The sequence below is a fragment of the Cydia pomonella genome, unplaced genomic scaffold, assembly GCF_033807575.1.
Source record: "Cydia pomonella isolate Wapato2018A unplaced genomic scaffold, ilCydPomo1 PGA_scaffold_192, whole genome shotgun sequence".
NCBI lineage: Eukaryota > Metazoa > Arthropoda > Insecta > Lepidoptera > Tortricidae > Cydia > Cydia pomonella.
The window spans coordinates 43,646-187,824 of record NW_026907832.1 but is presented as its reverse complement, the minus strand read 5'-3'; the positions used below and the strand labels follow the sequence as shown (position 1 = coordinate 187,824).

The following is a 144,179-nucleotide window of genomic DNA, read 5'->3' as shown; positions in this document are numbered from 1 at the left end:
TCAGTTCAAAAGTCTTCCAAATTCAACCCATTTACGTTTTTAACTTTTCAATACTATTTTCAGCGAAACAGATAAAAGTACTGTACTCATATTTCGTGCGCAATCATCAAATATGAATGTATTTTTCATGCAAGCTACATTTATTCATATTTTACTCGACGTGGCGTCAATGTTATTTTATATATTTTGCGGCATTTAAATCCTTCCTAAGTGGCAATTTGTGTTGTCATAGTTACGTTAAGAGGCTGTCAATACCTAAAGCGCGCACACTGTCTATTTGTATCGGAGTAAATGAGATAGCACTGTCGCATGTTACTGGGCCTGGGCAAGGGAATAATAAGAAAAATATTTAAATAAAAAAAGTGGATTATTAGTGTAATATCTTACTCAATAGCGGTTTAGATATAAATGTTTTGAAATTGTGATTTTAATTGCAGACCCATAAGTCAAAACAATAAAGACAGAACCGTTTAATTGTGATTTTAAGACCAATCTTTGCAATTATTTTCTATCGAGCCGATTTCTTTCAATCATGTATCGAGTACAACCACGGTCTTTGAAATATAATTAATATGAACATATATTTTTCTTCCTTGACTAAAACAAATAGTCTTTCTTAAAAAACTGTTTAAGTAACATCAATTTCAAGGACATTGGGTGTTGACAGCCTCTTAAGCCCTCGAAATACCTCATGTTTGCTTCGAACTTAGCTACTTTAATGATGATTGTCGGTGACACGTATATGGAACATAAAGTTCTAGGATATATTCTGGTTACAGATAAATAAATAAATTAATATAATAGGACATTATTACACAAATTGACTAAGTCCCACGGTAAGCTCAATAAGGCTTGTGTTGCGGGTACTTAGACAACGATATATATAATATATACATATTTATAAATTCTTAAATACATACAAAACATCCATGACTCAGGAACAAATATTCATGCTCATCACACGAATAAATGCCCTTACCAAGATTTGAACCCGGGACCATCAGCTCCAAAAGCTTACAACTCGCATGACCGCTAAATATTTCTTCGCAAGATTCGCGTGGCGAGTCATGTTGTTTCTTTCTAATTTCCTGGCTTGGATTGGCTTCTAACATGAAGTCTCTAGACCGAGAATTTATCTCAGTTTATATTTACGTACCCTTGTACACATAGTAACAACTATTGCCTACTCGAGGGTGAGACTGTGGTTAGTTCAAACAATTTGCTGAGCCCGACATGGTTTGACCTACGAAATCAAACATTTGCTAAGCCTAGTGGTGAGACTGATTATTGGATTAAACTACGTCTAGTTCTGACTGGATTTCGGAATCTTCACTTCGCAATTTAAAATAGCGAGTATATTTTACGAAAATTTGGAGCGCGTATAATAAATATACATCACGCTCATAATGCAAATAGAAAAATAAACAAGATTTTCTACATACAATACTGTTTATCTCAAAATTAGTTCGAATGAAAAAGTTACAAAAAAAATACACGTGAGGTTATTTGGGGGACGGGAGGGTAGCCAAGAACCACACCAAACGTCACCAAGGGGGAGGGGGGAGTCAAAACTCTAGGTCCATGGGCTCCCAGCGCGCACAAGTTTTTTTACAGAAATCGCGAAGCGTGTGGTTGACGTAACTGGTGACCAAAGAGCTAGCGGCTTCCTGCACAACGTATCAGTATTGCGAGGAAATGCCGCCAGTATTGATACAATGCTTCAAGGGCCTATTTTAGATTCCAGCTAGTTCTTTATTTATAACGTAAATAAGAATTTCATTAAGAACGTTGAAAAAACCGAATTAACCAGCAGCGACCACTTTATTCCTTAACAAGCTTTTTCATACTATAAAATACGGCCATACCTTCGTCAAAGCATAAAAAGGGTGTAATCTCTGTTATCATATGATATGAGTACGTGTGCATCACGTGACAGTGTATGATAATGTTCGTAAAGAATAATACCCGCAGGACTAACGCAGCTGCCTTGAAAACACGTGGCTGAGGGTCGCTGCAGTGTGATAATAATAATCATTTGATCGGTCGTAACACTAAAATTTCGCTCTTACAGTATATAAAAACAATACTTCATTATCTAATCTATACTCTGTATCTTTAGGTATTTAAATAAAAGTAAACAAAATCTACCCTCAAATGGCTCCTTAAGCCTGTTGAGGGTAGATGAAAACATTACATGATCAAATAATGTAGGTAAAAGTCAGGTCGTTTCAGTCACAGATCCAGGCGGTGTTGTATTTGGTTGGTTAACCAATAAATGTTATAACTACCCGAAAATTTATAAATTGTTTGTTTACTTTTATTTAAATACCTAAAGATACAGAGTATAATTACAAGAAAGTGCCTCTAGTATAATGATTTAATAACCGGTTATCATTGCGGTGGCATTCATATTTTTGACCCGCACATTGCTAGGTTTAAGAAATGCTTGGCTGACATCCTCTATCACCGGCCGATGACATCTCCTTTCACTCTTTAAGTTTATCTCATTTGTGAGGTTTAATTTTTATAATGTAAAGTTAATTACTCTCTTATACCGGGTGTGGTCTGTAACAGGAGCAAAAAATTAAACTGTAGGCTATATACCTCTAAATGACCAAATAACTTTTATTTTGATTTTAAGAACACTTTATAGTTTATTCTGAGACGCAATGTATTGCGAATTTTGTTATGAAATTACACCGATGATATGATATTACATCGTCATGTGGTATCTCTTTTTGTATTAGCGTGTCTACTGTGCGTAATTTATTTCGGTTTATTTTATGTTTCTTTCCTGGGACCTATCAAAAGAGATGACGGCACCTGGAGGATCCGTAAGAATGCCGAAATCGAGGAGTTAGTGGCCGAACCCAATATCATCGGCGAAACGAAATGCCACAGACTTCGCTGGTTCGGCCATTTACTGAGGATGGGTGAGGATCGAGGTGTTAAGAGAGCTTATTTGGGACAACCGACTGGTCGCCGTCCAGTGGGTCGGCCCAGATACCGCTGGAGCGACAATGTACAGGCGGATCTGTGCCAACTCAAAGCCGATAACTGGCAGGAAGTGGCACAGGATCGGGACAGGTGGCGTTCTCTCGTTTTGGAGGCCAAGACCCTCTTTGGATCACTGCGCCACAATAGTTAGTTAGTTTCCTTTTGTCTGTTACTGTATTATTTCGCACTCGATGGTCTCATCGGAAGATCAGCGCTGGAAGTCGCCAGCAACATGCTGAGATGAGGCCATTTCGTGACACTATACTCTCACTATGTTCTCTTTTATGTATGTTTATTACTGTTTGTGTGTTTATGAATAAAACAAATTCTATTATATTCTACATTGAATGAAATATAGGAAGTATAAATTGTTCATAATTGACAAAAATCACTGAACGAATGTTGGTCAGTTTGAGGAGTATAGTCTACAGTTAAATTTATTGCTCATGTTACAGGCCACGGTATTGTTATTTGTTTTCTGATATTTATCACTATAGCTATAATAGGGCGTTAATAGTACATTACATATTTTAAATCGACACGAGTTGCGAATTATCTATTCGCACATGTATCGTACAATGTTTTACAGTACGTATGGCCCAATAACGTAATATGCTAATTTGCGCACTAGTGCGGTAAAGTAGCACCATATATACTGTAAATTAATTTATAACATTTCCGCTTACTTGTAAAGCAGGCTTTGTACACTTGTTTTGGATCTCGTGGAAGTTTTAAGCCATAATATGCAATTGTATGTTTCTCATGATATTATACACCTGTTTATTGTAAAAAAATAATAATTAAGAACTAGTTTCTACCCGCAACTTCGTCTGCGTGGAATGTTGATGATTAATAAAAACTATCCTATGTCCTTATCTTCTAACTACCGGGGGCCCTTGCGGATACACTTCGACCCATAGGGATCTTTTGTGTAGTTGCCCCCTAAGGAAAGACCCATTAGCTACTCAAGAGCCTTTTTGTCCATTTCCATGTGTCGGATGATGGAGCTTATGGGTAGCCTTTTGAATTCCTTTGGTTCCAGATAGCCTGCTCCAAAGTCATTCATTCACGCGAGGGCGTGACATTCACACATTAGGTGTGTTACTGTCTCTTCCTATGTCCTTTCTAGGGCCTAAACTATCTCCACACCATGCTACACTTCACTTGGCGTTGCATGTTCGCGTAGCGTATCCGCCGTGTTTGTCTTATTCGTATGAAGTCCGAACATCACAAACATGATATCCACACTTGGTGTGCCAATAGAAAAACGCGAATATGTTTGAACTAACTATGATGCCATGTGTAGACGGTGAACGCAAATATTTGCCTTATTTGCGTCCTTTGATGTGTGATGAAAAACCGACAAGGGGGCTGCACGCGTGTTTGCCTTTGCGTGTTTGGCTTATGTGAGCAATAATTGCAAATATAGACGAATAAATCCTCCTCACATGATCGGATTTGGCCGAATATTAGCAAATACGCAAACACACAACGCCATGTGAAGTGCCAGTATCAAATTTCATCTAAATCGCTGCACGGATTTAATTTGGTTTCATCTAATAGAGTGTAGGCATGCTAATTTCAATAAGTACCATATTTACCCATTTCAAAATTAAAAATAAATATTCTAATATCTCTTCTGCGATTATTTCATATTATGCCATTTACATTAACATGTGTACCAATGTACCTAATTTCTTTTTAAATATTTTAGTCGGCAAAATATCTGTGGGCCTCTGGAATGGATCTGGATCTGGGATCAATGATATTTAATTTGATTGAAACTAGAACAACCCGGATCTGACATGAATGTATCGCTTCAACTGTTGTTTACTCTGAGAGTACGTCTGAATGTCTGTCAAGTTAGACCAGTTTGACAGCACTGGCTCTCCTCGAATGCGGCTGACCCGAATGATACGTGACGTGAGTAAACACCACAAACATTAAACTAAATACAACCATAAAATGCCTTGTATAAATAATTTATAGCCATAGTTTGCTCACTCAAACAATTTTATCATGTAAACCTATCAGTTATTTTTAAGCTTTTGCCCGCTCGTATTTTTGAATTTTCACTGAATTCGTTACCTGCTTCGGAAAAGGAAATATGTGGCATTATATATGAAAGGTCCCTTATTGTCGATGGCGCTAACGCCGCACTGCGTCGCGCAGCATTGCAGCATCCCTTTTCATAGATAACGTCACATATATAGGAAATTCACGTTACGTAACTAGGTTCCTATTTAACAGGCTCATGGCCTAGTCGGCAGTAAGCCTGCCTACTAAGCGGGAGGTCCCGGGTTGGAACCCCGATAAAGGTATTTGTTTTAAATAAATAAATATTATAGGACATTATTACACAAATTACCTTTACTAAGCCCTACGGTAAGCTCATGGAGGCTTGTGTTGTGGATACTCAGACAACGATATAATATATAAATACTTAAATACATGGAAACAACCCATGACTCAGGAACAAATATACGTGTGTTTTGTTTTATAAGTTGTGAATTTTTACTTAATATATATATATATATGATATACAGTGTGTCCCTAGCCATTGGACAAAGTCGAAATGTACATATGCATTAGGGTATTTAGAACCAGTGTACACAGTATGATAATAACCGGTGTAGCCGTTTCGAAGAAATTAACAAATTACCTTTTTTTAACTTTGGAGCAGCCTGTATGTGTTAGTAGCTCCTAAGGTAATGTCCTCAAAGAATGGTATGGAATCTTCTTCAACCTTTTTGATTATCTTTTTATTTATGACACTAATAAGTTTCTGACTTTTGAAAAATGTCATCATTATAAAATATTTCGAACAAATTGTCAAAAACACTGCCAAAGATTAACACAGTGTGTTTCTTTTTGTTGTCGATTATTACAAATAACTTTTGTTCGAAAATTTAATTTTTATCTTTTGTTCTAATTAAAACAATATTTACGTCAGAGCATTCCTGAGAAGAAACCCTACGTGGGATTTCAGGGTTTGTCCAATGGCTAAGGTCACCTGTATATCGTCGTTTACTACACACAACACAAGCCTGAATGAGCTACTGTGAGGTAGATTGTTGTAAGAGTCCCTTTACTTATTTTTCCTACTCCTCTACTGTTATCTGTCATTTATGCATTCATTAACACGAATATAAGAACATACATAAAAGGTTTCAAGAAAAGTCTATATTGTCTATTCCTCATAAAAGCTCTTGTGCTTTTATAAGCTATAACGTTACTGCGATTAATGGCTACCAACCTAACAAAACCAAAACGAATACAGTTTTAAACTAAGTGCATTGCTGCCAACTTACAAAATATTCATTTGGTTGCATAGTAAAAATAATTACTTCATAAGTCAGAAACACGCATGCGACACCCGTAATATAGCAACACCCATAGACTACGAAGACCGCTTAGCGTTGCTTGTTAGTCTCCGTAGGCTACGGTGGCCAAAATTGAGAAAAAACTGTCCAAAAAATTAATTTAGCAAGTAGCAAGTACCAGGGCCTCATGAGTTACGAGGAGGTGTCGCCGACCGGCCGGCCGCGGCCCGGGGCGGGCCGGGCGCGTAACAAGGTATGCTCGCGCGTCTTGGCTATATACTTTTGCTGTAATTTGTTTACCTAAATTAAGATTTATTTTTGTTGAGTCGTAGGAAAAATATTGTATGCAACGTTGTATAAGTAGGTCAAAAAATTCTCGTGGCGTATTCCTTTACAATGTTCGCCTACGCCTTCGGCTCCGGCTCACATTGTAACTCACGCCACTCGCCTTTTTTGACCCTTCTTATACAACTGTTGCATAAAATACTATTTCCTACTCCTCTACTGTTATCTGTCATTTATGCATTCATTAACACGAATATAAGAACATACATAAAAGATTTCAAGAAAAGTCTATATTGTCTATTCCTCATAAAAGCTCTTGTGCTTTTATAAGCTATAACGTTACTGCGATTAATGGCTACCAACCTAACAAAACCAAAACGAATACAGTTTTAAACTAAGTGCATTGCTGCCAACTTACAAAATATTCATTTGGTTGCATAGTAAAAATAATTACTTCATAAGTCAGAAACACGCATGTGACACCCGTAATATAGCAACACCCATAGACTACGAAGACCGCTTAGCGTTGCTTGTTAGTCTCCGTAGGCTACGGTGGCCAAAATTTAGAAAAAACTGTCCAAAAAATTAATTTAGCAAGTAGCAAGTACCAGGGCCTCATGAGTTACGAGGAGGTGTCGCCGACCGGCCGGCCGCGGCCCGGGGCGGGCCGGGCGCGTAACAAGGTATGCTCGCGCATCTTGGCTATATACTTTTGCTGTAATTTGTTTACCTAAATTAAGATTTATTTTTGTTGACTCGTAGGAAAAATATTGTATGCAACGTTGTATAAGTAGGTCAAAAAATGCTCGTGGCGTATTCCTTTACAATGTTCGCCTACGCCTTCGGCTCCGGCTCACATTGTAACTCACGCCACTCGCCTTTTTTGACCCTTCTTATACAACTGTTGCATAAAATACTATAATATCGTTTGTTTTTCTGAGCTAAAACACATCAATACGGATATTATTTATGACCGCGGCCGGCAAAACGTCCTACTTTGTCGCTTGCCATAAGGACGCCTTGACAGATTATTAGTATAAAGAAACAATCGAATCCCGTCCGTATGGCAAGCGACAAAGTGGGACGTTTTCCCGGCCGCGGTCACATTTATACTTGTAAATCTGTACAAAGTTTCTAGTAAAATCAGGAGCATCAGATTTCAAAATGTCAACTTGATTTCTTAATGATGTGGCACGATTTTGACACGAATCGCGCACCTATATATATTTCGGGAATCTCTGAAACGGCTCTAAACAAGCAAATCTCGTCTTTATGGCAAGCGACCGAGTGGGACGTTTTCCCGGCCGCGGTCACATTTATACTTGCAAATCTGTACAAAGTTTCAAGTACTATCTGGAGCAACATTCAGTCAGATTTCAAAATGTCAACTTGATTTGTTATTGATATGGCACGATATGCTATATTTCGGGGATATCTGAAAAGTTTGAAGAGTGCAACAAAATTGCAATTCGGCAAAAGAAATGTAAATTTCCGTTGCGTTACGAAAATTCCAGAGGTTCAGGAGTTTTTTAGGACATACGGTGAAAATGTGCTTATATTGTATAAAATAGATTTATTCATAAAATTTCATCAAATCTGACGAAAAAAAAAACACCACTAAAAATCGGCCCTTATGTTAGCTGAAACGTCGTCGCGTTGCATCCCGTTCCTTTCAGTTTTCATAGGGGCCGTCTCTTTTATACTCGAATTTCCAAGAGCAATTAAATAGACGAACGAAGAGGATAGCGGTAGGCCAGTCAACTACGAACCAACGACCATGTGTCCTTTAGCTGATGTTTACGTTCGTCTGTCACATGCAACCGATCGCTCGCATCAATTACATAGTTTTATGTGTGCTAAAATGTATAGTTCATTCGGATATGATAATATGCAACAGTGATAGAAGTATAAATAGGCGTAGGTACGAAGAGGTTAGCGGTAGGCCAGTCAGCTACGCTACGAACCAACGACCATGTGTCCTTTAGCTGATGTTTACGTTCGTCCGTCACAACATGCAACTGTTCGCTCGCATCAAATCACAAGTTTTTAACACGCTTTTATTAGGTCGACCTGTATGTAACTATGTAATGGAATCTAAGGTAACTAATTTAACCATCTTCCAAGGATCGTAGCGTCATGAAAATTTGCAGCTGTATGTAGTTCTGATGACAATACAATAATATGGTACAATCGAACTGATCTGATGATGGAGCCGGAAGATATGAGCCGTGTTTGGATTTGTTTTCTAACAAATCTAGTAATGAAGTTTGACCATGATTAGGTTTCAAAAGTCGGATAGGCACTGGCATTCCATGATGGGATATCGTATCATAGTCGTGTTTGCACTTGTGAGAGAGGTCACGCAATGGACTTTGAACACGATCAGAGGTTAAAAAGCGTGTTTTTCTAGTGTTTTTTAAACTATTAATTTATATATGCTAAAATGTGACTTTCAATCACAGAAGGATCCTTATGCTTCAAGTGCATTGATGCAGTGTTGGCCGAAAGTTAATTAGAATTGAAAATATTGAAAATTAACCCTCACAAATTGAACCGAAAACCATAACGGACGGTTACAGTTTACGGTTCAATTTGTAATGGTTAATTTTCAATTCTAATTAACGTTCGGCTAACACTGCAATAAGGTCCTTTCCATATGAAATTCCAACAGAAATTCTGATAAAAGGTCCTTATTGTATAAAAATGTACAAAAACTATTGTCAGAGTGATTGAGTGAAGCCATTACAAATCTTAAGTACTGTAACTAATTATTTATATTATTATTTTGGGTACATATATATATATATATATATTTTCTGGACCATGATAGTCATGCTAACATATGATGTCAACTGCTTCATTGCCGCTTTGTTGTTTACCGTCGTAATTATTATAGTTATCTCAGTAACTTAACTGTAGTTGGTAGCTGCGCGCAACTACGCTCCCTACAGGTGTCCACGGAAGACCAGCGTCAGCGTACTACTTCAGTAGGACCTGGCATTATGCTGAGTGTTCTCAGTGTACAAGTTAGTTATAAGTCATTTTTTCTCTTTCTTCCTCTATATGTATTGTAAAACTGTGTACTTATACTGAAATAAATGATATTCTATTCTATTCTATTCTATTCTATTGCACTTGAAGCATAGGGGTAAGTCACAAATGTATATATAGGTAATGTAGGCAGACCAATTAGCCAACGACCACGGGTCCTTTACGAACGTAAACATCAGCACGTTCGTCCATCACAACATGTAACCGCCCGCATCAAGTCAACAAACTTTGCTTGAAACAACAGCGTTGCTGCTCATTATGCACTTTACTACGAAATTTTGACGACCGGTTTGGCCTAGTGGGTAGTGACCCTGCCTACGAAGCTGATGGTCCCGGGTTCAAATCCTGGTAAGGGCATTTATTCGTGTGATGAGCATGGATATTTGTTCCCGAGTCATGGGTGTTTTCTATGTATTTAAGTATTTATAAATATTTATGTATTATATATATCGTTGTCTAAGTACCCTCAACACAAGCCTTATTGAGCTTACTGTGAGACTTAGTCAATTTGTGTGATAATGTCCTATAATATTTATTTATTATTTATTTATTATTATTTCCTACGTGCTGTTCTTGCCTATGGGAGGAATTTGTGTCGTTTTCAAGTAAACAGTTAAAAGGATGCTAACGCAAAATTGTGTTTTATATTGCATTTTTACACGTCTTTACCTGTTGTTCACCTCTATCTTCATGTATTATATGTGTTTCCATGTACATTTGTTCTGAGGTTGTGCAATAAAGATGATTTGTATTGTATTGTATTGTCTTTACAAAGGCAAAATGCAAAAAACATCATACGGAAACTAGATTATATACTAAATTAATTTTTAATAACCAGAAACGTCTGCGGACGATGCTATTAAGCTTAGAATAAATTTAAAAGTGGACAAATAACTGCCTTTAGTGCGGCTTGAACTCCAGATCCAGAGGGCTTACCGCGAACCACGTTCGACGTGTTGCCTCTGTCGCACTTGTACATTTGTACGTAAGTGTGACAGGGAGGCAACACGTTGAACGTGGTTCGCGGTAGGCGCTTTGAGGCCGTGAGTTCAAGTCTCACCCAAGGCAGTAATTTTTCCACTTTTGATTTTATTATACTTGCAATTCTAGGACTCCAAGCAAAACCTAAAAAAAAAGTATACTAGTTTAAATTAAAGTTGTCTCTATAGAAAAAAAACAAGAAAATATGTGTAACTTTAATTTCATCATTATCATGTACAGTCACGTCTGAAAATATCGATACGAAAAAAGTGCCAAGAATATAATACACTACCTTAATATATGGGCAATCGTGTATACATATTTTTGGCACGTTTTTCCTATCGATATTTTCAGACGTGACCGTACCTATGCCGAAGCAATATAATTGTAGAGATAGTGTGGATTTTGCGGTGGCAGCATGGTTCAATTTTTATCACTTGTCACTATGCCTGTCACTTTCGCACTTACATACTTGTTAGAACGTGACAGGCAGTGACAAGTGATAAAAATGTTATCGTGCCGCTGTTGATTTCATATTCTTCTTGCCAAGAATAGGGTTATTAGACAAAATTATTTCTCTTATCGGTGAAGGAAAACATCGTGAGGAAACCGGACATCCCAATAAGGCCTAAGTAGTTGGAACCCTCTGGGTTGGAAGGTCAGATGGCAGTCGCTTTCGTAAAAACTAGTGCCTACGCCAATTCTCGGGATTAGTTGCCAAGCGGACCCCAGGCTCCCATGAGCCGTGGCAAAATGCCGGGGCAACGCGAGGAAGAAGAGACAAAATTGTTTTGAAAAGAAAAAGTCAAAATTCAAAATTCAAAAATTTATTCTGCAAGTAGGCCTCAGGGCTCTTTTACAAGTCAATACAACATTTATGCTAACATCATATAGTGACATGAAAAATACATAACAACATTTATAAATACAACAGCCAATACCTGGGTAAACATTACATTATAATAATCTTATAATAAATAATTACTACAATACAATAGAGATGTATAGTTTCTATGGTTAAAAACACATTAAATCTGGAGATGTAAAAGGTCCCCAATGTCAGAGTACTAATACTAATAAAATTTGGTAGGAGGTGTAAAGTCTCACCAAGTGCCAAAATAAAATGTATACTAAATAAATAAACCGCGTCTGGACTGTTAAACTAGCAGTCTCATAAACTAATGCTACAGAATACATAACTAGTATGTACCAAGTCAAATATATTATACAGTATGACAGAGACGTATAGTCTCCACGGTTAATACATTAAGTTTGGAGATGTATAAGGTCCCCACGGTCTGAGAAAAATAATAATACACAATAATAAAGACATTAATAAGATTTGGAGGTGTAAAGGTTCTCCAAATGTCAAAGAATAAAAAAAATTAAGCTAACAATCTTAAAACTAGTTCTACAGAATACATAACTACTACAAGTCAACGCGAAAACCGGTAAATATATGTAAAAAATAAACACATTTAAAAAAAATACTTAACTTGATTGCTAAATAATGGCATAGTGGCATAGTGACCGGTACTAAAGTATATTAGCCATCGGGACTTTGAGGCAATCGGCTCCTTTTATAGCCTATAAAGTTCTCGTAAGCACCCACTTGGTGGCGTTGTGTGGAACGAAGGGTGTTATACCGACACGAATTACCAAATTAGTAAAGCTGTATAAGTTATTACTAATAAACTTACTGGAAATGAGAAGACATGAGGAATTTTTACATTAACAGTGGGTTTTTATGTTGATTACGACTTTTAAAGGAAACTAACATTAACACTCATCGATAAGTAGTCATGAATTGGAAAAAGTGGAAAAGTAAAAAGCACTATTTCACGAAATCCAACTTTCCGCACGCTAAACAGCTACGTACCTATAAAGTAGCACCTTTTGAGCAACTGTATTAAAAAAAACCTTTTTTGTTGTTTTGTCAATTTTCGTTTTTAATACTAGCTTTTATCGGTGACTGCACTTTTCAACATGTAACTAATAATACATATCGAGACTCTAACAAACCCAAAAACATTTAGCGACCCGATTCGAAGAATGATTAAGACACGCTTAAGATCTTGGAAAGATCGATAACGAAACGACATGTCAAAATTGACGTTTATTTCGATTCCGCTGTGATCCCAATAAGATCTATCTACGATATTTCTAACGTAAAAGTGGCATAGGTTGCCCGAATCGAGCTGCTTCTATCAATTATACGATATACAAACGATATCTAAATGAGAACTTATCTAAACCAGAACTTATCGTTATCGTATTTCATTCTTCGAATCGGGCCGTAGGTTGCGTTGTTTTATCACAGAGTTCCTATGGCCACCTCCTGTGTTCATCATCAGATCAGCTCGATGGTATCATAATATTCCATTGTCACAATAAAACAATGGAAAGTGGCTCTAATTTAGCTTGCAGGATTTGACTCGAATCGAACATACATACTCACAAGTACATATAAATATTGCAGGTTGAATAAAAGCTTGTAAATTATGTTAAGGTACGGTACCCTTAGCGCGCGAGTCTAACAGCCTTACGTGGTTATAAACTGATGTATGTTCGCACGTTTGCACGCCGCCCCGGTGTGTAAGTCAGACAGACTATACACGTATATAGCGATGTCCCGCTCGCACACCAAAGAAATCAAGGCAAAAATACTAACAGCAAAATACAACTTTATTAAAAGTTTCACAGATGTAATTAGAGAAAAATCACGGATGCTTTGAACGTGAAGAAATTAAATACGAAAAGTCACGTAACGCGTTAATTGCTGCGAGGGTGCGAGCGTGTGTTGCCAGCTTCGCAACTTTTATGCTAAACTTAGCAAAATTTGAAGTTGCTTAGCAAATTTGCCACCATCCTAACCATGAGTTTGTCTCGCTAGCGACTGAGTCAACTTACACATTGAATCTCCCTCGTATTGGTGTAAGCGAGAGGCACTGCGTTTGAGTTGACGCAAAATTACTTATTTGTGGTTTCCCATTAGTAAAGGGTCCATGCTTCATAAGCATACGGACCTTTCCACCAAAAATGGTCCTAAATGGAGCATAAGGACGTTTCTCTGATGGAAAGCTACATTTATTTCTTAAACTGTTGTTTTTTCTCCTAATAACTTTAGCTTCTGAGTCAATCGTCTTCATATATTATATTTTGTGCCAAACTTTTCATAATCTCACAGCAATTCGTGGATAATGTCATTCACTAAGCATATACATAACTGACCGAACGTTAGCGAAGGTCTCCGGTTCAGCTTGGGCAAAAATGATTTCGTATGTCCGGAGAACATCCTCTATAGTACCCCTAGTGTAAATAAATTCGATTTCGAAACGTGACGTACGCGTTTGCGTTTAGTCTCATTTTGTATTGGATTTAGAAAGAGCGCGCCAAGCGGGACGTTTTGGAAACTCAAAATCGTATACAAAATGAGACTTAACGCAAACGCGTTCGTCACGTCACATCATGATGTCGATTAAATTTACACTAGGGGTACAGGTCGCAATTCTCAACCGATCCTCGTGACACTGCTCACGGCAGATTTGATACTTACGAGTAAATAGAATTTTTCTATCGCTTCGTTTCTTGGAAATTTTGCGAAATGCAGGAAAAATGGCATAAAGGTGGTCTATGGCGACTATGGCACTTAAGGCCATTGTAAGTTCTTTGCGATAATGACTCAACGAAGCAATATTTATTATTTTACATTTTTTAAGCTTATGCTATGCAAAGAGCGCGAGTGGCCTAGCTGTAAGAGCGTGCGACTTGCAAGCCGGAGTTTCTCGCAACTTGTACGAAATATCATTTGATATTTACCAGTCGGTTTTCGGTGAAGGAAAACATCGTGAGAAATCCGGACTAATCCCAATAAGGCCTACTTGTCTTTACCCTCTGGGTTGGAAGGTCACCTCTCAGCAGTCGCTTTCGTAAAACCTAGTGCCTAAACCAATTCTTGGGATTCGTTGTCAAACGGACCCCAGGCTCCCATGAGCCGTGGCAAAAATGCAGGGATGGTGGGGAAAAACGCGAGGAAGAAGAGTTGTCTCTGAAATGTATACAATATAATTTAGCAACTGTTCGCCTCCGTCTGGCACGTTTTAAACGTCGCCTGGCAACACTGAGGCTCGAGCGCCGACGAGGCAGTCTCGAGATATTTCGGTGGCCTACTAACTGGGTGTGCATAATAACGGACGAGTGACGACACACACATGTAACTTTGCCTACTTACTTTGTCATGTTTTCGCTTCACTTCGGTTTTAAAAAAGGAATTTCTCACGCGTATAGATCGGTACTATATATTCCACGCGTTCTCGGATTTTGCGAATGTTTTTTTCTGTATGTTTCCTAATTTCTTGAAGACTGCCGTACAAAACTTATCGTACAAAAGGCGGACTTAATACCAAAAGGCATTCTCTACCAGTCAACCTTAAGATAAAGCAGACAGATTTGAGTTCAAATATTCCAATGACCTATTCTAAACACAGACAAGTCCGGCCAACGAAACTTGCGCACGCGCACGTGTGGAACCGGTTTGACGGGTCTTGAGGCGTCGACACATTTCTCTGGCTTTCAATCCGAGTTATATTATATCCGTTCGGCTGTCTTTGGAGTCTACTAACTTTTTTTAGGGTTCCGTACCTCGAAAGGAAAATACGGAATCCTTATAGGATCACTTTGTTGTCCGTCCGGCCGTCTGTCTGTCTGTCAAGACCCTGTTTCTCAGGAACGCGTGGAGGTATCAAGCTGGAATTTATATCAAATACTCAGGTCTACTGTCCCTTTGAGCTGTGAAAAAATCAAACTTCTAAGCCAACGCAATCAAAAGATACCTGCCGTTTATGCCGCAAATTTTCGACACTCGCAAGGGAATCAAAACCCACAGGGTACTTCCCGTGAACTCAGAATCTTGAAATTTGGTACGAAGTAACGCCTTATAGCACAGATCAATTTTTAGTTACATCATATAATAAATAATAATATATACCTACAGGTTTGTACGGAACCGTACTTGGCCGGTTTTTTATATTACGTCGGTGGCAAACAAGCATACGGCCCGCCTGGTGGTAAGCAGTCTCCGTAGCCTATGGACGCCTGCAACTCCAGAGCAGTTACATGCGCGTTGCCGGCTTTAACAATCCGTATCCTCGTTGAGCTCTGGTAACCTTACTCACCGACAGGAACACAACACTATGAGTAGGGTCTAGTGTTATTTGGCTGCGGTTTTCTGTAAGGAGGTGGTACTTCCCCAGTTGGGCTCTGCTCTAGATCTGGAATGACATCCGCCGTGCTGTGCCCTACCACACAAAGTGAGATGACAATTCACAATGTCCATACCTCTCTTTTGAACGTAGTTTAAGCACATACCCGGGTCCAAAACTCCACTTTGCATGTTAGGTACCTATTTTTCTTAAGCTTTTTTTACCTTCATATATTAATTAAACTTATTGACCTTGGGGAGGGTTAAAAATATAAAAAAATCAAAATGGTTACTTGACAACGCTACGCGCATATTATAGCGACATCCCGCTCGCACGTCGGAGCGACATGCGAATCGCGTCGAATGTTTTAAACGGCGTAATCACAACACAACGAACACACAATGATATTAAGTTCCAAAGGTCTTTTGAACTTTTTCCAAAGAAACGTATAAAGTTTTTTTTTAATACTACGTCGGTGGCAAACAAGCATACGGCCCGCCTGATGGTAAGCAGTCTACGTAGCCTATGTACGCCAGCAAAGAGTTACATGCGCGTTGACGATCCTACCCCCCCCCCCCCCCCCCCCCTCCCTTCCCTCCCTCGTTGAGCTCTGGCAACCTTACTTACTGGCAGGAACACAACACTATGACAGTTTTTTGTGACATGTGTTATTTTATTTATTTATTAACACGTCCTAAAACATTTTTATTCCATTCTGCTCTAATTGTGTATGTTTTACCTTTCCGGTATCTCTTAATGAGTATCGAAGCTTGAAACTTTAATCATTTCCATCTCTACATGATGCCCTAGGTAAGCTAAACATCCTTTGTTTGACACCCAACGCTATTATTACACTATTGCGTTTGAAATAAAGTATAGAAGTAAAGATAGTTACACAGTACGAAAATATTTAAAAGTTGATATGTGTTGTACAAAAACGTTGAACATTGTATACATAGGTACGTCAAACACAGCGCGTATAACGATCAATTCATCTGCAAACGTACCGTCGGAAAAAACACGGAAAAAAATGAAGCTATGTATTACAGTTTTGTATAAAATGCAGCTCCACTTCCGATTCAAATACCGTTATACGTTTATTCATAACACATACACCAATGTCGCAAGTGGGCCGATTTAATTGTCGCTATTTGTTTCGCCAGATTTAGATAAAATTTGATGATAGATAGAGATCCCTACTCTGAACCTACATTTTTTTTCTTTCTAGCGTTTGTCCAGGCTAATTGCCACGGCTCATGGGATCCTGGGGTCTGCTGCTGGGGGCATCTAATCGCGATATTTGGCGTAGGCACCCTGTACATATGATAAGCATAATTTCACTGTACCGCTGCACTGGTCCCATTCTTATTACCTGTAAGGCCCGTCCTAAGATATATGTCAATGATATCTAACGAAAAAAAAATCGACAACAAAAACCAAAATAAAACTTGGCCCAAGTAACAGTCAAAGGAAGTTCAGTAGCATTTCGAACCTTCCCACAGTGACAAACAATATGTAAGTCTACGCTAGCTTGGGACGTCATACTATTGTCTCTGACAACGTACGAAATGGTAATGAAATTAAATTACTTGACCGTAGTACCTATTCGTATAAGTTAATGAGTTTAAGGTTAGTTGTGGGCGCGCTGACGCGATAGGGCCGGCTCACCAGCACACTCGCTTGCTAAGTAGGGCTCCCGTCCGTTTGGATTTCCACGGACGAGCTTAGGAGAGTTTCCCAGAATCAGAGCTTACCCGATTACGGGGTATGTAGCGGTACTGATAAATCCACTAACTACTTGAGGCTAGATGTAGACTACGGAAATATTAAGCGTTTTGATAAGAACAGTGATGTATGGAGTGAGCACTCTATGCTTATTTCTCTATGGTCGTGTTAGTTAAGATGACGTCATCGTGCGTGACATTTATTGATGTTTCGTTCCCTTGATCTTTCGGTACAGCGCCCCACTTTCCTTTCAAAACACACTGTGTGGTTCAAGTCGGTTACTTTGTATGATGACTAAATTGATTTGGAATTTTAATTGAGTAATAATTTACTTATTTCAATGATTCTTTTTACGTTGTTTCTACTTAATCGAATAACCATAAACCGAACCTGTGTTCAAAACTTCAAGGGGATGCATGCTCCCATCTTAAAGGCCGGCAACGCACAATCCCTCTGGTGTTGTGGGTGTCCATGGACGCCGGTAATCGCTTACCATCAGGCGATCGATAAAAATTGAAAAAAAATTATGTCGTAATAAAATTAGGCAAAGAATATCTTTAAACCGATATTTTACATTTTCATAAACTTACGAACATTTCAAACAAATATTTCCTTAATTTAAAAGTTTGTTCCCTTCAATAAACAGAAAAGTCTCGAAGTAATGAAGTTTAGGTATATTAGGTAACAGTTTCGTATCAAAATATAACTTTTGTTTTTGTTAAGAATATTAAAATTCTTGTATATTTGAGAAAAGCGTTTCTTTGTTTAAAATACTTCAACGGTATTTTGTAGCGTAAATATTAGTTCAAAGAAATTTGTTATTCGATTTTTATAGTTTTAAACTGGACTGTATTAACGGTTAACTCCGAGTTACGGGACCCACTGATTAACAGTCCGTCGGACGGTATCGGCCTGTCAACAACTGATAGGAACTCTCAAGTTTTTGTTCTAACTGACAACTAAACCTGGAACGCGCAAGTAGCCCTAAGGCCGGTTGTAGAAGTCCGGTGTTTTCGTCGGACAATTGTCCGGGTTAGGCGACGATGTCTAGTTTTCTTGGGTGGAGCTGTCGGTAGCCATGTACAAAACCGGACGTAACACGGTCCGGTTTCCGGCGAAAACACCGGCCATCAACAACCGGCCTAATAGATATTGGGGTCAGTAGGGATGTTGACTAGGTATTTACGATTTGAACGAAATAAAGTATTAGAAAATTATGAGAAAATCAGTAGATATCAGTTATTTTTTGACACAATTTTTATTTAAGAAATCGGATGGACTTAGAAAGAGTAGGTTACCAGACCGTGACGTCACTTGTTCCTAGTGTAATTTGACAAAGGAAAATAATTTGACTAGTCCGTCCCTACTGGAAAGATAGGATAGTACTCAACTACTCATACATTCCGGAATTGAATTGTCATTTCAGTACAATCAAGAAAATTTATTTAAATACATTTAGTTTGTTAATTGATTGATTAATTTATGTCACAGCATAGGAATCAATATGAAAACCATTAGAAACAGGGGAATGTCTGGTACAAAATGGTACAGAAATCAAATTCCTTGGCCGTACTTAGAAAAAATAAAACAGAGTGAGTATCCCAAGCCGGGCACAGATAATGGTGTCCCTAATCGGTAGCAAGCTGCGCACGCGTCATGTCATTGACCGCACCCAAGCCTGGCAAGCCTGCGCGCGCGCTCCTAACGCACATGCACAATAAAGAGTCGAGCACTTTGAAAAACCAATGTTACCATTCTTTTCGGCCCTATTCGAAGAATGATTAAGACACGTTTAAGATCTTGGAAAGATCGATAACTAAACGACATGTCAAAATTGACGTTTATTTCGATTCCGCTGTGATCCCAATAAGATCTCTCTATGATATTTCTATGGTCAAAGTGACATTGGTTGCCTGAATTGAGCTGCTTCTGTATAATTATACGACACACAAACGATATCTACATAAGAACTTATCTAAACCAGAACTTATTGTATCTCATTCTTCGAATCGGGCCGATAGCGATCCTTAACTTAGAGCGCGAGGAATTCCTAGTTGCGATTTTTCCATATACAAACGCTCTCGAATGTTTCCTCCCTGGATTTTTAACCTAGAGCAATGATTTTTTCAAATAAGATCAATATCATCAATATCTGTGCCGCTATGTTTTGCTTTTTTGGATTATTTTATTTTGAAGAAACTTACAGCGCCTCGAAAATAGCAAAACGGCTCCATTGAATACATTTCCAAAATGTCATAATGATTAGTTGCGTTTTGGAGGAGGAAACAGTCGAGAGCGAAACCTCGATTTTTGAGTTTTTTTGCGTGGGAATTTTAGTCCGAGCTGCAGTTGTCCTCATCGCACGCACGCACTCCTGCCCACCGTAGCGCGACAGAAACAGCTTCAAAAATTCGAGATTTGAAAAGTTGCTCAGCTAGGAAATGCTCTTAAACTGGGCAGTCTGAGGGTTTGGCTTGTTTTGGTAAGCGTTTGGAAAACCCTGCGCTTGCGATGACTGGGAATGGGTATCACGGTAACGAACTTAACGTTTTGTGGATGTATTTTATTTAACTCCGCGACTGTAGCGCCGCCCTGGCGGATATCGGGTGTTACTGGACGGTTGATAGTTTAGATTTATTTATTTCATTATAGCATTACGTTATAAATTGTTAAGTGATATATTTTAAAGTATATATATGTATACTTAAGTCCCGCTGTACGTGGCAACAGGCAGCCACGTTAACACAATGCGGATTAGGGACTTTCTATGGAATTTCTTATTTGAAAAAAAAAAAAAAAAACTGAAAAGTTAATCTACCAATGTTTCGATGTTTCGCTCCCGTTAGCCTCTGGTTTGAAAATTAAATCGAATCATTAAGTACTTTACAAATTAATACCCACCGGGCTACCGCGAAAACTCGGGCAACCTAATCATTTTAAAAATGTCCCTTTATTATAAATTAAATCGAAATCGCTAAATCCGTTTTTGAGAAATTACCATAAAAAATAAGCAAATATATCTAAAAATATTATCTAGATTGCCGCTACTGTATCATGATTTCGTTTTGTATAATTTTTATTCCTTAGAATTTGCATTTACATTATTTTGGTTTCATAAGTACCGAATAGTTACTATTTTTATTATAATGAAATGGAGCTGATCTGGTGACGGAGACAGGAGGTGGTCATGGGAACACTGTTGTATTTGGGGTTGTCAATATTGCCTCGATGAGTATTAATTGCTTGTGGAAATAAAAGTACAGTCAGCGATACAAGCTTAGTTAGTTAGTGCTTCTGGGCATTTTCCGCAAATCGACAACCATTAGGGCCTACTTTGCGTGAAATCGAGGCAGCGCTACTCTAACCACCCCAGCTCCTCCACGAAGCCTAGCAAGGCTTTCAGGTTGCTAACTGTCCTCCTTTAGTGTGCACGGAGTCCCTAGGTATTTGTTCCTGTATACTTCTACCTGTTTGTAGTCTAGGAGAATCTGTTTTATTGTTTCCTCTTCTTCCATGCACGCTCTGCACATGGGGCTGTCTGTTTTACCCATATTGTGTCGGTGTTTGGTTAGTGTATTATGTCCTGTAATTAATCCTACTATTTTACGTAGTTGGTGTCCAGGTGTTTTCAGTAGTATTTTGGTGAGCTTGTAGTTCAGTTCCGGTAAAATATCCTTGGTCTGCCTGCATGTGTCTATTTCCTTCCAGTACTTATTGTGGAGTTGTCTGTGATGTAGGTCTGGCTGGTTGGTTGAGTATGTAAAATCTTGTAAATTGATAAAATGGACGCTCGATATTGGTCTGGTCTGTCATTGCCTTTTAGTTCGTGTAGCTACCGTTGGCGCTTGTTGCGTATGCAGCTGTAATGTTCAGCCAAGGTATGGTTGGACCGGACCGATACAGTGTTATGTTTACGATGCTTGATATAAAAATAATCCTTACTTAATTTAGTCGTTATCTTTTATCTATTTTTCAATTTGTTCACTCTATATTATTTTATGTCTTTTTCCTTCTTGTTTGTTACCTTTCGTGATTTTTCTCACTTGATGGTCTCATCGGAAGATCAGCGCTGGAAGCCACCAGCAACATGCTGAGATGAGGCCATTTCGTGGCACTTTATACTTCCTTTGTTTTTGTTATATCATGTAATTTTATGTGTCTTGTTTGTGTCTACGAATAAAAATTATTCTATTCTATTCTATTCTAATATATTGGTAGGGGTATGATGGGCTCTGGTCCATATGTCCGGGATAAAAGCTTGTACCAAAAACGAATTTATTGCCAAAACTTATTTTAAGCGTTTTATAATAAAAGAACACGTCTTTTTGTCTTTTCTTTCTTTTCGTGTAAAAATTATTATGAAACTAACGATGTCTTGTACAACACGAAGACGTTTTCAATAACTAAATAATTTTCTAAGAAATTCTTTTGGACGTAATAATACGGTTTCTCTCGTTACGATCTAACTTTTTCTTATGTAATATTTTGAAGGCGCTCTCCATATTATCGAAGATTTACGACCTTTAAACCTTGTGGAAAAGAGTGTGCTGATGTCAACCAAGCAGGTCCCGGGTTTCAATCCTGGTAAGGGCATTTATTTTTGTGTTTATCACAATCTGTTTCTAAGTTATGGATGTATTTAAGTATTTATATATATCGTCGTCTAGTACAGTCGAGTTCATAAATATGTGCACATTTTTCTACTTATTGCAATGGATTAAGGTGATGAAATGTATTCATATTTATGAACTCGACTGTACCCACAAAACTTACAAGGTAAATTGAGCTTATTGTGAAACTAGGTGTATTTATGTATATTATTCCTTTAATAAATTATATTACAAACAATAATTTGACGTCCGGTCTGGCCTAGTGGGTAGTGGCCCTGCCTATGAAGCCGATGATCCCGGGTTCGTTTCGTATTAACGCGGCTATTTGTTTCTGAGTCGTGGGTGTTTTCTATGTTTATAAGTAGGTATGTAGTATGTCCATTTTGGAAAAAAATGGACCAAACGTGTAACACTTTGGAAAGGGCCACATGGAAAAAGAAAATCTGGCAGACCAAACACAAGATGGGTCGATGACGTCACCAACATCATACCGCACAAATGGCAAGATGTAGCGCAGGACCGCTCAGAATGGCGGCGGCTGGGGGAGGCCTTTACTCGCGAAGAGGTCAACTAATCATAGTGCTAGTTAGTAGTTAAATTAAGTTAATAATAATAATAAAAAATTAAGTATGTAAGCTAGAGATATATATTTATTAATCATTGTTATTAGAGTGGAATTAAAGGCTTTTTTATTTTTTTATTTTTATTTTTATTTTATTTATGTAGTATGTATTTATCTATATACTCGTACGTATGTATATCGTCGTCTAGTACCCATAGTACAAAGCTTTGCTTAGTTTGGGGCGTGGTCGATCTGTGTAAGATTGCCCCCAAATATATAAAAAATCTTTGACATTATTGACATGCCAGTAACACACATGTACCTATTCGTTCTCCATCTTATTCGACATATCAAACGAAATGTGACGCAACCATTACGATAACAAATCTAAAAGTGAATTGCGTCAAATGGATCTAACCATTAAATTTAATGACTGTGGAGACTGGCTCTGTTTATTAGTTTTTCATGATGTAATTGCTCTTTTAGTTGTACTTTTTAATGTAAAAGTGTTTTCATCGTTTTTTTTTAATTCTACGTCGGCGGCATACAAGCGAGGCTGCAAACCTAATTTATAAGTTGGTAAATGTAGGCTTAAGTAGACGATAAGATTTATGTAGTACTTACAGAGCGACATCGTCACTCAGTGACAAAGCTCTTTCAATAAAGAAAAAAAAAAGCATACGGCCCGCCTGATGGTAAGGAGTCTCAGTAGCCTATGTACGCCTGCAACCTCCAGAGGAGCTACATGCATGTTACCGACCCTAACACTCCGCTCGTTGAGCTCTGGCAACCTTACTCACCGAGAGGAACACACCACTATGAGTAGGGTCTAGTGTTATTTGGCTGCGGTTTTCTGTAAGGTGGAGGTGGTGGTAATCATGACAAATATGGAACAAATAATATTATAAATTATTAACCTTTTCGACGCCGTGTCAAACAACATGTTCGACGTGTTGCCTCTTTGTCGCACTAGTAAATTCGTACGCAAGTGTGACAGAGGCAACACGTCGAACGTGGTTCGCGGTAGGCCCTGTCACTCGGACGTCACGTCACCGAAGTGTCAAAACGGTTTTTAACACTATGACGGTGGCAAACAAGCGTACGGTCCCGCCTGTTGGTAAGCAGTCACCGCAGCCTATGGACTGCAACTCCGGAGCTGTTACATGCGCGTTGCCGACCCTTTAAAAACCTGTAGGTACACTCCTTTTTTGAAGAACCCCATACTGTAGACCCTCGGGAAAACCAATTGAACTTTATGCATATGCACGTAATTCTATGTTGTTCTGTGGCCTGTGACGGATTAATCCGTCTTCGGCGTTGGACCTACGCGGATATATCCGTCATTGGCCTCAAAAAGGTTAAATACTATTTTCTGCCCGCGGCATCGTTTGCGTGAGATCATGATGATTGATAAAAACTATCCTATGCCCTTCCCCGGGGTCAAAATATCTCCATAACAAATTTCAACAGACAGACATACAGTGTTACTTGCATTTATAATATTAGTAGGGATAGTAGCAAATTCCTTACTATCCCTACTCATTTACAAAGGTTATCTGGAAGATATCGCTCTTTAGCGATAAGACCGCCTGCGTCTATCATTATTTGATTGTTTTTGTTTAAGCTGTATCTTTTACTGAGGTGTGCCAATAAATATTATTCTATATAATCTACTATTAAAATTTGTAATACAAAGAAATTATAGCTAATGTAAGTTTTACTTGTTTTATTTTCTTTGTAGGTATAACAAATTTTAGCAACGAAAACTTCACGCCAAGTTTCATAATTGAAGCATGTCATTTTAAGAATAGCTGTAGAGAACATATGGACACACGAAAGCATTTTTGCCCTAGCTGATATGGAGACCTTCGCTGACGCTCGGTCAAAAAGACAACAGGATAATTACCAAGTGTAAATCACAGAGACGTGCAAAGTTAATTAAAGTACTCCAAACAGTAGTAAATTTATACATGAAACCGCGATTTATTCAAAAGCTGAGATGAAAACGTCTTCACGGTGGTACTGTGAAGATTGGAAACCTTCAGTCTTTTGGAAGGTAACTGGCAACGATTATATATTTGAATTCAGAAATATCGCCCTGCTAAAGGAAAGAGTATCTGCAGTCGATTCATTCGGGGGGTGGCAGCCATTACGAGTAAAGAAATTCTAATTTGGTATATGGGGGTTTTTGGGGGTATACAATCTATCTAGATTAGTCTTATGTTTGAAAAAACGCGTGTTTTCGAATTTTCATGCGTTTTTCTTTCGACGCAGAATATGATCGCTAATTTCGTGTTGCCGGCCACTGTCCGTCTGGTCCAGCGGGTTAAGACGCGGACTGCTAAACGAGTGTTACGGGTTTGAATCTCGTTCGGTGACTAACTTTTGTTTTTTTTTTATGTGTTCAAGTTTATATAAAAAAAAATTAATTTTTATTGTTTTAGACAAGTTTAAATTAGTAAAAAAATTTATTTAAGATTATTACCCTATACACCACCATATTACAATAAATAGTTATAACCGAGCAAAGCTCGGTCGCCCAGGTACTATATATATAATCAGAAATCTACTTCGAGCGTTTACATTCCCCACCTCAGATATATAATATCTCTTTACAGTACTAAGCAAAATTTGGTCTGCTCTTACCATGAGTTTGGATTGGCCGTGCATTTGCTCGTACCTACTTATTGATTCTTGTACATAAAGGGTGACTCACGGCAGAACGGCCCGGGTACGTGGCCGTGCTTTCTATAGAAAACGAAGTGTCGGATGCCCCGGCTCGGGCCCGGGCCGTTCTAAAGTGAGTCATCCTTAACTATGACGCAGCCCTGGGCATAGGACACAATAGTTATATACTTCTTCTTTTTTTTATATTATAGGACATTATTACACAAATTGACTAAGTCCCACAGTAAGCTCAATAAGGCTTGTGTTGAGGGTACATAGACAACGATATATATAATATATGTATAAATATTTAATATAGAAAACACCCATGACTCAGGAACAAATATCCATGCTCATCACACAAATACATGCCCTTACCAGGATTTGAACCCGGGACCATCAGCTTCGTAGGCAGGGTCACTACCCACTAGGCCAAACCGGTCGTCAAAGTCATCTTCATCTCATCTTCAATACTCAAATAAATATTCAAGTAGAATGGAATGGATGGAAATTTCGGGACACTTTTTTTCTCCTATAAGAATGAAAAGGGCTCACGATCCTGACTAGAAATAATACAAAAAATGAAAACACAAAGTGGCATAAAGGTCACATAAAAAAGTGGTAAGTAAAGAAACGCCCAGCTATGAACTGCCGTTATTAACGGAGTAAATAGCGCTGTCAATGATTTGATTTTTTATCAAATATTATGTTTGTATGTATGTATATACTTTATTGTACATAGAAATAAAAACACGAAAAACACAGTTACAGAGTAAATGAAATACAACAAAGGCGAACTTATCCCTGTATGGGATCTCTTCCAGTTAACCTTTGAGGAAATGAGTAAAACAGAAGTAACGGTGAATGAATGACAAACACAAACGAAAGTGTACAATCACTGAAATATTCAAGGTATTGTGGCGCCACAATACCTAATACCTAGAAATATTCTAGGTATTTTGACGGACACTTTTTCATACCTCTACCCTCCATACTCCCCTCACACTAATGGTTAAGGTATAAGAAAGCTAGTTTTGGCAACATAAAACTAATGCAACAGGGCAAATGCATCGAAATTGCAGCTCGGAAGCTATTTTCGGGGATAAGCAACACCTGTGAAACAATGGCGCTAGTATTGTACCTTTCAATATTTCAGCTTTGGTTCCGGCATTTTCGATCTTGCGCTCGCCTTGTTTCTTGCTTATTTTGTATAATTTATATGAGTAAATATTTTTCTACCACACCAGCTGGTACAGGTTTTGATTGTTTGAAAACTAATGAGAAAGTTGCATTTTGTCCACATGTGGGGCAAAGTAATCAGATGCAAATTTTGTTATGTTAGCTGGTAGAATTGACTTTTAAATGGTGATTTTTAATGATATTTTTTTTATTACGTTTCTGTTAGATTTAGAAAGAATAGAATAGAAAAACGTTTATTGCAGAACTACAAACAGCACCACATTAGAAAACAAATAAAAGTAAGAAAGAAGATCTAATACACTGAACAGTTATAACTACTTGTAACTTATACTAACATGCAATAGTTACAGTGATGATGCTGTAATAGAGGCTACAATGATTTGATTTTGATTTTTTGATTTGATTTGGTTTGATTTTTTTGGTATTTCATAGTTAGTATTTTCCTCGCGTTGGTGTGGTGTTTCACTCGGAGGAAAAGTTTGTTTAACCCTCGTGCCTTGAAATCCTCGCAACACATGATTCCACTTTTCAAACAACTTTCTTTGCTTTTGGTTCGAAATCTTTCTCTTGCTCGGGTATCAATTTTAGCACGACGCGCTAATAACATTGCCCCCGTGTAAAACAAATAACTATTTCTCTAGGGATTTAAAAATATACTTTAGGTTATTTTAATAATTTTTATTTTCAATGAGTATTTGAGATCTATAACTATGTATTTAAACGTTAGCAACCATTTTCTTTTCTTAGCCTTTATACTCTGTCGGAATCTTAATTTATTTTTTTCAATTTACTTGTTTTACTTAGTAGGTACCTTAATGGAAATTTTAACAGTCGTTAAATACGATATGAGAAAATATGAATAAAAAATTACTTTTTACAACCAACAAAATATTTGTAAGCTACAGAAATCCAATAATGAACGGGCGGCATGATCAAAAAGTATTTCATGATTCTGCTTTTAACAAATTAAAAGGTATGTCCGTGGTAGTTATTGGCAATTTATTAAATATGTTTTTTTTTATTAAAATAAATATAGTTAATAATTTTAACAACGAGTGGTTTTATCACTAGAGGTAAGTTAAATTAAACATTTCAAAACCCCTATCGCGATGAAACGGTTGTACGGATTTGAAACCTTCTTTAAAAACCGCATCGTAATCACCGGTTCATTCTTTGGGGAGCTACAAGCCACAAGACAGACATTGGCGTCATACATACAGGATTTTTATTTAGTCACCTGCAATAATTTACGGGGTTAATATAAAGCATCGGTCCTAAGACCGATGCTGCGCTTTAAAGACTGTATTAAGCGAGATATGTCAGCATTTGAAATCAACCACCATGCCTGGGAAACCTTAGCTGAAGACTGTGATGGATGGCGCAAGCGTGTTGTGGAGGGGAGAAGGCTATGCGACCAAGCCTGGTTTAATGCTTTAGATAGCAGAAGGTGTCGCAGAAAGCAAACCGGGACTGGAACCTCAGGTGGCATGAGCTTTCTCTGCCAAAATGTGGGATGTCGTGCCGCTCACGAATCGGCCACCACAGTCACCAAACCCGTTGTCTAAACAGCAATGCTTAAATAGTCTGCAATAGACGCAAAGGCCTGTGATGAATATATAGGTCATACTGAGCAACTTTTACTATGGGACCAACCCCTGTACCTTACCCTTTCTACTACTAAACTAATTAACTAAAATTCAACCAGGATTAAATAAAAATAGGAAAATAAATAAATTTGGCCATGTGATCGTCTAGTGTATTTACGTTGTGAACCTTAGTACCCTTCGTCTTTTATGTGAAAACTGATACGATTTGGATTTTTCAAAACTATCCCTAAATATCCTATGAATTTGTAAATATTCCTACTGTATATTTTTATTAACACTATTGTTAGACAAATAAAAAAATAGTAAATAATATATATTTTTTAGAATTTATCTCCTAACGGGCCCTACCGTGACCAGTTACCGTGAACAGTAGTAAGCCCTTTTTGTTTGTAATTTAAAAACTTATAGTTTCCTTTTAATATATCTCTTCGCTAACCTAGCTAGCTAAAGGAAAATATGTATATGTAACCATTGTAACCATAAGTAAATATATTGCAAAGAATAGTAAGTACAAACATACTTTATCTACTGTCACGCCCGGATGAAGACGGGTCTCTAAGCTAATTAATACCCATTCTATTGTATTTTATTTTTAATAGGTATTCCTAAGCACTATGTAATATTACTCTACCAACGTTTCGTAACCTAATTTCAGACGAGAAGAAACGCCAAGAAACTCATCTGAATGTACTATTAATGTATGGAATACTGAAAACAATCGTCTATTAAATATGACTTTATTTACCCTTTAATTCCCCAGTTATAGAAAAGCTCAATTGTCACTAGTGAACTGCTCCGCCGGTCACTAGCTCCCTATAACAAAATTATTTAGTATGTCCTCAAATAACTTTGTTCCCCTATCTCACCCAATGTAAAAATATATAAACCTTCCATCATATTTAATGTACGAGCCTCAGTAACCCATCCATATGCTACTGAAGATAGATTTTAATTTATTTTGTAATTAAAAACTCTAATGATTTTAGTATTGTTTACAATCAAACTAAATGTGAAAGAAAATAAATAAACCTAACACCCAAATAATGACTCTACCCTAACTCTACCCCAAATTCACCTATTCTAATGTGTGTAAAACTAGAGGCGAACCTCTATTTTTACAGGGAGGAGTGTGTGTGAGGGACCCTAATTTAAGCTCTAAACGTTCGGCCGACAAAACCGAGGTATAGCAAACCCTAGTGTCTGTGTGATTGCCTCCCTCCATCTGTGTTAGCCGAAGCCTGGGTACAGATGAATAAGGCGCCCTAACCATGTATATAATGTGTATAAATAAATATATTTAACAAGACAACGCTTCTTCAATTACCAACAGATTTCAATGAGTAAGGATTACTCCTAATGGTCCACACGTGAGACCCTCATATCCCTCTGTCAGACCTTGAAGAGAACGTAAGAGGTATAATCGTCACCTGTGTTGGTAAAAAGGCTGACGCCAGGCCCCTCTCGCGACCTGGACCTAACTCTCTACTGGATTCCCGAGTAAACCTGCTTGTCACCGTTTGGTTAGGTGTACTCGGTAGGTTGACCATGCAACCTGACACTGAACTGGCTCTAAAATACAAAAAATCCACAAAAATAAGTAAGTATTGACACTAAAATAACAATTGAACAGATTGACAAAGAACAGCATAGTAGCTACGCAATGTCAAACATTCAATCGTCAAAATAATAACCTTTGTTTTTACGTCTACGAATAAGCCAGAGAAAGTGACAATCCGACGGTCAAAAATATAATGGCGGTCCTGGCTTAAACTGAGCTATTTATAACTTTCGGCAACCGCTCCAGACGTGTTAGACGCGTCTCTCGTACTTATCGCAGGGTAAAGGCACCAATAGTCAACCCCTCCACGAAATTTCTATATTCAAGAACGTCTCATTTGCCCACTAATTGATCAATAAGAATTATGAATGTTTTTACTCATCAATAATTTATTAAAGTTTAATTTTTATAAAGAATAAAACGTAATTTAATTTAGCTTATGGAAATATTTCATTAAATATAATGCAAGGGCCCTTCCGCCAGCAATCAGCCTCCCGTCTACCAAGACACAGCCTTTAAGTACCCAATCTACAGCCATCCCATTTTAACGCCTGGCTATTGGATTCCGTGATCTCAGCGTCCAGTGGTCAGCCACAGGATAACTACTGAGTATTTGATGTATTTCAATGAAATAAAGTCATAATAATGTAGATATTTAAAGGTGCTTGATTTAACAACTTACATTACATTTGAAAATAAAAAAAAATCTTGAAACCTATGCTCAGCCTCTATCGGCTGTCCTCTCGGTCCACGTCCCTTTAAAATTACTGCCTCAAACCCAGTAATCGGCCAGGGCTTACTTTAATATGGATTCATATTAATTTTTTACTTTTTCCCAGATAAATTAAGTATTAATTACGTGAAGCAGTGCACATGCTTTTTTTTTTAAATATCACAATTCGGCTGCTAACGTCTGATCAAAATACCATGTGACGCTCCAAAAAAATGGCGCATATGGCATATCCCTTAATGTCAGAAGACAGCACTTCTTTGAAGTAGTGTTGTGGTTTATGCTAAACAATTATTTTAAAAATTAAGTTACTTTTCAATTCATACTTTATTAATCTATAATAACACCTACTTTTGGCACACTGGTGCATGTCTCAGCACTGATGCCTTTACCTTATACGTTTGACTAATTTATTACCCTTTAAACTCGAGTACCAATCTCCTTTTCTGAGTAACGACCCACTACGAAATATGATTTAGTTAAAGTCTTTGTTTGTTGTTTAAAATTTCTCGTGAGAATATTTTGCTTCTATTCCATTTAACTTACGGAATTAATTTATTAGATATATACATACTATTTACTAGTATTTTGATTAATATTGGAACATAATAATTGAGGTTTGTAGTTTATGAAAATGATATGGACCGATTATTTGTGTCAATTATTTTTATATGTTAACTAGATCTGCTAGTGCGTCTAGTTACACCCCGAAGTCGCGAAGAAAAATTGTCTGTTTTATACATTTTGGCTGTCTGACCATGACATTTTCTATGGAAGAGTAAATTTTTCTTTCGCGATTTTGGGGTTGGTCGCATAGTAAAAGTTGCTCAGTATGACCTTATATATTCACCCCGTAAATTATTGCAGGTGACTAAATAAACACCCAGTACCCCTCTTTTTGCGTGGGGGTTAATAAAGCGAAACGGAACAATTCTAATGACACACCATGACAACAACTAAGCACGAAAAGGGAAACAGGATCTAATAAAATAAATTTGTACTCACGGAAAAGGGCAAAAAAGGTTCGCGAAGGTGTGAGACTCACAGCTGCGTATAGGTACTAATAGGCGACCCGAGAAATTTGTTCTTTACTGCATAACACTACCGGCGAAGCGTCGGTAATATTTACGAAGGAAATAGTAACAAAAGTAAAGATAATCATTTATGACGCTACCTTACCTTACCAAGTGCGTTGGAGATGGTCGCAAGTTCTGCGACGAGGCCTGGTTTGCGGCACTGGCAGACTAAAGTCATAAAAGGGAAAAAGGGACCGTAGCGAAACGTCGCAATCCGTCGCGAACTTCCCTTGCCAGCTCTGTGGCAAAGTATGCCGCTCTCGCATCGGTCTATTCAGCCACCAAAAAAGATTGTGTTTCGGACATTGCACCATTTGTCTGAAATAGGCGCAGAGGCCATTAGTATTACCTTGTGAGGTACATACCTTATGGCGGTTGGCGCTTACGTTACCTTGTAAGGTACTTTATGGCGGTTGGCGCTTACGTTCCCTTGTGAGGTACCTTATTGCGGTTGGCGCTTACGTTACCTTATGAGGTACCTTATGGCGGTTGGCACTTACGTCGTGTAGCACTGCATTAGTATTGGACCGTCGTTAGTAACAGCGCAAGCGCCGACCGCTATAAGGTACCATTATCCGTGCTTCACATTTGCTTGCCATTTCCTGTCGTTCGTCAACTCCTCATGCACCTGCTTTCTTTTCTTATCATCTCTCAGTCTCACACAGTGCATCCACCTTTTCCTTGGTTTTCCTTTCCTAATTCATTCTTAGTACCTGCGGCAGGGTGGTCATCCCCACACCCTAGAACCTAAATGTTCGCGCACTGTGCGGTTTAAGAGGAATTTCCTCCCGCGGACGCTCCGGCTGTGGAATGAGCTCCCTGCCGAGGTTTTCCCAAGGGTCTACAGTATGGGGCTCTTCAAAAAAGGAGTGTACAGGTTTTAAAGTGTCGTCAACGCGCATGTACCACCTCTGAGTTGCAGGCGTCCATAGGTTACAGTGACTGCTTACCATCGGGTAGGTCATAAGCTTGTTTGCCGCCGACGTGGTATAATAAAAGGTTTAGTTGTATTTATTAAGGTTTTTTGTAACCCGTGCGGACGCGGGACGGGTCGCTAGTAATCATACATCTGTCGTACAGTTAACGCAGTTATTTCTACTTTGAGTGATCGATTTCTAGGTACGGTCTAAGTCCCATTGTTTGGGGATATTTGCTTATGAATCATTTACTCAACTATAGGCAAGTTTTATAATAAAAGCCGATTTTGGTAAGCCTGGCGTTGGAGCATAGCTTATGCCGGAAAAGCGCTTAGATGAATTTAAATACCTAGGGCGTAAACTGCGTTACGTAAAGCCGTACAAGCTTTAATACCTAGTCAGTGTAAATCTACATAACTTACGCTGCACAAGCCGCTGCGGAGGGAGACCACATTTAGAGTTATTCCTTATTCCAGGGTTCTCTAAATCATTGCTGAATGTTATTTCGCAAATTATTCGCATAATTTCATTTTGCTGAGAGACTAAGTGGCAACTCAACACAACACTTAGCAACGGTATGTTTGGACAACAACTTAGAAATACACTTTTTAAAATTCAGCGTTTTAGGTAGCAAAATGACTTGGTAAGTGTAATTCAAAACATAAAGGGTAAATTTTTGTAATTTAACATTATAGTTGGTTATGGCGCTCGCCGGTCACTACCACAACGCGCACGCTATGCTCGCGCGGTTTTGCGCGCTGTTTAATCGTAGTTATCACGCTTCTCCTCGCTTCGCTCGTCGTCGCACCTACCTTGAGTCTGTCAAATGACTAGGCGTTATTGTATTCATAGATATTTGTCCAATTGAATTATTTGGGGTCAAATGTATTCCATTGTATGTCATCATAATAATCTATTTAGGCGTTGAAACTCTAGGTCCATGGGGTCCCAGCGAGCACAAGTTTTTTGGAGAAATCGCGAAACGTCTGGTTGACGTAACTGGTGACCGAAGAGCTGGCGGCTTCCTCGCACAACGTATCAGTATTGCGATACAACGAGGAAATGCCGCCAGCATCCTTGGTACAATGCCTCAAGGGCCTATTTTAGATATAAGCTAGTTATAGTAATCATCTGTATATATCCATTATGTATATTGTTATTGTCAATAAATATTTTTCAGTAAAAAAAAAATTTAGTTAACAAACAATTCTACCAACCTTAACATAATGAATATTTGCCAAATATTGGTTGCCAAAGTGAATCTGCGAAATGGCTGACAAGTGAAATTCGAACAAGAAAACTTCGGCGGAAAGGCAGAACACCTTACTCCAGGATCCAACACTGTTAACAGATAAATCGCAAACCTTAGAGAAAAGTCACACAAACCCGCCGCCCAAATGCCGCTTCGTTATAATGACAGTCTTTACCTTTTATCTCAATCACTTACTCTGAAGATACCCTCCACCTCCACGTTACAGAAAACCGCAGCTAATAACACTAGACCCTATTCATAGTGCTGTGTTCCTGCCAGCGAGCAAGATTGACAGAGCTCAACGAGGGTGCGGAGTGTTAAGGTCGGCAACGCGCATGTAACTCCTCTGGAGTTGCGGGCGGGCGTCCATATGCTGCTTATATGCTTATTTGCCACCTGCTTGCTAGTATAAAAAAAGATATACTTCTATTTAAATTTTGAACTTATATTATGGTTTTCAGGGCAAGGGATAATATACCATTGAAAATGAATGAAAATCAGACAATGTTTTCGTCATTTATGTCTACCGTGCCAATTTAACTTTACTTTCTGTCTAGAAAACTCTATTTAAGGTAATGAATGTTCATAATGTACTTATTAGGTTCCTACCCTCGGAGACTTGGACATTGCGGTCTATTTTACGCATAATCTGATTACCGGTTCTACGAAAGCGTGCCTAATTTTGTATAGCATTGTTTAATTTCAAGTTAATTATTCGTACAGTCAAGGTAATAAATATCGGCACGGACAAAGTGCCAAAAATATGTATACACGGCCTTATTGCCCATATGAAAGTAATAATAAAACTTCATATTCGACAGCACCATGAAACGACAGTGCTCCTTGTTGTGTATTTTCCTTACATATTAGGGACATTTTCCTACATATTAAATGCGTATACTCGTTCGTACATAGGTAAGATGTTCAGAATGTTAGACTATGCATAACGTAATATTGTTTACTTATGTTTATGACAGGCTCTTTTATTAATTTTAGTTTTACTTACATATTGTAAGCTCTTTCTGCGACATCGTAAAGTAAGATTAAATATTTTATGAAATTTTATTAAAAAAAAAAATCTAAAATTTTAAAAATCTAGAGGATTGTTATTTACGTCAACCGGGGTAATCGCGTGGATTAAGAACATGCATAAATTTTGGCTCGCTCGCGCAACGTTTAAAGTATATCATAATTCATATGTTTACCTTTAGCAACAACCACTTTGTCGTATTTCAGAAAAATAAACGTATCTACCCCATGGAATACGGTAGCAATCAAACCATAACTTTATAAAAAGTATGTTTTAAAATAATTTGTTGGCCCACATCCAATAAAACTATTATTACGCAAAATATTTAACAAAACTTCCCCTTGTTTCAGCGGTCACTTGGGCGGGCGCCGAAGATGAAAGCCACGACGCGCGCGAAGGCGATGATGTGACGCTCCGTTGTCGCTTCAACTTCGAGCCTCTTGCCGGAGAATCGCCCACGTACTACTGGGTGCGAAGCACCGCTAGCGGACACGACAATGTCGCTATCAAGGACACGCCGCTCGAGACCAACTACCAGTAAGTACCTTTAAGTGTATACTTTGTGCGACGCAAGTGATGCTTCGCTACTGCTTCGCTTTGAATGACGTTCGGCGACGTGATGCACCACTGCCGCTTCAACTTCGAGCCACTCGCAGGCGAAAAACCCACGTATTACTTGGAGCGAAGCATGGCTAGCGGACACGACAATGTCGCTATCAAAGACACACCTCTCGACGTCAACTACCCGTAGGGACCTAAAGGCTATAAGTTTATACTTCGAGAGACGCTCGATGACACTGACGTTCAGTCGTGGCTACTACTGAGTGAGAAGTAATGCTAGCGGACACGACATTGTCGCCATTAAGGGCATTTCGCCTGAAAGTAGCTGCACCGACAATAGTTAGTATGACAACCAAACGTTTCAGTTTTTGCATACCTACATACGTCAATAGAGAAATGAGAAAGCGGAACTATTTTTACAGTATATATGGCGCTACTTTACCGCATTAGTGCGATAATTAGCTCTTTGCGTGTCTATGTCGAAATTTTAAAGGGCCACATGTACTGTAAAACAGTAAATCGCAACTCGTGTCGATTTAATACACTCCCTTCAGTCGTGTTTTAATTTATGGCAACTCGTTGCAAATTTCCTACTTTTCGCAATATTTTGTCATTTTTGTTTTATTAAAATAGTAGTAACATTGCAATTACAGCCGATGGACATAAAATCTGTAAATTGAACAAAACTATAATGAAAAAAAAAAAAGCGTCAGTTTTCTCTAATTGGCCGGCTCGCGACGGAAACAGTGCAGTGCTGGAATTGGCTGCACTAGGATTTCCTCGGCGCACTCAGAGGCCAAAGCTAGATTAAATTAATAAAACTGAGGACGGCATTGGAACTAAAAATCTCAATTTACTTTGTCAAGAGGTACTCAATACTCGCAGTAAAATGTACTAGAATACTTATAAGAATCTGACTAGAGCTGAAAAATTAATCCACTGAAATTTTGCCTCTAGAGACTTAACTGTAGGTACCTACTGCGCGCATGACAACGACAAAATTAGTCGAGCAAGAGGTTTGACATTTAGAATTTTAGTATCTATAGGGACCGTGCGCGTTGGAGGATTCGCCATCTTGTGGCTGAAATCAGAAACATAAACTTGTACATTGACACTTCATGCCAAAGCAAGTGCTGTCATCTACCGTTCTCGTACATTTTCTATCTAACGAATCTGACGTCTCCTGTACTGTCAAGACAGCATAAACATGTACCCTCCCTATAGCCAATCTACACTTTTATTGATCAATAACGGCCTTTATTAAATAGCCGGAATGTATGTAATGTGTTATGCTTATGTTCAAAGCTACGAGCGGGTTATATTTTATGGAGAAGGGACAACTTTCAGTGATATTTTTATTTTATATTTCAATCATATGGACCGTTTTTTGGAATCCAAATATACCGAGAGCTTAGTCTATATATATTGTATAATATACTATGGGCGTCCGGTGGCTGGCGGAACCGGTGAGCGGGTTGAGGTAATATTTTAGGTATGAGGTAGTATGAGGATCCGCTAACTGGCGCGGATGCGTGCGACGGATTTTAGGAGCATATTTCGTCAGTCATCGCCTCCCGGCTGATATATAATAGTTGATATTTTAGATGCTCTTTTAAATGAAATAAAACCGTCAGCCGGTGGTAGCGCGGTGCTTTCCGCGATACACCGTAAGCTGTAAAATGAACATGTAAAAAATACGCGCCTTACGACTTTATTTCCGTTTATGGCGTTATGCAAAGTTTCATGATTTGTTATTACTATCATAAAAAGGTAAAGCGCTTATTTTTTACATGTTCATGTGACCAGTTGATGTTCTTGCCACCACGATATATCTGGCTGACGCTTATTTTAAGTAACAATAGCATCTGAACTATCATCTGACAAAGTATCAAACGGGAGGCGATGACAAAATTTTTTACGTGTTTCGGTGGCTGCCATTCCTCAACCCACCAACGGCGCGGCAGCTGACGTCCACGAGGGTTCATCATACATTACCTTTGACCACTATACGAGTTTTCGCCCGGGAGTTCATGGGCTCACGGAAATTTGTTCCTGGTCTTGTGTGTCCTGTGTACAATGGCATCCGCGTGTGTGCGCCCGCTATGTGCATTTGCCCTAATATACGACAGCGAGACGCATTGTTGATAATGGCAAGTCTAGTTGTCATTTTCAAAGAGCGAACGCATGCATGGCTTTTTAGTTTCGTTTGTAAGTTTAGTTAAATGTTAGTGTATGTTTTTCAATTCGTGAACAGCGGGGTTATTAAATTAAGCTATTTTTTATTTGAATAGGACGTCTTTGCAGCCCAACTGTCACTTTTAACTGAATTTTGACATTACGTCAAATTTCATACAAAATACATTTCCATTATCCATTTATAGCTTCGATAGGCGAAGTTTAGCTTCAAAAGTTACGCAATTACAGTGCTGCCCACGTCAGTTAAACATGTCAATGTCAAAATGTCAGTTACAGATGCCTTAAAAGTACTTAATAATTTTACTTTGAAGTTCCATTATTCCTGTTTATCCATTTACATTACCCAGTGTACTATTTGTTATATATCTCCCTTGAGATATAATATGTAGCAGATCTACTACGGGACTAAACATCCATTAGGAGTCGTTTTCCAAGTTAGTAAAATATAGATTCTTACATTGCTTTCCAGGCATTAATAAACCAACCGGAAATTTCAAACTGAGCCGCTTATTGTTGAGAATATTCCGGAATTGAGAACTTTACAAGTCCATAATAGATATATAAATTTTACCTGTAATATAAATAAATAAAAATTACAGGACATTATTACACAAATTGACTAAGCCCCACAGTAAGCTCAAGAAGGATTGTGTTGTGGGTGCTCAGACAACGGTATATATAATATATAAATACTTAAATACATAGAAACAACCCATGACTCAGGAACTAATATCCGTGCTAATCCCACAAATACAGAACCATCGGCTTCATAGGCAGGGTCACCCACTAGGCCAGGCCGGTCTTCGAGTATACGATAGCAAATAATATTATAATTAGGTTGCCGGTAGCGCGGGGTCATGCTCAACAAAATAAAACTGGGAAAAACACTTATATGGAAATGAGGAATAATATATATCTGTAAATACATATAAGCGGACCACAATTTTAAAGCTTCGCCACTAAACAGTCACAAAACAACATAAACAGGAAATAGTTTTGCAGATACGCAATAACTTTTGACCGGAAATTGACCCAAATTTCCCCACAACTTAATCCCGTATGCGAGTATGAAAGGGAAATATGCATAGTTTTAATGTGCCGTTTAATTTCAGAATCACGTTCGCGCCGGCTGAGGGGCGTTACGACCTGTCCGTGTCAAACGTGTCGTACGAACGGGATAATGGACGCTTCGAGTGCCGGGTGAAGGCGGGGGGGTCGGGGCGCACGCTGCACTCGCAGGCGCACGCTCTGGTCGTGCTCACGCACCCTCGTGCGCCTCTGCTCTCGCCTGGCGCGCACGCTAATGCGCAAGAGGGAAGGGAGATCAAGCTCGCGTGCTCGAGCTCGGGAGGGTCGCCGGAACCTGTTGTCAAGTGAGTATTCTATGAGTTTCAGCTACTTCGTTTCACCCTATGTCTACTTTGTCGGGGATGTGGCGAGTATGGCATCTACCTTTATAACCGACGGAAATCAGCGAGACGCACGATATCATTTTGAAGTTTAAGGGTGTGCTTCGTAAATTTCGAGCAAATATCTCTGTCAGTCTAATTACGCCTTTAGTAAAAGAGAAAGATGCCCGAAATTTGACGACTTCGGTGTTCGCGGTAGGCCCTCTGGACGCATCTTGACCATTAAGCTGATGGACGACCGACATTTTGTTGTACTTGGAAGCGACCACCAAATTATAATGTTTTACTCCAATTACATGCTTTCGGAGAAAGATAGCAATATTTTGACACTTGCCAAGACCAAAGTATAACAGCCTCAAAAAACGTGAAAGAGTATTCGAATGCTTAATACTTGTTTTATATATGTACATAGCAGACATTATTATTTCTAGAACTAAAACCATATCTGTCTACATAAATAACCATTGTCCAAGGATTTTTTCTTAACTCTCATAACTTTAATTTCATATAATATATCTATTAACTAGTAGAGCTGCTACAAAACGGTTCTATTTCTTGAGTATTTCCATTTTAAATTAAGCATTTATTTCTAATAAAGCTCTCAATAAGAAGAAAATCAGAGAGATATACTAAATGAAAATATTAAACCATCACGCATTCAGCAACGAAATTAAATTACCTCAGCATACGGCTTTTTAATATGTTTTAATCAATACAGGAAAGTGAGTAAACGCCAACTTTCCTTTGAACAGCGAGAACGCTGTATTAAAATAAAAGCGGGGTACAAAGAAGGTAACAGATAAAAAAGACCTAAATGGGGCGATAAAATTTATGGAGGCAGTGACTCGGATTCAATTAGAGTTGGAAGGAACCGTAATCACAGATTACGTAGTACTCGCCGCGCCACTCGGAAAATATGTTCCAGGATTTATTAGTAACTATTACCGCCGTCCACGACCCAATTCGTTTACCGCCGCAAAAGAGCAAACTTAGCCGAACCCAAATATAACAGTGAGGGAAAAATAGAAACTATAAAAGAAAAGATTGCTTAATTTGTTATTACCACGGAGAGTTTTTAGAGGTCGCTTACAGTTTCTGAATTCTCACTGCTTCGTTTGATTAAGTAAACACAGTCTTTGATGATAAAGGTTTACATATTACCGAGTCAGGGAATACTTGACAGACTTAGTCATGGTGCAAATCAGAAACTACTTATAACGAAATCGAGTAAACCATAGGAAACTAGAGTAGGTGACATCATAGTTCAGGTATGAAAGCACGAATATTTAATGTAGGTTTTTTTGTAGCAATCAGTCAGATTTATGTTTATATACTTATATATACGTCCCGCCGAGTTTCTTGCACTGGTATATTCTCGGGGCTGTGGTGTAGGGTTAGAACTAATAGTAGTTTTTTGACATTCACAAGTACGTGTTGACACAATACTGTTCTATTCTACTATATGAATAGACAAGACCAGTGACTACTAGTCTACATCAAATTATTGGCATTAATTAGGTTGCGATCGACAACGTTACGCGATAATTATTTAGAATCGTGTCATTGTTAGCATACTTACTGTAGCGTATTGTAATCTATGACACCGGCCGAGTTGAAGCCGTAATGAATGCCGTCGATACTTACCCGGACAATTAGGAAGCACTAGCGACCATGTAGCGACACCGCGACCCGCGCTTAACCGGATTATTACTCCCATTATTAGGGGTCTGTTAATACGCGAGAGGTCTAATTATTTATTACTTAGCATTATGCGGTGCGCTGGGTAAATCGTTTATGTTTACTAGAAATAATAGCGGCCCCAGTATACCACCTTGAGGTATTCAACTTATTTATGTATGAAAGATTTTTATAATACTAAATTAATTAAAATTCAAAGAGTTTTGTTATTTTATACGCATTGTCTTTTTCGCTTAATTAAAGTAGCATTTGTGCGAGAGATACATACCATCTTTCCCTTATTAACATAAGTCAAGTTTCATGGCTCACGATGTCAAATGCCTTGCCTATGTCGAACGAAGGAACAAGTGCGTACAATCAAATTAATGATGCGGAAGGGATAAACAGCGCAAGAATAATGGTATTACGTTTAGATTTATGGCAAAAACCGCCTTCAATGTACTTGTGGCTTCTAAGATGGTGCGGTAATAATTTGATAACATGTTTATTCAAGTGAGGTTCTGTTAATACTTTTAATCTGTGGCAGAGACCGTAATGAATTTTGGCGATATATCCCTGGACAATTAAGAGAGCACTTGGACCATGTCGCCGACCTGCGCTTAACCGGATTATTCTCCCCATTATACAGGATCGCGTAATAAGCAAGAGGCCTAATTGTTCTTGTGTGTTATTCGGGTTGCGTAATCATTGTAGGGATCCTCAAAGATTTTGCTTTTATTTATTTATACTTTATTGCATAATAAAAATAAGTTCAAATGGCGGACTTAATGCCTTAAGGCATCTACCAGTCAACCATAGGGCAAAACAGAAATTCTCGAATGTGGGTGCAGTGATCAAAATAATTCAGAAAACATAACAACTATAAGCAATTTTGGATAACTATATAAATTTTTTAATATAGATGATATGGGAGTTTTACTCACAAAATATCAAGTAAGTACGGTACGTACATAAATTGTTTTAGATATGTATGCACCTATTTGTATTTTACAAAGGAAATAACGGAAACCGCGTGATGCTAATGCTGTTTACCAATCTGCCATTCAAGTGTAACGTATTTATCTTAAACACAAAATTCTACGTAAATATTTAAACATTCCTCTTCATTTATGGGTACACAAGGAATTTATTTTGTAGGTGTATATGTGTATGCTGTAGGTATATTTATTAAATCTAAGATGTTTGATGACAAAAAAAGGGAAATCATGACATCGACCCAAAACTTAAGCTTTTTAAACTAGGAATATGAAATTTAAATAAAAAATTTAGATTTCGCGTAATATTGTTCAAAAGTCACGTTGATTTTACATACCATGTACTTCTCAAACATTAAATAATAAGCAAGAAAACATTTAAGCATTAAGAACTTGCTCGTCTCGTGTAACGTCTGCTCCCAGGTGCAAAAGTAAATCTCAAACAAGTAAAAACTCGCGCAGTATGCACGGAATGGCTGCCTTTTGACTTGGTCTCCGCTGCAAAGTGGAAATGAAACTACTACTTACTCGTATGCAGCTTAACTTAAATATGTGTATAGTAATGGAAACCTGAAAACAGCATGTGTGATTTTTGTAAAAAATGAGGTTGAAAGTGAGGTTATTTAATTGATGACAACATGGTGGTGGAGCAACCAAAACTAAATTTAAAATAAGTTTTTTGTCAAAACTTTCATCGCTACAAGAACACACAACAACACACAAACCACAACACAACAACACACGACCAACAACAAGCTACAACAACAACAACAACAAGCTTTTAGCGCTGACTGAACCTTTTTTTTCAACAGGCAACTAATACTTATCGAGACAACTCTAACAAACCTTAAAACAATTAAGTTGCGTTGTTTTATCACATCTACATGGTACCATAATATTGCATTGCTAGTCGCACCATAAAGGTTCCTTGTATACCTTTTTTAAACAGAACCCTAAAAACGAACCGTAGAACATGTACATATACAACTTTGTAAACAAAGGAATACTTTGACCTGTTACACGTAGTTAACTTGCCGCAAAACTAACTGGCAACTGAGATCATAACGCTATCTCCTTTACCCTTGTTAAGACCAACAAAGAGTGAAAGAGACGGCATTATGACCTAAGTTTTGCGGCAAGCACGCATAATCACGAGGTCGCAGAAGAAAATGATTTCAATAGGGTTGTTTCCAATTTTTTGAAACGCTTGTAATACGTTCTATATTAACTAAAAGTTGCCCTAAAATTCAACTTTTATACTAAAAACGGCTTTAAATATGTTAAATTAACAAAATATATTTTGACAGATGCTTTCGCGCCCAAAACGCTCTTTGAAAATTGCGTGACGTCACAGTTTACGGTTTGACATATAACTACATACACACGTAGAAGATACGAACTGTCAACTGACATTTGTCATTTGTTCTTTATCGCCTAACTGTCAACAGTGTCAATCCGAGAGTTGTGACGTCATCAGAATCTTCAATGACGTTTCGAGTTTGGTCACGTGACGTGTGCCAAAAGATATTTTAAATTCAATATTTACAAAAATATGGTCATTACAGGTCCCTTAAAAGTAGTTTAACATGTTCTTATAATCCAAAAGAATTTATTGGGATACAATTCTGCCCTAAGATTTGTAGATGGAAACAACCCTATTATTTAATTATACCTATTCGGAAAAAGGCAAAGGTGTTTGAAAATGGTCTTGTAGCTCCTATTACTGATACGAGTATACAGGGTGTTTATTTAGTCACCTGCAATAATTTACGGGCTGAATATATAGGTCATGACCAACATTTACTACCAACCCCGAATTCGAGAAAAAAAAATGGCTGTTTCATACATTTTGTCTGCCTGACCTTGACATTTTCTATGGGAGAGTAATTTTTTTTTTCGCGATATTAGGATTGGTCCCATAGTAAAAGTTACTCAATACTACTTATATTGCAGGTGCAAATTATTGCAGGTGACTAAATAAACATCCTGTACCCTGTATTAACCTCGTAAGGCCCAATGTGCATTACAAATTACAATGTACATATTTTCAATATAAATAGAACCTTTCATTTACTAAATAAACTTCTTTAAAACGAAATGCATCCCAATTTACAAGTAAACATACAGCTAGGTTCAAATTAAAAATCGGGAAATTATGTACGACAATGTTAACACATAAAATTTCAGAAATGTATAAAGTACCAAGGGAACACAACTTCACAGAGGTAGTAGAATTTTAACAAAATTATAAAATTGCGATGTTGGCAACACTACTCAACTCCCATTCGTTCGTTAGGTACATTTGTTACGCTTGTACAAGTAGTACAAGTTACATATTCCGCGCCAGTGTTGCCAGGCGTAGGACAATTATCGTACACGTACGATAATTTGGGCTCCAGTACGATGTACGTTCCAGAGACCATTATCGTACGGAAAAGCACGATAATTTCAGCCCTTGGACGATGCCACCCCAAAACCCGGGTTCGTCCTTAAACTACGTCCACAAGAGAGGTATGGGCATTGTGAATGTCATCTCGCTCTGTGTGGTAGGGCACAGCACAGCGGATGTCATTCCAGATCTAGTGCAGAGCCCAACTGGGGAAGTACCTCCACCTTACAGAAAATCGCAGCCAAATAACACTAGACCCTACTCATAGTGTTGTGTTCCTGCCGGTGAGTAAGGTTGCCAGAGCTCACCGAGGGGGGTGGGGTTAGGGTCGGCAACGCGCATGTAACTCCTCTGGAGTTGCAGGTGTACATAGGCTACGGAGACTGCTTACCATCAGGCAGGCCGTATGCTTGTTTGCCACCGACGTAGTATAAAAAAAAGACCATTATCGTACGGAAAAGCACGATAATTTCAGCCCTTGGACGATGCCGCCCCAAAACGTCTACTTTTCGAAGCAAAATTGCTTCAGAAATAGGCTACAATTAGCACCTTTTGGTGTTAGGCTCCTTGGTTTACGTCATAAAACTCGAAATTTCCTTTAAACCGTTTGGATCTATCACAAAAATACACGAAAATTAAATTGATTTTTGCACAATTTATACGAAAATTGCGCTTTCTTAGATTATACATTGGACATGTAAGCTTATTTTGCAAGAAATTTTGGAAGTAGTGCCTTTTTGATAGACGTACGATATTTTTTCATCTGTACGATAATTTTGACGCTCAAATACGATAATTCTCTTCCGCTCACCAGGAAACACTGCGCCGCCGCCGCGCCCGCATCGCTCAACCAGAAACATTGTTAAAACCATTTCTGAATTTGATATAGTCTGGCAAACATATTATGCTAGTAGAAAAATGAGGCCACTTTGAAAAATGTACGCGCGAAGTTCGAGCGTCCATACAAAATGTTAATTTCGCGACTTTTTTTACTTCAATTTTATGGCGAAATTGGTTTCCCAAACTATATTTGAGACAGAATTGTTGCACATTAATATTGCGGCAAAATAGGGTTGTTTCCAATTTTTTGAAACGCTTGTATTACGATTCTACATTAACTAAAAGTTGCCATAAAATTTAACTTTTATACTAAAAACGGCTTGAAATTAACAAAATATATTTTGACAGATGCTTTCGCGCCCAAAACGCTCTTTGAAAATTGTGTGACGGCACAGTTTACGGTTTGACACATAACTTCATACACACGTAGAAGATACGAACTGTCAACTGACATTTGTCATTTGTTGTTTATAGCCTAACTGTCTACAGTGTCAATTCGATAGTTGTGACGTCATCAGAATCTTCAAAGACGTTTCGAGTTTGGTCACGTGACGTGTGCCAAAAGATATTTAAAATTCAATATTAACAAAAATATGGACATTACAGGTCCCCTAAAAGTAGTTTAGCATGTTTTTATAATCCAAAAGAATTTATTGGGATACAATTCTGCCCTAAGATTTGTAGATGGAAACAACCCTATTGGTTTTCTTAACTACAGGTATAGACGGAATTGTGATTCCAGACTCAATGCGTGATGTCAGCAATTATAAGAATAACAATTACTTTATGAAATTACATTTCTGCAGCCTCTTGATGTTTTTTTTTTTGTTCACAATGTGATTTGCATATTTTAGAAAAATATATTTGATAACGTTTGCTGTCAGAAACATTAAAGTGGGTATTAAACTACAACAGTTTTTTTATCTATATTTAGAGCGCTTTGTGAGTCTCCTGCCAAAACATAGACACTTGGGGTTAAACTCTGCAAGTGGCACTATGAGCTATAAACCTCGCGTTTTCAAAATGTAAACAGCTAAAATACTTACTTTGAGCCATTATCCCGACGTTCTCATAATGGTCTTAATTGCCATGGAGGCTAATGACACTTAAGTCCTTTATGCCATTTCTACCATTTTGAAAATTTCCCAAAAAAACGAAACGACAGAAAAATTCTATTTTACTACTTAAGTGCTTAATGAAAATTATATAATTAGACAGGCATAATTAAATTTCTTGCATAAAAATAGTGAGTGTGCATACTGTTATAATTATAAATGTCAAAATGAAACGTATAAACCAGGGGTCGCCAAATGGCGGACCGCGGTCCGCATCCGGACCGCCGACCCATTTTGTGCGGACCGCGAGAACACAGCAACTTTTGCACTACAGAGTACGTAATTTAAAATAAAAATGTATCCCCCGCATTATCTTTGTTGACGTCAATTTGAAAACGGCCGGGCGAAGTCACTAGCTAAGATAGTCCAGATAGTCCGCAACAAAAAATGTCATTTTTCTCATTGATATGTAAAAAAATACCTTTGTTATTTCTGTAATTACATTTGTTCAATAAATATTTTTTCTATAAAATGTTGTGCGGACCGCGATGGTCATTTCATTTCTTAATACAGACCCCGAGCGAAACTAATTGGTGACCCCTGGTATAAACGTTCAAATAACTGCTTCACAAACACACGCACAACAATGGCTTTAGCTTTGTGTATTTACCTAATAACCGTACTTATGTCTAAGTTTAAAAATAAAAAACATTGTTATGTAACAGATGCATAAAATCCTATTATAGTTTACACATTTAAATGTTAACTTTAACACAACATTGTTAAAAACATCTGTTAATCCTAATTAGCAGTTCGGAACGAATGAGCACAGGACAACTGCACTGCGCCATTCCTAGGACGCTCAGTCTGCGACCACTCCACAAGGCTTACAATATTCACATACACCGTATTTTAGGAGGGTTTTTAATTTTTAAAAGGAGAAATATATGTCTAAGCTAAGTGCATGTTGGACCTAGGAATGCGCAAGTTAGAGAACATTCTAAAAATTTCTGGAAAGTTTGGGAAAATTCTCATGCGAGTTTCAACTTAGAAAGTTTCCGTTCACATTAGGGATTATTACTCAATGTTCTCAACTGTTGACAAGTATAGATCATGTCATTCACGAAGACGTGTGTCTTGACTCATATAGTCATGTTGTTAATGACACGAGTTCGTGGATGACACGTACTAGGGCTTCCAATCCCGCATGCCCTTGCGGGATCTCGGTATCGGCGGGACCAAGATTTTTTTCTGGTGCGGGATCCCGGTATAAAGGGATCCCGCGTTTGTTGATAAAAAAAGGTTAAAAGTTAACAAACTAACATTAAATAAGAAATCAATTAAGATAAGTTCTCTTAACAAAAACAATCGAACGATTAACCAGGCGGGCGACCACGCGCAACGCATCTTAGCTGTTAGTTTTCACGCATGCGTAGTCCGTGTGCGTTGCGCGCGCCGCGCCGCCGGCCGCCGTCGTCTCGCTCGTCAGTGTCCGAGCGACAGCGCTCGCAAAAGCATGTGTCCCCGTTATACTTTTCAATCCCGCAAATCCCGCGGATCCCGCATGTCTAATCCCGCAGTAAGCGGGAGTGAAAAATCGTGCGGGATCTCGGTATTTCGAGATCTCGGTATACCGAGATTGGAAGCCCTAACACGTACTATATGTACATATACATCCTCTAAGTTACACAAGAAACACATATCTGTGTTTAAATATAAAAGTAATTGAAGAAATATAAGTAAGATGAAATTACTCAATCGTACTTACGCTTCTGTTTCAAGAATGAGAAATAAAATAAAAATAAAATAAAATAAATTTCTTTACAAGTCGTATGAATGATTAGAAAAGGAAGCACTCTTCCGGGAAAACTTGAAAAGACTGGACATATTCCGTGGTCTTTATTGCAAATTGTTTTTCTTACTTGAGCTTTTTAGTCTCTATTTTAAAAAAAAATGCAATCATGTTTGTATAACAAACTGTAAGGTTAACAAACAGGAACACATTGTTACAAGTTAACAACACCCATAGTATTTTTTTTTACATATAATACTTACCTATAACATTAAAACTAAAACTAATTTTAACTTAAATCCTAAAAGGCCCCCACGGCGTCGTACCAAAGATGTTGGCAACATTCCCTCGCTGTACTGCAAAATTGCAAATATTGCTAGACTGATAAGCTGCGAGAAACTGCCCTCTGGTCTGTGCTATCAATCTTTTAAAAGTTTACTTAGCTCTTCCAAAAAAGTTGTTTAATAAAAATACATAGGTTGCATAAAGTACATTGCAAAACTAGATATAGTGACCTGTGTATGTAGGTAACTCGGGTTTTAGTAGGGGAAACCGAAGTAAGTTAAAACAGGTAAGTTGAAACAACGTCAATTTTGCGTTATTTATTGGGAGCGTGCACGACTGTCACGCAACCTAGTGTCCGCAAGTCTAGGGGAAAACGTCAATTCACTACATCTTATAAAACTACTCAAAAACTAAAAACTACTGAACGGATTTTCATACGACTTTCATCTATCAATAGAGTGATTCTTGAGGAAGGCTTAAGTATATAACTTGTTATGGTTTTGTGTAAATTGTTTGAAATATAACGATGTTGTCGGAAAAAATCACGCTGGCTAGGAGCTTTAATCGAAAACGCTGCCTAATCCGTTTGAGCTATAACAACACAATGTATGGTGGGGTTGTTTCTCATTCATAGGTCTACAAAAAAGTCCGCGATGTGAAATGTCTATTTAAGGATAACTTACTATATCCAATCTTAACTTCTAGGAAAAGATCACGTAATATGTGGCATTTGCAAAGTTATTTACATGGATACATTATTAACAATTATCAAAATAAATACGTTAGTTATATTAAGCATTTCATACAGATTACAATGGTCCCTTACACCATACAATTTAAATGAATATTTCAGGAGTAATCGTAAATCAAAGTTTCATTTCGAGCCATATAATTGTACGAAATGTTAAAGACGCTATCCGCAGTTAGTTCAAATGTTTGCCACCTTATGCGCTGGGATAGCTTTACTTATCCCCACCACGCACTTCGCACGGTCCCAATAATATATAGAGGGACCAGCAGACGGTGGGACGCGGCTAAACATCGTTTTTTCCAGCTCGATAACAGTTATAGATGTCGCAGAATTGACGTTGTTTTAACCTACCTTTGTTTTAACTCACCTCGGTCTCATCTACTCGTTAGGTGCCTTAGGGAATTTAAAGTTAAAATCGGTCTAGTTCAAACATTCTTTGACTCGGTATATATTAATTGCTTTCCAAACACAAACCAACAAGTTATGGCTATCAAAACAATGTCAATTGGAAGAAATGTAAGCAGGCGTGTGCGGTTATATATTTTTATGTATGTATTCATATGTATACGTATTTATATTTGACGACCAGTTTGGCCTAGTGGGTAGTGACCCCGCCTACGAAGCCGATGGTCCCGGGTTCAAATCCTGGTAAGGGCATTTATTCGTGTGATGAGCATGGATATTTGTTCCTGAGTCATGGGATGTCATGTATTTAAGTATTTAAATATTGATATATTATATATATCGTTGTCTTAGTGAATGCCATATAGGAAAAAGAATGTTAGGAATGAATGTTGATGGACGGAGAGCGGATGGTAGACCCAAAAAACGATGTATGGATTGTGTGAAAGAGGATATGAGAAAGAAAGGAGTGAGTGCTGAGGTGACGAAAGATAGAGGAGAATGGAAGAGAAGAACATGTTGTGCCGACCCCACATAACGTGGGATAAGGGCAGGAGGAAGAAGAAATAGAAATAGAATAGAAATAGAATTTGTTTTATTCATAAACACACAAACAGAAATAGACAGACATAAAAGAGAACATAGTGAGAGTAAAGTGTCACGAAATGGCCTCATCTCAGCATGTTGCTGGCGACTTCCAGCGCTGATCTTACGATGAGACCATCGAGTGCGAAGTAATCACGGAAGGTAACAGAAAAAAGGAAAGAAACATAAAATAAACATGACGAACATACTTAACACTAAATAAAATTGCACGGACGAAACGAACGTCCAGTCTGTACCGGTCCGGTCGGATCGTATCGTGGTGCGGCATTAAGCGTGCGCAACTAGCGCCAGGTCAGCGGTAGCTACACGAATTAAATCCAGTGACAGATTTGACAAACATAATAATAAGATGAAACTCATAATCTCAATCCGTTTTCGATCATGAAAACCATAAAACAAAGTTGACTAAAATATGTAAACAAAAGAAAAACTAATAGTAGCATAATCAGCTTAAATAAAATAACGATTATAAGGATGGTGTGTGGGGAATGGTGTCGATTCCATTGCGGAAGGAGAAGCGGAAGAAGATATGTCGTTGTCTTAGTACCCTCAACACAAGCCTTATTGAGCTTACTGTGGGACTTAGTCAATTTGTGTAATAATGTCCTATAATATTTATTTATTTATTTATAGTATGTATTATTATATTTATGGATACTTTATGTAATTGTACATTTATGTAAGGACTTGCTTATTGAAACAACGACAAATTGGAAGTTTTTTTACATACCGAATGAGATTATTATGGTTCGACCTAAAATATCGAGTTTGCCCTTACATACACTTGTTTAAATTGAAAGGAATAATTAAATATTGTTTTAATTGTTTCTAGGGTTAGCTACTTTTAAACGTTGCTGCCATGTACAAATCTTTTCCTACTCCTCTACTGTTATCTGTCATTTATGCATTCATTAACACGAATATAAGAACATACATAAAAGGTTTCAAGAAAAGTCTATATTGTCTATTCCTCATAAAAGCTCTTGTGCTTCGTTATCGCTATAACGTTACTGCGATTAATGGCTACCAACCTAACAAAACCAAAACGAATACAGTTTTAAACTAAGTGCATTGCTGCCAACTTACAAAATATTCATTTGGTTGCATAGTAAAAATAATTACTTCATAAGTCAGAAACACGCATGTGACACCCGTAATATAGCAACACCCATAGACTACGAAGACCGCTTCGCGTTGCTTGTTAGTCTCCGTAGGCTACGGTGGCCAAAATTGAGAAAAAACTGTCCAAAAATGTAATTTAGCAAGTAGCAAGTACCAGCGCCTTATGAGTTACGAGAAGGTGTCGCTGACCGGCCGGCCGCGGCTCGTGGCGTATTCCTTTACAATGTTCGCCTACGCCTTCGGCTCCGGCTCACATTGTAACTCAAGCCACTCGCCTTTTTTGACCCTTCTTATACAACTGATGCATAAAATACTATAATATGACTGCCATTTCCTGCCAAAATCCAGAGGAAAATGTCGAGATCGTTTGGAAAAATGGCCACTAATGTTTCCTCTCAAGCGATGACTCGCTCGCACATCGGAGTGCAGTCATCTGCATTTTCATCTCGCATACATCCTGCACTCTTCATGTTTTATTTGACACTTAAACCCGGAAATGCGACTGCTGGCTTTGCCCGAGACGTGTAACTTATGTTATTTACATGTCTAGGTCGCCTAGGGAGAGTAGGGACCTAGTATCCGCGATGCAAATAAGGCAGTGAATAAAATACGATGAAATATTTAATTTAAGAGTACAAACACAGGTTCTAGTCGTAAAATGTATGAGATTGCTGAATTAAAGCTTAGTAAATTTGTATAAGAATGTCCTTTATTACGAGCCTATTGTGCCCGATTGCTGGGCAAAGCCCCCCCCCCCCTCTTCTTCCACTGATCCCGGTTTTGAAATACGACCGGCCAGTCTCAAAAAGGAGTCTAAGTTATCCCGTCATCGCCGATTATAGGCAACAAAGCTATTTGCTTAGCACCCCTGAATACATTTTTACTAGCTTTTATTTAACTTGCCCTGTTAGTATTTATGTATGGGAAAAATCTTGCAAGTTAAATTTGACCCACTTCCCGGTTTCCGATAAAGCTGAAAACTTGCATACATATGTAAGTCGGGTGACAATGCAATATTATGGTACCATCAAGCTGCTCTGATGATGGAGACAGGAGGTAGCCATAGGAACTCTATGATAAAACAACGCAACCTAATTGTGTTTGGTTTTTAGAATTGTCTCGATAAGTATTACTTGCCTGTGAAAAAAAAAGTACAGTCAGCGATAAAAGCTTGTACCAAAAATGAAATGTTTGCCAAAAACTTATTATACAGTGTGTCCCTAGCCATTAGACAAAGCCGAAATGTACATATGCATTAGGGTATTTAGAACCATTATACAAAGTATCATAACAACCGGTGGTTTCGAAGAAATTAACAAATTACCATTTTTTACTTTGGAGCAGCCTGTATGTGTTAGTAGCTCCTAAGGTAATATCCTCAAAGAATAGTAAGGAACCTTCTTCGACCTTTTTGATTATCTTTTTTATTTACCTAATAGTTTAGCTGAATGTACTTAGAAATTATTATGTCCCACGTGTCTTTCATTAGTTCCGATTCTGTGCATTTTTTGGCCATGTCTACACGTAGCAATATGAGGCGAGCAATAGGGGGGGGGGGGGGGGGGGTCAGTCATCTCTGCAGCTTCCTGTACGTTCAGCAAATTCTCCTATTAACGATAATTTTCTTTCCACAGATGGTACCGCGACGGTTCAACCTACCCGCTTGAAGCCAACATGACGCACGCGCGCACACGCGCCGAGCCTACCATAGCAACTTTAACACTCACACCAACAAGAGACGACGACGATGCTGTCTTCCGTTGTGTAGTCTGGAACCGCGCTATGCCGGAGGGACAGCAGCTAGATGCAACTATTCAGCTTAGTGTGAACTGTAAGTACATACAAATAAGGTTGACATACGCTTATCTACCATCGGGACGTGACGCGACCCACCAGAGCTTGGTGGGCAACAATAAACCCGACTAAATTACGTAGGTGGTTATTGGTATGTTATCAGGAATGATAGAACGTGTTTTTAATTTCATTCGTTTATTTATTTCGTGTTATATCAAAGCGCTTACATATTAGTCACATCAGATACCCTTAAAAATTAAAAAAATCATCATTAACATCGTAAACACAACATTCTTTAAATAAGAAATTCGTATTAAAACTTTTAGAACGCCATTTGACTTTGATCCTTATCCTTTCACTGATATATGTTTATTTTGTTAAATATCAAACAGTTGCGCCATTTAATAGATCAAAGCCCAAAGGTATGGCGGCATCGTTTCGAGCGATGCGAGCGGTAGCACCACTTTTTGATATTTTTCCTACTCCTCTACTGTTATCTGTCATTTATGCATTCATTAACACGAATATAAGAACATACATAAAAGATTTCAAGAAAAGTCTATATTGTCTATTCCTCATAAAAGCTCTTGTGCTTTTATAAGCTATAATGTTACTGCGATTAATGGCTACCAACCTAACAAAACCAAAACGAATACAGTTTTAAAGTAAGTGCATTGATGCCAACTTACAAAATATTCATTTGGTGGCATACTAAAAATAATTACTTCATAAGTCAGAAACACGCATGTGACACCCGTAATATAGCAACACCCATAGACTACGAAGACCGCTTAGCGTTGCTTGTTAGTCTCCGTAGGCTACGGTGGCCAAAATTGAGAAAAAACTGTCCAAAAAATTAATTTAGCAAGTAGCAAGTACCAGGGCCTCATGAGTTACGAGGAGGTGTCGCCGACCGGCCGGCCGCGGCCCGGGGCGGGCCGGGCGCGTAACAAGGTATGCTCGCGCATCTTGGCTATATACTTTTGCTGTAATTTGTTTACCTAAATTAAGATTTATTTTTGTTGACTCGTAGGAAAAATATTGTATGCAACGTTGTATAAGTAGGTCAAAAAATTCTCGTGGCGTATTCCTTTACAATGTTCGCCTGCGCCTTCGGCTCCGGCTCACATTGTAACTCACGCCACTCGCCTTTTTTGACCCTTCTTATACAACTGATGCATAAAATACTATAACAAATTTAACACATATCAGTGAAATAATGAGGATCAAAGTCAAATGGCATTCTATTAGTTTTAATCATGTGTCGAGAGATGGCAGTAAATTTACTGTTGTTACAAAATATTCTTTGACAATCCACCTCTATTTTAAATTCTCTTTGGTTCGACGTGTTACCTCCCTATCACACTGACGTACGAATTCAAAAGTGCGATGTGTAGGTGCTCTGAATTTACTTATAGGGACCGTGCGCGTTGGAGGGTCTGCCGTCTTGTGGCCTGAATCGGAACCATAAACATGCACATGTACACGTCACGTGTTTTCTTGTGCATAGTAGGTTCTGCCATCTTGTGGGCTACATCGGAACAAAAAACATCACATTTACGCCTCGCGCCAAAAATCTGACGGCTCATGTGCTGCCTCCTATAGTTCATGCACGCTCCCTATAGGTTAAATTTGATAGGTCTCTACATAATGACAGTTGCCAGCGCCATATTTAAGGTTAACTAATTCACAATTATCTCTATTTACATCAAGCGACGGTCTAATATCGTCTGACTCGTGTAAAGTTTTCAACAACATTTTACTTTATTTCGCTGCGGTTACTCTACAGAGTAAAAGTTTGTAACTCGGCCAATGTTTGCTCGGTGCGGCACTGACTTGCGGAAAGATAAATAAATACCTAAATAAATACATTTTACAGGAGTTTTACACAAGTCGACTAACGTAAAATGTGCCTTTGCTCCCCGTTGGGTAATTGTGCTTCAACAGTTTTTATATGTATATACATCTGAAGCACTGGTGGCCTAGCGGTAAGAGCATGCGACTTGCAATCTGGAGGTCGCGGGTTCAAACCCCGGCTCGTACCAATGAGTTTTTCGGAACTTATGTACGAAATATCATTTGATATTTACCAGTCGCTTTTCGGTGAAGGAAAACATCGTGAGGAAACCGGACTAATCCCAACAAGGCCTAGTTTACCCTCTGGGTTGGAAGGTCAGATGGCAGTCGCTTTCGTAAAAACTAGTGCCTACGCCAAATCTTGGGATTAGTTGTCAAGCGGACATCAGGCTCCCATGAGCCGTGGCAAAATGCCGGGACAACGCGAGGAAGAAGAAGATACATCAGCGGTGGCAGCATGGTTCCATTTTTATCACTTGTCACGATACCCGTCACTTTCGCGCTTACATACTTGGTATAACGTGACAGCCATGGTGACAAATGATAAAGAGCCGACCATCTTAGCCCTACAGAACAGAACTTATCACAACCTCTTTAAGGGTTACAACCCTTAAACAGTGATAGTGGTTATTTTAAATCGACATATGTGTCAACATGCGTTTTTTGTCTCTTTATTTATGTACAGTCAGCATCAATAGTAGCGGATGAAACAACGCGCCAAAAGTATCTGATATTCCAGATAACTTTTCCAAATATAGATAAATCTCTAAAATTTACATTCAAAAGTATATTTTTTACGGTCTTAAATGTTCTACATATAGAACCACCACATTTTGTTAAGTTGTTTTAGTATGCAGGTGTACATAGGCTACGGAGATTGCTTACCATCAGGCAGGCCGTATGCTTGTTTGCCACCGACGTAGTATAGAAAAAAAATCATGGAAAGTATGGCGCCATTCATTAGAAACAAACAAAAATCAAGCTTTCATGGATTTTGTTTGTTTAAAAATGGATCCCATTACTGGTGCCACCATCCATCATAGCGGTGTTAACTATACAGAAAATATTCATGATTTGGGAACGGGTTGGGAACCCAGGACCATTAGACAGTTTCAAGCTTTGATAATGATACATCGGTTTGCTTGTCAATAAAGTCGATTTCTATCTAAAATATACGCATATTTGTGTAATTTGTGGCACTAGCGTCTATATATCATCTTAAAATCACTCACAAGCGGCATTGAACCGTTAAGTCTAAGGAGAGACTTTGCCTCCTTGTGTGTGTTCTACCGCTTGTACAATGGGCTGTGCTCTGAAGAATTGTTTGACATGATGCCAACGGCCACTTTCTATCATCGCACCGCTCGCCGTCGGCAGGGTATTCATCCTCACACCCTAGAGACTAAATGGTCGCGCACTGTGCGGTTTAAGAGGAATTCCCTTCCGGCGGACGCTCCGGCTGTGGAATGAGCTCCCTGCCGAGGTTTTCCCGAGGGTATACAGTATGGGGTTCTTCAAAAAAGGAGTGTACAGGTTTTTAAAGGGTCGGCAACGCGCATGTAACACCTCTGGAGTTGCAGGCGTCCATAGGATACGGTGACTGCTTACCATCAGGCGGGCCGTATGCTTGTTTGCCATCTACGTTGAATAAAAAAAAATACGCGATACCTAATGCGGAATTAGGTTATATTAAGCTTAGAATACATTTAAAAGTGGAAAAATTACTGTCTTGGGTGAGACCTGAACTCACGGCCTCTGGATCGATACTCCAGCGCTCTGCCATCTGAGCCACCAAGACCTCATGCATGACAGATGGCGTATCGATCCAGAGGCCGTGCGTTCAAGTCTCACCCAAGACAGTAATTTTTCCACTTATAAATTTATTCTAAACTTAATAAGTAAGTAAGTGTAAGTGTATCTTGTATACCTATATGGGAAAAAAATAAAAATAAATAATAAATAAATAGCATCGTTCGCAGACGTTTCTGGTTGTCACAAATTAATTTTCTAGGTTATATTACCTACGTTTATCTCAATCACGTTGCCTACGGCGTGCCCTGAGACTTATAAGACTAAATTATGAGAACAAAATGAATTATTAATTCTGTCAAAACTTTATAACTAGATACCCTTTTTCTATAAATAATTAAATCTCTCGAGTTATTCAAAAACTGCTCGCGGCATTAAGAATGTCAACTGGCTTAGCGATTTCAGAGTCGCTATTTCATTTTGTTTTTATGAGACGCCTGCAGGCTTCGCATTCTGTTGGTACATTGCCTCTGGAATATGCCATTTCTTGCCGTAGCGCAATTAAGAGCATCTCTAAGAACTATTTGTGGATAACTATTCACCAAGGAATGAATTCAAAATTGTTTTTATTCAATTTACCAAGATATAATTGAACGAAGCGTTAGCGAAGGTGTCCGATATGACTCGGGCAATCTGCTTTCGTGTGTAAAAATTATAATAAATTTTACACATAACTAAAAATTTGATAATTATTTCTAAAAATGAGCAGTATTATGCTTGACGGTACTCGGCGTTTACTTTTTTAATTATTAAAACAAAAAATAAAATTCAACAATGAAGAGTAAAAAACAAACCTACTGAGCCTTAATACTTACAAAATGTTGCCGGTACATTATTTGGTTCCGCTTTATTCCTATATTCTTAACTATCCAATTTTTCACAGAAATAGCCTGTGAGCCTGAATACATAACAAGTCAAAGAGCAGTTTAATGTAGAGGGAAAAGGAAGATCTGATCCATTTATAGGTTTCGGCAAAAATACACAAGTAAAAAGTTTGAAAACTACTCTGTATTTTCGTAAAAACGGAGGTTGTTTAGTTAATCCGCTGAGAATGAAGCTCATGTCACATTAAAACGAATTTATTAATACTTAAGTTTAACATACAAAATACTGATTTGTTATTAAGGTGCCAGAGGTTCAAAGAGCGGAGTTTTCGAAAAATCGTACCGTTTTTTTAGATCGCAAATATCACAATACGGTTGTTAAAATTAATTAGCAATCTAGAGGATTTTCTCTAGTGACTTCATCAATTCGAATCCCGATGTTTTGATTTTTGATCGTTAGAATAAAAAAAACATGAATATAACGTCTACAAGGCACTTTAAAAATTTCTAACAAATTATGCACAAAAGCTAAAAATAAGACTTATAAAATGCGCTATTTAATTTTTGAGGGAACTAAGCGATTTTTTTTTCGTTCAAACTTTCAACAAATTAAATTTCAAAAACATGATATCCGCGGTGTCCAGCACGTGCATCCATCTCGCTCACACGCTCACTGCGAGTCAAAGAAGAACACGAACCTACAGGGGCCTTAATGAGTCGCTATTCTTTTCTGTGAAGGAAAACAACGCAGAGCATCTAGATAGGGACCGTGCGCGTTGGAGGGTCTGCCATCTTGTGGTCTGAATCGGAACCATAAACGGGCACATTTACACGTCAAGTGTTTTCTTGTGCATAGTAGGTTCTGCCATCTTGTGGGCTACACCGGAACAAAAAACATCACATTTACGCCTCGCGCCAAAAATCTGACGGCTCCTGTGCTGCCTCCTATAGTTCATGCACGCTCCCTATAGTACCTACCTAATAGGTAGACCCGCGAAAAGTGAAAAATCAAAAGGTGTATGCAAAAACCCTAACTCGCTTTTTTTTAATACTACGTCGGTGGCAAACAAGCATACGGTCCGCCTGACAGTAAGCAGTCTCCGTAGCCTATGGACGCCTGTAATTTCAGAGTTACATGCGCGTTGCCGACCCTAACACTCCGCAACCTCGTTGAGCTCTGGCAACCTTACTCACCGGCAGGAACACAACCTATGAGAAGGGTCTAGTAGTAGTAGCTGGGGACTATATATATCCCAAAACAAGAGGAGGCCTATGCCCAGAAGAGGGACGGATATATACTGAACTATTATATTTATGCAGTAACGAACATCACACAAAATAAATCGGGCGAAGGCACATGGTATAATTAAGCTTCTCGCCTAATACCTAAGTCCTATACCTAATCCTAATTCACGATCGGCTAAACACGTAATCGTGTCCGAATGAATATGAATAACGCAACTAAGCCAAGTTAATTATATGGCAGAATCTCGGAAGTAGAACAAAGCACGTTTTAAAGCCCTTTCACAATTCTTGTTTTCATTTTACGGACAAGTTTCTAGTGTAATTCTGATGGTGCGAAGCCACCGCTCGGGAGAACCAGTACGTTTGCGTCTGTACTGTAAAGTTTGCTAAATGTGTCGGTAGATGTCGCTGAAACTTGTGTAGCGATGTGTGCATCGCGCTAACGACATTTTAACTGCTTTTGAACTCGAGAGGAATAGTTTCTGCTCACTAGCATTTACTCAAATATCTCGTAAACGAATTAAACTAACGTATTGAAACAATTGAACCTTGTAAAATAAGATATATTACATTTATTACTGATAGTTTATTTTGTTTCAAACGAAGTAAAAATGGCGTTCATTTGCTTGCAAAATCAAAATTGAAAATATTGAAATATTATATTGACGACCGGTTTGGCCTAGTGGGTAGTGACCCTGCCTACGAAGCTGATGGTCCCGGGTTCAAATCCTAGTAAGGGCATTTATTCGTGTGATGAGCATGAATATTTGTTCCTGAGTCATGGGTGTTTTCTTATAGTCCATACACGCATAAATCTTCTGAATGAGATTGGCTCAGGACCGGGATAACTGGCCTACTCGAAGACAAGCCTATGCCCAGCAGTGGGCGATAAAAGGCTGATATGATGAAGATGATCACATTGGTTTTCTTAAGTTATCTCGCTAGCGTTGCGAACAAGTTAGCAGGCTCATGTCCTGCCGCAGCGCGGGGGACTTGCGGCTGATTGAGGTTATTTGCGGAGACTTTACATTTCCTTCATGGCTGCCGGCTGCGCTCTGGGATTGCTGTTTCTAGCACTATTCATTGCTTCGTACTTGCACTTTGCTTTTGAATCAAGGCGGCGCTTCTACCTCGTTTTTTTTAGCATTAGAAAAGACTACAATCTTCAAGTGTCTTTTTATCGAAACAATAAAAAAAAAATAGTAACTTATACTGAAACACATCACACTTGTCAGTAGAAATATGGGAAATCAATTCTTTGCGCCTACATTTTGTAAATTTGCCGGCTTTACTACTGACAAGGTGCCAGAGTATATTAGTTATGAAACCAAAATAATGTAAATAAAGATATTATACAGTGTGTCCCTAGCCATTGGACAAAGCCGAAATGTACATATGCATTAGGGTATTTAGAACCAGTGTACAAAGTATCGTAACAACCGGTGTAGCGGTTTCGAAGAAATTAACAAATTGCCATTTTTTACTTTGGAGCAGCCTGTATGTGTTAGTAGCTCCTAAGGTACTCATATAATATCTTCAAATAATAGCATGGGACCTTCTTCGACCTTTTTGATTATCTTTTTTATTTATGACACTAATAAGCTTCTGACTTTTGAAAAATGTCATCATTATCAAATATTTCGAACAAATTGTCAAAAACACTGCCAAAGATTAACACAGTGTGTTTCTTTTTGTTGTCGATTATTGCAAATAACTTTTGTTCGAAAAAAAAAATTTTTTTTATCCTTTGTTCTAATTAAAAAATATTAACGTCAGAGCATTCCTGAGAAGTAACCCTACGTGGGATTTCAGGGTTTGTCCAATGACTAAGGTCAATCTGTATGCGATCTAATTCTTACATGTCTGCTGTGGCTTATTTTTAAAAACCGTTATTCAATAAAGAGAGCGTATTGGGGAATAAGAAACCATTTATGCGTATGCGTTATTAATTTCTGAAAGTCGTAAAACAAGGGACAACGTAGCCAGGTTTTATTAGACTCACATTACAATGTCAGTCATTCACCGCGAAGCAACCAACGCTGGTTCTAAAGTTGTACTAAGAGTAACAAAAGGCCGTATCTCAGCACTAATACTACACAGTTTATACCATAAATATGTATACAGTATTCGTCTTATTACAATGGGATAAGGTACAACAACGTATAGATCTTTTGATGCTACGAACATGCGGTATTTTGAAACAATGCTCGCAGTAACGATGGTGCAGTTTCTGAGCACCTTTACGAGTATGTACATTGTACACATTGCTGACAATTGGTGATCCTTATTTTAATTTTATTAAAATTTTCGTTTCGTTTTCAACATTTATTTATAAGTACGAGTAACTAGTAAATGAATGCCTTTTACAAGCTTTTATTTAAGGTTCCTCCTCTCGTAAAATACCGTAAAACTAAGTTACTCTGAACCATTTTTTTGTATTAAATATGACAACATTTTGAGCAGAAAAAAAAAAATTACAATCTACAAGATATGAGCAATGATATGGTTTTTCTGGAAATCTGTTTTAATTTAAATAAGTGAAGAAAAAAAACCTAATTAGCCCTGTTAGTATGTATGTATGACTGTAGGTATGTTAGTATGGGTCAAATTATGGAAGCAAAATTTGACCCACTTCCCGATTTCCGAGTGAGCTGATAGTTTTCATATATATGTAAGTCGGGTGACAATGCAATATTATGGTACCATCGAGCCTATCTGATGATGATGATGATGGAGACAGGAGTTGGCCATAGGAACTGATAAAACAACGCAACCGAATTGGGTGTTTTTAGGGTTCCGTAGCCAAATGGCAAAAAACGGAACCCTTATTTGAATTGTCTCTATTAGTTGTCTGTGGAAAGAAAAGTACAGTCAACGATAAAAGTTTTTAAAGTGAGGTCCAATGGGAATTGATACTAATGTAAACAATTATGACAGATTTTGTTAGCATTTGACATATAACCTAAAAGGTTTACGAAGATTGTTTTTTTTTTTTAATATTTATCATTCACTTAAGTATATTTTAACTAGTAAATGTAAAATCATGGTTGTCCACAAAAAGTGCGAGATTACGAAGAAATTAAGATAAATTGGTTTGTGTACATTATTTGCAATTTCTATTAAACTTAACTTTACCAACAATGAAATATTTTGCCAATGAAGTTAATATGAATTCACGAAGTGATATCATTGCCAATATAACGATCGAACTCATCGATTATTTTTTGTGAAAACTTAGGTACTAATAACAATAAAACACGATATCCGCTATGCGCACAACCGTCTCGCCCAGTGAGAGTGAACCTGAACGGGGCCTTAAATAGTTCCTAATCACACATCGTGTGAGACACTTTCTATCACCGCACCGCTCGCCGTCGGCAGGGAGTTCATCCTCACACCTTAGAACCAAAATGGTCGCGTACTGTGCGGTTCAAGAGGAATTTCCTCCCGCGGACGCTCCGGCTGTGGAATGAGCTCCCTTCCGAGGTTTTCCCGAGGGTCTACAGTATGGGGTTCTTCAAAAAAGGAGTGTACAGGTTTTTAAAGGGTCGGCAACGCGCATGTAACACCTCTGGAGTTGCGGGCGACCATGGGCTGCGGTGACTGCTTACCAGCAGGCGGGCCGTATGCTTGTTTGCCACCGTCGTATAATAAAAAAAAAAAAAAGAAGTGTTTGGGTATTGCGCAAGGAATACCCAAACACTTCTCACATTTAAACCCCTAAGCCTTGAAGATACTACTAAAACTCCTAACCATTTAAGCACCTAACGAAAGTTTAATCCAATTCGAAAGAAGTCGTTTAGTATGTGCGAACTAACTTTTATCAATTAGAGGAAAACCATTCCAACTTCGTTAACCGGATTAAAAGTTGGTTAACGAAGTTCGCGGGTTACGTGTCCGGTAGTATGTGCATATATTTCACTAATGCCCTTTATCTTTGGGTTTCCTTTGTTAGAAACCTTAGCTCTTTTTAATACTACGTTGGTGGCAAACACGGCCCGCCGTAGCCCATGGATGCCTGCAACTCCAGGGGTATTACTTACGCGTTGTCGACCTTAATACCCCGCACTCTTATAAAGCTCTGGCAACCTTACTCACCGGCAGGAACACAACACTATGAGTAGGGTCTAGTGTTATTTGGCTGCGGTTTTCTGTAAGGTGGAGGTACTTCCCCAGTCGGGCTTTGCTCTAGATCTGGAATGACATCCGCTGTGCTGTGCCCTACCACACTAAGCGAGATTACATTCACAATGCCCATACCTCTCTAATGAGCTCGGGCGAGACTAAAACTTACGACTGTGGATCACTACCCCATCGCTCTGCCGAGTAAGCTACCGAGACTTCACTCGATGATACCGAATATTTCCACCATATCACTCATATGCGCCTTCGAGCTATTGCTCAACGAGGGGGGCGGGTTTAGGTTCGGCAACGATTTTTGTGGAAAATTACGGGTCACTTCTGGATGCGATTACCTCAGGACCGGGGCAAGTGGCGTACTAGAAGAGAGGCCTATGCTCAGCAGTGGGCGATAAAGGGCTGATATGATGATGATGAAAAAAATGACGCACTGTCGACTGGTCACCACTGGCGACTGTGACTTTCTATGGTTTATATTTGACGACCGGTCTGACCTAGTGGGTAGTGACCCTGCCTATGAAGCCGATGGGTCTGATATTTGTTCCTGAGTCATGGGTGTTTCCTATCCATTTAAGTATTGATACACCGTGTTATTATTTTATTTCCGTGAATTTCAAGGGTGCATTCCTGAGCTTAATTTAAGTAACTTTCTCTAAGACACCGGTATTCTAATTAACTCCGTTTCGGAGATAATCAATAATTATTTTTTATCTTATAAGGCCCCTACGAGCGAGTACACTTGCCGTAGAGCCTATTTACATATTGATTAGTGTTTAGTACGAGTTGATACATTTGCTACTAAACGTAAGTACTATCTCGGACGGTCGATGTTCGAAATGACATTGAATATGTCACAGTTACCAATTATTTGGGTGGGTTAAATGTAATGCCCATGTTACAACAACGCTATATGCAACATTAACACATTCAGTGCCAGCGCTAGCCACGCGCTACGAGCGTAGCCGATAACATGAGAAAGCCCCTGTAGCTAAAAGTGCCTACGAAAAGAGCCCGCATAGCGGGTTGCTGGGAGTGAATGTGTTAAAATACTATTTGGACATATAATAATTACAGAAGGTCTTATTTGGACTCTTGTAACTTGTGAAGTGTTTCAACTAGGGATATCATTTTGATGTCAGCTTTTAGCTGATATCCTGTACTAAATACAGGTCAACGACCTCGTTTTCGAAAACAAAGATAAAATGTAAAATAAAAGTAAATTTTTGAAGGCAATTTTTATCTTTCTTATTAATTCTCGAGTACCTGTGCAAAATTCTCTGTGACATTTATGCTTCAAATTTATGTCCTAATTCATAAGCTATCGCACGATTTTTTTTTTTAAATGTGCGATAGGTAAATGGATAGATAATGGTACATTAACCAAGTGCAGTAGTGTTTGGCGCCATAAAACTTTGAAAGGGTGCATTTTTAAAATGTTTGAGAAAAACATAGGTATGGGGGGTGATTTATCGATAAAATTCATCGTACTATACGTGGTTAACGGCTCCACTATACATGGGCAAACATTGTATTATATATATCCTCGTCTGAGTTTCCATAACACAAGCCTTCTTGAACTTACTGTGGGGCTTAGCCAATTGGTGTAGAATGTGCAATATATTTTATTTATTTATATATGCGTTTACGTCGTATTTATAAATGTGTTTTTCATGTCACTTTATGATATTACTGTAAATGTATTTACTTGTAAGTAAAAGAGCCCTTGAGGCCTACTTTATATTTCACTTTATCTGATTTGACATTTAGGCAAGTATTTTATCCGAGTTAAGTAGCCAAGTTGTTTGTATTTTACCAATAATGGCAAGCCTATTATAAGTTATAATTATTCTAACCCGTTGGTTGTTGACTTTGTCGCGAACTTTCGAGAACCCGATACAGAGTCCTGGGCTTTACCGACGGTTTAATTAAAGCACGGTAATACTAAATCCGTAGTTAATAAGTTAAAGGAAACTTTTGACACAAGCTTATCGCTGACTAATACTCATTAGGTTGTGCTGTTTCATCACAGTTCCTATGGCCTCCTCCTGCGTCCATCATCAGCTCGATGGTATCATAAAGTTGCATTGTCACCCAACTTACATATGTATGTAACAGTGGCGGCGCGTCACAAATATTCGTAGGGAACCCGGACATATTTTGCTTTCCTTTTCTCCATGAACCGATCGTAAAAGTACTCACCGGGCTGAAATTAGACAAGCCGGTGGGAATCGAGTTCTTTGAACGATCCGCCACTGGTATGTAAACCTCCTACTTTTACCTCCTGAGACCCCCGGTACTCATTTTTGTATAACAACAAAATAACTGCGTCTGGATCTTTCAAAATTAAAAAATGTATTCTGCAAGTAGGCCTCAAGGGCTCTTTTACAAGTCAATACAAGTAGTAACATATATCATATAGTGACATGAAAAATACATAACAACATTTATAAAATATACAACAGCCAATACCTGGGTAAACATTACATTATAATAATCTTAAAATAAATAATTACTACAATTCAATAGAGATGTATAGTCTCTATTGTTAAAAACACATTAAATCTGGAGATGTAAAAGGTCCCCAATGTCAGAGTACTAAGTTTGTTAAGCTGATGCTTTCTTTATGTAGAAAATGTGTCGAACACCTCAGCCGAGCCCGGACCGTTCTAGCGTGATTCATCCTTTAGTTAACACGACATATGGACAGCAATATAATGACGCACAGGCGATAGAGATAGGAACAAACGAGCCAAGATATACACAAAGAGCCTACAAAAGCCATTCGCGTGCAATACAACATCCTCATAATGTTGTTGAGGCTGCCGAGACATTGCAGTGCATCCCGTATGTTTGCAGAGGCGCGTACAGATGACTTTTTCGTCATCAGGCGAAAAAGAGTTGGATCACTACTGAAACGTATGCGGGGCATCAGCAACGACGTTCTGAGAGAGTTGGTGGAGCGCCTTGACTCTCCTCTTACTCGCTAGTGGGTTGAAGTGGTGATTGGCAGGGCCAAGTAGAGCAGATTGTTTGCCTTGCTTGCCCCTGTCAATTTACCACATATTACTATATCATATTATATATTTAGTTTTTTTTATTATTTATTTATTTATATTACGAAGTTCCTCGTACTAAGTCTCTCTTTACTTGGTAGGTCTATCTATTTTGTATAGGTATGAAATTGTCTCTGAATACGGCAGTGGGAAGCCTACAATATGCAACAAGTAATGAGATTACTCGCAACACGGGAAATCCTTTTTGACCTAAATTATTTCGTTGCTGCACAGTACCTCTCGAGGTTTTCTCGGGTAAGTATAGCTTGAAGCAAAACATTTGAAAATCGAACTCGACTCGAAATTCTCAACTTTAACCATAAATACTATACATCACACGTTTACGTTAAGTCTCATTTTGTATGGGATTGTGAGTTTCCAAAACGTCCCGTTTGGCACGCTGTTTCTAAATCCCATACAAAATGGCAAACGCGTACCTCAGGTTCGATGTCAAATAAATTTACACTAGGGGTTCTGTTATATTGTAGTAATGCTTTATTTTAAGATTATTATAATGTCAACATTACCCAGTTGTACGTTTGAAAATCGACTAGGGTTTTTGGAAATTTGAAATAACGCTATCGAATAAATTTACACTAGGGGTAGTTTTAACGCTACCATGGAGTACACGATACAACCATGGTTCTAGTGAAATGAGGTACAAGTCTCGAGCAACTCAGTTGAAAATCTTGGACTTGTACCCTTTTTAACCTGAGCTGCGTGACACTTGTACAGTCACCATCAGATATATCTGAGCGGCCGAGGTGCCCAAAAACTACTAACTAGAGTACGTGTGCAGATATTTTTGAGCACCTCGGCCGCTCCGATATATCTGATGGCGACTGTACCCCTTTTTCAGGCCAGAACAGACCGGCCGTATGCGTGTCTACGCACGTCTGTGCACGTGCGCTTGCGTTAAAATGTTGAAGCTGTGCACGCAACCGTCACGCAACCGGTGTGCCGTCTCTCTTAAGGATCTGTATATTACAACGCGCACGTGCACTTGCAAGTTACTAGAGCCACAATTATGCCTCTCATGCATACATGAGTTGCAAGCGTCTCTAGGCTATGATAATCGCTTATTTCGCGATCGAAGCCCACGTGTACCGTAAATGGTCCTACATTGCTATACAATGTGTAATAAAATTAGTGGCGATCCGTTTAAAAAATGGAAGAAAAAAATTTGGACTTTGTGCGGAGGGTTGGCCGAATTGGACGACCTGCCCCATAGAAAAAAAAATCGCGTCAAAAAAATGTTTCATCAACTTTTTCCTAATAAGAATACGATACTTGATATGCCCTTAAGCGAATGCCCACTATTTTTGTTAGAACTTGTATTGGGACCGTGCGAAGTGCGTGGTGGGGGTAAGTAAAGCGATCCCAGCGCATAAGGTGGTAAAAATTTTAACTAATTGCGGATAGCGTCTTTAACATTTCGTACGATTATATGGCTCGAAATGAAACTTTGATTTACGATTACTCCTGAAATATTCATTTAAATTGTATGGTGTAAGGGACCATTGTAATCTGTATGAATTGCTTAATATAACTAACGTATTTATTTTGATAATTGTTAATAATGTATCCATGTAAATAGCTTTGCAAATGCCACATATTACGTGATCTTTTTCTAGAAGTTAAGAATGGATATAGTAAGTTATCCTTAAAAGATAGACATTTCACATCGCGGACTTTTTTGTAGATCTATGAATGAGAAACAACCCCACCATACATTGTGTTGTTATAGCTCAAACGGATTAGGCAGCGTTATCGATTAAAGCTCTTAGCCAGCGTGATTTTTTCCGACAACATCGTTATATTTCAAACAATTTGCACAAAACCTTAACAAGTTATATACCTAAGCCTTCCTCAAGAATCACTCTATTGATAGATGAAAGTCGTATGAAAATCCGTTCAGTAGTTTTTAGTTTTGGAGTAGTTTTATAAGATGTAGTGAATTGACGTTTTCCCCTAGAATTGCGGACACTAGGTTGCGTGACAGTCGTGCACGCTCCCAATATATGTATATAAGCGCTTACTTACTCATACATACAAGCTCGTTAGCAGACGCAGTATAAAACATTTAAACATTGCAAAATGGAAATCTTAATGTTAATGATGAAATGTTGGCTCTTGCTAATTAGTGTGTTGTTACACGTAACGAAGCACATGACATTTTTCATAATTAATTAATTACACACACTGGACCAGGTGGCTACAGGGTGAAATTTTAGTTAGTGCTCAAAATTAAGTACCTGATTTGGTATCATTTTTTTGATTATTTACTTGCAATGGTAATCAAGTTTTGATTTCCTCTCGTCAATAAAAAAGAGCGGCATAATTCGGCGGTGACCTTAAGCTAAAAAATTAAAAAAAAATCCTTTAAGTAGTCACGATTGATTGTTATAAAAATGAACGATACATTTATACAAAATTAAAAATTATAAGAAAATCTGAAATGTCGTGATTAGGTTTGATCGTCACTCATTTTATCAAGTAGATTGACAGTGACTTCACCCGCGTCCGCGCTTGAGCTTCTACAATTACAAGATTACCTGTCAAATATCTTCTATGGGGCATTAGGGCTAAGATGGTCGGCTCTTTATCATTTGTCACCATGCCTGTCACGCTCTTACAAGTATGTAAGTGCGAAAGTGATGGGCATAGTGACTAGCGATAAAAATGGAACCATGCTGCCACTGCTGGTCGTCCAAGTCAGCCAACCCTCCATACATACGCCAACAATTTTTTGCGTCAATTTTTTTTTTGTTTTACTTTTTTCTAATCGCAACACAATACCGAATATTCTAACGGATCCCCACTATTTTTGTTACATATATATTTTTTGTATAAGATATATAAGTAAAGCTTTTTGTATTTTCTAGTCCGATAACCTTACGTTTTAGTACATTCAAGCTACCGCTGTGAAGCTCAAAAGTGGTCACGGCATTCGTTTTTTATTTTTTTCAAAGACACATACTTTAATCAATTTTAAAGTTACTCACCAACTGCTAATGCCTGCCTCTGCTGTCATGTTCATATGGGAACGTCACTTTCCCTCTTGCACTATTCAGTTATGCCTAAGCGTCATTCTAGATTTGTGGCATTAACGCTGCTGCGGTCGCAAACCGTATGTCACCTTTAAGGATAAGCCTCTGAAATGTGTCACAGCTAATATTGATTGATTGATCGTGCTCATGAATCTTGGCCTGTGCATGCATATTGTCTTAGTAAATTCAGGGGTCAAGTGAAATCCTTCAGGCATTAAGGGTAATCCGAACTGTGCGGGTTTGGGAGACTTAGGCAAATCCCCGTACTAATTTCCATTAGTGCCTGTCAATATTGCATTGCGTATTCAGAGAATAATATTTGTCTGAATTAAGTGCAGATTTGTAGATAATTGAATAAATGTATTGTAGAATTGGTTGGGTCAATCAACTTGTCATTTTCTATTGCTCTGTCCCATGAGCCAGGGGATAACATAAAAGGTACTTTACAGTACATATGGGGCTACTTTATAGCACTAGTGCGAGAAGTAGCATATTACGTTACTGTGTCGAACATTTAAAGGGCCATATGTACTGTAAAACGTTGTACGATACATGTGCGAATAGGTAATTCGCAACTCGTGTCGATTTAAAACACTCCCTTCGGTCGTGTTTTAATTTATCGCCACTCGTTTCGAATTTCCTATTTTTCGCACTTGTATCGTAATGTACTATTTTACAAGATTTGTAGTACCGTATAAATAAATAAATGGACGTACGACAAAAAAATGAATTTTGATGCGATTAAATTCCATATAATGATTTTAAATTGTAACTCAGGCGACATAACTAAGGAAACCAGGTGCACAAAAAAGTAAATTCACTCAGAAAAATAGGAATAGTGAATAAATAGTAAATTATCTACTACAAATGCGATTGTATTCCCAAAACATAGTTTTTGCACTTCAAAAGGGCCGTAGGTATTGTTTTACCATATTTATTAAACAAGAAATTGAAGCAACAGTTAAAATACGTTTGCAAAAAAATTTAAACACGACGAAAAAAAGGACTCATTACATTGAAAGAAATTTCAATGAATCTTTAATGAATCTAAATGAGGGACGCCATACTGTACGAAACGGTAAAATAAAAATATTAAGAATTAAATATAATATTAATACCACCTCTTTATTGTATATTTTAAATATAGATTTACATATTTTAACTGGCACATTAATGAATGATTTTTGGTGTAACTATAATGAATTAAATGGGTGATTTTTGCCTAACAATACCCAATTTTACTTATAGAATTAACTAACCCTCGTCCTTCCCCGAGCTTTAAACCAGCTCCATACCTAATTTCATCTACCTCACACAAGGCTCCTTGAGCTTACCGTGGGACTTAATCAATTTGTGTAAAAATGTCCCTATAATTAAATTTTTATTTATTTAAATCGGTTCAGCAGACAGACATACAGACACATTTCTTTTCGCATTAAGGTATAATATTAGTACGGGTTAAGTTCCCTTCCTTTTTTTAAGCTTTGCTATTTCCGAGCCCGTCTCCCATTTTACCCTGTATGTATACATTAGTAACGTCGTTTCGTATCTGAAACATGACAAGCAGAGAGACATTCTTCATTTTAGCTAATATTGAAGTCACGTTCCTGGCGTTAATTATATTAATTACATCCAATTAATAGCCAATAGCTGTTACACTTTTCCGACTTGATGAGGTACCCAGAGGGATAAAATTTACATGATACTTACTAATAGTCCCCGTTTGCCGTATTTTGACAGAATCGTACACTAAGCGTGACCCGACATGCTCTTGGCTGATTTTCTAAAAGCTTTTCGATCGCCTCTTTCGTAGACACCTTGTAGCAAGCGTCCATTGACTATGATGTCCACTTAACATTAGGTGGGACGTTCGTTTGTGGTCAAGGCTTGGAACCGGTTTTTAAAATACCGGTTTATTTCGGTTTTCCTCCGAAGTTTTATAAGAACGCGAACGTTTTAAGAAATTTATTGTAACCTATAAAAACCGGTTTATTCGACGACCGACATAACGTCTAGTCGGCCTTGTGGTGTGTCACGTAAAAATAGACACCGACACAGGAAGAAACCGGTTTTTATTGTTCTAAACCTATTAATTTCACAAGAACTGTAGGGCTAAGATGGTTGGCTCTTTATCATTTGTCACCAAGCCTGTCACGTTCTAACAAGTATGTAAGCGCGAAAGTGATGGGCATAGTGACAAGTGATAAAAATGGAACCATGCTGCCACCGCTGTTCTCATAAAAACCGGTTTAAAATTAACGGTTTTTCGAGCAAAACCGATATTAAAAGGCTTTGCGCCAAGTACATGATTATTTTACCGGGTTCTGAGCCTTGTGGTATTGAAGTAATCGAATTCTCTAAACAAAATGCTCAGGTATCAAAAATGTTGATTGAAAAGTTGCAAAAAGGTTTCCTATCTAAGGTAACCTCTCTTTACGAAACCTAAATAATTCACCCAAGAAATTCACTCATACCCCGTCTTCAATTATGTAAAGACATTTTCACAGAGTTAAATTAGGGATGGGCCAAATCGGTATTCGGCATATTCGACAAGTTTTCTAATGTTCGTATTCGGCCGAATTATCAGTTTAGTTCGAATATATTTATTTCTCTAAGATTATAAATCCGGTCTAGCTTAGTGGATAGTGACTCTGCCTATGAAGCCAATGGTCCTGGGTTTGAATACTGGTAATGGCATATATTTGTGTGAAGAATACAGATATTTGTTCTAGAGTTATGGGTGATTTCTATATCTATATCTCTGAGTACCCACAACACAAGCCTTCTTGAGCTTACTGTGGGACTGAAATCAATCTGTATAAGAAGGTCCAATATTTATTTATTTATGAATCACTAAAGTTTCAAGTTCAAGTTTCTTTATTTGGCCAAGTAACAACAGAACGTTACATCTAGCATGTCAAAATACAGGTCATTGCTAAAACTAATCATGCAATGTCTTATTAGGTATATAGGTAGACAAAATTATATAAATCAAAATATATTAAATGGTAAATGATCAAATACATCAATATAATACAGTATAAAAGCACCTACGAGAAGCAAAAAAGCTAAAGCTAAAACGAGAAGCAAAAAAATTGTAAATCCATTAGTTACAGGTAATCTATAAACGAGCATAAAATTTCATGTAATAAAAAGGACTGACGATATTTTTAAATTCTATTGTTATAGTTTAGAACAAGATAACTCTGCAACAATTTTGATAGCATAGACTATGCAAGTCTTATTTATAACACTTGCACGGTCTGTGCTATCAAAACCGCTGCAGACTTATCTTAAATAAATAAATAAATAAATAAATAAATATTATAGGACATTATTACACAAATTGACTAAGTCCCACAGTAAGCTCAATAAGGCTTGTGTTGAGGGTACTTAGACAACGATATATATAATATATAAATATTTATAAATACTTAAATACATAGAAAACACCCATGACTCAGGAACAAATATCCATGCTCGTCACACGAATAAATGCCTTTACCAGGATTTGAACCCGGGACCATCAGCTTCGTAGGCAGGGTCACTACCCACTGGGCCAAACCGGTCGTCTTGTGCTGTCGTTGTGTGTCGTTACGTTGAGCACTCGTAACATGTTGGTTAGCGATAAAGTAGCTGATTACTGTCTACTCGGTACATCTCATCTGATTATTAAGTTATGCGGTAAATGTGCCGAATATTCGACATTTTTTTATTGTTTGTCTTGTTGTAAAATGTAAGCTCCTCCAGAACTTTTCAAGTAGCTAGGTACAGTCAGCTTCAAAAGTAGCGGATCGAACAAGCTTAAGCTTAATACATAATTTATTTCACGCAACAACACTTGTGAGAATATGACATCCACACAACACGGGTTTTGGTAGAAGCATCAGAAGCGCTGGCACGGCTGCCGGCACCTCTGCGGCGACTACTCAGCAGATCTTGGTGCAGATGGTGATGCAAGGGCAACAGCCTCCACCGCAGCAGCCTCCGCAGCAACCACAACCTCCGCAGCACATGTTTATTGTTTGTAGAGAGTACTACCAAGTAGCAAAATACTAGAACGTCCAAAAGGACTGAAGCGGATAAAAGAAGTGAATAGGATGTTTTTCGAAAACTTGGGAATATTTAGATTTTTTTGGAGTTTTTTAATCGTTTATAGACAAATGATTTGAATGTACTGAAACAAGGTTTCAAAAGTATCCACCATTCTGTAGCAGCTTAACAAAATGTGATGGTTTTATATGTAGAACAATTCAGACAGTAAAAGATATACTTTTGAATATAAATTTTAGAGATTTATTTATATTTGGAATAGTTATCTGGAATATCAGATACTTTTGGCGCGTTTGTTTCATCCGCTACTATTGATGCTGACTGTACCTACTCTCTGCCGTCAGGTTACATTTTCCCATTCTCAGCAAGATATGTACCCCTAGTGTAAATAAATTCGATTTCGAAACGTGACGAACGCGTTTGCGTTAAGTCTCATTTTGTATAGGATTTTGAGTTTCCAAAACTTCCCGCTTGGCGCGCTCTTTCTAAATCCAATACAAAATGAGACTAAACGCAAACGCGTACGTCACGTTTCGAAATCTAATTTAGTTACACTAGGGGTACAGTTCTCCATAAAAACGTAGGTACGCTCCCATTTTAAACGACTACCTAGATTGCTCTGAAGTAGGGTAAGGTATATCTAGTCCTGTAATTAGTTTATGTAGCTTAAGGTACCAGTACCGGGGCGACCGAGCTTTGCTCGGTTATAACTATTTATTGTAATATGGTGGTGATAATCTACATAAACTTAAAAAGTAAAATGTGAACTGACAATTATTATTATTTACAATCGATTTTAACCTTACAGCACTTCTCAGAGAGTAACGCCATCTATTGTCGATTTCTCTTATTACATAGGTCATTTTTTTTACTAAATTAAACTTGTGTAAAACAATAAAAATTAAAAAATTATATATAAACTTGAACATATAACAAAAAAAAACAAAAGTTAGTCACCGGGCGAGATTCGAACCCGTAACACTCGTTTAGCAGTCCGCGTCTTAACCCACTGGACCAGACGGATAGTGACCGGAAATACGAAATTAGCGACCATATTCTGCGTCGAAAGAAAAACGCATGAACACTCGAAAACACGCGTTTTCCCAAACATAAGACTAATCTAGATAGATTGTATACCCCCAAAAACCCCCATATACCAAATTTCAGCGAAATCGTTAGAGCCGTTTCCGAGATCACAGAAATATACATATATATATATATATATATACAAGAATTGCTCGTTTAAAGGTATAATAATGTAGCTTAAGGTACCATAGTTAAAAAATACAGCGAATTTAAGTTTTTCATACAAAACTTGTTTTTGCTCTTATTCTTATTCGTTCGTTTTATAAACTGGAGCTGTTATATAATCTAATCACAGGAATAGATATACCTCATGTCATTGTATGTGCAAAGTTTCATTACAATCGAACACGTAGTTTCGAAATGAGAACGAAACTCCGTTTGTATGGGAAGGTGAAATTCGGGCGAGCTTGACATGTTGAATCTATAGGATGTTTCGATTATTTGGAGAGTGTAGAAAAGTTGGCGAGTCCCTTTGTATTATACCTTACCTTACCTTACCTTACCTTACCTTACCTTACCTTTACCTTACCTTACCTTTGTTTTAAACGCACCGCCTACAATCTTTTCTGCTTTGCCCTACGGTTGACTGGTAGAGAATGCCTCATGGCATTAAGTTCGCCTTTTGTACATTAAGTTTTTCTTTTGTGCAATAAAGTTTTAAATAAATAAATACCTGTTTCTTGGGAATTGTCTAGATTGATATTGATCTTTAGCTACTAATGCTTAATGAATGGGAGCCCGGGCTGTGGCGATGTGTGTGTGTATGTGTTGCTGACGTCACGCCTGACTCATCATATGGCTTACTTCCTCGTCCACTCACGGGCTAGTTCATTGTACTTTTCTGTGTCCGTTTTGTAGATCCTGGCAATTTCTGGCACCAATGGGTCGTCTGGGTTTGGATCACATAACAGCAGTGAGCAGATTGAGAGCAACAATTTAGATATGGTGAGCGCTGGGGACCAGGACCACTGTGAGCGCAGAATGTCAAGGCAGATGGAGCCATTACTGTTTATGTTGGGATGACAGATACCGTCTTGTAAATGCAACTTTGGGTGGTTTGAATGGATAATCTGTTGGGAAATGTATAGTCAGGAAGAATACTCCTCCTTGATAGGGACTGTCGACTGGACCCATAATTGTGGCTTGCCAATGGAAGTTCTTCGCCGTGTGGTCCTGCAGAACATTGTGCCCGGGGATCTTTGCCAAGGTCTTGATTTCAACTGGTTTATTAGAATTATACAAATAAATATTCGGTTCAGTAAGTTCTAAATGCGAAAATTCGGCCGAATTTCGTATTCGGCAAACTCCTTATCCGGCCCATCACTACTGTAAATATATTACCAAGACCCATGCATATTTACCGTAGGTCTATTTTACGAGGTCATTGTAGTCAAGTACCTACCTAAATTGGACTGGATTATGTGACAGACCTTTTACAATGAACGATGTTAGTCACATCATTTGTTGACCATAAGTATTTACTGTATTTACTTTTTAGGGTTTCGTAGTCACCTAGAAACCCTTATAGTTTCGCCATGTCCGCCTGTCCGCCCGTCCGCGGCTTTGCTCCGTGATCGTTAGTGAATGAAGTGAGTGATGAAAGAAAGCTGCAATTTGGCATGGATACATAAATCATGCGTGTCAACAGAATGGTAAAATAAAAAATATATAATAAAAATTTGATACCTTCCGTAAAATCCTCAATTGGCACACCTCAGTAATATCATAGAATAAAAAATAGTGCATGCAACAGAAATGACACTTCCTACGAAATTGAAGTTTCAGGGACGAATTATGTTGTCCCGTTATAATGTATTTTGACGACCAGTTTGGCCTAGTGGGTAGTGACCCCGCCTACGAAGCCGATGGTCACGGGTTCAAATCCTGGTAAGGGCATTTATTCGTGTGATGAGCATGGATATTTGTTCCTGAGTCATGAGTGTTTTCTATGTATTTAAGTATTTATAAATATTTATATATTATATATATCGTTGTCTAAGTACCCTCAACACAAGCCTTATTGAGCTTACTGTGGGACTTAGTCAATTTGTGTAATAATGTCCTATAATATTTATTTATTTAATGTATGTCACGAAAGGGATTCGGCTATTTAGGTTTGTCAAAATTCAAGTAATTATCTGTGATTGTGCTCGCAAAGGGACGTCAAGTTATGCCAACCCTTTTGCTGCTGCAATTGCTGGGAGCAATTCTCCACTAGTAAAAGGTACAGTTTAAACAAAAACAATTGATTAACGATAGCTGCAGACAATAGGCGGTCTTATCGATAAAGAGTTATCTCTTCCAGAAAACCACACCCACACAGACAGACAATTTGTTATTTAGACAGCTATTTCATATTGTTATGCAAACATTCCGTTCCGTCAAAGAATTAAAAAGACCAATAGTGCTCACTCCATACAACGGTTTTGTTACCAAAAATACTATTATTTTCGTAGTCGACATCTAGCGTGAAGTAGCGGAACTCTCAGTAATGCTAAAAGACCATAGATATCGCGGCAAACAAAAAGTCTAATGCTCAAAGATTTCAGCTAATATTATAACCAGAGTAAGCGTAGGAGTTGAAAATAGAGTTCCGGTTACTCTGGCGGAAAATCGGAATATTAGCGGAAAATCGTTTGGTGCCAAAACTGATGTATGGAGTGAGCACTCTATGTACTCCTTATTTCTCTATGGTTCCGTTTAGACAAACAAAGCAAACTGCTAAAGTTCAAAAGTGAGTGTAATGAAAATTGAGTCACGAAGCGAAAGGGCATCCAGGTAATCCCCCCACCTCCCGAAAAGTAATTTATGTTGCCGCGACGACAGATGAAGGATATCGCGAGATCACAATATTCTACCTCAAACTGTATTCGGAATTTATATTTGATGCCAATATAATGCCAATCTAATATGCCAGGATTTCATTATTAACATAACCTTTTTTCCTAGCCGGTTTAAGTGTCCCACTGCTGGGAAAAAGCCTCTCCCCTTTCTATTCCACGACACCCGATTTGGTGTTTCCTCCGGCCAGTTCGGGAAGCTGTCCAGGTCATCCCGCCTTCTCGGTTTAGGCCTGACCCGTCCATGTAGCTCTACCGGCATCCACTTGCTAAGCTAACCCACCTCTCCGGATGCATGCGGTAGACATGACCGCACCTAACCCCGCGGCCTCTTATTCCCGCGTATTTTTGGAATAGGAACATATTTTTTTTTTAATACAGTCGCTCAAAGTGGTTGTGTAGCATTCGAAAAGTTAGTTTTTGCGAACTATTGCTTTTTCTATTCATTTTGGGGTTGGTCTCATAGTAAAAGTTGCTCAGTATAATCCCAAAACCTTTCTGGCAACGAGAATGCACATATTTTTCGGCCACCTTGTATAAGTAAGTTACAAGTACAACCTGTTTTTTTTATGTCCTAGATGATAAAATGACAGTTTGATAATATAATATAATTTGAAGGGTTCACGGAAAGAACATATCGATTCAAGTTCCATTTTAATCAGAAAAGTACCTCAATGTCGTACAACATTACCCCATCAATACATGTTCAATATAATTTCACCAACGCAATACACTGCCGAATAATACCTGATAAAATGAATTTCGCTCGGTATCCTGCAGACGCAGACATGATTGATGAACAACTCGGCCTGATGAAATGCCCAACAATCCTTAAATAAATAACTTGTGTATAATAAATGGCCGGAAAAGTATTGGCTTCCTGTTTGTATGCTGTTTCTATTTAAAGTTGTAGGGGAGACTGGGGAAATTTGATCCTAGGGGCTCCTAAATTATAATCATTTATATATAATAGGGTACCAACGCTGATGCGGCTGCATTACTCGTCGGCGGCATGAACTAACCTCGCACACGACTCGTTAAACGGCCCATACATACTAGGGTATGCTTGCTCAGTTTTATCCACTGCACAAGTAAAACAGAGCATGTATGACATTCGACTCTGCAGTTTCCTATACAGCTTTACCCGTACAGGCAAAACTGCGCGGACATAACCTAGTGTGTTAATGGTCAGCTTTAAGCATAAAAAATGTCCTAATTATTTTTTATATGTAGAGATATCAGTAATTTTATAAACATTCAAAACGATCTTTTATTATGAAGTTAGCCAGAGAATTGAAGACGATGACAATGTAACCATCTAGTTTTTATAATGTTTTGTTGATATTCGACTCAGTACAGTCAACTACCCAACTATCCTTAAATAAACAACTTGTGTATAATAAATGACTGGGCAGGCATTGGCTTCCTGTTGGTTGTTTCTATTTAAAGTTCCAGGGGAAATTTGATCCGAAGGGAGAATGGTCTTATTATAAAGCTACTTACTTACATAAAAATATATGTAACATGCATAAGTATATATTTAAACATATAAGTACATTGACTAGCGCTGCACTGGTCGTTTATTAGTGTAGGTTTTAAGGTTCTGACGGAAGATCAGCGCTGTAGTCTCCGCAGCATTTATGCTGAGTCAGCGCCTATTCTTTACCACAACACATAGAAATAAGTTTAGTGTAATCTTATGTGTATATATGTATTATAGTGTAAAGATATGTGTATTTTTTTTAAAGAAATATTAGGCTTTTTTATTTTTATTTTATTTATTTATTTTTATTTAACCATCATTAAGGGTCGTCCACAAGCATATGATGCCTCTAGATTTCAGGTGTCCTAGCGGGCCGTATACTTGTCTAAATAGAGCAAAAAAATAAAAATGCCGCGTTATGAAACATAAAAAGCAATCCATTAATAAGTATAACCCGGAAACTGCTCAAAGCATGATCCGTCGGTATATTTACAACGATTTATTATTGTAACGAGCGTGTATGTAGCACACAAAACATCCGCCCGATCGCCACATGGCTGTTTAGTGATGTGAAACTTTTCCCCATTTCCCCTTTTAATTTAAACTTAAATATGCATATTTAAATATTCAATTATATTCAAGAAAAGAGCGTACTCCCATTTAAAGGCCGGCAACGCACTGACAACAACCCTCTGGTGTTGGTAATCGCTTACCATCAGGCGATCTGTCCGCCTGTTTGCCTTCCATATCATAAAAAAACCGGTCAAGAGCATGTCGGGCCACGCTCAGTGTAGGGTTCCGTAGTTACTCTTCCGTCACAATAAGCTAAACTGGAGCTTAAAGTATAGTAAATTGTTAACCAAGGGATGAGACGGTACCTTTCACCCGATTTAAACAAATCGGCAAATTTGCATAATCAGTACCTAATTAAAGTAAGTCTTTTTACTATGAAGGGAAAACTTCATGCGATAACTCAAAAACAGCTAAACTGATCATATCCGCTATAGTTTTCATTTAATGTCTTTCTTAAGCTCTACTTCCACGATTTTTTGGACCTATGGTTTAAAAGTTAGAGGGGGGACACATATTTTTTTTCTTCCGGAGCGATTATCTCCGAATATATTCACTTTATCAAAAAATGTTTCTTGAAAACCCCTATTAGTTTTGAAAGACCTTTCCAACGATACCCCACACTCTACGGTTGAAGCTAAAAAAAAATTTCACCCCCACTTTACGTGTAGAGGTACCCTAAAAAAAAAAATTTTTTTTGATTTTTTGTACGACTTTGTCGGCTTTATTGATTTATATATTCATGCCAAATTTCAGCATTTTAGCACTAACGACCACGGAGCAAAGCCTCGGACAGACAGACAGACAGACGGACATGGCGAAACTATAAGGGTTCCTAGTTGACTACGGAACCCTAAAAAGGTATAACTTACGCATTTGTAGACTCAGGACTTTCGGGAAAATAGCTAAAGTTAGATGAAATTCGGTTATTTAATATTCCTCCTTATTGATGAATCTTGAAAAGCCTATTAAAATGCATCATTAAAGGCCTATTTTGCCTTAACAGATAGTCCAAGTGATAATGACTAATTGATTTGAATGACGTTCATTATTAACGTTATTTAGTTCGACCCCAGCGCCCAGGTTCCCATGAGCCGTGGCAAAAATGTCGGGACAACGCGAGGAAGAAAGAAAGTTATTTAGTTCGAAAATTTTCGGCTAAGTCACTAGCTATTTTATACTAAAATTATATAGCTATGGTATGCATGGTAACGACATACAGTTGAAAAAAAATGAAAAAAAAAATGTGCGTGGTGTCCCTGCGCGTGGAAGAAGTGACTCTTTACTTCAAATAACATTAACATCTGCCAAATTTTACTTTATGAATAAATAAAGACTGTTTTTATTTAGTACTTTATGTTACCGATTATAGCGTTAAACGTTTAACGCAACCTTGTTGCAAGTCGCATAAGACTTCAATTCAATTAGACATGTTGTCGTGATTTTTCTATCGAGACAACTTAAATGTTTTACGGGAATACGGGGTAGAATCTGCCCTCGCAAATATTGTCTAGTTTCCAAGTGTTTTTTGTGGCATTTGTCGTTGATTAAAACGTGTAAAAATTCAATATAAAACAGCAATTTTGCGTATAATGAAATGACATTATTAACCTCGTAATCAAAACGAGATAAAATTCTGTCGTCTCATGTTCTTACGTCACAGAATTTTAACTACCACAATATAATAATTTAAAATTTTAAATTAAATTTTGAATTTTGGAGCAAAGTAGGCACATTTTTTTTATACTACGTCGGTGGCAAACAAGCATACGGCCCGCCTGATGGTAAGCAGTCTCCGTAGCCTATGTACGCCTGCAACTTCAGAGGAATTACATGTTTTTTTTTGAATACCATGCGATAAGTCCGTCTGTTTCTTTACATTGTAAATCTGTTATAGAATTTTACTTTTGGGGTGCAATAAAGTATAGAGGAGTTACATGCGACTTGCCAACCCTAACAAAATCCGCACCCTCGTTGAGCTCTGTACCCCTAGTGTAACTTTGATCGACATCATAACGTGACGAACGCGTTTGCGTTAAGTCTCATTTTGTATAGGATTTTGAGGTTCCAAAACGTCCCGCTTGGCGCGCTCTTTCGAAATCCAATACAAAATGAGACTAAACGCAAACGCGTACGTCACGTTTGGAAATCGAATTTATTTACACTAGACCTTCTGGTAACTTTACTCACATATTACAGTAGTATAATTAAATTTTCTAAATAAATATTTATAATAAAACATTAATACACGTATTAAAGTCTCTTCATGTTTGGGGATTATTCCCCGAAACATGGGAACGGGGAAATGCCCTCATCCCATCCCTAGCTATTCCCGATTCATATAAACAAGATATTCGTAATTATTCTCGGGCGTTCCGTTCTATTTCGTAATGTTATTACTAACTCTCTGATCCTACACAGTGGTGTGGAGTATACCGACAACTTAAACATGCTACAGTTAGACCGAGCTCTGCAGCGCAATAATTTGACCGACTTAAAAATATATCTTAGCTGTCACAAAGACATGTTGATGACAGGCAAGCGGAATGAGACATCTTAATTGCACCATATTTAGAAAATATAATAATAGATTAGACCAAGGTTTTAATATCACAGAAAATTTACTACACCCGTTTTTTTTTACTATAGTCCAGGGGCCGATTTCGTTACTCGAAAGTCTGTGAAAAATGGCGAAATACTAAGAAATGCGAGCGATAGGAATTGGGACTCTAGTGGTATAGATCACTCTTATTAAATTCTATTAAAATTTAAATTCCTACTAGTGGAGATAATCTATTATTGAACGAAATACACGAAAGCGAGCAGTCGAAATTCAAAAATCGGTTTTCTTTTTTCAATTATATTTAGGTTGTTTTACTCTATATAGAGTTTTCTTATCATAAAAAAAATTAATAACATCGTGTTTTAGTATTAACATAAAAATATTAACTCGGAATAAGAGTTGTTGGATAAACTTTATACAGCACTTCTCTGTTCCATCGGTAGCGATAATTAAGAGGGGCTAACGCAAAAATGCAGTTTTTATATTGAATTTTTACACGTTTTAACTAAGAGCAAAAGCCATGAAAAATCACTCGGAAACTAGACTATATTTCCGAGGGCACACTTTAAGAAAAACCGTAAAAAATTAAAGTTGTCTCGATGGAAAAAATCACTAAATCATGTCTAATTTTCATTTATTTTCAATTGTATATCGTAACCCTGCATACTATAAACTATAAAAGTATAATTTTAGTATAAGATAGCTACTGATACAGCCGAGGGATTTGAAGAGCGAAATTTAAATCAGAAGTATACTTTCAGAGTTATTGAGGTAAAACGTGAAAAGCCACACAAACACCAAATCTTTCGTCGCAAGTTTCGCGCGGCGCGCCATATCTTTTGTTCCCTTCTAATTTCCTGGCTTTACGGACTCTCTTTAGACGAAAGTGGAGGTCCCGCGCGAAATCACCTTTTCATACAAATGTATAGTCTTATTTTTCCTCTCTGAATATTAAGGGGCTGTCAACACCCAATGTCCTTGAAATTGATGTTACTTAAACAGTTTTTTAAGAAAGACTATTTGTTTTAGTCAAGTAAGAAAAATATATGTTCATATTAATTATATTTCAAAGACCGTGGTTGTACTCGATACACGATTGAACGAAATCGGCTCGATAGAAAATAATTGCTAAGATTGGTCTTAAAATCACAATTAAACGGTTCTATGTCTTTATTGTTTTGACTTATGAGTCTGCAATTAAAATCACAATTTCAAAACATTTATATCTAAACCGTGGTTGTGTAAAATATTACACTAATAATCCACTTTTTTTTATTTAAATATTTTTCTTATTCCCTTGCCCAGGCCCAGTAACATGCGACAGTGCTATCTCGTTTACTCCGATACAAATAGACAGTGTGCGCGCTTTAGGTATTTATAGCCTCTTAACATTATTGAACACAATTTGTTGTATATCAAACAGCTATGCCCCTATGTTTGATTTTTTAATTATTATAAGAGCTTAGGAACATGTAAAAAATTGTATGAAATTAGTTTTTTAGGAAGCGCTGGTGGCCTAGCGGTAAGAGCGTGCGACTTGCAATACGGAGGTCGCGGGTTCAAACCTCGGCTGATACCAATGAGTTTTTCGGAACTTATGTACGGAATATCATTTGATATTCACCAGTCGCTTTTCGGTGAAGGAAAGCATCGTGAGGAAACCGAACTAATCCCAATACGGCCTAGTTTACCCTCTGTGTTGAAGGGTCAGATGGCAGTCGCTTTTATAAAAACTAGTGCCTACGCCAATTCACGGGATTAGTTGCCAAGCGGACCCTGAAGCTCCCATGAGCCGTGGCAAAATGCCGGGACAACGCGAGGAAGAAGGAGTATGAAATGAATTTTTCGCTCCTATTTTTTACATTAATCAAAAAATCGACCGATCGAGTTAGGAACACCGAACTGCGCTCCAGAACTGGTATTATAGATGTGGGTGTTAAGGCCGCTAAGCTTAACTGGGGTTGGGCAGGACACGTCTGCCGTATGCACCCGGATCGGTGGGCCAAATTGGCTACCGAATGGACACCGCAGATTAGCCGGGGCAGAGGCAGACCAAAAAAGAGATGGCGGGGTGACCTCGACGCTTTTTGCAGAGACTGGCGGGAACATACTTCTAACCGTGATGAGTGGCGGAAAAAAGGGGAGGCCTTTGCCCAGCAGTGGGACACAAAATAGGCTATAATAAAAATAAAAACTTACCATTATGTCCATATCGAGAGAGGAAAATGGGGACTACGTTTGTATGGAGAATTGGCCGTTCCCCTTCCTCTTAAAACCTGCCTTGTGTACTAGATGTATAAGTTTATGCGAGGAAAGAAATATGGCACAGTTTTCAATATTTTATGCCAACTTCCATTGGGATAAACTACCAAGCATTCGTAATTAATGAGCGTGTATTTATTTTACCGCTATTGCGGAAAGTGCCATTTAAATTGCAACGACAAATTAAATGTGTATTTACATAACTTTATCGATAATAGTGTTTATATTAAATACATTTAATTTGTATAAAAACAGAAACGTTTAAATTAAATCACATACACGTACGCGTCGAATAGACTGCCCAGTAAATATTCAACATGGTTACAATAGTACATTACGATACAAGTGCGAAAAATAGGAAATTCGAAACGAGTGGCGATAAATTAAAACACGACCGAAGGGAGTGTTTTAAATCCACACGAGTTGCGAATTACCTATTCGCACATGTATCGTAAAACGTTTTACAGTACATATGGCTCTTTAAAGTTTCGACATAGTTACATAATGTGCTACTTTACGCACTAGTGCGGAAAAGTAGCACCATATGTACTGTAAATTATATTTCGTGTCATCCACGATGACGCGCAGATTTGTCAAATCTAACCTTTAACAACATGGCAATACGAGTCAGGCACGCGTCTTCATGAATGACATGAACAATATGTAGCTTCACTTTATATTTATAACCCGCTTATTAAGGTAAAAAGGCTGTTAAACGAGGCCATATAATTATGATCGTTAAAGATATAAGTAGGTCGTCAAAGTAGTTTTCTTCATCAATAACTTTATGGCGTCAAACGTCTATAACGGTCAAGTCCGTATAATTTCTTCGTCAAGTAGATTTAAGATAACATTCAAAACGAGTTCACAATATGTACACCTAATGGTAATATTGACAAGTGCGTACTCGTAGGTACCAATAAATAAATGTATATACCTATATATCAATTCTCAACCGAAATGGTATTCAGAATAAAACAGTACCCCTAGTGTAAATTTATTCGATAGCGAAACGTGACGTACGCGTTTGCGTTAAGTGTCATTTTGTATGGGATTTTGAGTTTCCAAAACGTCCCGCTTGGAGCACTGTTTCTAAATCCCATACAAAATGAGGCTTGACGCAAACACGTACGTCACGTCACGCTATCGAATAAATTTACACTAAGGGTTAACATTTCGGAAGAAGTAATATTTTCTAACTAGCGACCCGTCCCGGCTTCGCTCGGGTAGTAAAGCGATTCTCTCTATTGATAGGTGAAAACCGAATGATCTGTTCGGTAGTTTTTGAGTATCGCGAACATACAGACAGACGCGGAGTGGGACCTTGTTTTGTAAGATGTGTGCGGGCTAAGCATGGTCGCAATTTTATCGCCTGTCATCATGCCTGTCACGTTCTAACAAGGAAGTAAGTGCGAAAGTGACAGGCATAGTGACATGTGATAAAAATGCAACCATGCTGCCACCACCTGCTGTTTTTTACGCACCGCTGTACTCCTGTCCCGCGCCCGCGTCACCAGTGTTGAGTCACCAATCCTATGTTATACCTACTTCATAATTGTAATACCTACATAAAAATTGGCCATGCCGGGACGGTAGGACAGTGCAAAATTATGTACCTTTTTATAAGTATAACGAGCGAGCTCATCGCCAACAAACTGTCTTGCAGTTTGGCGAATATTTTGTTTTGTGGTACACATATTTTATATTTTAATGTTATAATAAAAATAAAAAAAAAACCGTAGATTCTGCCCGCAATTTCGCCTGCGTGGAATGCTGATGAATAAAAACTATCATATGACCTTCCCGGAGCCTCAAACTATCTCCATGTCTGCGGCGAACGTAAGATCAGGCAGATCGTGAAATTCCTAGACATATCGTGAAAAGTGAAATTCTTTGTCTTGTTCCCTGAGTCGACGAAGCCCCGCTAGCGGGGCTCCTATTTCTGGACAGTTTACCCTTCGGGTATCTGAAACAGTCTAACGTACCTATGCCATCTTAATGTGACTGTCGTCAAAACATTACATAGGAAAGTTATCTGGCCGATTTACGATTGCACTGAAAGAAATGTTTGCATAACTGTAACAAAATTTTGGTTACTGTTTACACAAAAATTGGGACTTGCGAACTATGTGTTATAGGTTACAAAACCGTGTTTGGCTATCAGTGTTTAGGTACTGGGTATACACTACAAAATAAGTTTGTAAATTTATGCAAAGTTTATTTTCTTATAACCGTAGTTTAGTTATTTAGTAAAGTTACAAAACCAGTTCGGCTATCTATTTTTTTCAATGTGGCTGCCGAGATTCATACAAAATTTCATTTCAATCGGTTCACCGGTTTAAGCGTGAAAAGATAACAGACAGACAGGGTTACTTTCGCATTTATTTATAATATTAGGGTAGGGATTCACGACTCGATTTTTGCTAAAGAAGCCGTCAGGCATCTTCTCGTCAAAATAATAAAAAGAAGTGTTAGAACTATAAAAAATAAGTTTTACGTATAAAAAATATATAGCTATCATAACGTGGTAATCTCAAAATACTCCTACTCTCCCGTAAACGTGAGTTTACTCCATATTATCCTGAATAAGTACCTTCCACTTTTTAGTTATAAAATATAAAAAGTGTATTATAATAATTTTAAGCATCTACCAAGCTCTTTAGGCACTCATTTTGCTTGCGGCTACTTTACCGTAAATGTATAATAATATTTTAACGCTAAGCAAATTTTCTCGGAGAAATTTGCGGGCGAATCTAGGTTTCTTTTTTACATGACTACTCGGGAACTTCAAATGAACTATTGTATTTTCTTCTGAAGAAACTAGAAAACCAATGAATATAAAATTGTTTACAACAACTGTATAAACCTCTTACGTATAGTAACGTAAAATAAATACATAACATAGGAATTACTAAAATGGTCGGTCGGCTGTTATTAGGCACTTACACGTACCTACTTATCAAAAGTAATAATCAAAAAGTAATAAGAACATTGTACTTAGTGGCCGGTAACTAAGCCGATTTCTATGTAAATATGTATCCTTTCTAGGATTAGGGTAAGTCCGGAAAGTGATTCGCAATTTTCTTTTGCGATGTTGTTAATTTTCTTTTATTATAAAGCAAATGCAACCTCATCGAGTTGAGGCTCGTCAAGATGTTCTTTTATGATTAGGTTAATGATGATGACTTGTGTAAAACCTGTGGAGAAAATGTCTGCAGTTAAATCTCGTCTCAAAGTGCTCTTTTAAACTTAGAGGTTGTATACATCAATTACTTACGTATCAGAATTTTTGATGTGCTGTGAAACAATATTTAACCAAATACTCTTTTGTCTACAGATTTCCCTCGAGTCGAGGTCGGCCCAGAAAATCCACTGCGAGTAGAACTCGACGGCAGCGCTACCATGGAGTGCAAAGTTGATGCCAAACCCAAAGTAAACTCCGTAACCTGGATGAGGAACGGCAAATTTATATCCAACTCCTTCACACACACCATCCAGGGCGTGACCGTGCAGGATGCAGGCAAATACTCCTGCTCCGCTGACAACGGGCTGGGGCGCTCCGGCGAACGAGAGATCTTCGTCGATGTCCTATACCCACCAACTGTTACTGTCGAGTCCAAAACCTTTGAGGCTGAAGAGGGCGGCACCGTCAAGATCCACTGCGAAGTGTCCGCCAACCCCGAACCCATATCGATAGAATGGACCATGGAAGGCAAACCTGACTTCAAACAGGACGGCAACGATTTACTGCTGACGCGCGTGAACGCCGAAATGGCCGGCACGTATGTGTGCCGCGCCATCAACGTCATCTCCGCGACCAATGGGAAGCGAGTCGAGCGCGCCAGCAGCGCGTCTGTAGCTGTTCTAGTCAGACACAAGCCTGGCCCGGCGCGCGTCAGCCCCGACCGACCAGTAGCACAGGAGGGCGCCGGTGTCACCCTCACTTGCACAGCGCGTCCGCCCGGCTGGCCGGCTCCACAGTACCGCTGGTTCCGCGATATCGACTCGGCCGATGCTAAACCGCAAGTTCTCGCAACGGGCAACAAATACACCATCCCGAGCGCCCATCTCGGTAGCGAAGGCGTCTACCACTGCCAGGCCACCAACGAGCTCGGCCACGGCGACCTCGCCTCGGTCACTCTCGAAGTCCACCAGCCCCCCAGATTCCAAGCCAAACTCCAGCCCCACATGACCAAGCCCTCCGGCGAACAAGACTTCTCCGTAACTTGCAGCGCGCTCGGCAAACCCCGCCCGAACGTCAAGTGGTACAAAGATAACTCCGAGATTAAACTCGACGGGAACTTGTACGAAGTCAAAACTGATATCACAGAGGGCAGAAACTCTGTTTACAACGTGCAGAGTACGCTGAGATTCTACGGAAAGGCGCGACCGAGCACTAACGATCTACTGCCGGAGGATAGGGGGATATATTCGTGTACGTTCGAGAACGAAGTCAAGAAAGTCGAGTCCACTATGCATCTCAGGATAGAACGTAAGTTTTAATTATCTCGTTGTGCTGGAACTTGCACGCTCTAAACTTTTTATTCTGTCACTGTTTATTGTATTGTGAAACGGGACCTTATTGTCGATGGCGCTTACGCCGAACTGCGTAGCGCGGCGTTGTTTATAATATGGGAGCATCGTTGATAATGGCATAAGCGCCACTGAAAATAAGGTCCCTTTTCATAGATAATGTCACATATGTTACTGTCAAACAATCCTACGTGTAAATTTACTAACGCTGGCGGGAATGCATGAAATAAACTAGTTCTTGTGCTACTTGCCTAATAATTCACAAATATTTAGGATTCATTAAATTATTTTACTTTATTATCACATGAGTCAATTTAGTGGTGTTTTTTATACGTTCCATATAAAGTACGTTACGCGTATATCCAAGTTGATATACAAACCTAAAAACTTGCACGCTTGTCATTCCACCCACCCATTATTATTTTTATGTTTACCGTTACTGTTATTTTTTGACAGATGAACCTATACCGATCAAGCAACAGAAAAAAGTAGCATACGACGTGAAGGAAGTCGCCGAAATCTCATGCCGAGTGCAAGCGTACCCCAAACCAGAATTCCAGTGGTTCTACGGCTCAAACACGGCCCCACTACAAATGTCTTCCGACGGACATTACGAAATAAACACTAGTACAGATAACAACGATTCCTACTTCAGCGTTCTGAAAATAAGAAATGTAAAACCACAGGACTATGGGGATTATTACTGCAACGTCAAAAACTCGCTTGGGAGCGTGCGACCGCAAATAAAACTACAACCTAAAGGCGCACCCGAAACGCCTAAAGCGCTCACGAGCAAAAAAATCGGCCCTAGTTACGTGACTCTTCAATGGGAGGCTGGATTCGACGGGGGTCTGTCAAGTACCAAATACTTCGTGAGATATAGGCGCGTGGGAGCCCCGGGCGCTCCGGGGGCGGCGGACTGCGTGGCCGAGCGCACGGCGGCGCAGGACTGGATGGAGTATGACTGCGGGCGTTCCAACCCATGCAATGTGACACGATTGGATCAGCACAACTCTTACTCTTTCAAGGTACGTACACACTTAGGTATTATCCATATCCTGGTTACTCTAATAATACGGTTTAACTTACGTTTTTTTAGTCACTCGTGCGACAAGTTTTGGAGAGCCTAGGTTTCAATGTTTATGCTTGAGAATGGAGCCTTAATGCTTGCGCGGCGCGGCGTGCAGCAGTACTCGGCGTGCTGCCATCGTGAACGCTGTTGGTGCTAGAAAATGGGGACCTAGGCTCTCCGAAACATGTCGCGCGACTGACTAAAAAAAATTGAGTTACTCTATGATAACTTGTCCGTTATACAACATTTCATCAATATTGGTCTATGGTGCACGCCTTAATACGCCGTTTACAGCGTCAATGCGTCGCATTGTTTGAGAAGACAACATTTATAGAATAGGACGCTATACGCAGCGTACGGCATGAACCAAGACCAACATATTTCTCATTCGAACAATAGTTTCATCATTAATATGAATGTATTCGAAAATATCGCGTACTTAGTTAATTTACTTTTCAAACATTAATAAGTAACAGATATTTCCGGCACAGCAAGCTTTTTGAGATGAATTGAACCCTACTTTAGAACCATGATTATATATTAATATCTTATAAAAGTATTTATTTTTTTAAAACACTGCTTTAAGCAAATACCTACGAATACTGATTTGAATACGGGGTATTTTGGCGATTTCCCGTATCATGCATGTCATCTTCACGGAGTAACTGACATTCCGATTTGCAAATGGCAAGTGAAATTGTACCGAAATATCGAAAACTCGCCGAAGAAAATACATGGTAGAATTGGGAAATGGAATTTTGAATAGTATTTATAAAGAAAACATATTATTTTATTGTATTGCTTAATAAATAAATACACAGCATTATATCGAACTAATACATTGTGAAATTTATAGTAGGCAGTAAAAATACAGACTATGTATTTTTAGGTATTTAAATAAAAGTAAACATGAAATTCGAAGTACGAAATTGTTTTAGGATTTCATCGTCTTACACAATTAATAAATATTTTGTATTTATAATGTAAATAACTTTGTTAGCCTGAAATAAAGATTTTTAAGAGCTTGGGGATTTAGAAGGTAGGCAAACATAAAATAATAGTAAAATTAGTTAAAACTATTCGTACTACATAGATTGAAAATCTTAAGGGCCTACGCTAGCTGACGCGGACGCCCGCCGCGTGCGCACGCACGCGGGTGCTATTTGTAGGTGACATCCTCCGCACGCGTCCGCTTCAGTTAGCGTCGCTCATACTATTTTTCTTTAACCCGCTCGTCCGCTCCGTGCACCCGCGTCAGCTAGCGTAGGCCCTAAATGTCACTTACACAAGTCCAGTCCGGTCAAAGGGATCAAAGTATTTTATTTCCGGATCAAAAAGCTGTATCATTATAGTAAACAAGAAAATGCACAAAGAGTTATAAGATTAGGTAAAGCGGAAGAAATATGCCAGGCCCGCGCCCAGAGTCAGTTATTAGACTCCGCGTTGTTCACTGTTTAAGTGTTCTACTGCTTATACAATGGGCTGTGCTCTGAAGAATTGCAACGGCCGCTTTCTATCATCGCACCGCTCGCCGTCGGCACGGTGTTCATCCTCACACCCTAGAGACTAAATGGTCGCGCCCTGTGCGGTTTAAATGGAATGTACAGGTTTATAAAGGGTCAGCAATGCGCATGTAACACCTCTGGAGTTGCAGGCGTCCATTGACGGTGACTACTTACCCTCAGGCGGGCCGTATGCTTGTTTGCCACCGACGTATTAAAATCAAAGTCGCGGTTACCACACATTTTATACGTGTAAAGTATTTCGCCGCGAGCTGCTGCGATAGCTCTAGACTCCTTCCCTAAAGCCTGTCCAGCCTTCTACAGCTCAGTCGGTAAAAACGAATTAACGCTTTAACATGGGACGTTCCTTTATATGAAATTTGACAAACGGCCAAAGATATTGCAGATTGCGAGAACTGATTATCGACGATGGTACTTTTTTGCATGGTCAAATTATCATGTCTTCCCCATTCAAATATAATATTTTGTACAATGGAATAAAACAAAATCAATTCTATTTCACGAATGCCTTTTAAATTAATGTTTTAGTATTGACGTTTTTCGTTTAACAAATTTTCGTTTATATTTTTAACTAGAAGTGCAGTTCCAATGTATATGTATAGGGATGAACCCAACTGAAATAAATGGCTCATAATAAATTATTTAATAAATTTTATTTTTATTTTTTATTTTATATATATATAGTTATTTGAGGACACAGATCGAACTAGGGACCTCCTGCTTTGTAGGCAGGTCCATCGATTGTAGTACGAGGTCATTAAAAAGTAAAGACAGCGAGTTTCAAACGGTCCATCTAGTGAAATGATCTGGGGACCCGCTTTGACTGAAATTACGTATTCGTGCCCTCCGGGACGTAGCCATAGCGTACACTGTGTGTATGATTAATATCCTTGGCCCATCGAAACTAAATTATCATTGGTATTTTGTTTGATTTAATGTATATGTTACGGGTACGGGTAATGTTAGAAGATTAATTAAAACTCAAGTTTACCCGGGTATAACTAGTATTACCTGAGCCTTTTAGGTAAAGTCCGAAATAATAATCATTAATCTGTATTCGGCGTCTAACCCCCTTATTCATAAACGTCTACTAAAGTTGACAAGCCGCTAATAATCGTTTGTCCCTTTCCATCATACCAATACCTCGGAAAGGGACAAACGATTATTAGCGGCTTGTCAACTTTAGTAGACGTTTATGAATAAGGGGGTAAGTATCTAGGTCTACCGTCTACCCAACACTGGCTGGGTAATGTTAGGTGTTACATATACCTTCGAATACAAATTAAATTAAATTTAATTTTCGGGCTTTACCCAAAAGGCTTAAAAGTAATACTAGGTATACTCATTCATACCAGTTCAATGATCGCATATTCAAAACCAAATTTGGCTTTGCAAGTCATATTAGAGCGTTCCATGTTTCCGAATAAAAACAGTTGAAGGAGTCGCCGTTTTTTTTTATACTACGTCGGTGGCAAACAAGCATACGGCCCGCCTGATAGTAAGCCGTATCCGTAGCCTATGTACGCCTGCAACTCTAGAGGAGTTACATGCGCGTTGGCGACCCTAACCCCCTTCCGCCCCTCGTTGAGCTCTGGCAACCTTACTCACCGGCAGGAACACAACACTATGAGTAGGGTCTAGTGTTAATTGCCTGCGATTTTCTGTAAGGTGGACGTACTTCCCCAGTTGGGCTCTGCTCTAGATCTGGAATGACATCCGCTGTGCTGTGCCCTAGCACACAGCGAGATGACATTCACAATGCCCATACCTCTCTTGTGGACGTAGTTTAAGGACGTACCCGGGTCCAAAATGGGTCCCGCCGTCGTCGGATACGGCGAGAAAGACTATATATGTACTCAAGTAAACTTAAAGTACCTATACTTGAATGGTCATATCACAATGTTGAGGTCAAATTCTCAATAGATCTCTGTCAAATACAAGTTAAGAACTCTAACCAATTTATCAATGCCATCTAAACGTGTAAAATGTGCCCCGTGTGTATATTCGTCAAATTGTCGAAACGGAACGGGTAACTATGAATGATTGGTATGGAAGTGTTTTACAAGTTCTCTGAACTTAAGTTAGGTTACCGGGTGAAATGGAGTTAGGGATTATTTCGTAGACATAAAATAATGAAAGTTACAGTTTATTTATTTATTGGGAAACAAGCAGCATGCAATTATACAAAATATGATTAAAAGATGACCCGAAACAGTTTTTACTAGTGAATTACACAGAAATGCTCAAAGGGAACAGTGCCCCTAGTGTAAATTTAGTCAATAGCGAAACGTGACGTACGCGTTTGCGTTAAGTCTCATTTTGTATGGGTATTTGAACAGCGCGCCAAGCGGGACGTTTTGGAAAGTCAAAAATCTCATACAAAATGACACTTAACGCAAACGGGTACGTAACGTTTCGCTGTCGAAAATATTTACACTAGGGGTACTGAAATACAGTAACTTAAAAAAGTATTATCAAGATCTGGAAAGTTCGAGGTATATTAAAACAGATGAAGGTATTGACAATAACAATATACATAATGGATATATACAGATGATTACTATAACTAGCTTATATCTAAAATAGGCCCTTGAGGCATTGTACCAAGGATGCTGGCGGCATTTCCTCGTTGTATCGCAATACTGATACGTTGTGCGAGGAAGCCGCCAGCTCTTCGGTCACCAGTTACGTCAACCAGACGTTTCGCGATTTCTCCAAAACATTGTGCGCGCTGGGACCCCATGGACCTAGAGTTTCAACGCCAAAAGGTACAAATGAAGGTTAGACTTTTTCTCTGGTGTTCCCAATCTTTCTCTATGGTTGTGACACATGGACTAAACGAGCAGATTTGATCAAGCGTATCAACGCGTTTGAGATGTGGTGTTGGCGCCGGCTTTTACGGATACCTTGGACAGCTATGCGTACTAATAAGTCCATATTGGAAGAGCTACACAAAAACGCCGGTTGTCAACAATATGCCAGGACCTGACTCTCATATACTTAGGACATCTCTCACGCCGCTCCCCGGATAGCCTAGAGAGAGTTATTATTACGGGCAAAGTTGAAGGCACCAGACCTCAGGGCCCTCTCCCTACTAGATGGTGTGCTCAAATCACCGCACCTATGCAATTAAAACTGCATGAGACCATGCGCTTAGCGAGGAATGGAAGCCTATGGAGGAATCTGGTCTTCAACAGAAGTACATGATGTCACGATCCTCAGCATCGAGGAACCGACTGAAGAAGAAGAGAAAAAAGTATTATCCAAAGCAATTCAGTAACAGGAAGTTTATTAATTAATGACCGGTGTGGCCTAGTGCGTAGTGACTCTGCCTATGAAGCCGATGTTCCCGGGTTCAAATCCTGGTAAGGATATTTATTCGTGTGATGAGCACGGTGATTTGTTCCTGAGTCATGGCTGTTTTCTATGTATTTATATATTATATACATCGTCAACACAAGCCTTATTGAGCTTACTCAGTCAATTTGTACAATTATGTCGTATTATATATTAAAAAAAATGGCATTTTAACTTAAACTTGTGTTCGTTACAACAGAAAAAAAAGCGGCCAAGTGCGAGTCGGACTCGCCCATGAAGGGTTCCGTACCATTTCTGACGTATTAAAAAAACTACTTACTAGATCTGGTTCAAACCTATTTTCGTTGGAAGTTTGCATGGTAATGTATATCATATAATTTTTTAAATATGGACATGAATTTTATTGACAATAACAATATACATAATGGATATATACAGATGATTACTATAACTAGCTTATATCTAAAATAGGCCCTTGAGGCATCGTACCAAGGATGCTGGCGGCATTTCCTCGTTGTATCGCAATACTGATACGTTGTGCGAGGAAGCCGCCAGCTCTTCGGTCACCAGTTAATATATAATTTTTTTAGATTTTTCTTTCCGTTATTTTGGAAGTTACAGGGGGGGGGGGGGGACACACTTTTTTCACTTTGGAAGTGTATCTCGCGCGAACTATTCAGTTTAGAAAAAAATGATATTAGAAACCTAAATATCATTTTTGAAGACCTATCCATAGATACCCCACACGTATGGGTCTGATGAAAAAAAAATGTTTTTTTTAATTTTATGACGTATTAAAAAAAAACTACTTACTAGATCTCGTTCAAACCAATTTTCGGTGGAAGTTTGCATGGCAATGTATATCATATATTTTTTTTAGATTTTTCATTCTGTTATTTTAGAAGTTACGGGGGGGGGGGGGACACACATTTTTCCACTTTGGAAGTGTCTCTCGCGCAAACTATTCAGCTTAGAAAAAAATGATATTAGAAACCTAATTTTTAAAGACCTATCCATAGATACCCCACACGTATGGGTTTGATGAAAAAAGATTTTTTGAGTTTCAGTTCTAAGTATGGGGAACCCCCAAAATTTATTGTTTTTTTTTTTCTATTTTTGTGTAAACATCATAATGCGGTTCATAGAATACATCTACTTACCAAGTTTGAACAGTATAGCTTTTATAGTTTCGGAAAAAAGTGGCTGTGACAGAATCGGACAGACAGACGGACATGACGAATCTATAAGGGTTCCATTTTTTGCCATTTGGCTACGGAACCCTAACAAGCAGCAAAATGTGACAGGCAGATGCTATAACTAAGTTAGACTTTATTTTTTAATCTAGGTAACAAACTAACCTAGCTTCATGTTCAACACATGTAACTTAGAACATTTTGAGTTGTACAGTCAGCGTCAAATACTTCGTAGCAGTCAAAGTAGCCAAATAGTTCGGTACACCATATATTTAGTATGGTGTACCGAACTATTTGGCCACTTTGCTGCTACGAAGTATTTGACGCTGACAGTACATTGAACATGTTCTAACAAGATACGAGTTTTTGAGGAACCTAGTACGACAGAGTGAAACAGGAGTTAGCCTCAATACGAGAATGCACCTCGGCAAGCACTTTATTTACTTAGGACTGAAACGTACTAGCGGTTACATCCGCGGCGTGCCTCGAGGCGAATTGATATTTGATTTTTAATATGTAACCACGTAGGGTTTGGTCTAGGGAATGCAATAACCGGTTAAATCTCATAACCGGTTATGACTGTTATGACCGGTTTCGGTTATATTAAACGAAAAATAAAAAATCAGAAACGATCGAGCGTCTTTTTTGTAGACAATATGAAATTTAACGATTTTACTATATGGAAGCGTATTTAATCATGCAATTTTATGAAGGTTTGGTCATACCTATAAGGGTCTAGCTAGAAAAATAGGCATAAACGTCTATTTATTTTATGATGTCCACAGGAAAGACGCACAACCTTAACTCATACTAAAACAGCGTTAGACCCATCCACTGATGTATGTAATTAACGATTTCATTTTCTTTTCCATCCATACCGACAGCATCTGACATATGCTTTCAAGGTAAACCATTTGAGCGTGCTGTTCATTCGTCTTTCGTTTTTGCAATTAACCATTCTCCTAATTGAAGCGATATACAGGAACTAGTCAACAATCTTCCGTCTCTTTCATACAATACTGAAGAGAAAGAGTTGGGTACAGTGTTGGCCGAAACGTTAACGCTATTGACCATTAACCATTACAAATTGAACCGTAAACTGTAACCATCCGTTATGGTTTACGCTTCAATTTGTAACAAATTACAAATTGAACCGTAAACTGTAACCATCCGTTATGGTTTACGGTTCAATTTGTAATGGTTGTGGTCAGTTGCAATTAACGTTCGGCCACCGCTGGTTGGGTAGTCGTTTCAATTAGGATAATGTTTTGTGTTCGTTTGCTAAGTTTTGGACACGCTTGAGTATGTGCACTGAACGCACGCGGCGACTTTTTGCAGCGATGATGCGACTTTCTGGCTAATTTTGGTAAAGGGGGTTTTCAATCGGGACATATTTTTAAACCATGACGTTAAAAATATGGCACACATTACCCTGATTAAATCTCTCTAGCCACTCACTTGCTTTTGGTAACTGTAGTTACCAGCTGTCACCCTTATTTTATTATAATAATAGAAGTCACTGAAAAATATGAAGCATGTGAGTGGTTAGTAGCTAGTTCTAACCCCCTTAATGACTTACTTTGAACTACTTGACCAGTCACAGGTAAGAGAGTGTACTATTGGGTGGAGTTGCAGGCGTACATAGGCTACGGAGACTGCTTACCATCAAGCGGGCCGTAGGCTTGTTTGCCACCGACGTAGTATTAAAAAAAACAGACACGTCAACAAAGAATTACTAAAATCAGAGGAATTCAACTGTAACGATACAGTATCGACTTTGCTATACAGAAATTTGTTTAATGATCAAAGACTGGACTGCAAAAAGACGCCGCGTGCAGTTTACCTGAATTTCCATCTTTTTTTATACAAACATTGCCTTAAGGCAGAATTACTTATTTCCTTTGCTAAGACATTTATTAAATCCAAACATTTATCTCGCTCTTGCTTCAGGTGAAAGCCGTAAACACGAAGGGACAGAGCAACTACTCCAACGAGCTGACAGTCACAACCAAGGTTGACAAGATACCCGCGCCAGAGCAGGTCACGTACGAGCCGAGCTCCAGGACCGTGGCGTTCAGCGTCGGGCCCACTTGCTTACCGCTGGTGGGCGTCGCGGAGGCTATGCAGCCTAACCATCATTGGCAGGTGAGTTCCATTGACAAGATACCCACGCCATAGCAGGACATATAAAAGCCGAACTCCAGGACCGTGGCGTTCAACGTCGGGCCTACTTGCTTACCGCTGGTGGGCGTCGCGGAGGCTATGCAGCCTAACCATCATTGGCAGGTGAGTTCCATTGACAAGATACCCACGCCATAGCAGGACATATAAAAGCCGAACTCCAGGACCGTGGCGTTCAGCGTCGGGCCTACTTGCTTACCGCTGGTGGGCGTTGCGGAGGCTATGCAGCCTAACCATCATTGGCAGGTGAGTTCCATTGACAAACAACCTTCCCTAGTCAACGCGAAGGGACAGAGCGACTACTCCAACGTGCAGTTCTTATGGGCCGTGAGGCTCATATATTCAGACACAAATTAATCTTAAATATTTAATTTCTTATCGTGATAATACAACGTATATTAATTGTAAACTCCTTAATCAAATAGCAAAATTTTAACGTAGGCGTAACAAAATTTTGCTCAAAGGCAAGTGACAACATGTATTCAAACTTTCGGTGACATTTTTAACGAACAGTTTTAATTGGCAAAATTCCTTTCTACATCCGAAGCCCAAGGAACTTTTTAATGATATGCCTAGCGAACTCAAACACGCTATCACACTTCATATTATTAATTGAATTGGAAATTAAAATTTGACATTTGATTCCCAATCGCAAAACAAAGTCACTGGAAAATCTATACCTACTCTACTGTAATTATTTAGTAAAATTTTAGTAATATGCTATGAAAGGGTGGGCTCCTTCATAACACAAAAACACATGATAATGTTCAAAATCTTGCATAATATAAAAAAAATATTTATTAGACTGTCATGGGGCAAAAACGTTTGTATTTGTATACGTACTTCGCTCAGACACAGCCTTCTGTGAGTGTACTAATGCAAGAGCTAGAAGCGACGAAAGAGCTTGTATACGATCTTACCTTATAGACGGTCTTCTCCACGTTGCCCTTATTGTGATTTGAATTCTGATAATACTTTGATTTTGAAAAATAAATATTTTTAGATTTTTAATTAAGTCATTGTTTTCGCACTATAATACATAGTGTAACTTGGTGTATTCAAGCAACGCTTAAAATAATCTGGTGCTCCGCCAGAAAAATAAATAAAGTTTTTTGAACCCCCTCTAAGCACCCTGGCAGGCCCTCCAAAGCGCATAACAATAGAGATTCTTATAGTCGTTAAATTTGTAGCTGGCCCTCAACGGCTTATCCATTGTCCATTGTTAACTAAAGTTATTGTGTGGTCCCTATACGGTTACTGAGTGCCGGCGAGTCGAACGCTACCGAACCAGCCTAAAATGTGTCCTCGATATGTAACAAAGGCGCGTTATCGGAGAGCACACCTACACTGGTTTTTTGAGCGTTAGACTAGCCCGCGCTCAGGTGCCCATTAGAATTATTCGACCCTTTTTTTGGCAGGTAGTGGCACGCGCCGTTTTAGTTAACAATAGACAATGGATAAGCCGTTGAGGGCCAGCTACAAATCTAACGACTATACTTATATTGCTAGATCTTAATAGTCCCCGTATTTCCAGGTCCTGGACACAGTACCCCTCCGTCTGTCCGGCGCCGCGTCCACGGCGCAAGAGGCCGTCCTGGAGTCCCCCGCCCCGCGCGGGCCGCGGCCCGACGACCCCAACCCTCGCCTGCGGCTCAAGCTGTGTCTCCAGGTCAACCAGGAGGTCTGCAGCGATTACACTGAGGCTGACAGTGAGTTGTAATATTTTAATTAGAAATAAACAACAACCATGTGTATTATTAAGCTATTTTTATGGTTTATCTAGTGCGCGCGACGTTTCTGCTAGTGCTTGAGAACGGAGATTGGAGACCTTTATGGCTACCACCAGTTTGACACTGATATATTCGCGAGCGTGTGTGTCTATGCCTTCTAACTGACTTTCTATGCCTCCCACTCGTACTCGCATATTAGTGCGGACGAAATGTATACAGTGTGTATTTTTAATATAACCTCGAACTTAAACTAGACGTAGGTTTTAGTGCTATAAAACAATTCTGAAAGATTTTTTTTACTTAGTCATCTCATCACTACCAGAGCATAATTAATTTTTGATTTTTTTTCGAGCGGCAATGTATTTCGTACATCATGATCACTTGTGACAGTTATGACGTCGCGTCATTAATGAGACGTTTTGAGTTAAAACAAAGTAGTGATACATTGCTTGCTGAATTATTTTGTATGACAAAATAAAAGTCGTCCATATTTTATAAAACCTATGAAAGTGTGTTAATGACAGCCTAAACTGTCGTTTGATTATGTGTTCGTATCAAAAATACACGCTGTAGATCGCGGGACTCCTATTTCTGGACAGTTTGCACTTCGTCAAAACACACAGGAACGTCCCAATGCTGGGCAGGCTTGATATAGCCTCCATACTCGCGCATAGCGGGTTGGGAGCTTTACACACTCCTTTGAATTTATGCAGGATATGTGCACTTTGCCCCGCAATTATTTTTTTTCACAGGTCAGCTAAAAAAAAAGTATATATCAAATTTTCCTACATAAGTTCCTAAAAACTCCTTTGTACGTAATAGGATTCGATCCCACATACATTAGTTATAACAAATTAGGTAAGTTTTTGGGCGTCCGCTAGCTGGCGCGGGTGCTCGGAGCGGGCGCACGCACCATTGTAGGTAACAGTGTTGGCCGAACGCTAATTGCAATTTACCAAAAACCATTATAAATTGAACCGTAAAACATAACGGACGGTTACCGTTTACGTCAATGGCCAATAATGGTTAATTGCATTAACATTTCGGCCAACACTAGTAGGTAATCCATATTCCATATAATCTATAATCATGGTAAAACAAACGCTCATACTGTTTTTCGTGAACTCGCTCACCCGCTCCGTGCACCCGCGCCAGCCAGCGGGCGCCCTTACGCTTAGAAATAGTCGTAGAAATAAATTTTTAATGTGTTGTATGCACAAATATTATTCATAGATTCAGTTCATTAATGGAGCTGTCCAACAAAGTGTCACTTAATGCTACTATTTAAATAACCGGCCAAGAGCATGTCGGGCCACGCTCAGTGTAGGGTTCCGTAGTTACTCTTCCGTCACAATAAGCTAAACTGGAGATTAAAGTATAGTAAATTGTTAACCAAGGGATGAAACGGTACCTTTCACCCGAGTTAAACAAATAGGCAAAATTGCATAATCAGTACCTAATTAAAGTAATTCTTTTTACTATGAAGGAAAAACTTTTTGCGATAACTCAAAAACAGCTAAACTGATCATGTCCGCTATATGTTTTATTTAATGTCTTTCTTAAGCTCTACTTCCACGATTTTTTTCATATTTTTTGGACCTATGGTTTAAAAGTTAGAGGGGGGGGGGGACACTTTTTTTTTCTTTCGGAGCGATTATCTCCGAATATATTCACTTTATCAAAAAATGTTTCTTAAAAACCCCTATTAGTTTTGAAAGACCTTTCCAACGATACCCCACACTCTAGGGTTGAAGCGAAAAAAAAATTTCACCCCCACATTACGTGTAGAGGAGGTACCCTAAAAAAAAAATTTTTAGATTTTATTGTATGACTTTGTCGGCTTTATTGATTTATATATCCATGCCAAATTTCAGCTTTCTAGCACTAACGACCACGGAGCAAAGCCTCGGACAGACAGACAGACAGACAGACATGGCGAAACTATAAGGGTTCCTAGTTGACTACGGAACCCTAAAAATGGAGGGTTTCTATTTAATTGCGTGGTTTCAAAATACAGCGCTTTGATGAAAATAATAAACTTGTTATATTTTTAAAGAAGCGGTGGTGGCAGAATGGCTCTGAGGTCCGACTTTCAATCCGGAGGTCGCGTATTCAAATCCTGTTACTTACGTCCAATAAGTTTTTTGTCCACTAGCTTTTCTGTTAAGGAAAACATCATGAGTAAACTTGCATACATCCGCGAAGAAATTCAAAAGGTGCATGTGAAGCCTCCAACCCGCATTGGGCTAGCGTGGGGACTATAGCCTAAGCCCTCTCGCGTATAAGAGGCATGTGCCCAGCAGTGGGATATATATAGGCTCTATATATATATATATATATATATATATATATAGATTATACATTCATTATATTGAGCTACAAAAGCTTCCGTCCGTGACTTTTTCCGCATAGAAGTTTGTACTCGTAAAAAGTTCAACCATCAACCATTTTCACCATTCAGGAATTAAATTTCAACTTTTTATAAAATACGAGGCAAATGAGCAGACATATCGCCTGATGGTAAGCAATTACTGTAATCCATGGACACCTGAACCACCAGAGTTGTAAGATGTAAGACGGTAGTAGGTATAAAATACGCTCGTTTCTCGAAGGTTTGAAGGTCGCAGGTCCGGAAATACCACAGTCGGTTATTCCACAGTTTAGCGTGTTGTATGCAAACACTCGCAGCGTGTTGTATGCGAACAGTCGCAGCGTGTTGTATGCGAACACTCGCAGCGTGTTGTATGCGAACAGTCGCAGCGTGTTGTATGCGAACATTCGCAGCGTGTTGTATGCGAACAGTCGCAGCGTGTTGTATGCGAACACTCGCAGCGTGTTGTATGCGAACAGTCGCAGCGTGTTGTATGCGAACAGTCGCAGCGTGTTGTATGCGAACAGTCGCAGCGTGTTGTATGCGAACACTCGCAGCGTGTTGTATGCGAACAGTCGCAGCGTGTTGTATGCGAACAGTCGCAGCGTGTTGTATGCGAACACTCGCAGCGTGTTGTATGCGAACAGTCGCAGCGTGTTGTATGCGAACAGTCGCAGCGTGTTGTATGCGAACAGTCGCAGCGTGTTGTATGCGAACAGTCGCAGCGTGTTGTATGCGAACAGTCGCAGCGTGTTGTATGCGAACAGTCGCAGCGTGTTGTATGCGAACAGTCGCAGCGTGTTGTATGCGAACAGTCGCAGCGTGTTGTATGCGAACACTCGCAGCGTGTTGTATGCGAACAGTCGCAGCGTGTTGTATGCGAACAGTCGCAGCGTGTTGTATGCGAACAGTCGCAGCGTGTTGTATGCGAACAGTCGCAGCGTGTTGTATGCGAACAGTCGCAGCGTGTTGTATGCGAACACTCGCATGGCATAATTTACAGGAACAATTATATTTCAAACTTTTAAAACTGGACGTTTAGCGCTTGAGAGATTATGTATAATGTTAAAAGCCAGACCAGTTGCTTTTCGGTGAAAGAAAACATCGTGAGGAAACCGGACTAATCCCAACAAGGCCTAGTTTACCCTCTGGGTTGGAAGGTCAGATGGCAGTCGCTCTCGTAAAACTAGTGCCTACGCCAAATCTTGGGGTTAGTCAAGCGGACCCCAGGCTCCTATGAGCCGTGGTAAAATGCCGGGACAACGCGAGGAAGAAGAGCTACCACTAATAGCAAATAACAAAAAATGCATATAAATAGCTACCATTTCTCTAATTCACAAGGCTGAAATTGCGATAACTTATCTCATTAAGAAAGGAATTTCGTCATTGAAAGCGGTACCAGTGGGGTGACACTGGACCTTTCGGGCATTCTCGGTGCCGTTCGACTTACGAGCAATTATTAGGGTTGCCACAACTTGACGTCCCTTTGCCTGCACAACCACAGATAATTACTTGAATGTTGACAACCCTAAATAGCTGAAAGGGATAGTGCCATACATTAGAAAGGCTCTTTACAGACATAGAGAATAGTCATGCATGTCCTTTAAACTACAACCAGTCCGTAGTTTAATATTTTTTGATCAACCGTTCCAGTATCGAACTTATTGTAGTTATTCACTGTATAAAATATTTACCGTTAAACATGGAAATAGCTAAACATTTTATCAGCTGTCAGGTGTGATGTATGTTTACAGCACTTAGCAATATGCATATTACATACCCTCGTGAGCATAGCGGGTGTCCGACCGCCGGCAAGGAAACGATTAGCGATTGATTACTTTCTCGCGCAAGCAGCGTGCGTACATGTTGGTCCCATGTGAATTAAGAGGGAAGAATAGCTTTGGAATCCTAACGAAATCAACGATACTTTTTTATGATTCCATTTCGGGAGAAAGGTTTTTACTATTTAAATCTTAACAGATCACTTTGATTTTGATGTCGATTGCTTCAGCATATTATATTCTAGGTTCGATTTTGAAAAGAAAAACCTATAAACCTAGCTTCTTATTGTGTCAATAACGTATTAAAAAAATTAAGTGAGATCTGGCAAAACCGATTCTTAAACACTGATTTTGAACATTCACCATTTTGACACATTATTAAAACTTAATTATACGCGATGGAGTCTCGTTTTTACAAGCAAGCTTTTTTTTGACTTGCAATGTATGTATGTAAATTGTACTTATGTAATATAACTATTTGTACAGTCAAGGTATTAAATATTGATACGGACAAAGTACCAAAAATATGTATACACGACCTTATTGCCCATACATTAAAGTAGTGTATACATATTTTTGGCACTTTGTCCGTGTCGATATTTAATACCTTGACTGTACGGGCTTGCAAGTTAAAGACTCCCTGCCCAGTTTTCAAAGCTGAAAATTTGCACACATATGTAAGTTGGGTGACAATGCTATATGGGACAGTCAAGTTATTAAAAAAAAATTAAAATTAAAAAATTAAAATTATTTATTAAAGTGATTAATTTTTTTTTATGTACACTTTACCATAATATATAGGCAATAAGGTCGTGTATACATATTTTTGGTACTTTGTCCGTATCGATATTTAATACCTTGACTGTACCATCGAGCTGATCTGATAAAACAACCCAAACTAATAGTGTTTGTGGTTATTAGAATTGTCTCATAACCACATTTAGTATTAGTTGCCTGTGGAATGAAAAGTACAGTCAGCGGTAAAAGCTTGTACCTACCAAATTTTTTTTGACAAAAACTTATTCTATGAGAAAACAGCCGCCCGCGAAAATTGCACGTCACTTCTCGTTGATCACCGCCGGACTGGGGGCCTACCGCTAAAATCGAAGTTCTTCAATTAATATATTTTTTTTTATAATATTTTTTTTTAATAATTTGATAGGAAATTATTACACAAATTGACTAAATCCCACAGTAAGCTCAATAAGGCTTGTGTTGAGGGTACTTAGACAACGATATATATAATATATAAATATTTATAAATACTTAAATACATAGAAAACACCCATGACTCGGGAACAAATATCCATGCTCATCACACAAATACATGCCCTTACCAGGATTTGAACCCGGGACCATCAGCTTCGTAGGCAGGGTCACTACCCACTAGGCCAAACCGGTCGTCATTTTTCTCTTTCCTTCTAGTTACGTCTTAGAGAGAGTAAAAGAGAAAGATCCCCGCAATTTGCGAATTTCGTTTTTCGCGGTAGGCCCCCTGGTAGTTGCCAAGATAGACGTTTTACAACGTATTTTTCGTGGGATTCCCTAAGGTTCCGCTCGCCTTAACTTTGGTTAAGGCGAGATATTCCCAGGATATGTTATCGATATCGTAAAACCATTTGATGATGGTACGCTTTTTATAGTCGAAGTTTTGATACTAAAATATAGAACTGATCATTATATATAGATAGATAAGATAGATAGATAGATAAATCATTTATTTGGCAGCTGCAAAAACACACAATATAAAGTTTAAATCATCATAAAGAACACAAATTATTACAGGAACAAAATAAAAATAGCACAAAAGAAAATTGAGACAACAAAATAGGCATAATTAATAAACAATAAAATAAAATAAAAGTACCTACCTACATACTGTGTGCGTTGCAGCAGGACAAAAGGGTCACGGCTCAGTGATACTCTTCACTCTTTCGAGTAAAGCACTGGTTTTCTGCCGGAACCCAGGTCACAGCAGATGTATAAAATGAGGGTATGTGTGTGTTACATGTTTATAATATATAAGTCGTATGTGATAATAAATATATTGTTAATATGTTTCGTGTGCTGTTGTTTTTCCGATAAATAAATAATACAATAATATAAAATTACTTATAATTTATGATCGACCGCCGACATATATCTTATACCTTTAAACGAGCAATTCTTGTATATATATATAAATATATATATTTCTGTGATCTCGGAAACGGCTCTAACGATTTCGCTGAAATTTGGTATATGGGGGTTTTTGGGGGTATACAATCGATCTAGATTAGTCTTATGTTTGGGAAAACGCGTGTTTTCGAGTTTTCATGCGTTTTTCTTTCGACGCAGAATATGGTCGCTAATTTCTTGTTGCCGGCCGCTGTCCGTCTGGTCCAGCGGGTTAAGACACGGACTGCTAAACGAGTGTTACGGGTTCGAATCTCGCCCGGTGACTAACTTTTGTTTTTTTTTTTTTATATGTTCATATATAATTTTTTAATTTTTATTGTTTTAGACAAGTTTAATTTAGTAAAAAAATGTAGTTAAGATTATCACCTGTAGACCACCATATTACAATAAATAGTTATAACCGAACAAAGCTCGGTCGCCCAGGTACTATTTAAATTATACTCAATACTCAATATTTTATTGCAAATTCACAAAGTGGTTGTACAGGTGGTAAACTTATATGCTAGGTCTTTGTGAACCCTATTGGGCACTGCAATATTATTATTTACAATTCCAAGGTGAGGAGAATTTGTGATTAAGTATCTTATTAACAATAATAATTAGCAAATATACCTATGATAAAATAAAAATAAAATTTATGTCAAAAATACAGACTTCGTGTCAAAGATTTTAATTTCAATTTCATTTGTCATTTATTATTCAGAACATGAACTTATTATATTTATTTAGTAACTAACACACAATCTATAACATCTAAAGTGGGAATAAAAATAATATAAACAAACCACTTTTTCTACATTTATTCCTAATTTCGCACTTTTTGTGGACAGCCATGATTTTATCAAAAGTTTATATACTAAAATTCTTTATTTACATCAATTACTAGATAAATATATGTTAATAATTAATATTTCAATAAAAACAACCACCGTAAAACTTTTACGTTGTACGCCAAATGCTAACAAAATCTGTCATATTTTTTTAACATTATTTGCCATTTCTATTGAACTCCGCTTCATTTCAATAAATGCAACGAGATATAAACAACGAAGACGGGCCAGAAACTAGTTTGTAAATTCAAATTTAAGTTTGAGTTTTGATATTAATTCAATCCCAGATGTTTCTAGAAATAGATCCAGACTTCCGGGCCATTTAGCATTATTCATCTATTATCTATTCTGATTGTACTGGTCTGTTATTGGAGTTATTGGTCGCATAGACAACGATAAATTGTTATTGACAGATATACGAGCTTCCCGGGCGTATATCCTGCTTGCTCAAGTAGAAACAGTAATACGCTCAAAGACCTATATTATGATCGCACACTAGGTAACAGCGTGTGATAATAGCAGTATCTGTCTTTGTCAAATGCGCGGTGTTAAAAGGTGACGGTTGTTTTATGTGGAGAACGCTATCCAACATAAAACAGGGCTATAACCGCGAAAATCGAAGTTCGTCAGTTGCGGGCATTTTTCACTGTCACTCTAAATACGTCTTAGTGAGAGTAAAAGAGAAAATACCCGCAATTTGCGAATATTGGTTTTCGCGGTAGGCCCCCAGGTAACGATGCCGAAGCCTAGCGAGGGCGTCCGCAAGCTACCGCGGGTGCACGCGTCCACGCCAATTAGCGTTGCTCATAATATTTTTTTTACCTGCCCACCCGCTCCGTGCAAACGCGCAACTCAGCGGATGTCCTAAGGAATCTGCTTTGCAAATTTAAATCCAGGTCTTTGAGGGCTAATCTTGTAATAATTTAAGTTTAAAATTACTATACCTATTTAGTCTTATATTCTTCACTACACTTTATTAAACAAAACTTCTCCGCCGCGTCTCTCTGTCTGTCTGTATGTTCGCAGTCTGTATGAACGCATTTTCATGCAATTTTCAAGCATGAATAAAATTCTTGAAGAAGGTTAATGTGTATAATTTGTTAAGGTTTTGTGTAACGCGTGCGGAGCCAGGGCGAGTCGCTAGTATTTATATATGACTATGTTTATCGCCGTCTAGTTCTTATGGAGTAGTAAAGTAGTAGTAAAACACTTTATTGTACAAAAAGAACATAAAACAGGAAAGGACATACATCATTTGTACAAAGGCGAACTTGTCCCTTTGAGGGATCTCTTCCAGTTAACCTTTTGTAGAAGATGTGTAGAAACTAAGTTACGCAGTCGTTAGCATACACGTCAGTGTTAAACTGTACCCCTAGTGTAAATATTTTCGACATCGAAAAGTGACGTACGCGTTTGCGTTAAGTGTCATTTTGTATGAGATTTTTGACTTTCCAAAACGGCCCGCTTGGCGCGCTGTTCAAAAACCCATACAAAATGAGACTTAACGCAAACGCGTACGTCATGTTTCGCTATCGACTAAATTTACACTAGGGGTACTGGTAGCCGTATAGGTCGATTTATGTAAGATTGTCATTATAATATCTATTTATGTTTTATTAACTAACACTGAAAGCGCTGATGGCTTAGCGGTAAGAGCGTGCGACTTGCAATCCGGAGGTCGCGGGTTCAAACCCGGGCTCGTACCAATGAGGTTTTCGGAACTTATGTACGAAATATCATTTGATATTTACCAGTCGCTTTTCGGTGAAGGAAAACATCGTGAGGAAACCGGACTAATCCCAACCAGGCCTAGTTTACCCTCTGGGTTGGAAGGTCAGATGGCAGTCGCTTTCGTAAAAACTAGTACCTACGCCAAATCTTGGGATTAGTTGTCAAGCGGACCCCAGGCTCCCATGAGCCGTGGCAATATGCCGGGACAACGCGAGGAAGAAGAGAAGATGTTTTATTAACTAACACAAACGGGACTTAATCGCGTATTAATCGCCATTTCTACGGCAGAAAAGTGCGGGAAGCCATTGAAATAAAAAAACATTGCCATTTCAATCGGGACGAGGGTTTGGGGATCTCATCCACATGGAATCCAGTCATTATTCATTAGTTTATGTAAGCGAGAACGAATATCGACAGTCGAAAAATCGAATATCGTTAGTGTTGTGTGTCGACAGAGTAACATCCCTAGTGCGCAGAATGTTCAAGTCAATAAACAAGATCAAGTGCGGGTAGTTCGAAAAACTCGCGCGGCTAGAAGATGTTGATGTCAACTTTAGCCAGTCTTCTCCGAGACCACAGGGACAACGCCGTCCTCGAAACGTCGGAGGTAAATTTAAAACTTAATACGCGATTAAGTCCCGTTTGTGTTAGTTAATGATGTGTAAAAATCGTGGAAGTTTAAATCAGTATTTTTTTTTTTTTTCTTTCAACAGTCGGCCCACCCTACATAAAAGAAGCCTCATCATTCAGCACAGCGACCCTCGTCGCCATCCTCATCTCCTGCTTAGTCTTCCTACTCTTCCTAAGTCTACTCTTCGTATTCTGCCGTTGCAAACGCAACGAGAACAAGAAAGAGACCGCCAAAGACTATGAAATGGATTCCATGAGACCGGCAATGGTGACGCCTCAGAACCAGGCGCCTCCGCCTTACTACCCTAGCTCCGGGATGGAGAATAAAGCTCTAGAACATTCTATGGAGCTAGCACTAGCCATGGAGGATTCTAAGAGCGCTGTTTACGCGTCGCAGAGTGGCTATGGTTATCACTTGGCGCCGCATCAGACTATGCCGCATGGGCAGCTGCAGCCGCAGTCGCACCCGCAGAATATGACCAATACTGACTGTAAGTATTTTTAAGCTTAGACTAAATTTAAAAGTGAAAAAATTACTGCCTTAAGTGAGAATTAACTCACGGCCTCTCGATCGATACTCCAGTGCTCTGCCAACTGAGCCACCAAGACCTCATCCATAGCCAGCGAATCTTTCCACCATATGGGTCTAGGGTCCCCTACCGTAGACGTAGCGTAGCGACATCTACCGTAAGAACACACGGTTACCGGAGTTCCCAGTCATATTGGAAATTCGCCAGTGACGATGTGCTACCCATACTTAATTAATTTTAACATGCAGACGCGTCTGCGAACGATGCTATTAAGCTTAGAATGAATTTAAAAGTTGAAAAATTACTGCCTTGGGTGAGACTAGAACTTGCTCAGTTGGCAGAGCGCTGGAGTATCTATCCAGAGGCCGTGAGTTCAAGTCTCACCCAAGGCAGTAATTTTTCCATTTTTTTTAATTCTAAGCTTCATAGCACCGTTCGCAGACCATTTTGTTAATAATTAATTGTAAGTATTTCTGAATATAACGCTTCAAACTAAGTATCTTGTTCAAGATCGCCTACCACGCCTTTGCCTATACTCTGTATCTTTAGGTATGTTAATAAAAGTAAACAAAATCTACCCTCAAATGGCTCCTTAAGCCAGTTGAGGGTAGATGAAAACATTACATGATCAAATAATGTAGGTTGAAGTCAAGTCGTTCAGTGACAGGTCCAGGCGGTTTTTTATTTGTTTTGGTTAACCAATAAATAACTGCCCGAAAATGTACAAATTGTTTGTTTACGTTTATTTAAATGCCTAAATATACAGAGTATAGCTTGTAAAATATTAAATCTGCGCCAAACGGCTAATACGGGTATCTTATAACAATGGGACAAAGGCAGCCATTATTAAGAAATAAGGTAAGCGGTTTGGCAGAGAATCACTTATTTTTGAAATACTAAGCTATGCATAATAGGCATTGTTGAGCAATTTTTTTTTTTCAAAAATCACTGGTTGTCACGAAATTAATTGCCATCGTCTTTGCAAACGGGAAACGCAATGTTGGTACTAACAACTCTAAACTAAGTCTGTTTTTCAAATACAAAGCTATGCATAATATAATAGGCATTGTTGAGCAAGTTTTTTTTTTCAAAAATCACTAGTTATTACGAAATTAATTGCCATCGTCTTCGCAAAGGGGAAACGTAATATTGGTACTAACAACTCTAAACTAAGTTTGTTTTTCAAATACAAAGCTATGCATAATAGGCATTGTTGACCAATTTTTTTTTTCAAAAATCACTGGTTGTCACGAAATTAATTGCCATCGTCTTCGCAAAGGGAAAACGCAATATTGGTACTAACAACTCTAAACTAAGTTTGTTTTTCAAATACAAAGCTATGCATAATAGGCATTGTTGAGCAAGTTTTTTTTTTCAAAAATCACTAGTTATTACGAAATTAATTGCCATCGTCTTCGCAAAGGGGAAACGCATTATTAGTAGTAACAACTCTAAACTAAGTTTGTTTTTCAAATACAAAGCTATGCATAATAGGCATTGTTGAAAAATTTTTTTTTTTCAAAAATTACTATTTATTACGAAATTAATTGCCATCGTCTTCGCAAAGGGGAAACGTAATATTGGTACTAACAACTCTAAACTAAGTTTGTTTTTCAAATACAAAGCTATGCATAATAGGCATTGTTGACCAATTTTTTTTTTTCAAAAATCACTGGTTGTCACGAAATTAATTGCCATCGTCTTCGCAAAGGGAAAACGCAATATTGGTACTAACAACTCTAAACTAAGTTTGTTTTTCAAATACAAAGCTATGCATAATAGGCATTGTTGAGCAAGTTTTTTTTTTTTCAAAAATCACTAGTTATTACGAAATTAATTGCCATCGTCTTCGCAAAGGGGAAACGCAATATTGGTAGTAACAACTCTAAACTAAGTTTGTTTTTCAAATACAAAGCTATGCATAATAGGCATTGTTGAGAATTTTTTTTTTTCAAAAATTACTATTTATTACGAAATTAATTGCCATCGTCTTCGCAAAGGGGAAACGCAATATTGGTACTAACAACTCTAAACTAAGTTTGTTTTTCAAATACAAAGCTATGCATAATAGGCATTGTTGACCAATTTTTTTTTTTCAAAAATCACTGGTTGTCACGAAATTAATTGCCATCGTCTTCGCAAAGGGAAAACGCAATATTGGTACTAACAACTCTAAACTAAGTTTGTTTTTCAAATACAAAGCTATGCATAATAGGCATTGTTGACCAATTTTTTTTTTTTTCAAAAATCACTATTTATTACGAAATTAATTGCCATCGTCTTCGCAAATAAATAAATAAATAAATAAAAAGCATTTATTTCGGACAAGATCCATATGCCTATACAAAAACACAAAACAACAAACAATCAAAATATTTCCATATAAATTACAGAGTAACAGTTGCAAAGAGGAAACGCAATGTTGGTACCAACAACTCTAGACTAAGTTTCGGCGAGCCTTATGTTCTTGGAATAAGGCTTAAATTCTACACCAAGTGTACCGATGTTTTCCTTCAATGAAAAGCTTGTGGTAAATGTCAAATAATCATGGTACGGTTAAAGGTCAAAGACGAACTTCACTAATTCAGTATCCTATGTAACTCTTAACTTTCAAAGTTCATTTAGATTACGATAACTCCCTTAACATATATTAAAATAAGCCCCTGAATCCTTTTCGCTTCCGTACACTTGTTTGGGAGCTGAGGGCTTACCGCGAACCACGTTCGACGTGTTGCCTCCCAGTCACACTTACGTACACATTTACAAGTGCGACAGAGAGGCAACACGTCGAACGTGGTTCGCGGTAAGCCCTCAGACCCCGCATGAAGCGTTTTGAGAGCATGCGGTACACATAGGTGCAATTTAACTTGTAAAACGCTATGATTTGAGCAGCACAATTATTAGTAGGTTTGAGCAGCACATTTTATTTTATCAGCCTAGGTAATTAAAGCAAGAAATATTGCTGTGCTAATCCGCGATAAAATGACGTGCTAGTCAATCAGTGCTAACCCGTTATACTTACTCGTGTATTTTTACATGCAATTAATGTTCCCACCCTCCCTCCGCAAAAATAATACGCAAATAAATATAACAACTCACCACCAAAAGTACAAAACTCGACACGTGTTTCGCCTCTCTACGAGGCATCCTCAGGAGATGCTGGAGATGTTGACGGTCTGACGAGTTTGGAGTTTCAGTTGTCGGAGTTGTTATATTTATTTGCGTATTATTTTTGCGGAGGGAGGTTGGGAACATTAATTGCATGTAAAAATACGCGTGTAAGTGTAACGGGTTAGCACTGATTGACTAGCACGTCATTTTATCGCGGATTAGCACAAGTAATATTTCTTGTTTTAATAAGCATGGATTTCCGCAAAGTAACGCCTGAGTCTATTAATTATCAGCCTAGGTACATTCCTTAAGGTTTTTCAGGGTTCCGTACCAAAAAGGTACAAAAGGATCCCTTATGTTGCGACACTGACCGTTTGTCTGTCTGTCACATTGCTAAATATCTCGAGAACCACTCAAGCTATCGATTTGAAATTTGGAATAGTTATGAACAACGCTAACCCAGACATATTGAATGTATTATTATTTTATTTGTATTAACTATGGAAAATACCCAATATGGAGACAGGGCAAAAAGGTCAATGTATCATTTGAAAGAGCTCCAATTGTACTATTTTTCTTTTCTTTTTTCATAGTGAAACGAAATTAATTTATGAAGGAAAATATAAAAAAAAAATACCATAGATAGGCAATTTGCCGATAGATGGCGCTGTACACAATTATACTTAGTATAGTTACTTTTGATCAAGTCTTTCGCTTTTATAGTTACGCGAGATAATTTAAAGTTTGTACGGAACCCTCGGTGCGCGATTTTACTCTCACTTGATCCTTTTTTTTTTATTGATATGTTTAATGGTGGACGCGCAGAAGAAACAAACGTTCGTGCTCCCATACTAAATTTTACCTATATGTGGTGACCTCGATTATCTTATGTGATCCGTCTAGTTTGAGATGGTTTGTGGGGATCGTTTTTGAATTAAATGAATGTGTTCATTTATTGAGAATTTTCCATTGTGCTACCGAGGACTAGCCACAGACTTCGTGAGACGAAAAGGTGTGTACCTTTTTAAAACTTGGCATGCCGGTGTCCTCTTTCGTCGTTTAAATATTAAACACGGTACACGTGGAACCCGAACGATTTTAACTACGCATTTCTGAGGCCAAACGAAGGAAAAAATGTTGTATATCAATTTATGTAAAAAAAATGTCTTTTTTTATCGCCAAAAAAATTCTTTGTCTTTTTATTTGTATATAAAAAGTAAATGTTATGGGTAATACTGGCACTTAAAAAGAATTTTTACTTTTTTTCGTAAGACCTAGATTTTGCAAAGTGTTACTCTTGTTGACATCTACCAATAAGGTTATTAAGACTACACCCCATAATGGCATGTTCGCCATCAAAAAGGTGTTTTGAACTAAGTAACAGTACGATGAAGTTTTTTTTAAATTGCTAATAACTCTGAAACTTCGCGAATTCCAGAAATAAAAATATAATGTGATCTGTACCCCTAGTGTAAATATTTTCGACAGCGAAACGTGACGTACGCGTTTGCGTTAAGTGTCATTTTGTATGAGATTTTTGACTTTCCAAAACGTCCCGCTTGGCGCGCTGTTCAAAAACCCATACAAAATGAGACTTAACGCAAACGCGTACGTCACGTTTCGCTATCGACTAAATTTACACTAGGGGTACAGAAATACACTGTTAAAATCTTTCGGTTTCCTCGTACACCGTGTATTATGTAAAGATATAAGTAATCAGTTTTCTTACAAAAACGCTTATCATTTTCGTAGTCGACATCTAGCGTCAAGTAGCAGATTTATCAGTACCTCTCCTTGACACTAGATGTCACGAGTGTCGCCACTGACCAAAAGTGTATTATTCAACAATTTACTACTAATATTACAAGCAGAAGGGGTTGTAAATAGAGGTCCGGTTAATCCGGTTATAATATTAGCTGAAAATTGTCGAGCATTAGACTTTTCGTTCGTCGCGACATCTATTGTTAATTAGCAGTACTGATAAATCCGCTTCTTGACGCTAGATGTCGAGTACGTAAGCTTGTTAGCTTGGTACTATTCTACCTACGATTCCTCAATACAGTATAAATGGCCAAGTATATGCCGAAATGCAGATGTCATTTAACTACAAAATATAAACATAGAATGTATTAGTTCCTATATGGTCCACGACCAAGGCTCGAAAACCGGTTTTTCTAAACCTCATGTACTTGGTGCAAAACCTTTTAATTTCGGTTATTTTGAAACCGGTTTTTATGAGAACAGTTCTTGTTAAATTAGAGTTTAGAGCAATAAAAACCAGTTTCTTCCTACGTGAGTGTCTATGTTTACATGGCACACCACCAAGCTGGTCGGTCGTTTCGTCGCTCGTCGAATAAACCGGTTTTTTAAGGTCACAATAAAGTTCTTAAAATGTTAATGTTCTTATAAAAATTCGGAGGAAAACCGAAATAAATCGGTATTTACCGGTATATTATAAACCGGTTCCGAGCCTTGTCCGCGACTCTTCTCTTTCCGCACTCTGTTTTGGGTATCACTGATATTTTGAAAAAAAATCCTTCGTACATTCCACCCAGTCCACTTAGTTTCGTGAAAGCAAATTGCGTCCCACTCAAATATTACTAATATTTATTTGTTTGTGTTCAGGGGTGAACATGGGCTACATAGAGAACAGCTACACGAACAGCAACAACGGAGGCAGCGTCAATTCGCAGGACTCGTTGTGGCAGATGAAGATGGCAGCCGCCAACGGCGCCATGCCCTCACACCCGCCACACCAGGTTAGTAAATTTTTTTGTGTTTACATTACACCTCGAAAAAGGTGTTATTACACGTGGGCGATGCTGCCCGTAAATCGTAAATTTTGAGCTAGGGTTGTAATGTACGGCCAAGATTAGGCAGAAGCTTTTTTATTTTATTTTTTCTAACAGGTGTGATCAATTGTGTGTGCCATAGGCAGGAATTACTAACTCGTATTAATTAAGCCCTCGCCTTCGGCTTCGGGTTTAAATTTACATCGTATTACTACGTGATCGTCCATACAAAAAAAGAAAACGTTTTTTCAGTTGTAAATATTTTCCATTCTCCATGATTTTTTAGAATGTTATTGACACAATAAAAAACTACGTTTATGGGTTTTCGTTTTTTTTTTTAATTCTCAAAACAAAAAAAAAAAACAAAAAAGCAAAGCCTCTAGTAATAATCTAGAATATATTATGCCGAAGCGATCGACATAAAAAACAAAATGATTCATTAAGATTTAGTTACCTAGTTGAAACCGTTTTCTCCCGAAATGGATTTTCATAGAAAAATTACCTTTATTTCGTTCGATTCAAAAAGCTATTCGTCCTTCTTAAATCCCTTAATTACTACCCTCATAAATACGGCCAACGAAACAAGAAAAAAATATAAACAATCTCACCATTACTCGTATAAAAACTCTTTCCAGAACATCAATAAATATTAATATTATTATTTATAATTTATAATTTAATGTTTGACGATCATGATGAGAAGAGAAACATACTTTTGACGAATACAGCAAATTAATAGTGTAATTTTCATCGTGAAATGAATTTTAAATCTAAACTAAATCAGCCGCCCATAAACATATTATATTAATATTGGTAATTACCAATTTTACCTAGTTGTTATCCGTACATAATTATATTTCGGAGGATGAATTTAAATTCTTCGCAAAATCATGTATAATAACATCTCAACATTATCTGAAGCACGCCACTGCGGTTTGCCTTTGAACCCTCTTTGTATATCGCAATGATATAATATAAATACGCCAGGCTTGTGTGTACGTCTCATTTATGTCTAAATTCGTATTCAAGATTTGGCGAAGTATAAGCACAAGATACTCGTAACTAACTAGAATAACTATAAATATGATTCTTCAAAATCTCAATTTGCGTTAAGTCGCATATTGTATATGATTTAGAAACAGCGCGCCAAGCGGGACGTTTTTGAAACTCAAAATCCCATACAAAATGAGACTTAACGCAAACGCGTACGTCACATTTCGCTATCGAATAAATTTACACTAGGGATACAGATGCTAAATTCAAAACTGTTAAAACATTCTAAATTCATTTCAAGAGCATACTATAAAATGAGCGATTATATCATGGATGTTTGGCAATGATAACGTCCTGCATTAGCAATCTAGTGCATGTTCTATAAGAAAGTGCCTACTGTATGTTATTATATGATTATTATTTTTTTAATTCCATATTTTTATTTTATTTTATTTAATGCATGTTAGTTATAAAATGTAATGTTTTGAAAAGATGTGTCCCGCCGAATTTCTTGCCGGTCCCATATTGGGATACCCTCCTACAACTTAGGAGGAATTTAAATCTTCTCGGGTCAGAGGTGTAGGGTTAGAGCCGGCGTAGCTTTATTTGACGTTCATAAGCGCATTGTAATATGCCTAATTGGAAAATAAACTATCTTTAATTTATACACGTTTTAGTCACGGGAAAATGCTGTGAAAAAGTTGCACGGAAAATATTAAAAGGATACACACCTTAAAATGATAAAGTCAGCTGGATAAGAAAAATAATCACGGAAACATGTCTAATTTTAAGTTGTACATATCGTTACCCTATATTATTTTAGTATAAATATATATAGCCAAGGGACTTGCTATACAGATATATACTTTCAAAGTTATTGCGGTATAACGTTAAATATACTTTGAAGGCAATTGCGGTATAACTTTAAATATACTTTCAAACTTATTGCGGTATAACGTTAAATATACTTTCAAAGTTATTGCGGTATAACGTTAAATATACTTTTAAAGTTATTGCGGTATAACGTTACATATACTTTCAAAGTTATTGCGGTATAACGTTAAATATATTTTCAAAGTTATTGCGGTATAACGTTAAATCTTCATCTCCAGTTTCGCGCGGCGCATCATACCTATCGTTAGTTCCTTTTACCTTTTTGGCCCTCTTAAGGGTTATGCTCGTAGTTTTAAAAGTATGTATTTAATTTTGTATTATATTCTTCGATACTATTGAGCAAAGCACTCTTATTGTTTGCCCTTGTCATAGTCTAATTTTTCCTTTCTGCCTACTTCTAAAAAGTCAAAATGTCGTAGACGTTTGTTTGTTGCTCACGGTGGGTAACAATGAACCCGACCAAATTACGTAGGTTGTTTTTGATTTGTCAGGAATGTTATAACGTGTTTTTAATTTTGTCGTATTGCGTATCTGCCCTCTCGGGCGCATGCGTATGGCACATCTAATAATGGATTTTAATAACGTAGCTGTCAATTAATAAGTTTCTATTCTAAGACCTGGATGTCATAAAAAAGTACGAGATACTCCTCAGTCGGTTTACAGTTCTAATTTCAAATTCATATCATCGTAACCATGATAGATGCTTCAATGCAAGAAAACGCCCAACGCTTCACCCTTTCCAATTAGTCTTAATATAATATATATCCTTTATGTGCAAATCATTTAATTGATAGCTTTCTAATGCTGATTTCAAAGCGACAAAATCAATTATACCTGAAAATATCTTAGTATATTTTGGTCGGGCGAAATCAATCAAAGCTGATACCAATTTATAATTTGCATATCACTTAAACACACGCGGTTTTCGTCAGCCACAAGATTGATCAGACATTTGTGTTAAATTTAATTAAATAGCATCTGCCTGAATGGGAATATTGTACCGAAATAGAGCACTAATTTGTCAGTACTTGGTTCACGTTTAGCTCACCACACGTTTGTTACTTATATGTATACATGGGTATGGGTATTATTCCAACTAGATCGCGTTACCTACTTATTTACTCTACTCTTTGATTAAGATACTATTACTACATAAACGTGGTGCCTGTATCGTAAGCATATTCGCTCATTAGACAGCTTCCATCTGAGATGCCTCCGCGAAATTATGAGCGTTCATGGTCTGACCGTGTTAGAAACACGGAGATCCTTAGGCGTGCTGATGTCGCTGGAATTGAGGCCAACGCATCTTCTATTGCGAACTGCAAGATGGAAAGCGCAAATAAGGCGGCCAGTTCTTGCGGTTCAAAGATGTGTTGAAGCGGCATATGAAGAGAGCTGATATAGCGCCAACGAAATGGGAGAGTAGCCAGTGACCGTCCACGTTGGAGGCATATTGTGCAGACGCAGGTGCGTCAGTTTGAAGCTAGGCGGCGCACAGAACATGACGCTAAAGCTGAAAGCCAGACCACCTATGGCCATACTTTACAATTATGTCGGAGGGATGCTGACTTGCAGCGAGTGTGTCGCACATTTGCTGCAAAAATTGGCTATATCAGTCACCTGAGAGCGAACACACGCTCTCAGCGGTAGAACGCAGTCGCTGTGGTCGAAAACGGCTAGGAGAGATTAACTACATACTATTATAACCCGTTTAATTTACAAGAAAATGTTTATTTATGTACATATTTTGCGGCAAAGTCGAATTGATAAAACTTTAATTATACGTGCATGTTGATAAAATCTACCGCGTAATTATTTCATACCGGCATACATTTCTGATCAGATACGAATTCCGAATAATTTATGTTAATTTGACTCAATAAAAAGTAATTAATAATATTGCCGCAAACAACGCCTTTCTCCAATAAATAATTTGATCATTAACTGTCGCAATATTATATCAATTGTATGTAAGTTGAAAAAGAACCAAATTGTTTGTTTGAGTAAATAGTAATGGGAGTTATTCATATGAAATTTACACGATATAAAGAGTTTAAAAGTTATTTATTAAACAAATTCTTTATAATAATTCAGTTGGAGATGACTATATTATTAATTAAATCCTTTTTCGGTATTGAAAATGTTAAACAGATTGAAACATTAATACAGATTAAATAATACAGTCTATTGTCCGTTTTTTTTTTATAAATTACATTTTTTCTAACCTCAAAAGTAGTGGTACTTAGCTTTTTCCTCCGAAATGTCAGAGTTATAGTCGGTCAAACAGCCTTGTCAGCAGAAAAAGGCGCGAAATTCAAATTTTCTATGGGATGATAACCCTTTGTGCCTAGATTTTTTAAATTTTGTCGTTTTATTTTACCGATGGAAATGGCTTCACAGACTATATTTCATTTATTTATTGTATTTACACACCATAAAATTACGGCTAGCATAAAGATAAACTGTTTTGTTTAAACAAATTTCTTATCTGTGAGAATGTTATTATTGCGTAATAAGAACGTCGATATCGATTTAATAATGACATTTAAATTTCGACCACCTATTTCAAACAAAAGAATTTGATTTGACCTCATTTCTACTGTACAATATAAGCGCAATTTTACCGCAAAAATTTCCCGAGTTACGAAAACAATACGAATAAAAAACCGCCTTTAAGAGAAATACCAGCTGAGCCCCTTCTCACATTTGAGAATTTTAGGTAAATATCTCCATCGCGCTGCCGGGGCGCCTCCTAAAATTAGTGCGATAGGGACAACTGCAGCTTAGGCGTAAAATTCTGCGTAAAAACCTTAGAAATCGAGGCTTCGTTCTCGACATTTTTCTCCTCCAAAACTTAACCAATCTTAAAAGCGTTTTTCACATTTTCAGTTTGAATAATAAACATTTAAACAGTAAATAAATAAATATAAAAAGGTGCTTATTTAATGTTTACTTCTTTGTGGACGTATCGGACATCCGATATTGGACTGGACTGACAATGTGCCAATGAGAATTTTCAAAGATTTCAAATTTACCATGAAATGATCTCGGTATTTCTGCACGTGTATCCAACCATCTTACAGTTACTTTAGTTTACTATAACACTTGAAATAGACGCCAATTAGTGAAGTAAATAGGTACTAACTGAATCAGTCATCGACAGTTAAGAATCCTCCCTAATCTGCACGAGAACTTGCATGAGAACTTTCTCAAAGTTTTGAGCATATCCTGCAACTTGCACATTACTAGATCATCGGACAATGTGTGAACGTTCTAAGAGGAAAAATCGAACGTAGAGTTCGACAGTAATCCTATCGAATTGCGCGTGTCAACGCTGCTGCGGTCGCCTTCGCACCCCCCTTTTATTCTACCCCCTTTAGGATCAATTTTCTAGGACTCCGATTCCTCGACTCGATCAATTTTCTAGAACATTGAAATCAAATTAATTCAACGGTTGCATTAAAGTTAACAAAGTTATTTTGGTATTTTAAAATAATATAGATTTGTAGTCCAACTCTCTAGAGCTAATGCTTTCTTAATGTTCCTCGCTCAAAAGTTTTCGATTGTGTTTCTAGCACTAGACTTTTAAAGCGAATTGCCAGTAAGAGAAGTATTGGAAAACTGAGTAGACCTTTGAACGATGCAAAAGCAGCTGCATAAGGTTTTTGCGTTATTAGGCACTTTTGTTAGAACGCTTGAAACTTTGCCGGCTTATTCGAGAGCGGCTTAAGCTTTTTTTTATTCTACGTCGGTGGCAAACAAGCCCCAGCCCGCCTGATGGTAAGCAGTCTCCGTAGCCTATGTACGCCTGCAACTCCAGAGGAGTTACATGCGCGTTGAAAGGGTTAGTTCAGTCGCTCAGGTGTGGCAACCTTACTCACCGGCAGGAACACAATATGAGTAGGGTCTAGTGTTATCTGGCTGCGGTTTTCTGTGAGGTTGAGGTACTTCTCCAGTTGGGCTCAGCTCTAGATCTGGAATGACATCCATTGGCTGTGTGCTACCACACAAAGCGAGATGACATCCACAATGGACAACCTCTCTTTTGGACGTAGTTTAAGGACGTACCCCCGGGTCCGTTGTATCATATAGTCTAACCAGCCTACGAGTGATCGATTTAGAGAATTATCGATAAATTATTATAGTCCTTAAAACATCGATCCACTGTTTAAAAACATTGTCTACCCCACACTAGTACCGTTACCACCAGTTTTGATCCTAACTTACTTTCATCTGGCTGGTTGTTGTTGTTGTTTTGTTGTTGTTGTTGTCCTAAAGCACCCCAGAGGTGCAAAGGGCCTTCACAAGCTCGCGCCACGCCTTCCTATCTTCAGCTCGTCCTCTGGCCTCGCTCCAGCTCAACCCGACCGCTCGTAACTCTCTTTGGACGGACCGTTGCCAAGAGTGTACAGGACGCCCGGAGCCACTGCTTCCGTTCGGCGGTTTCCACGCGAAAGCTATATGTCATCTGGCTCGTACTCGCATATTAGTGCAAGCGAGGTGTATAGCTATAGAAAATCATTTACGTAGACGTGAGCGAATATATCAATGTCAAAACTGGTGGTAACGTTACGGCTCGTAAAGGCTCTCTTTATTAGTCAAAAATTGATGACAATGCAACATTTTAAACACAAGAGTGGCAAAGTAATTAGATGCACATTTTGTGTTGTTTCATCATGTTGGCAGTTGAATGATAAATATTTAATAGCATTCATTTGTATTTATATTTTTAATGTTTTATAGTTAGTATTTTCCTCGCGTTGTTGTTAATTTTGTGTTTCAATCGGTAGCGGTAGGTTTAACGACTTTAACGTTTGTTAAATTATGAATAATATCCACAATAAAAATAATATCAACTTAATCGACATTTAACTTTCGTGAGACGACTTTTTTCGTCGCTATTGGCGACATATTTCGAACCCATCGGGGGTCCTTCTTCAGGCTTGAGTGCTCGCAGCCGACGCGACAACAAACATGTTGCCAATAGCGACGAAAAAAGTCAAATGAGTGTAACCGTGGTATTTAAATATTTTAAATATCAACGTATTTTTTTTCACCCTGTATAGTATAAATGATTTGAATATATATACCATTATACCTGTACGATATTATATACCAAGTACTGGCGGTCTCCCCTGCGTGTGTATACCTTGGCTTTAATTTGAAGCAAACTTTAATAGTTTAACGGGCAACATACAATTTGAATTAAACTTGAATAATTAAATTAGTAACATAGCACTTAATGGATTAAACATATTAAAATAAGCGGGAAGTTTTGGAACTGTTAAGACACAAGTTTGGTGCAGCTCAGTTTCAGGGAAGTTTTTAATTTTGCTATCTCCACTATACGTGCGGTTACCCACTTAGTGCTCAATTAAAACAGGCATATTCAAGAACAAAAAAATCTGCCAAGAGCATGTCGGGCCATGCTCAGTGTAGGGTTTCGTAGTTACCATTCTGTCAGAACAGGCCAACTGAGGGCTATTAATTATTAAGTATCATGTACATTACAGTACATTATGCTTGTAGCATAAGGGAAAGTATCTTCGCAGCGCTTTGTACGTCTTTTTGCTAAGAGGAGAAGATTTTTTGTAATAACTTAAAAACGGCTGGACGGATCATGTTCGCTAAAGTTTTGAGTGAAAGAATTTACTAAGCATTTGTTTCACGATTTGTTCATCCTTTCAGTTCAAAAGTTAGAGACCCTTATTAGTTTTAAAAGACCTGTCCAACAATACCTCACACTATTTGGTCAAAACAAAATTTGTATAGGAGGTACCCGAAAAAAAATGTAGTTAGGTAGTTTCATTTTACAGTTTTGTAGCCATGTATGATTTAGTAACCATGCCAAATTGCAGCTTTCTAGTACCAACGATCACGGAGTAAAGCGGCGGATGAGGGACATGGCAAAACTATAAGGGTTTCTAGGTGAAGTCACCAAACTCTAAATATGACAACCACTGACATTTTTACCGTCCGACCGTCTCAGACCGTCAGACCGTCTACCGTCAGGGAACCCTAACTTCGCCTGCTACATAAAGTTGTGTCCTATCTTGCTTACCGCGCCCCGTACATCGAGCTACACCCGAGGAATCCAGTATTTGAGCGCGTACAGTGCGCCCCATACGTCGAGCTTTGCTTTTTAAATTGGAGCGTATAATTATCCATACTCCTAACATAACACCGATCGGCAAGCGTGCACGCTCATGACGCCCAGAGCGTGCGTTCTATGGTCGAGGCATACCTAATGCTTATATAGAATACTTATATTTTAGTTTTTTTAATCCGCTGCCAAGTTATTATGTAGGAGTAACGATTTTCGTTTGTTTTACGCAGGTGCTCGACCGCCAGAGCCACTACGGCTACGACGCGCACGGCTACGGCGCCATGGACGACTACGCGCCCTACCCGCTGCCCGCGCCGAGCGCCGACTGCCTGCGCTCGCAGAACCCGAGCCGCCAGGAGTACTGCTCCGACCCGTACGCGCAGGTGCACAAGCCGAAGAAACAACAGCATATAGGTGAGGGCTTCTGTAAATCGCAGATAGAGCAACCTATTACGTGTTTTTTCTAAGCTTACAGGTAGATGGTGGCAGAAATCTGAGAAACGGATAGAATACGTGTCTAAGGCTTATAGATCGATGACACACAAAAAATGGCTGCTATATCTAGAAAAGCCAACGTTTTTTCTAGCCACAAATATAGGTAGTTAGTCTGGAATCATATGACAAAAATACCTAATTAGGAAGTATGTAGGTACAAAAGTAAAGGTTGTATCTTCGATTTCGAAAAGTTAAGCATAATAGAGCTTGGTAACTACATCTAGCTACAACACATTTAATAGGTCACTGATCGGATCCATATGATATACGCCTGATATACAAATGCCTAAAAAGCGAATGGATCAACATATTGAACTATACGTAACTCATCGCTAAATATCTCGAGAAATTTGGAATAGTTATGAACGCGTTGAAAGTGTTTAACACGACGTCTACTAGATTGTAACAAACTCGTAAGTTGGAACTTCGTAAGTTCTAATGTGTTGTTCAGTGTGTAAGTGTAAGGTGTAGTGTATTGTACAAATAATGCAAACCATTTAAAATGTGCTCTATTGTGTCGGAAATGCAGTAGCAAGTAGCAATCACCGGACATCTCACTGTTATAACAACTGACAGAGACTAAATTGCGAGTCGGATGCTTACAGCGTCTGTTTACGCGTCGTTATCTGGGGCGGTAGAACTCTCGGGACCGTTTCTAGAACGAAATATAAAAACGTGTTTATTGCTGACTATGGCAATCGATATAAAATACCGATTGATGTCTACCTTATAATATTTTTAGGGTTCCATCTCTCAAAAGGAAAATACGGAACCCTTATAGGATCACTTTGTTGTCCGCCTCTGTCTGTCTGTCAAGACCCTTTATCTCCGAAGTGCGTGAAGGTGTGTAACATGTAATTAATTCTTGGAAATATAAATACACGTTACACACCGAAGTGCGTGAAGGTGTGTAACATGTAATTAATTCTTGTAAATATAAATACACGTTACACACGCTTAAACATAATAAAATGCGTGATTGTTTCATATCTAATTTTACTATTTATTCAAATGTCAACTTTATTTCATTAGAATAAGATACACATTTGAATGACTGCCTTTTCAAAGTCTAAAAATAAATTCGTGACAGTTCGATCTAAAGTCTAACAGGCCAATTCGAACGTGCACTGACATCAAACTGATATTAGAATGATATTCATATCAATTCGCACATTAATTTTGCTCAAACTTGTCTGCACAAGTATTGCCTATTGCGACAACGAACAAATATAATAAAATAATACACAAATTCTCTAAGCCCCACGGTAAGTTCAAGAAGTCTTGTGTTGTAATATATATAATAATACTTAAATATATAGAAAACAACCATGGCTAAACAAATATCTGTGCTCATCACACAAATAAATGCCCTTACCGGGATATATTTATTATTTAATCGTATGGCATTATATATACATTGAGGGCAATCAGAGTGTAGCCTTGAGGTTGCTAAGCCAGGCAACCAAGTCAGGTGTCACGGTGTTCAGGTCCTCAGCAGGCCCAGGATATGAGTGGAGTGGGCAGCGTTGGAAGATACGTTCGATGGTCTGCTCTTCCTCTCCGCATTCGCAAAGCCGTCCATCCCCATTTGTGTGTGGCTGAATTGCAGCGGCCATGTCCTGTTCTCAACCTGTTCAGGCGGCACCAGATTTTCCGAGGAAGGTCGAACCCTTTCGGTTTTTTAGTCTGGTCGTATGGCTGTTCTGTGTTGCTTACCGGGATTCGAACACAGAACCATCGGCTTCAAAGGGTCACTATCGACTATGCCGGACTAATCGTCAAATATGATTCAGACATCATTCTAGCATCGGTTTCATATCAATGCACGTTTAAATTGGCCGGGATGCAATTAATATTCATACATTTTACAGGAAACTTACTACTATTCTAGAAGTTTCATTTCATTCACTTAGTTTGATTTAAAGGCATAATCAATACTCGGTTTCCAGATTCACTCTGTGGTAATAATTAAACAAACCGGACTTGGACTGTAATTTAAAGTAATTTTGTTAGTATTTGTATTTGATGGCCAGACGATTTATAATTCATAATATTTGCTAGTAAAGCGTTTTAGTGAATGCGCATTAAGTAAATTCGTTTAGTGGTGGATATGTAACTAAAACTATTAATGTACGATAATAATTTGCGGCTGCAGCTAATCATCATTAAAAACCAGTTAAAATACATTAATGCTTGTTTAGTTTACATTTTTCATCAGTAATTTAAGAACTCAGGAGTTCGAACTTTCAAATTGACGTCAATTTGATTTCAATTTAACATCACTCTCGCATGCCAATATTTAATAAACATATTTTTGTGTTGTTTGTTTTTGGGAGAGGACTCCCGCTCCGAATCGTTTCTGGTGCAGAGGCTGTCCATAGAGCCATCCAGCGGGGTAATACCGTGAGCATTATCGGCACTTTTGCACCGGAAGCGATAAGGAGCGGGTATGACTTAGTTACTTAATGTAAGTAATTGTGTAATTATTTGTAAGACTTAATGGGTTTTTGTAATTACCATGTATGTTGTAGAAATAATAGTGTTAATCTATCTCTCTATCACTCGCCCTGTGCATCTCGTTCGTACTTATATTGGAGCAAGATAAATCCGCTGAGTACTAACAAATGATTACCAATATCATATTAAATTTGCCGTTTTAACCTGGCGGAGCAACCATTCGTCCTTCAGCTCCTGATGCATTGAATGAATTAATGAATGAATGATGCTTTTATTTGAAACACACATACACAACAACATTAAAATAGACTTAAATCTAGGTATATTTTTAATATTATCTGACTTCACGTTTAATTTTTTCCTTATTATTTGTTATTATTTTTTCCTGCACCAACATACACAAATGTCTCTGTTTGACCCAATGGTTGACTGGTAGAGAATGCCTTTTGGCATTAAGTTCGCCATTTGTACATTTTTCTTTATGTGTGCAATAAAGTTTAAATAAAAAAAAATATTAGAAGTTACAGTGCTGCGGGTGGTTCCAGAAAAGGATAACACTCAGCATGTGTCGCAGCACATCAGTAGGATTGCGACGCTGATTTTCAGTGTACCCATTGACACGTAAAACAACACAGAACCGAAGCAAGCATTGGTAGAAACAAGGGTTTGATTGATGTGTTTATTTTAGAATCCCCATACCACGAGGTGAGCGGGCTCCCGGAGTCGTACGGCGGCGAGGCGGGCGGCGCCGGCGAGGACAAGCCGCAGCTGTCGCTCGGCTACGACGAGTCGCTCGAGTCCGGCTACTCCACGCCCAACTCGCGCGCGCGCCGCGTCATCCGCGAGATCATCGTGTAGCCCGCCCCGGCCCCGGCATGGCGACCCTGCCCGCCGTAAGTCTAGCATTCACGGTCTTACGATTGAGCGCTTGACAAAGCTGCCTTTGCACGGCAAAATTGGTCATTGTTAAACCTTTTTAAGGAATAATCTCTGTTTTTATGTTTCGGATATTAAAATTACTGTTCTATTAACCAATCTAGTAACAACTTTATAGTTTTTGTACTAAAATTACAGTTAGATTCGCCAATAGAACGGTCTTGTTAATATCTAGGATACGATAACAATGTAATCACTTGTGTCTTTGTGTGAACGCTGGGCTTCACACAGGCGATTCTCTGAATTAGGCTAGCCAGCACTTGCGTGAAACTTCGTCCGCGACTAAGTTGCAAGACGAATATTTGTTTGACTCTGGAGCTACGTAAACAAATCGTGGGTTGATGTGAACTTAATTCGCAATTTAACTGCCGTCCAAGCCTGCTGCCCCACAGTTGTGTCACGAATCCCTTAGTAGTATCAGATTTTTTATTCTCAAGCTTTATAAATGTAGTGTCAATATGCCCAATTGTGATTTATGTCAATTGTGATAAGACGCCACTTATGGCGATCGCTTGTTGTGAATGCAATACAAATTTATTATCAAAATCTATTCTGAGCGAATGAATACGTACAATCGAATAGTTTTACAGGTATTTCGGTTCGTGATTGACGTAATTCATCCCACAAAGCAAGCCGAACTCGCAACAAATGTATGTTTCTGTATTACTATCAAACGAGACTGATAAGCCATATGAAATAGGTATTTCACCAGAGCGTGGAATGGTTGCAGTCGAAAGTTTACTATTAAAGTTGCAATATTAATCGAAACGTATTTACGATTTTTAAATTGCAATATCTACTTCGCGCGTCCAAATCTGGCGAATTCACCGCTAGTGTGTCATTCGCGCACTAGGAAAGGATCGCTAACTGATTGGCTGATTGCATGCATTTCGTACTTGATGAGTATTATGTCAGCGGTCGTGCAGTACGTTCGTTTTCATTATCAAATTTGTGCGTTCGGCAGATTTGGACACACCTTAAGATATGTTCGTGCTTATTTAATTTTGAAAATGTCGTCGCCGCACCGGGATTAATTCCAACTGTCAGCCATTCCAACTCATCCTCGGGTGGGTACCCGTGAGAACATGCTCGTTCATTATTAATACGTAATTAAGCGTTGGTCACATCATAAACAATGTTAATCCTGTTAATAATTAAAAGGCTCAGTCGTATGTATTAGACATCACTTGAACGGAGGTTGTACTTTTACCTTCTTTTATCGTAGTATCTAAATTACAGATGTATATTTCCCGTTGATATCTTCAAGTTTTAGAAGATGACGGAGCTGATATTATAGGTATAATTTAGTTGGTAAGTTGTTAATGTTATGATCAGAGTAAGTGGGCTAGTTAGTGTAGTTTCAGGTCTACGTCGCGTTGGTCGCTCGAAACCGTAAACTTTACTTTTTTATTTGGACATTATATGTAAATTATTCATAGAACCTTGAGTTCTGTTGACGCAAATTGAAGAAAAAAAAAGTGCAGACAATTTACGTAGGTATAATTTTAATTATAAATAATCAAAAGTGGGGGGTATGGATTATAACTGAGCGGCCCACGCCCGACTGTCAGGACCATAATTAAGAAAAATATCTTAAGATTGCGTTAATGAGCTTACTATTGAATTTATAAGACGTCAGTCTCGACGTCACGTGACGCACGAGGTGGAAGACTGTCATAGCTGTAACGATAGATAGGTTTTCCAATTATTTGTCTCATTTCCGTCTAAGATCTTAGTAGGATATGTCGGTCTAATTATGTGTAAAGTCATATTTCCACATGTGTAAATAAAATGCGTAATTATAAGTCTTCTTGTCAATCTCTATTGAGGCAGCTGTATTTTAAGTATTTTTACTGGATTTTATTATTGTCAATGTTCAATTTTTGCTTGTTTTAATAAAAAACTATTCTACTTTCTGATATACTAATAACATTTTGGTGTATAAATAATATCTTTTAACATTTATTAACTTAGTCATTTAATTTAAATACTCTTGATTGATCTTGAGTGCCATCTTATTTTTCACGAGGTAGCGAACTCAAAACTACCTGCGACGGTAAAAATTATATTATATTTATATAATTATAGTTTGTACTCAAGAAACTGCCACGAACGTAATATTAAAATGTGCACTATTTTTGTCTCAACCAATTTTCACGTAGTTAAATTAAATTCTAGAATGTTACTGCCGCTTCAGACGTATGTAAGGAAATTGATCTCATGTTCACCCGCACTCATTATTGCAACTTTTAAACGAAAGCACTAACTCACTTGCGCTTGTCAAATACGTTAATATTATGCAATGAGTTCCAAGTTATGTTTAAAACAGTACTTTAACTTTTAAAATCTGAAAGTCCAATTATGAAGTGAATTAAGCAGCGACGCTCGCAAGTTCGTGCTATGAAAAGCTGGAGTTGCTGGCAAAGTTTGAACTGGCCTGCGGCCGCTGCATGCCTCTGGAATTTTATGTTTTGCACTTAGGTACATTGCCCGACTCATGCAAATGAGCTAATTGCAAAATTTTGTATTTTTGCCTATTTTTTGCTCAGAATAATTAATATTTTCGAACTTGATAATACCGGGTGATTTTGGGGTAGTTAAGATGGGTCATACTGAACATGTTTTCCCATGGGACCTTCTAATTTAATACCATTACATATTTTTTTCTCGATTTTGTGGCTAGTCCCAATGGGATTTTTGTTTAGTATGACCATCTTAATAAATTTTTGTTAAGGATCACGACCCCATAATCACCCAGTATACGAAAAACTTGGACGGAACGATTCTGACCAAGAATATACCAAGAGGAAAGTTTAAACACATATAATATGGATATATTTCTAAAGGGCTCACTATAACTTTCCCAAGCCAACTAGACAACTTCCACGGGACAGTCATTTAAGACATCTTAGACATGTCCGCCAGTGTGACAATAACTATATTTCGTAAGCGTACCATCGCATAACGCATAATTGTCTGATTGGTTTGAGCGACTTATAAAATAAGCCTTCAAAACACAAATTCATTATAATGTGCACAAATTTCACGCTATTAAACTGCTCATTAGCCATCACACGACCATTGACATGAGCACTTAATTAATTTGTACATTACAAGTTGATTCGATACGTACTCTGTAAAATTGATGCTCATTATTACTTAGTACAAATATAAAGCACAATTTGATGATTTCATTATTGTGTTACCTCTGTCCAAATATGTGCCAAAAAGAGCATTCTCATTAAAGGACTGAGCACATAGCCGGGACATATACATTATAAAATGTATATGTTGTTGAGCAACGCTTCTAGGGACTAGAATTCAACCATATAACAATACAAGTATATGACCGTCCATGGATAAATGCGCACCTAAGGTGTGTAGAATAAGAGATACTTTGTGACTAACTCATCGAACTATGGTGTTTGTGGCAGGGATCGGAAACCGATATTTTTTGTATGGGAACGAAAACGGTATTTTTTCGTTCTTTGTTAATTACTTCAATTCTAATTAGGCAATCTAATAATACGAAGTCGTTATCTGAAAACAACTGAGTCCTACATTTAGAGTATAAAATAAACCGAAATATATGGTTATTTCGATGTTTTTGCAAAAAACCGGTTCCGATCCCTGGTTTGTGGGCCTACCGCGAAAACCGAAACTAACAAATTGCGGGATCTCTTTTCACCAATGAAGGCGTAATTAGACAGAGAAAGATGCCCGCAATTTGCGAACTTCAATTTTCACGATTATAGCCCTGGTATAATATAACAAGTGTTTAGCCCAAACACACCAAATAGCACATCCCGCCGGCTGTGTGATCACTCCTTTAATCGAAAGCGTTGTCCAGGGTGAGCGACAGAACGCGACAAGATCGCCGCGATGCCATGCGACGCGGTTTTGTGCCCATCCCGACGCAAAACTGATTAGATTCAATTAAAGACGCGACTTTATAAAACTAGTACATAAAATAACTTCATTCATAAAAAGTGCATGTTTTGTATCGTAACGGGTCACTCGTAATTGGGCCATTTTTTGGTTGTGGCCGTGTTTGGAAAGTCTTGCTAAGGACGCCAACGGCTGCAGCCGACGGCTTCGCCAATGCAATAGGGACTTACGCGGGAGTCCGTAAAGTTCAATATCGCTTAAATAATCGCGATCGCCTGGCGTCCCGGCCAGGGCCACGGTATATTCCTTCGCCGTCTGGCTTTCAAAAGGCTAAACACACTTTTTTCTCATAGAAAAATCAAGAGCTCTTGATTCTGTGTAGAAAAACAAACATAAATAATCCCAAAATAGAAAAATATTAAACAACATTAAATAAAATGGACCACTTCTGGATATCATTTTATTCTTTAATATTTTCATATTGCACACTTTGCACAAAGTTGTCGCTGACTTTGGACAACGCGCAACCCATCGTAATATTCTTAGTTCAACCCATGCCTCCTAGAGATCATTTGTTTAATACTTCACACATCATTAAATATTAGAAATGGGCCCACCTTAAATGTAATGTGAAATAAAGTATATTTTTATTGAAATTATTAGCTAGTTATAACGACTCTAAACCGTTAACTTCGTCTATATTCACCCACACGAATGCTTTGTATGAGTATACAATCAATTTATAACACAATTTACAACTCGGCCATCCTGACAAAGGCAGAGTCCTTTAGCATACTACACCAAAATAATATTTAATTCTCATGAAGCTTGACAGCAAGCTGATCTACCTAATACTCACTAGAAGTATTTTAGAAAATAATAGTAAACTTATCTTCATAATGGAACGAGAATTAAGTGAACTTAATAAATTGGTTCGTGCAGTGTTTAAATTGGCAACTGGCACTGAGAAATTATTTCAAATCAAGACATTCTTTGTTAGAACCAGTACCTAAAGTTCTTTTAACTAATATCGTCATTCATAAACTTCAGTCAAGTCTACCAAACTGTTGATAATCGTATGTCTCTGTCATTTTGACATTTGTGTTTATTAGCGCGATAAAATTTAACAGAAGTTTGCTAATAATGTTTAATTTGTCTGTTAAGCGTAAGCTAGAATTAATTAATATCTTACGGCTGGATTGAAGTTAGTTCATAAGTTTGTAAAGCCCGTTTGGGCCCCGACCTACTTCGGAGACGAGACGGTCGCCCCACGGACGTCTGACGTTGTGTCAAATTTAGGAACAGAATATCGGTATTATGTTTCATTTTTAATTATTTTATTGTTATTTTTTTGCTTTTAAAAGGATAATCTGCATTATTACTCGACGTTTTTGATGTTGAATACATTTAATACATCGCTATTTTGGAAAAATACTGATTATTATATAAATATGTAACTCAAGGTACCAGTGAGATATCACTATTAAACTACATTCCTGTAAACATGTGCAAGGCAGACAGTTTTCACCAACTTTTTTAAAGTGATTGATATATTTTATAGCTCATAACTAAGTACATATTGTGAATTTTTAAAAATGCCAAGTTTGTCGTTATTCAAAGTATATTTCCAATTCCAACCCTCAGTGAAACAGCCATCAGCGTGGGCATTTCTTTCTTATAAAATCTAATTTAAATGTCACTGGGATTATTTGTCTGTGTAGAGGTCCCCAAAATTCCTATTTGGAGATATGCCGCTGTGACAGCTTTATTGATTATTCTCGCTGAATATCATAACAAGATGTAATAAAAAATAAACAAGCGATATTCTCTTTTTGAATGAATCTTTTTTTTGACGTGCAGATTTTTTGCGAGACCTTAAAGTGGCAACAATATTTTTTACATACTAGCGCCACCTTCTTTACCTACTTTAACAAATCATTGAATAGGTAATCAAACAAAAAAAACATGAACTATATCTTAAAACAGAAAAAAATATGTATAAATCGCAAATGCAAATAATATTCTAAAAAAAAAGCAATGACATTTTCAACTAGACATAATATAAACTAGACGTAATGATGAATTTAATATTAATACACATATCTTGCCACAATAATATTTATTTGTGTATTAAACACAAAACAAATCATGTTTACTATATCAATTATTCATTTATCACAGAGTACATTAATACTTCATTATAAATACTTTAAATCAATTAAATTAATTATAAGTTGATTTTGTGCTCAACATTCGTGTGGGTGTGGTGTAGGCGACTGCTTTATAAGGTTATTTTATTAAATATTATAAGCTCAACCAGGGTAAGTACGTAAATATGGGATAAATGCGTTTTCTTGAGAATTATAAAGAGAAGAGTTGTATTGACGGTTGTATCCGTGGCAAACTTTCGAAAGTGAGATGGACTACATGCGTTCACATTAAAATTGCATCTATCCATTTCCTTGTAAATTTAGAAAATGCCAATTAACCCATAAGTCGTAATTTTCCAAGTTGTCTATAATAGCGTCGCGCCAATTTTGTATTAAAATGTTAGTAACGCAAACACGTTACAATATTTATACCTATTTTGCGTGCATCAGTCACGATATCAGAGACGAGTGAATAAACACTGCGACGAGTGAATAATCTCCATACAATGCTGCATTCCTCTAAAGAGTGAAAAAAAGATTAAGTATAGAGATATCTGATTATCTTAAATTTTGTACGGTGACCGCTAGTTCATATCTGATCTGATCTTCAAATTTGATCTGATTATACTCGTCTCTGAAAAATAGCGATTATAGTTAATTACTTTCTTCATTTCTTCGACTATAAAGTCTACATTGAATCTAATTATTTTTATTAGTTAGCATTTTGTATATTTTTACAAATATATAGTTTTAAGATTCCACAGTACTTACTTTACGATAAACGTCAAAGAACGAAAATAAGCCATATTTTATATTTAAGTAAGTAATATTATAAATCCAAGACATTCAATTTGATGTAATCTCTTACCTGTATTGTACGAATACGAAATCAATTGTAAATATTATGAATTGTATAAATAAATTGATTTTACGTGTGTATGCCTTTCATTTATGTTTATTGCAATTTGTTCAATGGAATCCCCGAACGAGTTACAATTTATTAGATAACAATGAATTAGATTTCAATGGAATCCCCGAACGAGTTACAATTTATTAGATAACAATGATTTAGATTTGAATGGAATCCCCGAACGAGTTACAATTTATTAGATAACAATGCTTCGGTTATTCGATAATCGGCTGACGAATCACATCGTGATGATTGAGTACATAGACTACTTCGTAAATAAACGGACAGACAGACGGACATGAGTCCAGAGCCCGTACATTTCATGCCGTTGACAGAAAAATGACGTCACGCTACATAGAATATGATTCCAATTAGTATTTTCGTAATAATTAATTATTTGTCAACCTCTTTAGGTAACTGATACATATACTTGACAATCAGTATAGAAACGTCTAACTGACTTTCATTTTATTGTCACTCAAATAAATAATAGATTATCAATTTATGAAATAATACATATTTTTGGTTTTTAACAGCGTAACAAGCTTTTATTCACGTAACAAGTATTTATTATGATACCCATCAATAAGTAAGTTATCTAAATGTGTAGTAACTCCCTGTATGTTAAATTACGTCATTTTTGCGTCAACGGCATGAAAAGTACAGGCCCTGGACATGACGAATCTATAAGGTTTCTGTTTTTTGCCATTTGGCTACGGAACCCTAAAATGGACCCACAGCCCATAGGCATTACGAAATGGGTCTGGGGGCGATTATTTTAATTTCGGGTGCTTGATTTCGTGTGGCCTCATTCAATAATATCTCCACTACTGGGCATTTAAATTATACTAATACAATTTTATACTACGTCGGTGGCAAACAAGCATACGACCAGCCTGATGGTAAGCAGTCTCCGGAGCCTATGGACGCTGGCAACTCCAGCATTGAAAACAAAACATTGAATTGAAAACGAATAGTCAATACAACTAGATTCCCAATTTCTATCGCTCGTATTTTAAGAATAGCATTTCGCCGTTTTCCACAGAGTTTCGAGTGACGAAATCGAGCATTCGAAATTCAAAAATCGGTTCCCTGTTCGATGGTGCGCAAATCGCGTTTGTGCATATGTCCGATGATTCATATGTTAGCTCGGCATTATATGAAGCCTATCATTAATTTTGAAATCTTTTATTGAGTATTGCATTACTGGCATTAGGTTTGTTACCGTAGAAGTAAAGATGTGTTTTGGTTCCGATACTGCTAAAGAACAAATAAAATTATTTCAGTAATTATTATACGACCTTAACCATTGGACAAACCCTGAATTCCCACCTAGGGTTACTTCTCAGGAATGCTCTGACGTTAATATTTTTTAATTAGAACAAAAGATAAAAAAATAATAATTTTATTGAACAAAAGTTATTTGCAATAATCGACAACAAAAAGAAACACACTGTGTTCATCTTTGGCAGTGTTTTTAACAATTTGTTCGAAATATTTGATAATGATGACATTTTTCAAAAGTCGGAAGCTTATTAGTGTCATAAATAAAAAAGATAATCAAAAAGGTCGAAGAAGGTTCCATACTATTCTTTAAAGATTACCTTAGGAGCTACTAACACATACAGGCTGTTCCAAAGTAAAAAAATGGTAATTTGTTAATTTCTTCGAAACCGCTACACCGGTTGTTATGATACTTTGTACACTGGTTCTAAATACCCTAATGCATATGTACATTTCGGCTTTGTCCAATGGCTAGGGACACACTGTATACAGTCACACTACCATATATAAATTATAAACTGGAATAAAAATCAAAGGCGCCTGGCTTTTCAAAGATATACTAGAGAACGGGAAGGGTACCGACGTGGCCGGGTGGTCTAATGGTCCGGGTAAGCTAAGACGCCTGGTTCGATTCCCGCCGCGGCTACCGGTGGACTTGGTCAAATAAAACAAAAACAACTGTACTCCCTACACTTTAGGTTCAATTTTGGGTTTCTCATTTGTATGGATGGGCCTTATGAGGGTACTGAGTGTCTTAGAGTCGTGTCAATATACCGGGTCTAGCCTGTAACATGAGCAAAAAATTAAACTGTAGGCTGCACTCCTCAAAATACTCAGCAACGTTTAAAAATAACTTGTAAATAACACTCGTGTTTTTTCATTTTTTACAACAAAAAGTGACATACAATTGGGAAAAAAATACACAAAAAACAAAAATATATAAATAAACTACGATTACAATGCTAAATAAACTATCTTATTCTAAAAGACCTCCGCGAGCTGCACCGGGTGCAAAGGTGCCCATCACACTTGCCGCGTTACCGCGCTGGATAGCGATGGCCAGCCTCTGCACCAGGTACGAACCCGCCCGGGCATCAGAGGTCTTCTCCCTAACCTTGTAAATTGAATTTTAGAATGTTTTGTGTGTTTTTAGAATGTGCACTAGTTTTATAAACAAGGTATTTAGGTAAGTACTAACTTTGAATAATGCATATTTTACACTGTATCTTGGTTGACATGATCTGGTCCTGGCAGAATATCAGTGCCTCTCCCAGGGTGAAGCGTAATACTGAGCCAAAACCCTTTTGTTTTGCTGCAACGCATTTCCACATTTGACATTTCCTATATAATTATTTCAATGTTTTTTTTATAGAACAGTATTATTTCAATGTTTTTTTTCTTTCTACTTCTATTTTGTATAAATGTGTATTTCTCTCGTATGATTTTGTATTATCTGTTTTTTTTTGTCATTTTATTAATTGTATTTCCTGTGTGTATTGTGGCAAACAAATAAACGGATTATCTATCTATCTAATGTTTTAAATTTTATTCTAAGACGCAATGTATTGCGAATTTTGTTATGTTCAAAGAGTGACAAAAAACGTTAAATAATAACGTAATATTTATTTTGTATGAAAAATAGGAAGTCCTAAAACTTCATCATTTTTAAAAGTCGCTGATCAAATGTTGGTTAGTTTGAGTACAGCCTACATTTAAGTTTTTTTGCTCGTGTTACAGGTAGCCTACCGCGAAAATCGCAGTTCGTCAATTGCGGGCATTTTTCTCTGTCACTCTAATTCCGTCTTAATCGGAGTAAAAGAGAAAGATCCCCGCAATTTGCGAATTTCGGTTTTCGCGGCAGGCCCCCAGGAATGTTGGTTTGTACCTAAAATGTTTATGAACTCATCTGTAACTACAATACAATTAATGCTTTATCTTTACAAAAGAATATTGGATTTATTTGTAAATAACTAGAGCAACTAAAAATTGTAACAAACTGAATAGAAAAAGAAATAGGTAAGTACACATGATGTTCCAGAGAGTCTACCGAACACCGAAGATCGCAATTTGCGGGCATCTTTCTCTGTCACTCTAATTACGCTATAATTGGAGTAAAAGAGCTTCCACACATTTAGGAATGAAAGTAGATCGAGTTTTCGCATTCACAAAATGTACAATAGCTTACCTGTATCTGTGTGGGTGCTACGAAACAATCGTAGACATACATATTTGTAACGGACGATTTTTTGTAGTGCTCGTAACTGGCTTGTAAGTATAGGGGTTCCGAAAGCGATCGCCAGGAGATTTCAAGGCAGTGTTGTCACATACAATTTTGCCGAAGTGGTAGAACAGGGCGCAAAAATAGGTAGAAATGGGTTTTAAAATGAAAAACAGGTATGTAGATGTATCAATCAATAGCAAGTACATTTTTATGACTAAAAATGTGTATAAAATGTTTCAAATTATTTATTAGTTTTTATTATTGTGATGTTAGTACACGTGTTTTCCATTGTTTGTAGGTAATGCACCTTCTTGTATAATCTGGTTCTTTGGCAACTTATCACTATACATCGAATCTAAATTCGGTAGAAATTAAGTAATGTTCCGTCACATGTATTGAGAATTGCTTACAATTGTGCCATTTTGAAAAATAGGTAGATTTCAGCCCGAGGGAGGTAGATAGGTAGAACGCAGGCAAAATAGGTAGATCTATCAAAAAGTTGGTAGATGTGACAACACTGTTTCCAGGTATATAGGCGCCTTTTGCAGTGCTGGAACAAGGTGTTAGTGATGGCCACTAGCGGTACAGAACTCTGCGAATTTATGACCGCGCTCGTTTCTAGTATCTAGAGCATACTTGCCGATGATATCCTTGATTTCATGAATTGGCTCTGAACCTATTTTGGCATTCAAAACAATGAGCTCTTACTTTGACGTGACGTGTCCTAAATGCGCTCATGTATTTAGCAGGAAAACGTACCCTACGTGAGCCATCTAAGGGCGCACCAGAAATTGGATCAGCTACACTCTAATAACGCGAACTAAAAATTGCCTACTTCAGAGCACACAGTCGCTGCGGTTGAAATCGATCTGAAGAGTCATCATCACTTTGATCAACACAATGCCTTTACCAAGATTCTAACCCGAGACTTTGCTTTGTAGGCAGGGTCACTAACGACTTACCCCCTTATTCATAAACGTCTACTAAAGTTGACAAGCCGATAATAATCGTGTGTCCCTTTCCATCATACTCACTCTTCACTGGCTCAGTGACCCAAACAGGATCTTGGCCTCTGACACAAGAGAGCGCCACTCTGCCCTATCCTGCGCCACTTCACGCCAGTTGGGTATTCCGAGGGCGAACAGGTCCATCATACTAATACGTCGGAAACCGTACCCCCTTATTCATAAACATCTACTAAAGTTGACAAGCCGATAATAATCGTATGTCCCTTTCCATCATACTAATACGTCGGAAACCGTACCCCCCTATTCATAAACGTCTACTATAGTTTACAAGCCGATAATAATCATTTGTCCCTTTCCATCATACTAATACGTCGGAAACCGTACCCCCTTATTCATAAACGTCTACTAAAGTTGACAAGCCGATAATAATCGTGTGTCCCTTTCCATCATACTAATACGTCGGAAACCGTACCCACTTATTCATAAACGTCTACTAAAGTTGACAAGCCGATAATAATCGTATGTCCCTTTCCATCATACTAATACGTCGGAAACCGTACCCCCTTATTCATAAACGTCTACTATAGTTGACAAGCCGATAATAATCATTTGTCCCTTTCCATCATACTAATACGTCGGAAACCGTACCCCCTTATTCATAAACATCTACTAAAGTTGACAAGCCGATAATAATCGTGTGTCCCTTTCCATCATACTAATACGTCGGAAACCATACCCCCTTATTCATAAACGTCTACTATAGTTGACAAGCCGATAATAATCATTTGTCCCTTTCCATCATACTGATACGTCGGAAAGGGACAAACGATTATTAGCGGCTTGTCAACTTTAGTAGACGTTTATGAATAAAGGGGGTACGGCTAGGCCGTCGAATAAATAATGAAGTGAATATTGTTAGTCACACCAAGATAAGTTGGCTGCGATTTTGATGTCCCAGACGGTGCACGATTTATTTTAAACGTCAAATGTCTATGAAATTATGACGTTTACCCTTGCACCGTCCGGGCTGTCAAAATCGCTGCCAACTTATCTTGGTCGGACTCTAGTTCTTTTTAAATACTAACTTTTTCATAAAATCCACATCACCCTGTGCCGGTATTGTTTGTTTTGATTTCTGTAAATAAAGAATGTAATATATTCCTTTCCGTTTGTTGGGCTGGTTGTTTTGTTAATAAATAACTTCGTTTTGTTCATCCGGTTGCACGGTTCGGTTGAATTGGGTATGCGCGTTTATTTTGAAGGATTAGATTAACTTCGACAACCAAATAATCTGTTGTGTCGGGGTCTGGGGTATTTAGTTGTTTAGATTCTTTTGGATATGTGTTTCATAAATATTATTTAACTAGTACTTACACGAGAAAATCTACACGATTCGACAGTATTAAATATCGATACGGACAAAGTGTCAAAAATATGTACAGTAGGGTTCACAAAAGTGCATGTACAAGTTATAAATGAAATCATTCATAAATTGTCCATGCAAATTTGAACCTGATGGTACACACTACCTTAATATATGAGGCGATAAGGTCGTGTATACATATTTTTGGCACTTTGTCCGTATTGATATTTAATACGTTGACTGTACCATACTATACATCTGTAAATGTAGTCACCTGCAATCATTTACGAGGTGAATATATAGGTCATACTGAGCCACTTTTACTATGGAACTAACCTCGAAATCATGACAAAAAAATTGGCTGTTTCATACATTTGACTGGTCTGACGTTGACATTTTCAATGGAGAGTAATTTTGCTTTTCTTGATATTGCGAGGATTTCAATGCAAGGTCACAAAGTAAATAGCGGCGGCGCGCGCCGGAGCAGAGAGTCCGCTCAGTACAATGTGCCATTTTCGCCGCACGCACACAGACGTGACATTTACGCACACAGACGTTACATTTACAGGCGTTCTCGGGCACTCTCGGGCAGAGCTTAGTCGGGCTGTGCGCGCGTTGCTCACTTGACGTCCCCGCCGCTACGTAGGTACCTACTGTCATGTACGTCAAAATGCAGTCTCTAAGGAATATAAACATGATAAGATGTATGTATAAACGAATCGATGTATGTATGTCTGTAAACTTATATTACCTACTATTTTTAAAATTCGAAATTAATACAGAAGCAACCCTAGTGAGTCGGGACCTTCTGTTTATTTTTTATTTTGTGGCAAGGTTAAACAAACTTTAATCCCGAGTAAAATATAAAATGCAACCACACCAACGCGAGGAAAATACTAACCGTAACATTGCAAATCAAATTCAAATGAACGTTATTGAATATTTATCATTCGAAATCATCGCTTAAAAGTCAATTCTACCAGCCATGGTGAGGAAACAACTCGAAATTTGCATAGGATTACGTTGGCACTCTTGTAGATAAAATACAAATTTCTCATCACTTCATCTTTGTGACGTTTTAGCTCCGTTGTATGACAAGGTGGTAATTAAAATACAAATTGTGATCGTGTGCTTACCAAGCCATCTGCCCGCCATGACACATCCCTACGGAGTGTCGTGTTGTGTTGTGTAAACGTCACAATCTTCATTCAATCTTCACTTCGCACTTCAAAATAGCGTGTCTATTTTACGAAAATTTAGAGCGCATTTAATAAGTACCTATATCATCATATTCATAATGAAAATAGAAAAATAAACAAGATTTTCTATGTACCATATAATAATAATAATAAATAATAATAAATATAATAGGACATTATTACACAAATTGACTAAGTCCCACAGTAAGCTCAATAAGGCTTGTGTTGAGGGTACTTAGACAACGATATATATAATATATAAATATTTATAAATACTTAAATACATAGAAAACACCCATGACTCAGGAACAAATATCCATGCTCATCACACGAATAAATGCCCTTACCAGGATTTGAACCCGGGACCATCAGCTTCGTAGGCAGGGTCACTACCCACTAGGCCAAACCGGTCGTCAAAATATAATATTTGTATTTGTTGTTGTAATTTATTTGTAGTTTTAGATGTATCTATGTATGTTTGTAGTTATATAAATATTTATATATTATATATATCGTTGTCTAAGTACCCTCAACACAAGCCTTATTGAGCTTACTGTGGGACTTAGTCAATTTGTGTAATAATGTCCTATAATATTTATTTATTTATGTAAAATGTATCGTTGGTGCAATAAAGAATATTTACCTAAACTTAAAATACTTATCTTAAAAGGTCGAATGAAAATATTTTAAAAAATACACGTGAGGTTATGTGGGGAAGGGAAAGGGGGGGAGGAAAAAACTACACCAAATACACCAAAAAGTAGCTTAAAAAACCTTGTGTGTTTGTGCACAAGTCCTTATTTACACAAATTTGAACATAAGGAATATAACGAGAAAACTGAATTATTTTATCATCTTTTACCCAAGCTTGTGTGAACATTGCCTGTATATAGAAATAGAAATACATTTATTGTAAAAACCTTCTACATACAGCGCCACTTCAGTTACAAACATTAGTTCTACTAAGTAGATTTTCAAGAAAAGCGCACATGAGATAAGATAATTTCAAACAAAGCAGCTCGGATAGAGGTGGGATTGAATCTTGCCTGTGCATCAAGTTTCCGTGCAATATACAGCGTGTATAACAAAGAAAGAATAAACAAACATAATAACACTTACTATTTATGTAAAAAGTACGGTATACATGTTTATCAATCTTATCACGATGTCTACAGCTCATAGAGTCAGTAGTTTTAAACTGTTGTAATTAATTTATTATATAATACATTTTACGGTTTCATGTCATGTGCGTGGGTGACAAAAATACTCGACCTATACCGTAAAATTCATTATTTCTTTGCAAATAACGTAAAGTTGGACCAAGCCAACTCTGCATGGCTTTTTCAATGATAAAGTGTGGCGGCAATATCATTATTAATGTCTTATCTATATGGTAGTTGTAATGACATTTGATTGCTCAGACCGACATCAACGCGAAGGCTAGACGTACAATAAATACTGTGTAACATCAATGTGGTAAATACTGAAAGATCACAATCTCACATTCTGATCGCAATACTTATGACGTCAGTACTGTGACGTGTTTCGTAGAGTTCAGTCAGTCCTCATAGCTGTCCCGATGCATACTGACATATCGGAGTATTTACTGTATGTGTGTATTGGCGGGTCACAAACTGAGACCCAGAATCCAGAAATCTAGATTTCCGTGATAAATATTTAGATCCGTCAATATACTAGATTAAACGATATTTGATAAATATCAGTAAATCCCAGTATTTATTATACGTCTAGCCTTCGCTTCTCTAGGATGCTTGTTCTCCACGGTGAATGTGTATGGTAATACATAGGTACACAGGTGTTGCGCCACTGTAACCTGCATCTAGATCAGACGCGAAATTTATGGATCGACGTACAGCCAAAAGCTATCTAGGGAATGCAGCTTGTGTACCTCCATTTCTAATATTGTTTCCACCTAATATGTGACCAATAGGTCCAATAGGGGTGACTATGACGGGGAGGTTAAAGAAGCTATGGTTATCTGGCTGATTAATTTGGCTATGTTTCTATTGAATAGTTGCTTTATATTTTTTTACTTTTTTCTAATTTTACAAATCAGCTCAGGCCGGATTTAGAATAAGTTTCTAACGTAAGATTAATGTAAGTAGCTTACGACTGCTTTTGCAGCCCTCATGTGTATTTTACAAGCTTTTATTTACTTTCACCTGACCGTTGTCTGTTTGTAATCAAATCTTGCAAGTTAAATTTGACCCACTTCCCGGTTTCCGATGAAGCTGAAAATTTGCATACATATGTAAGTCGGGTGACAATGCAATATTATGGTACCATCGAGATGATCTGATGATGGAGACAGGAGGTGGCCATAGGAACTCTGTGATAAAACAACGTAACCTAATTGTGTTTGGGGTTTTTAGAATTGTCTCGATGAGTATTAGTTGCCTGTGGAAAGAAGAGTACAGTCAGCAATAAATGCTTGTACCAAAAATGAAATTTTTGCCAAAAAGTTATTAGCCTTTAAATTACCGTTAGTAAAACTTAGAAAAGTTCTGTGAGATTTACTTACATAATTTTTTGTCCTTGCCGAAATCAGAGTCGAAAATGCCATCTTTATTACGTTACTACAAGAATTATTGTATAACAGTACCCCTAGTGTAAATAAATTCGATTTCGAAACGTGACGTACGCGTTTGCGTTTAGTCTCATTTTGTATTGGATTTAGAAAGAGCGCGCCAAGCGGGACGTTTTGGAAACTCAAAATTCTATACAAAATGAGACTTAACGCAAACGCGTTCGTCACGTTATGATGTCGATTGAATTTACACTAGGGGTACAGAAAAGTAATGAACAGTGATCATACTTTTCACGTTACGCCCAGCCCATGTGATGGTAGCGAAACGGCCAAGCCACATATTTTGATTGAGGTGTAAAGTTTGTGAACGGCTAACAGCTTGTAGTTTTAGAAGCTTGGCTATATGTGAGAACTGATAACTTATTGACAGTGCGAGCCTTATGGTTTCATCTTGGCGACATTTTAAATTAAATAAGAAACAAATTACTTCTTTCTTTTCTCATAGCATGTTTTGGCATTACTTCTTTCTTTTCTCATAGCATGTTCTCATAGCATATTCGACAATCTTCCATCCCTTCATTTAAAGGGTGGGGTGGGGGATTTACTAAAAATCCTGAAATTGTATTTGATTATTTATAATAAGGAGTCCATATATCAACTAGCTGTTGCCCGCGACTTCGTACGCGTGAATTTGTATGTTGGTGGTTATATGTTATATATTCTTCATGAGTGTACAACATTATGCAGCAAAAGATTGCAGTAAGAACGGTTAATAATTTGTT

General features: G+C 38.0%; 1 protein-coding gene and 1 pseudogene across 1 annotated transcript; one reads left to right on the top strand and one right to left on the bottom strand.

The window, feature by feature from the left end:
- Positions 1-33,191: 33,191 nt before the first annotated feature.
- Positions 33,192-131,290, top strand: LOC133533661 (hemicentin-2-like). Its single transcript, XM_061872687.1, has 13 exons — positions 33,192-33,258; positions 35,123-35,309; positions 38,642-38,902; positions 52,487-52,683; positions 86,819-87,973; positions 88,471-89,042; positions 96,005-96,025; positions 97,071-97,265; positions 98,836-99,010; positions 108,636-109,043; positions 114,819-114,952; positions 123,209-123,392; positions 126,619-131,290. The coding sequence occupies exons 1-13, from the start codon at positions 33,192-33,194 to the stop codon at positions 126,786-126,788; spliced, it is 3,726 nt and encodes a 1,241-aa protein (XP_061728671.1). The 3' UTR covers positions 126,789-131,290.
- Positions 74,555-76,911, bottom strand: LOC133533660 (ubiquitin-conjugating enzyme E2-17 kDa-like; annotated as a pseudogene).
- Positions 131,291-144,179: the final 12,889 nt, after the last annotated feature.

Excerpts from the sequence above, each read along its gene's own strand:
- LOC133533661 (XM_061872687.1), top strand. The coding sequence starts at position 33,192 with ATGGCGCTCGCCGGTCACTACCACAACGCGCACGCTATGCTCGCGCGG. Across the intron at positions 33,259-35,122 it reads GTTTTGCGCGCTGTTTAATC|CGGTCACTTGGGCGGGCGCC; the intron begins GTAGTTATCACG and ends CCCTTGTTTCAG. Across the intron at positions 97,266-98,835 it reads AGCCTAACCATCATTGGCAG|GTCCTGGACACAGTACCCCT; the intron begins GTGAGTTCCATT and ends CCGTATTTCCAG.